General features: G+C 38.1%; 8 protein-coding genes and 3 pseudogenes across 25 annotated transcripts; 6 read left to right on the top strand and 5 right to left on the bottom strand.

Moving 5' to 3' along the window:
- Positions 1-1,205: 1,205 nt before the first annotated feature.
- LOC148867816 (uncharacterized) lies at positions 1,206-7,905 on the bottom strand (annotated as a pseudogene). The gene is made up of 4 exons (XR_016109602.1): positions 7,636-7,905; positions 3,265-3,783; positions 1,949-2,879; positions 1,206-1,838 (listed from the first exon to the last, which is right to left on the bottom strand). The product of XR_016109602.1 is annotated as an uncharacterized LOC148867816 (transcript).
- Positions 7,906-10,289: 2,384 nt separating this feature from the next.
- Positions 10,290-14,537, bottom strand: LOC148867815 (calcium-dependent mitochondrial ATP-magnesium/phosphate carrier protein 3 pseudogene; annotated as a pseudogene).
- An 18-nt stretch (positions 14,538-14,555) lies between these two features.
- LOC148867814 (flotillin-like protein 4 pseudogene) lies at positions 14,556-15,564 on the top strand (annotated as a pseudogene).
- A 514-nt stretch (positions 15,565-16,078) lies between these two features.
- On the top strand, positions 16,079-38,704 carry LOC148867813 (ADP-ribosylation factor-like). 4 transcript variants are annotated; one of them, XR_016109430.1, is made up of 5 exons: positions 16,079-16,355; positions 28,114-28,290; positions 28,865-28,935; positions 37,852-37,977; positions 38,131-38,704. XR_016109430.1 is itself a non-coding variant. In XM_088975838.1 (4 exons), exons 2-4 carry the CDS (start codon positions 28,131-28,133, stop codon positions 38,197-38,199), a joined length of 300 nt encoding a protein of 99 aa, XP_088831964.1. In that variant the 5' UTR covers positions 16,079-16,355; positions 28,114-28,130; the 3' UTR covers positions 38,200-38,704. The 4 variants fall into 4 exon arrangements, 2 of the variants coding, with proteins under 2 accessions (XP_088831964.1, XP_088831965.1); XR_016109429.1 differs by having other exon boundaries at positions 37,852-38,030; XM_088975838.1 differs by lacking the exon at positions 37,852-37,977.
- An 8,667-nt stretch (positions 38,705-47,371) lies between these two features.
- Positions 47,372-56,372, top strand: LOC148867812 (ADP-ribosylation factor 2-like). 3 transcript variants are annotated; one of them, XM_088975831.1, is made up of 7 exons: positions 47,372-47,542; positions 52,084-52,248; positions 52,739-52,809; positions 55,512-55,631; positions 55,753-55,871; positions 55,982-56,063; positions 56,174-56,372. In XM_088975831.1, exons 2-7 carry the CDS (start codon positions 52,101-52,103, stop codon positions 56,177-56,179), a joined length of 546 nt encoding a protein of 181 aa, XP_088831957.1. In that variant the 5' UTR covers positions 47,372-47,542; positions 52,084-52,100; the 3' UTR covers positions 56,180-56,372. The 3 variants fall into 3 exon arrangements, with proteins under 3 accessions (XP_088831957.1, XP_088831956.1, XP_088831958.1); XM_088975830.1 differs by having other exon boundaries at positions 47,403-47,542; positions 52,093-52,248; XM_088975832.1 differs by lacking the exon at positions 47,372-47,542 and adding an exon at positions 47,546-47,765.
- LOC148867811 (ADP-ribosylation factor 2-like) lies at positions 47,451-79,218 on the top strand. Of its 5 annotated transcripts, none has more exons than XM_088975837.1 (7): positions 47,451-47,542; positions 75,515-75,670; positions 76,164-76,234; positions 78,326-78,445; positions 78,556-78,674; positions 78,785-78,866; positions 78,977-79,218. In XM_088975837.1, exons 2-7 carry the CDS (start codon positions 75,523-75,525, stop codon positions 78,980-78,982), a joined length of 546 nt encoding a protein of 181 aa, XP_088831963.1. In that variant the 5' UTR covers positions 47,451-47,542; positions 75,515-75,522; the 3' UTR covers positions 78,983-79,218. The 5 variants fall into 5 exon arrangements, with proteins under 5 accessions (XP_088831963.1, XP_088831960.1, XP_088831959.1 ...); XM_088975834.1 differs by lacking the exon at positions 47,451-47,542 and adding an exon at positions 65,234-65,576; XM_088975833.1 differs by lacking the exon at positions 47,451-47,542 and adding an exon at positions 65,234-65,576 and having other exon boundaries at positions 75,506-75,670.
- Positions 79,219-81,226: 2,008 nt separating this feature from the next.
- On the bottom strand, positions 81,227-85,317 carry ABCI20 (non-intrinsic ABC protein 9). The gene is made up of 7 exons (XM_088975822.1): positions 84,983-85,317; positions 84,752-84,885; positions 83,676-83,795; positions 82,603-82,698; positions 82,344-82,496; positions 82,168-82,245; positions 81,227-81,723 (listed from the first exon to the last, which is right to left on the bottom strand). Exons 1-7 carry the CDS (start codon positions 85,143-85,145, stop codon positions 81,484-81,486), a joined length of 984 nt encoding a protein of 327 aa, XP_088831948.1. The 5' UTR covers positions 85,146-85,317; the 3' UTR covers positions 81,227-81,483.
- Positions 85,318-87,522: 2,205 nt separating this feature from the next.
- HS1 (heat stable protein 1) lies at positions 87,523-115,394 on the top strand. Of its 7 annotated transcripts, XR_016109428.1 has the most exons (5): positions 87,523-87,793; positions 101,801-101,946; positions 102,739-102,936; positions 104,451-104,527; positions 114,584-115,394. XR_016109428.1 is itself a non-coding variant. In XM_088975828.1 (3 exons), the coding sequence occupies exons 1-2, from the start codon at positions 87,654-87,656 to the stop codon at positions 102,926-102,928; spliced, it is 330 nt and encodes a 109-aa protein (XP_088831954.1). In that variant the 5' UTR covers positions 87,546-87,653; the 3' UTR covers positions 102,929-102,936; positions 104,451-104,691. The 7 variants fall into 7 exon arrangements, 6 of the variants coding, with proteins under 6 accessions (XP_088831954.1, XP_088831949.1, XP_088831950.1 ...); XM_088975828.1 differs by lacking the exons at positions 101,801-101,946; positions 114,584-115,394 and having other exon boundaries at positions 87,546-87,793; positions 104,451-104,691; XM_088975823.1 differs by lacking the exons at positions 87,523-87,793; positions 101,801-101,946; positions 114,584-115,394 and adding an exon at positions 91,513-92,119 and having other exon boundaries at positions 104,451-104,691.
- An 89-nt stretch (positions 115,395-115,483) lies between these two features.
- On the bottom strand, positions 115,484-117,618 carry LOC148867808 (galactinol synthase 2-like). The gene is made up of 3 exons (XM_088975821.1): positions 116,776-117,618; positions 116,173-116,628; positions 115,484-116,062 (listed from the first exon to the last, which is right to left on the bottom strand). The coding sequence occupies exons 1-3, from the start codon at positions 117,103-117,105 to the stop codon at positions 115,826-115,828; spliced, it is 1,023 nt and encodes a 340-aa protein (XP_088831947.1). The 5' UTR covers positions 117,106-117,618; the 3' UTR covers positions 115,484-115,825.
- A 3,844-nt stretch (positions 117,619-121,462) lies between these two features.
- On the bottom strand, positions 121,463-127,107 carry CRB (chloroplast RNA binding protein). Of its 2 annotated transcripts, none has more exons than XM_088975820.1 (10): positions 126,677-127,107; positions 126,078-126,215; positions 125,831-125,917; positions 124,135-124,225; positions 123,657-123,711; positions 123,066-123,126; positions 122,419-122,640; positions 122,197-122,313; positions 122,013-122,102; positions 121,463-121,776 (listed from the first exon to the last, which is right to left on the bottom strand). In XM_088975820.1, exons 1-10 carry the CDS (start codon positions 126,779-126,781, stop codon positions 121,597-121,599), a joined length of 1,146 nt encoding a protein of 381 aa, XP_088831946.1. In that variant the 5' UTR covers positions 126,782-127,107; the 3' UTR covers positions 121,463-121,596. The 2 variants fall into 2 exon arrangements, with proteins under 2 accessions (XP_088831946.1, XP_088831945.1); XM_088975819.1 differs by having other exon boundaries at positions 126,078-126,218; positions 126,677-127,091.
- A 4,380-nt stretch (positions 127,108-131,487) lies between these two features.
- Positions 131,488-136,349, top strand: RPS1 (ribosomal protein S1). Its single transcript, XM_088975818.1, has 7 exons — positions 131,488-132,186; positions 133,386-133,661; positions 134,734-134,814; positions 134,943-135,224; positions 135,312-135,426; positions 135,803-135,885; positions 136,091-136,349. Exons 1-7 carry the CDS (start codon positions 131,899-131,901, stop codon positions 136,190-136,192), a joined length of 1,227 nt encoding a protein of 408 aa, XP_088831944.1. The 5' UTR covers positions 131,488-131,898; the 3' UTR covers positions 136,193-136,349.
- Positions 136,350-143,056: the final 6,707 nt, after the last annotated feature.

Below are 143,056 nucleotides of genomic sequence, written 5' to 3'. Positions count from 1 at the left end.
TCTAAAATTCTGATACAAGATACTTCACCTGGGGTATCTGAATACCTAATCCCCCAGGGACAACCACAAAGAGAAAAAAGAAGATATAAAACAGAGCAATAGAATAAATACCTAATCACCTAGGGCCTCTGACGTGTTTCTTCTTCTAGATGTCAGGCTTACAGGCCCTTAACTCTATTAGCCCTTGGATAAAGGAAGTGAAAGTACATTATTGCCCTCGACCCATCATAAGCAGCAACAATAACCAACGTCAACACTATATGATTAAAAATTGTATCAGTTTCAGGAATTTGGAGGGGAGAGGTCGAACCGGCGCCATTGGAGCCAACTAGAAGGCAGCGGTCTCCAGTATAGAGAGACAGAGATAAGTCGTCGATCAAAGGTGTGGAACTGGGCGGAGGGTGACCGGTATACGTGAACTTGAGGTTGTTCATCTCAATCGTAGGTTTAGGATCCTTTGTCATTCTCGCACGCTACGACTTCGAGGGGCCATGGTGGAGGAAGAGGAGCCAGGAGGTTGGTTTTGAAGAGAAAGGTTAGCGAGTCGAGTTGTTGACTTAGAGTAGGAGTGGACCAAGTTGAGGAGGCGTGGTGTCATCTCACCCATCAGTGTTCTTCACCAACTGTTTTGTTTGCCAACTCAAAAAGTGAAATACAATTCAATTAACAGGTTGTTTACCTGTTAGTTGTTTTACGAAGGAATTTCTAGACAGTGTTTATGGTATATGGAAACTCTATGATGCCAAAAGAACTTTGACCATTAGTCATACAGTAGTCGAGAGTTGAGATTCGAGTCGATTCATGGATACAGATATGATACGCCCCGCATTCTTGTTCATATGAATCAAACTAGTTCTTGCAAATAGGTATAAACTAGTTTGAAGTCATTAACATAATTTTATATTTTATTTATACTTTCAAAATGATTTTTTGTTAATTTTAAATCATTTAAATAATTAAATTTTATAAATTTTATAACAAAAAAAATAATTTATTAAATTAAAATTTTATTAATTCGAATACCAATAACAATAATAGATAACAAAAAATTATCAAAAATAATTAATAAAAATTACAGAACTAATAAAAATTAAAATCCATTTAAACTAAATAAAATTTAGGCTTTTGGTGCTTCAGTTTTGTGTAATAAAGCCCATGCATCGCAAGACTTCTGACCAGTTATAATTCATATTTTGTTGATCACCTTTATTTTTTTTCTTGATCGGAACCTATTGAGAATAATATTATTCTTATGAGTTCTTATTTGTTATGTTTTTTGCATATGACTGTACATGCATTTTATTGCCTTTATTTAGTATTTTAACTATTTTTATTTTTTAAAATATTATATTATTTTTATCTAAGGGCAATTTTTGGGCCCTAATATCAATAAAAGTAAATTTTTAATAAAATTTTAAAAATAAATTAACCTTTTAAAAATAATATCAAAGAGTAAAAACACTGTTTATCTTCTTCCCCTTTCAAGCTTCATCAGCGCTGCTGTCCGCCGCCTCCGCCCAGAATAATTGAACAAACGCAGTTCAGTTTAAGCACTGTTTCTCTTTTTCCCTGAACAGAATTTGGACTATTCAAACAGAACACACTGTTAGTTTCTCTCTACCTCCATTGTTGCTTCTCTTTTCAACCTGCAGCTCTCGCAGAACACACTGTACAAAACTACAAACCCATCAAACCCACTTGGCTATATACATGCAGATGCAATCAATAGAAACTCACTAGGGGTAATACTAAAGCAGCATCTCCACAGGGAGTCTGTGTGGACTCGAAGACGAAGCTTCTTGCCTGAGCTCTCTCAGGTATCCAAGCAGCGTCTCAGCCTGTCAAAAACAACCATTTAGATTTATTAGTTCTAAATTCATGCACTTATCTAGTCTGTACTGTTCGAGTAATATTTAATGATAATGGGCGATTTGCGTTACAAACGAACCTTCTGTTTTGCTCGAGCTGTTCTCGTCTGAGAGAGAGCAACAATCGGTGGGATTCCACCTTCCCTCACCAGCAACCCTCTGTTGTGCATATTGTCAGCACAAACTTGCAGAAGCGTCAATTTAGCAAACTCCTTTCCTTTCATTGACCCGTCTTCGGTCGGTTCCACTAGAACCACAATCCCTCCTTCTTCCACAATTGCTTCTATTTCCTCTGCAATTGCAGCTAAGCTGTTCAGAGCCACCATCGCCTTCGCCGCCATACCGCTCCCCTGCTCCGGAATCAAGACCACTAGTGGTTTCAGGGTTCCCGCGCTAACGGCCCTCTCTTTGTTCTGTTTCATCGAGCAAAGCTTGTAGAGCGTTGTAAGCGCGTCTTTCTCCCCTCGGTTCGATCCATTCAGGAGCAAAGAAACCAATGGCGGGATGGCGCTGCACGCACCGATAGAGATATTGTTGTCTTTGATGAATGAGAGGCTAAGCAGAGCACAAGCAGCGTTCTGCTTCGACACCTCTGTACCGGTTTTCAGAACGTAAAAAAGAGGCTTTATAGCTCTTGCGTTTGTGATGGGGACCTTGTTCCCCTCATGCAGAGAGGTTTAATAGAGCGGTTACCGCGTGTTCTTGAGTCTAGGGATCGCCACAATGAAGAAGGGGAATCAATGCTGGGATAGCGCCGGATTCACCAATTAATGCTCGATTTTCAGATCTATACTTCGCCAAGAGACGTAATTTTGCTGCAGCCGAGCGTTTTATCATAATCGACAGGGACTGAAGACCGTCCACGCTGATTCTCACCACTGGTTTTAGATTAGTGTTGTCAAATATATTTGATGAGAGGTTCTCTCGTTGCAGGAATCCTAACCACGGTTCGTTAGGGGTGAACAAAAAATCGAAAAATCGAATCAATTTAAAAAATCGAAAGTATCGGTTCTGTTTTGGTTAATCAATTTAAAATCCGGGGTTAATTGAACCGATCGATATACATGTTTTTTTATATATTTTTTATATATTTATGTATATTATATATATTTTATATATTATAAATTAATAAATACGCATTATATATATAAATATATATTTGTAATATATTATTTATTATTTAAAATATAATATTTTATATATATTTATAATTTTTTTATTATATATTTATATATATTTTTATAATAGATATTATAAAATAAAATAAAAAAAACCGAAAAACCGGCGAACCGAATCGTCGGTTAATCGAATCGATCAACTGGTTAACCGATTGATTTCAGTTCGGTTCCGGTTAATCGAACCGGTACTATCAGTTCGGTTCACAAAAAAGGCTCACGGTTCGGTACCGTGAGCACCCCGATTCGTTCTCGAGATCTGAGTCTTCACAGTTGTGCTTCTCTGCTGATGACGGAAGCGAAGCTAACCTCTGCAGTTCCCCTGAGATGTCGCTACTGCAAGCCGAAAAATTGCTAATAGCTTGGGAAATTTCGAGCAAATCAAAATCAGAAAACAATGATTTAATTGGTTCGTTGCTCTCCATGGCAAGTTCTCTAAGCCTGAAATCGATAGCGGATTCCATTAAGGTTTCTGAGACTCGGGAGGAATTTCCATTGACCGGACCCGGACTCGGGAGGAATTTTCGAGACTCGGGAGGAATTTCCGTTAAGGTTTTCGAGGGAATGGTTCGCAAGGATCTACCTAAAGGCCTTTGGACCTTAGATGAAGAAGAAGAAGAAGAGCGAAGAATAGCGAGGCTGCATTGAAGGAAGTTGATTGGAGTAAGATTCTCCAAGCGAGACCATGGCAGAAGAGGTGTCGTCTCAACCAGAAATTTGGGATTAACACGCATGCAGAACTGCAGAAGAAAGACTTCCAAGCATGGGAGATGAGTTTTCAAGATTAGTTCATGATTTTTTATGGTTTATACGAGAGATACTGTATAATGGTGGTTTCTGTGAAAAGGAAGATCAGTTGATCGAGTGAGGAGTCGCTGGAAGAGAGGAGTTTATGGGATTATAGCGGATCTGCACCGTCTGGTCTTGTCTACACTTTGGAGGTGGCGAAGTTGGGCAAAGGCGGAGGTGGAGGTGGGCAAGCGTGGACTGTTGAATAGTAGGAGGAAAAAGATGAATAGTATTTTTGTCCTTATTTAATATTATTTTTATAAAGTTAACTTATTTTTGAAAATTATTATTTTTATTGATACTAAGGCACAAAAGTTGTCTTTATCAACTATAATCCCCTTTATCTTTGCATTGATGAGATATTTAAACTTATTTTTGCTTTTATAATTTTTAATGATTATTTCTCTTAGAAAATTGATGTTATTAAGGGGTTTGCTAATTTTGTCATAATTTTTTCTCAAATGGTTGAGCTTTAAATTGAATTAGTACCGACTCGTGCAATGCATGGCTTTATTAAGAAAAAATAAGGAAGGAGCTTTATGACATTTCCAATTTAGTAATGGCTATCTAAGCCTAGTCCTGTTCATGGGCTGGGTAGCCCAATGGCTCGGCCCACAGCCCGGTCGGGCTTGGTCATGTAATTAGGCCTGCGGGCCTGACCTCGGGCCTAACACAGTAAGCCCGACTGTGTTTCGGGACAAGCTCGGGATTTGTCAAAAAAGCCCAGCCCGACCCAACTTAGCATTATATATTTTATAAAATATATAATACGTATTTTATATATTATATAAAATATATAAATAATATAATATTTATTAAAATATTAATTTATAATTTAATAATATATATATATATTATTCTTTTCTTTATAATCTCTCTCTCTCTCTCTCTCTCTCTCTCTCTCTCATCAACCACTTCACAGTAGTAGTAATAGTAACAGTATGGGCTAAATTTTGGGCTCGGGCCCGGGCTTTGGGCTTTTTATGAGGGTCAGGCTCGGGCTCGAGTCTTAAAAAAATCTGTTAATACAGAGTGAAAGCCCGGCCCATGAACAGGTCTATCCAAGGCCCAATTCAAGCATTATTTTTGGGGTTATGTCTAATTTATCTAATCACAACCAAAGTATTAGTGTGAGTGGTCAATTTCCTATAATCTAGATAATTTTGTATTTTTTTTAATCTTATTGCTAATTTTATTAGTTTTAAATTTTTATTGGTTTGTTATTATTTTTAGGTAAAATTATAAAAAAACTTTTCTTATGACAATTTAATAAACTACCCTTGTATCTTTATTCTAACAAAAACCTCCCCTATGGTTTTGAAAAAAATGCAAATACAACTCCTTTCTGTGAGATTTTCAATAACAAAGATGCTTCATTTATCAAAATACCTTTTATCATTGACTCATTGTTAAGGTGTTATCATACACAATTTAAAATTTCAACTTCAGCATCCACTAATTTATTTTACTTGACAACTTTCAAAGAGTAATTTTCTCTACTCTTTGTGGATGAAGTAACGTCAAAAGGCTGAAGTGAAGTAAAAGGGAGCAATTTTTTTTCAAGGTATTTTAATAAATTTACATTTGAATGAAGTTGGTTAAGGGTAAATTTTATATTTAAAAAAAAAATCAATACATTACATCAGCATTTTCCATTTGGAATGATGACAAGAGGAAGGTATGTGCACCTTTTTTGTTAAAACAATAGGATGGTTTTTGTTAATGTCAAAAGTTCAAAACACAAGAGAAGTTAAATTGATTATTAATTAATTAAACTATATTTAAAACTAATAAAATTTTATTAATTTTGGTTTTTATTAATCCTTACTAATTTTGATTAATTATATTAAACTTTTATTTTTAGTGGAATATAAGTTGGCTTTAAATTAGTAATAAACTAATAATTGTTAGATAATTTTGTTTTAGTTTTATATTAATTTTAAATAGATATTATCTAATTGACTAAGTTTATTCTTACTGTTGAAAAATTGACTAACACTACCCTTATTATTTCTGACAATTGACTAATACTTCCCTTACTTTGGCATCTGTAAACAGAAAGACAAAAAAGACTATTTTACCCTTTATTCTACTTCAAATTTTCAAAATAAAACAATAAAATAAAATAAAAAGAGACGTTGGCTCATCAAAATCCTAACCTTTCAAACGTAGAAGCTCCATTAAATTAGTTATCCTCCGCCGTTATAAACAACTTGAGAGACGAGACCCATTAAACCAATGCTGCCTCCCCGATAAACAAAGTCGGTGCTCCTTTCGACCAACTCAATAATTCAAAAAGAAATAAAAATGGGAAGAAGGAACCCATCAATTTGAGTATATTTTTTAAGACCGTCACAGCAATTCTGTGGAAAATAGAGTAAATAATTATAGTTGTTTTCTCGCCAATATCTTGATATGGTCAAGTTCTCAAACGAGGGAGAGAAGATTCAGAAATAGAATAAGGAGAAGAGAGAGGGAGTTCGGTTGTAGGAAAAGCCAATGCCTTATTCCATTCATTCAGGCTATATTTATAGCCTTATTGTGCTACAAACTAGGAGTAGAAATAGGAATTGTCGCCCCCATAATCTTAGGAGCTTATCAACAAAAAACAGAATGCACTTATCTACTAAAACAGAAATAGGCTTATCTATTTTAACAGAATTAAAACTGAATGGCTAAGGCTTATCCACAAACTAAGGGCTAATATGATCGGGTCTCCTGCTGCTATCAACTTTGATCGGGTCTTCAGCTGCTGTGCGCCTAGTGCATGCATGCACATGCACGTATCATTTCCTCCCCCCCCCCCCTGAAGGATCCTTGTCCACAAGGAAGTCGGGATATGACTTGGTGAAGCGCCATTCATTTTCCCAGGTTGCGTCCTCGGCAGGTGCCCCAACCCATTTGACTAAGATTTCAGACTTTGGACGGTATTTGCCCTTGTGAATAATACGATGATCCAAGACTGCTTCCGGTTGGGGTAGGATGGTTGAAGTATTCGAGATTGGGGGAAGGTGGGTGGAAGTTGGGGTGATTGGTCCCAAGTGCTTCCGTAGCAAACTGATATGAAACACATTGTGGATCTGGGAGCCGGGAGCAAGGCTAATCGATAGGCCACTGGACCGATCTTCTCAATGATTGGGTATGGCCCAAAGTAACGTGGGGCGAGCTTCATGGAACGCCGAAATGCCACTAAAGTCTGCCGGTAAGGCTGCAACTTCACATACACAAATTCACTTGCAACGAATAAGGCTTCACGTTGGTGTTGGTCCGCTTGACATTTCATCCGGTTCTGAGCTACCTAGAGGTTATGTTGTAACTCGCGTAGAATGATGTCCCGGTCACACAAGTATTCATCAACTGCCCCTACTCGAGCAGTACCTGGTACATAGGTCAACAAACTTGGGGGTGGGATACCATAGCTGCTTCGAAGGGTGTCATTTTGGTGGAAGAGTGAGTGGAGGTGTTGTAGCTGTATTCTGCCCAAGGAATCTACTCTAACCATTTCCGTGGCTGGTCACCTGCAAAGCACCGTAGATATTGCTCCAACGTTCGGTTAACAACTTCGGTTTGCCCGTCGGTTTGGGGGTGGTAACTTGAGCTCATACACAATTTCGTCCCATGCATTTGAAAAAGTGTCTACCAAAATGAGCTAATGAATACCTTGTCACGAACGCTACAATGGATGTCGGAACTCCGTGTAGGCGAACAACGTTGGCAACAAATTCCTTAGCGACTATCGTGGCAGTGAATAGGTGTTTTAAGGGAATGAAGTGGGCATATTTTGTCAACCTATCCACAATTACCATGATAACCGTACACCTGTTGGAAGGAGGCAATCCTTCGATAAAGTCCATGGAGATGTCTGTCGACATTTGAGTAGGTATTGGTAGCGGTTGAAGCAATCCCATTGGTCTCATGCAATCTGTTTTGAAGCACTGACATACGTCACATTGCTGCAAAAATTCCTTCACCATCCGACACATGTTAGGCCAAAGGAAGTTGTGCTTGATGCGAGAGAAGGTCTTATGAAACCCAAAGTGCCCTCCTACTGGGGATGAGTGGCAGTCCGCCATCACCTTTGAAATCAAGGTGGAAGCGGGGCTCAAATAAATTTTGTCCCCCTTGAACCATACTCCATCTCGTTGAAGCAACTTGTGGGAGGGTCGCTTCTTCATCAATTCTTCATAAAATGTGTCTTGTTTTACCTATTCCTGTAGTGTCGGCCACTAGTCTGCATGTGGTATAGAGATGGACAAAAATTGAAGTTCGGCCATACGCGACAAGGAATCCGCACCCTGATTCTCAACTCCTTTCTTATACTCGATCTCATAGTCGTACCCCAATATCTTTAGCAACCACCGCATTTGTGCCAGTGTGGTTATGCTCTGCTCGAGTAAATATTTAAGACTTTTTTGGTCGGTGCAAACTGTGAATGTTTTTCCAAGCAGATATGGGCACCATTTCTTAATGGCTTTGACAATAGCTAACATCTCCTTCTCATAGGTGGATAACGCCAAGGCTGAACCCTTCAATGTTTCACTGAAGTAGGCCACTGGTCGGTTATGGTGGGTGAGGATTGCGCCAATCCCAGTTCCACTCGCATCGCATTCAACCACAAATCGTTGGAAAAAATCTGGAAGACATAGGATTGGTGGTGAAGTGAGTGCCTTCTTCAACTGCTGGAAGGCCAGCTCTGCTGCCTCGTTCCATTGAAATCCTTGGTCAACAGTTGGGTCAAGGGAGCTGCAATGCTTCCAAAGTTGCGGATAAACTTCCAGTAGTATCTTGCTAACTCGAGAAAGCCACGGACCGCCTTTGCCGATGTCGGTGTAGGCCATGCGAGAACAACTTGTATTTTGGCTGGATCAACTGACATGCCTTGCTCTGAAATCACATGACCCAAGTACTCGACTTGCGAAACACCAAATTGACATTTTGACATTTTGACATTTTCGCAAATAATTTGTGAGAGGATAATAGTATTAGAACAATTCTCAAATGAGATAGGTGGTCTTCTCATGATTTTGAATAAACCAGAATGTTGTCGAAGAAGACCAAAATAAATTTCCTGAGTTATGGGCGGAAGAGGTCGTTCATGAGGCTTTGAAAAGTTGCAGGTGCATTCGTCAAACCGAACGGCATCACTAAGAACTCGTAATGCCTTTCATGTGTCTGGAAAGCCGTCTTAGGAACGTCTTCTTCTTGTACCCGAATTTGATGGTACCCCGACCGTAGATCTAGTTTGGAGTAGAATTTGGTCCCGTGGAGCTCATCTAATAATTCATCAATCACAAGAATGGGGTACTTGTTTTTAACAGTGATGTCATTCAGTGCTCGGTAATCCACGCAAAACCGCCAAGCTCCACCAGCCTTCTTCACTAGGAAAACCGATGATGAGAATGGGCTGTTGCTTGGCCTTATCAGCCCTGACTGCAGAAGCTCCCTCACCATCTTCTCTATTTCAGTCTTCTGGTAATACGGGTATCAATATGGCCTCACACTAACTGGTCCTTTGTCGGGAAGCAGTGGAATCTGGTGGTCATGTGGTCGTTGAGGAGGCAGGTTGGTGGGCGGTTCAAACACATGGGAAAATTCGGTTAGAAGGTGGTCCATCTCAGGTGAGAAGAAACTTGGTTGGCCGCTGCTGTGTGAAGGAACTATTTGAAAAAAAAAATCCCATACCATGTAACCCGTTGCATTCCTTGTTGGTTAAGGCTTCGATGCTGGCTCATCCCAATCCTTGGAAGGTGCAAGAGAGTCCCTCATTCTTGAACATCAAGGTCAGTTGTTTGTAATCCATCTCGACGGGTCCAAGCGTCTCTAGCTATTGTACTCCCAATACCAACTGGCATGCTGCGACTGGAAGAACATAGTAGTCAACGATAATGGGATGTCCTTGAATGGCGAGAGTGAGAGCTCGGCACTGCCCCATGCACTCTATCTTTTCACGGTTGGCCACTGTAACTTGAAATTTCTTGTCTCGGTTCACTAGCAACCCGAACTTGGAGACGATGGTCTGGTCAATGAAGTTGTGGGTGCTTTCGCCGTCGATTAGTACTGTCACGTTCTTGTTTTTCAGCTTACCAAGAACACGTATGGTTTGCGGGTGCTCAGCTCCTACAATCGCATGGAAGGAGATTTCAGGGACGACTTCTTGGTTTTCTTCCTCTGGTTCGACAGTCTCCACGTCCACCGGTTCTAGATCCTCGATCATGAATAGTTGTGGGCATGCACAACGGTGGCCGGGGTTGAACTTCTCATCACAGTAGTAACACAACCCCTTCTCTCGACGTTCTCGCGCCTCCTGGTTGGTGGGCCGCCAAAATGTTTAGGGAGGAGCACTGGGAACCTGGTTCATGCGCAGGGTAGGTGGAGGCTTGAGTACACCGGCCATGGGGTTGGGTGACCCTTTCTGGGATATCATGACTGGGGGTCAAACCAGCTGGTTCGTTTTCCGCTACAAGTGATTTCGTTCCTCAATTAACCGGGCCACTCCAATCGCCTCTATCAAGGTTCGAGGTTGCTTGATCTTTACATCTAAACGGACGTCATCACAAAGTCCTGCAATGAAACAGCCAATGAGAAAACTCTCGGACAGGCCATCAACTCGGTGGGAGAGCCTTTCAAAGGCTTCTTGATAAGCCGTCACAGTGGTGGTTTGCTTCAGGCGAGTTAACGCTTTTGAGGGGTCCTTGTAGTTGGTGGGGCTGAACCGTTGTAACACAGCCTTGGAGAACTCTTCCCATGTGAGCGGTCCGTGATGCTTTGTCAACCACCTATGCCATTGCAAGGCGATGCCTTCCAAATGGAAGGAAGCTAGCTGCACTTGTTGGTTCAGAATAATATTTTGAAATTCAAAATTATGACCGGGCCTCCTGCTGCTATCAACTTTGACCGGGTCTTCAGCTGCTGTGCGCCTAGTGCATGCATGCACATGCACGTATCATATCTTTTCCTCTTTTTAATTTTCTGATGCAGTTACTAAATTTATCAAAAATCTGTATAGGGGATCATCTGTATAGCGGGATCCCCTGTATATGTTGACGAACAGTACAATGGATGAACAGGAGAAATCTGTGTAGCGGGATCCACAGTTCATCTCTCATTGTTGACACCACAATGCAATGGATTAACATGTTATTGCAAATAAAAAGCAAGAAAAAAGAACAACAAAGTTCAACAAGAAAAATAGAAAATAGAAAAACAGAAGTATAAAATTCATATATCAAAAGAAATCTGCGTAGCGGGATCCACAGTTCATCTCTCACAGTTCACACCGCTGTTGACACCTTTGTGGCCCTGTATATGTTGACGAAATCCATCTTCCAGCCATCATCTTCTGAGTTAATGGCATAATCAATGATAAAAAATATTTGAAGAGCTAATGAGAGGGGGATAGAGACACGGTTAATGAGAAGATATAAAAGTTTTAGAAGGCGATTGAGCATTTGAATTATCTATCTATATATATATATATATATATATATATATATAAAATGCATGCTCTTTCCTTACGCAAAATGGGATCTACTTGTGCGATTAGAATTTATACTTCACGTGCAGATGTTTTGTACGTGTAAAACAGAGCCTACAGAGCGACCTTCGAATCCGGCGACCTTCGAGGAAGAAGGTGTCTTTTTCCCTCCAAGAGAGTCTGACAACCTTCGAGGGATAAAGGGAGGCGAGTTTCGAGTTTCCTTTGTCGTTTACGGCAACCTTCAAGTCTGGCGACCTTCGAGGAAGAAGGTCTCCATGTTTTTCCATTCGAGGATGGCTCTGTTTTGCCATCCGAGGAAGAAATCCAACGACCCGAAGGAAAGTTACCTTGCCATCCGAGGAAGAAATCCGATGACGAAATCCGGCGACCGAAAGAAATCCGAGGCAGCATGCCTTAATAATGCACGCTGCCTCGTAGATCTCCCTCACTTGTGCTGCCTCGTAGATCTGCCGTCACTGTGGATATGTCTCTTCATCACTTGCATGCTCTACATCCATAACCATTTCTTCTCTTTCTCTTGGACAGATATATTGGCTTGCTGATCTTTATATATATTTCTTCTTGCCACTTGGGAGTTGTTCTCGTTTTATTTTTCTGTTTTCCGTTCTTGCCGCTTGGGGTTATTCTGTACTACCACTTGGGTTTATCTTGGCTCACAACATATGCTTCCTATCAAACACATTTTAATTTTTACTTTGATTTAGGGTTGGCATTTAAGATACACAGAGTTTAAATGTGAAAATCAAGAAGTGGTCAGTGGTCCCACACTTTCGGCTATGGTATGAGAAAAGCAATGCCCAGCTTCAACATATTAACTTAGATTAGGCTCAGGTGCATTTGCTTCGTAATTGGAATTGGAATTGGAATTGGAAACGATTTATTTCTATAGTCTGTTCATTTTCTATTATGGTATATGGTATATTTTCTATTTCGTTCAAGTAAGATCCAATTAATTACTAATCTTCAACAAATAAATCAATTACTCACATTGTCTCATTCAATTTATGAATAATATATGTCATTTCTGATATTTAATCTTGGAGTGTACAGAACTTAACTTTCAGTGCTAAAGAAGTGTGGTTGAGATGCAATTTCAAGCAGCGTTTGAGAGGGTGGGATACCTTTCTGGAGGCCTCTGTTAATCTTGGAATTTACAGAACTTAACTTACGGCCCACGTGTCGACACGACTGTGCAATGAATTTTCCAGCATGTATTTAATTAAGACAAACACAGGTTGAATAGTTAATTAAACTCATAACCTTAAAAGCTAATCATTGGGCCATCATATATAAAGAATTTTTTGTCTGATTTTATTGAAATGATGAGATGATGGAATACCTTTTGGAAGGCTCTGTTATGATTTTGTATCACTATTTATACTATATATGTGGTTGACAAATATGACTAAATAAAACCAATTAATTGGATATATGTACCTTTGCAAATATATATAGACATACAACATTAAAGTGAAAACAATTTAAACTATTTTATGATTTTACTATAATTATTATTTTTTCTCACCCTTATTTACACGTTTTTTTTTTTTAATATTTTACCTTCCACTTGCCCCTGTAATGCCGGAGCTCTCTGCTAATATTATTTAATTAAAAAAATAAAAAATCATAAAAAAGATAAATAATTAAATACCTTTTAAAAAACAACAAAAAATACAAAAAATTATGGGCTTAACATATTCCAATATTGATTTGAGTTTTATGCGTGGGATCATTTTGTTAATTAAGTCAAAATCCGAACGGAAATAAGTTATTAATCATTTTTTTTTTTTTGAAAAGGGGGGTTAGGTAAGAGACGGGAAAAGAAAATACTTCTTTAAATTGTAGGGCAAAAATGTCCTTAATCGTTCTTTAAATTTTCCTTCTTTAGAACGAGAAAAGAAAATACTACGACAACGAAAACATGTCAGGGTCTTTTGGCTAACTTGGTTGAATGATAAGAAAGATTAAAAAATGTAGAAGATGTTGGTTGAACCTCGATGGATGTTGGGGTCAAAATAAAAAATGTCATTTTATGGTTCTGTAAGAAAAACAGAGCGTTGAGTGGATGATGCATTAGTTTATGAAAAGGGCAAAATACAAAAACCTCTTTTAACTTTCTCTCAAGCATAACAACCTCCTCTATAATTTTATTTTAGCAAAAACCTCTCCGCTATTTTTAAAAACATTAATAAAAACCTCCCTTCCGTTAATGATCATGACGACAAACGTTAAACCGATGATTAAATCTTTCCAAATATCTATTTTACCCTTTTGCATGTTGTTATTAAAATATGCCTGTTGATGTATCGTCGTCTTTCCCTTCCCATCAACCACTTTACCATCTTCTCGTAACAAAAACCCGTGCAGAAAAGCTCCCCTTCGTTCTCCCAGCGATGTTCACTATCATGGAGAATATATATTTTTGACATTTTCAAGGTCTCATATGCAGCATGGTCTATTCCTGCATAAGGAATAATCCCAAGAAGAGAAGGGACAACACCTTAGTAGAAGGCTCAAGGCCCCTCTTGAATCCATATGTTTTTTGTTAAAGCTTTGAGTTTAGGAACTTTTCCACCTTCACAAGCATAAGTCTGCAATCTAGTTTTTACAAGATCCATTGGATAAATAGCAGTCTGTGCAACTGCACCTGCAATACCACCGGCAACAAGGCGCCCAAAAGTACCAATATCATCCTTTTCTTCCCCTTTAGCATTGACAATCAAATTCTTCAGCATTTCATAAGTGTAAAACCTTATAGCACTTTCAGTGCAATCTTCAGAACTTTTAATCCATTCCCTCGGAAAAATCCCAGAAAACCACCTCCGCCATATGTCCTTTATGGCAGGCATAATGCAAGCACGTGTTGTTTGGACTTTCAAAACTACCTTTAAGCGATCAAGAGGAGCTGTCGTAGTACGGGGTGTTGCTCCTGCAACACCTCCTGCTATTAAATATCTGCTTGCATGGACATGCTTGCTGATGCCTTCTAGAATAACAACCTATAAATATTCTCAATAGTAGCCTCATGGGAATAGAGTAGAAGAAAATCTCTCCATTCTTCAAATGTTATAATTTCATAGTTATCCTTGTCCATATATTCCACAAAACGGGCAAGTTCTTCATCATCACTTTCAATCCCTGCAGAAGAGAAGATGCCATGGCTTATAGGAGGAAAACAATCTGACTGAAAAAGGAAATACTGGACATATAACTGGCAAGTCAAAAATGGCTAAAACTACAATTTCAATCCCATCTCTTAAGGAGCTTGTTCAAGGGATCATCAAGGGTGAGACTCTAGTTCTGGCAGCGTCGATGACCATGGAGGAAATCTTCAGAGGAACCAAGGAGTTGAAGCAAAAAGTGTTCGAGAAAGTTCAACTGGAACTCAACCAGTTCGGCCTTCTGATCTACAACGCCAATGTTAAGTAGCTGGTCGACGTGCCTGGTCATGAGTACTTCTCGTGCCTTGGCCAAAAGACCTAGATGGAGGTTGCCAACCAGGCTAAAGCTTCGTGAAGGGCAGACGAGAGTCATATCAACCCAAAGGCAAGGAGAAGGGAAGAAGGAAGAGATTATGGTGAAGACAGATGTGGGGATATATGAGAACCAGACGGAGGCCGATGCTGAAGAGGCCAACGCGGAGTTGGCGGCAAAGCGGGGTGGACTCGGCAGGCTCAGATGGCGGAAGTGGAGTCAGCAAAGGCGATGACCATCCGAGAGGCTAAGTTGCAGAGAGAAGTTGAGAGGATGAACACATTGACCCGCACAGAGAGGCTCAGGGTCGAGCTACTGAGTATGGCAAGTGTGGAGTATGAAACCTGGGTATGGAGCATTGCCGATCAATCCAGTCATGCTCTTTCTATCTTTTTTTCTAAATAAATCCAACTGTTCTTGATGAAGTTTCTACGATTTATGAGGAATTAACGTCCAAATACATATCTATTTGTAACGCAAGGTTCAAGAAGCAATACTGTATGAAAAGTAGAAAGAGGGCGAGGCACAGAAAGCAATTGCAAAGGCATCTTTTTGCGCTCGCCAACAAGTTGCAGACACAGAACTGTATGCAAAGAAGAAAGAGGTCGAGGGAGCGTAGGGCGTTTATCTGCGGACTCTGCTAGAAGCATTAGGAGACACTTACAGTGCACTGAGAGACTATATGATGATCAATGGTAGAATGTTCCAACAACTTGCTAAGATGGAAATCGTCAAGGCGTATTTGGAAAGGGTAAAATAGGTATTTGCAAAAATTTGATCATTGGTTTAACATTTTGCGTGATGATTATTGACGGAAGGAAGGTTTTTGTCATTTTTTTTTAAATAGCAAGGGAGAACTATAGGAGAGATTTTTATGATTATAAAAAGATTTAGGGGAGGTTTTTGTATTTTAATTATAGAGGTGATTTAGTTAATATGGTAAGTCACATATTCACCAACCTTACAACGCGTCCCAGTCGTACATCGATAACATCTCCTATACCTTATTACTTATTATTCGTGTGAAGATATTTATAATAGATCGGATCTGCTCTTCACATCCAGCGCCTCACACACATCCTATGCATTGATAACATCTCCCGTAATTATTAGTTATTATTGACGGAAAATGTTCTCAATTTACGGTGGATGTGCCTGTAATGTGTCCATTATTTGTGAGGAGCAAATCCCATCACCACAGTGTGAGGTGCTCTCTCTGAGTAAATCCCAAATTTTCTTTGCGTAAACGTTAATGCTGCATTCCCCGCAAAACTGCCCCCACAACGTCCCGCAGCACATCCCCGTCTTGTATCGGGAACATCTCCCGACTCCTGAAAGTTGAGAGTGTGAGACAAAGATACACGAGGCGCGCAGGAGGCATTGAGGCAAGAGACAAGGGTTTCTTAGGGCAATGGAGGAGGCGAAGAGAGTGGTGAAGCATATACTACTGGCGAAGTTTAAGGATGACATACCATCCGGCAAGATAGAACAAGCCATCAAGGGTTACGCCAATCTCGTCAATCTCATCAAGCCCATGAAAGCCTTCCACTGGTACTTCTCTCTCTTTTTCTCTCTCTCTCTCTGTTTGTCTGTTCATGGCTCTTCTTGGTGTTAGGTTCCAGAAAGAACCTTTCACCCGTTAGAATTTTGGCCGAGTTCTTGTCGGCTTACCGGTCTCATTTTCAGCAACGCCATAGCAACTTTAATCTACATAACCTTCATTGTAGTCTATTCTTGCATGTTCCGAACTGCAATTTCAGTTTGAATGCAATGTAGCTCTCTCGTATTCGAGACAATCTTTCATTGTGATATTATTCTTCTAGTCAATTTAGTAGGACCAGTGAAAGTCGTTTCTAAATTGGGTGAACTACTTCAAATTGAGAATATATTGGATTGGGTTTGGGGTTCTTTGTTTCTACTTTGAAGACATACTTGCCTCCCTCCTCAGCATGGGAAAACTATTGTACTTAGCACTTGATTGTTAACAACTTAATTTTATAGGTATTACTTTAACATATAACCACAAATTTGCTTGTCAACCTTTTTGTTGGTCATGGCAACCTTAACAAATTGGCCTTCTTAGTGGTGATTAGGTGAATAATGATTAACGAATACATAAAAGAGTATATGAATGAACAAATTAATGCAGATATCGTTCCCAAGTGAATCTCTTCTAATCTGTTAGGGTGTTCCTGGTTTTAGTAGCCAAGAAGAACAAGAAATGATGTATAGTGAAATATCTACTTTTTCTATATAATTATGAGATAGCATGTGTGGTCATGGAAAGTTGATATCACTCATATGATCAAAACAGTTCAAACAAAAATGGTGCCCATAGTTTCATGAAATATTTTTTTCCTGAAAAAGGTAGTTGAATTCTGTTAAGGGCCAAGCCCCAAAAAGTATGCTGTATAGATCTCTTCAAGGAAAGGAGCGTTCATTCCCAATATCATTGTCATGTATATAATTACACAAGCACACCAACTACATCTGAGCTAATCATCTGATTCCAGCAGCTCGACAGTGTGGGATTTGTAAGATCAGCCAGGTTGTTTCATAGGCTTGATCATCTGTTATGGTCTTTTCCACTTTTCCCAGCACATATTTGAGAGGGGAGGCTTGATCTCTGTCTAGATAGTCCCACACAGGGCCCTGTTTACTAGATATCCTTAAAGTGGTTATCTTCCATGTAGAAACTAGAAAGGTTATGTGGCTAATTCATGCCTTCTATGTTTTCTGTGTATTCATTTACGTAGTGGACATCAGCCATATTCTACAGTAGTTGAGTTTTTTGCCAAGTGATACTAGTTGTAAAAGAGTTTGCCAGAAGTATGGCCAAGTTCAAGGAGCTACTTCCTCCACCTCTTAATACTGATGCATACACAACTCATCATTGCTGGGGTGAAGCATGTATCATGTTTGTCCCAAACAATTTAAATTTGCTAGAACTCAAAAAGCTACTTAATTTGGTTTTCTAGATTCACCCTAATTGTTATACCACCTGAAGTTTTGGAGGATACACCAAGGAAAGAGTTGGAGGCAAATATTATGGATCGTGATGGTGCGCGATCTGGAAGCTCCTAGTTGGAGAAATGCCTGGGCATACTCGCGTGGCGAGCTGGATCAATCTGCAAAACAATGCTCAGAGGGACCGGGGTGGAAGACCCGGTGAGGTCGCTCCGATGCTTAAGTCAGTATATGTGTTTGCGAGCTAAGTATGAATGCTAGAGAGCTTGAGTGTGAGTAATCGTGCGTACCTTCGCCTTGAGGATCGATGCCCTTATATAGTTGAGTAATCGTGAATCTTAGGAAAAAGGCTCCGGGATCTCTGGGTTGCATAGATGAGATCCGTTCCGTTTCCGAAGGAGAACAATGCACCAGTTGATAAGGTTTATCACTTTCCTTCGATTCGAACAGAGTGAGGATGAGCCTTGTTATTAGACGTCATGATCCTGAGAAATTCAGAGTCTATTGGGCAAGCTTCTGGAGTTGATTACGTGGTGCTTTGGTTCTTTGGCCCCAAACTGGTACTTCGGTTCTTTGGCCCTGAACTAAATTGGGTGTCGAGGTGCCTTTATGCCGAGATGACTCTACGCCGAGGTGATTGAATACCTGAGCTCTAACTTTTGTTGACTGGGCTCTTTTCGTTGAGTTGTCATCCTTCAGGCAGATCGCGTCCACATGACCTCTACTTACTAGGTCATGCCAAATCATCCTCCATCAATTGCCCCCCACTCCTCGTGCTAGGGGTCCTGACCCGACACGGGGAGTTCACGACGAGCCCAGGTGGATTTGGTACGAAGTCTAGGTGATATGGAGGGCGAACCGTTGGTCGGACCTATTCGACCATTCGGCTCAACCAGGAAGTGACCTAGATCGCGTCTCGGCTACGTGCGGACGTCACATTGTTTATAAACTTCGCTGACGTCAAAGGACGCGCTCAACCGATTTCGCCTTCAGGTAGCGTGCAACCGGTTTTCATGGGAGTCGTCGGATCATACAGATCACAACCGTTGATTGCCGGATGCGGTGGATTTATAAATAGGGGCCGAAGGGCCCATTATCCTCACCATAAATCATGTTACTGAGATTTCTTGAGATCGCATCGAAGTCCTTCAGCTCGCTATTCTCTCCCCTTGTGTCCGAGGTCGTTACTGCCTTATTTGGTGAGTTCGTCTTCTTGTGCTAGTTGTCCCCTTTTCCTTTTTCTTTTTTCTGTCCAATATGTCTAGTGTTAGCACAGATAGGCTACTTAGTGATTCTAGTGAGCCCAGGGGTGTTGAGGTGCGGTCCTCAGCTCCCACTAGTGAGGCTAGCTCTTTGATAGAGAGCTCCTCTTTGAACTTTTTAGTAGAAGTGCCTTTACCCGGCATTGGGCTAGTTCGGTTTGAGGAACCTGAACCTCAGGCAAAGCGGCTGACCTTCGGAGAGGGGGTTTCGTCTTCTACTCGAGGTCAGTATCCGGACAACTTCGGTCCTTCCACGATGACCTTAGACAGATTGCTGTCCTTAATAGCTCGTCAGCATGCCTTTGGGTCAGTACCCTTGGGTTCATGACCATTACGAGCTCGCGGCCTTTGAGGAGCAACTTGTAGCTGGGTTGCGCTTCCCGCTCCACCCTTTCATCATAGAAATTACTAAGTTTTTTAACATCACCATTGATTAGCTTCACTCGAACTCCATCCATACTATTGTTTGTACGATCTCACTCTTCCCCGAGTATAATCGACCTCTCTCCCTAGATACCTTTAGCTCGATTTGTTCCATTAAGAAAAATTCTTCTTGTCTGCTCAGCGACACCGACAAAGTTAATATATCTCACCTCGCCCAGGGTTCAAGGTTTTGTTCGGTAACCCAAACAAGGTATCGACTTGGAAGAGAAGGTATTTTTTTGTTCGAAGCCCCGAAGGATGGCCATTCCCGATACATTGGCGAGTGGCCATTAAAGACCCCGGGGTGAGGTTGGATGCAGAGACCAGGGCAGTCATCCATTTTTGGAGGGGCCTTGGCCTAGAGATGGAAGATTTCCTGGCTGAGGAGAAGCTTGTGCGAGCTGGGCTGAGTCCTCCTGGTAGACCTCTACCTCGGCACACACATTACTTCTCTCTTTTTCTCTTATTTGCGCTTACTCCAGTTCGTAGCTGACTGGAAAAAAATGTCTCTTTTTCTTCTTTTTTTTGTAGGATCTATGACGGGTGTCGACGCCGCTAACCTCTTGAAGAGTGTTCAGAAGGGGAAGAAGAGAAAGGCCTCGAAAAGGTCCCGTCGAGAGGAAGCTACCTCTTTGGTTCTGGCCAAACCCGAAGTTGCAGCGCCAGAGCCAACCACTACCGAGCTCCCAGGGGAGGATGTTTGTCCCCATCCTTTGGTTGTTGACCTGGAAGAAGATCAGGGTGAGGAGACCCACCCCGCGAGCCCGAAGGTGCTTCAGTGCCCGAGCCTCAACCCCCCTCAGCAAAGGAGAGCATAATGACTCCGAGGCTCAGGCTCCTTAAAAGCAAAGACATAGTGTTTCCTGCGGAGGTCGCGGAGCAGGCCGACATGCCAACAAGTTAGCTTGGAGGAAGAGCATCCAGCTACTACATGGTGGTAACCTACCTCTTCGTCTATTTTCTTATCCTTTTCTCAATGATACTTACGCTTGCTTTCCTTTTTAGGTGAACTCTGCTATCCACTCGCTAGTCTATCAATCTGAGATCCACTTGAAGCGAGCTTGGGAGGCCGAAGAGAACGCTCGAAAGCTTTACCGTGAGTTGGACTTAGCTCGAGGTGACATTCTCAGGGCGAAAAAGGGAACTCAGAGCCAAGAGGAGCTAATTCTACTGCTAACGGAGGAGAAGAAGAAGCTCAAGGGGGAGAAGGAAGCTCTCCACCGGGAGAATGAAAACCTTGATGCAATGATTAAGGAGCGCATCGAAATCTTCAACACAACAATTCAGGAGGTGAAGATTCAGGAAAGAGATCGTGCCGTCAAGGAGTTCAAGGAGTCCCCCAAGTTGCACAACCTCCAAGTTGAGTACGGTTCCGGCTCTTATCGATCGGGCTTCAAGCTCGTAGGTGGTTGGTGCAACATAAGCTTCCCGAGCTTAACCTAGGATCCATCTCCATGCCTTCCGTTACTCCAAAGATGGCAAAGGAGGCCGACAAGGAACCTAACTCCTTCAAGGGAGAAAGTGATGATGAACTCCTCGAAGTGAGACCGTCAAAGGAGGTAGGTTGAGACGACGTGGAGGAGGACCACATGGAGATCGACCTACCTACTGGAGGAGATTCTGGAGAGTCTGATGTTTGAACTTGCCTCTTTTCTTGGACCCCTCGTATATAGTGTATGTCTCGAGCCTCTGAGCTCAGTTGTAGTAGCGGTTGCTTTCCTTTCTATATGTTGTTTTGTTTTGTTTTTTTTTTTTGCCATGTACTCGGAACTTTTGTTACTTAAGTATAGTGATTCAAAAAAAGCCTTATGTGTGCAAAAAAATTTCTAAGTATTGGTTATCCCGAAGTGCCGAGCTAACGAGCTGGGCTCCAAGTAGGAATTACTCGGTATTGTTGTACGCCGAGGTGGATGGACACTGTAGGGTATATACCCAACCTGTTATGCACGGGCTACTCACTTGCCCAAGCTGAAGAGGCAACTGGGATTTGTTGCGCCTATGCCGAAGAGGCGACTAGACTTGTCTGCCTATGCCGAAGAGGCGAGTAGGACTTATTGTATTACTGAGATCTTCTACCAGCTCAGCATCGTGGCCCTTAGGCTTCTGGGAGTGACTCATTGTCCTCTCTCCAGCTTGACGTCTTTTTTACCAGTTCGGTGGTTCCATGGACTTGGAAGGAATTTTATATTGGAGTCGTGGACTCATAAATAATACCTTCTTAGGTTGTCGATGTTTCATGCTCGACGTACCTGTCTCGAGCTCATACGTGCCTTCCCTGAACACCCACCTTACACGGAACGGACCTTCCCAATTCAGTCCGAGCTTAACCACGACGGGCTCAGGTACCATAACTTTCCGGAGAACTAGGTCGCCGACATGAAATTGCCGCTTCTTCACCCGGACGTTATAGTACCAAGCTACTCTCTGCTAGTATGCCGCAATCTAGATGTAAGCTAGGTCTTGCACCTCCTTAAGTATGTGGCTACCTCGATCTCTATTGGGATCACCGCCTCTGTACCATACATGAGGTTGAAGGGAGTTTCACCCGTTGCGGTCTTGATAGTAGTTCGGTAGGCCCAAAGGACACTAGGCAGCTCATCCACCCATAATCCCTTTGCTCGGGCTAGGCGAGCTTTCAGTCCGCGAAGTATCGCCTTGTTAGTTACTTTTGCCTGTCCGTTCGCTTGAGGGTGTGCTATCGAGGTGAAGTTTTGCTGAATCCCCATCTCAGCACACCAGTTTTGAAACTTGATATCTTCAAACTGCTTCCCATTATCGAATATCAGCACCCGGGGTAGTTTGAAGCGGCATACTATGCTCCTCCAGAAGAAATTTTGTATGCTACGAGCTGTGATGGTTACCAGGGGCTCGACTTCCACCCACTTCGTAAAGTAATCTACTACCACAACCAGAAACCTCCTCTGCCCGGTTGCCAGCGGGAAAGGACCAAAGATGTCGATTCCCCACTGGGCGAAGGGCCACGGGCTGGTGGGTATTTCAAATCGGCAGTAGGTTGGTGGTGGATATTGGCATGCCTCTGACATCTATCGCACTTCTTGACGAGCTTGAGTGCATTTGCCTTCATTGTGGGCCAATAGTAGCCCTATCTTAGCACCTTTTGTGCAAGGGCTCTACCCCTAAGTGTCCACCGCACAGGCCTTCATGGGTGTTGCAAAGTACGAGCTCAGCTTCTGAGGGTCGTAGGTAGCACAGGTAGGGGAGCGTGAAGGATCTCTTGTACAATCGTCTGTCTAGGAGGACGTACCTAGTTGATTGACGTTCTACCCTTCGGGCTGCATTGCATTCTGTAGGTAGGGTCCCGTGAAGCAGGTAATCGGCGAGTGGGTCAATCCAGCTTGGTTCCGCTTGAAACACGGGAGCGACCTCTTTTGCCCCCCTGAGAATGTTGGACCGAGGTAGGTCCTCTATGTACACAGTTCGCATAGTGTTGTCGCTCATGCTCGCTAAACGTGATAAGGCGTCGGCCTCAGCATTCTCTGACCTCGGAATTTTCCTGATGAAACAGGAGCTGAAGCTATGCAAGACAATCAGTTGGTCGCGGGCTTCATAGTCGCCAGTGACTTGGTTGACCACCAGTTGTGAATCGCTGCATACGATAAGGTGCTTTGCTCGCATTTCATTTTCTATGTTCAGCCCAACAATCAACACTTCATACTCTGCCTCGTTGTTCAATGCCTTGAATCCGAACTGTAGAGCATACTCCACCTTCACCTCGCTTGGGTCGTACAGTATCAGTTCCGCACCGCTTCCTCGCTGGTTGGACGAGCCGTCAACGTGGAGGATCCAGGGCTCCTCGTCCCAAGTCGGTACTACTTTGACCGGGTTCGGTGCCGCACCGGTTGATGCCTCTAACGTGTGAGCGAGCTCAGTTAGTTTAGGGGCTGGCGTGCTAAACGTGCACTTTGCTACGAAGTCCGCCAAGACTTGGGCTTTGATTGCTGGTCGTGGCTCGAACTGGATGTCGTATTTGCTCAGCTTGATGGACCACTTCGTTAATCTTCTAGACACCTCATGCTTGAGCAGAATCTGCCTTAGGGGTCCGTTGGTGAGAATAACGATAGTGTGGGCTTGGAAGTACAGGCGTAGTTTCCGGGCTGCTATGACTAGTGCGAATGCTAGTTTCTCGATCTCCGGATACCTAGTCTCTACATCCTGCAAATCTTTACTAACATAGTAGGTGGGTCGTTGGACCCGATCTACTTCTTTGATCAGTATCGAACTAACTACTTCGTCACTTGCGGAGAGGTATAGTTTTAATTCGTCCCCTTCTTCGGGTCGAGTTAAAACCAGTGTGGTACTTAGGTACCTTTTTAGTTTGTCAAAGGGGAGTTGGCACTCTTCGGTCCATTCGAAATTCTTGCTCTTTTTTATTGCTTTAAAAAAGGGTAGGCATTGGCCCGCCAATTTAGACATGAAACGGCTTAGGGTAGCTACCTGGCCAGTCAACCTTTGGTCTTCCTTTGTTTTCCGAGGTGGTCTCATATCTAGGATTGCCCTTATTTTTTCCGGGTTGGCTTTGATGCCACGTCGGTTGACTATGTTGCCCAGGAACTTACCCAAAGTGACTCTGAAGACACACTTAACGTCATTTAAATCATTTAACAAAGAGTTCAAAAACTGGGTCTTCATGACCATGTCATCAACATAACATTCTACTTTATTGCCGATCAACGGCTCAAAAACTTTATTTACAAGGCGTTGGAATGTTGCCCCAGCATTTTTCAAACCAAAGGGCATAAGTTTATAACAATATAGCCCGAGCTCAGTTACAAATGCGGTTTTGTCTTGGTCAGCAGGATCCATCATAATTTGGTTGTAACTGGAATAGGCATCCAGAAAATTCAGCAACTCGTGCCACGAGGTCCTGTCCACTAGTCTTCTCGGCATGCTCTGTAAGTCGGTGTAGTTGACTCACATGTGCCACTTGCCGTTGGCCTTCTTCACCAGAACTGGGTTGGCCACCCAGCTCGAGTAATGGACTTCCTTGATAAATTCCGCCGCGATGAGCTTCTTGACCTCCTCATCGACTACCCTCCATTATTCCAGGGCGAGGTTGTGTTTCTTTTGTCTTACTGGCCTAACTAAAGGGTCGGCATTAAGCTTGTGAGTTATTATTTTAGGGTCAATCTCGGGCATCTCTGCTGCGGACCAAGCAAAAACATCTAAATTTTTAAGTAAAAAACTTAGTAGTTGAGTTCAAAGTGGCTTGCTGATCGTGGCACCGGTCTGAAGAGTTCTGGTCGGTTCGGTGTCAGAACTGGTATGTGGACCGTTTCTTCTGTCGGGGCAGCTAGCTCCTCTGTATGTTCCGCTAGTTGTTTGAGCTCGAGATCCTCCACTAGTTTTTCTTTTCCTTTCAGAGTGGCCACGTAACATTTACGGGATTCAAGCTGGTCACCTCGCACGACCCCCATTCCGTAATCAGTTGTGAACTTCATCGCTAAGTAATAGGTGGACACTATCGCACGTAGAACGTGCATGATAGGTCGACCTATGATCGCGTTGTAGGTGGATGGCGTCCCGACCACTAGGAAAGTGTGCTCGAATCGTACGATGTTCGGCCACGTGCCTACTTCCACTTGTACTATGACCCGACCAAGGGGCCTGACCTCTTCTCCGCTAAATCCTACCAAGGGTGCGACTGTTGGTTTTAGGTCGCTCTGACATAGCTGTAGGTTATCGAAGGTCTCCTTGAAAGGTCTCCTTGAAGAGGATATCCATCGAGCTGCCTGAGTCTACCATGATCCTCTTCACTTCAAAGTCATTGATTCTGAGCTTCACGACTAAGGCATCGTGTGGATATTGAATCCCGCGTGTGTCATCCTCAGTGAAGTAGATAGGTTCCTCAAGCCGAGGTCGCTTCGGTGGGTTTTCGCCTTCATTCTCCAATTCACGGACCGCAGTCCTCCTAGCTGCTGATGTACATCCCGCAATGATGGACCCGCCAGTGATCATATTGATCACTCCGTGAATTGGCCTCTCCTCTGGTAGCTGCTGAGGTGGCTGCTCATTCTGCCTGCTAGTCTCTGGGGCATTCCTCTTTTGGTCCCCCTGTCGGTCTGCCTGCCCCCTCTCCTCTCGCAGGATGTAATTCTTCAGGTACCCACAACGGATAAGCTCTTCGATCTTGTCGCGGAGATTCCTGCAATTTTTCGTGTTGTGTCCATGATCTTAGTGGAAATGACAGTAGACATTTGGGTTTCTTGTCGCCGGGTCTCCCCTTAGCCTAGGCGGCCATCTAACAAAGGAGTCCTTAATGGCCATTAAGATCTCTCCTCGCTTAGCAGTCAGAGGTTTATAGCTCGTTTTCTCTACCGGCAGAGTCCTGGAACGTCGACCTGACTTGTGGCCGCACGGGACTTTTTTCTTGACTTGTTTCTTCCCCTACTCAGGGACTTGCTCTTCTTTCTTTTCTGCCCACTATTGCTCGTCCCTTCATTCTCTCTCTTCCTCTTTTCAGTCGATGGATTATCAGTCTTCTGGTTAATCTCCTCCTCGGTACCGATGAACTGGTCTACCAACTTAAGGAACTCTGTGAATTTTTTGGTTTGTTGGCTACCAAATGCCACTTAAACTCTTTGTGGGTGATTCCTTTCTTTGCTGTAGTTAGACTCATCGCTGGATCGAGGTCCGGTATCTGCAAGCAAGTGTCGTTGAAGCGCTTGATGTAGCTTCTGATTGACTCTCCTTCCCTCTGAACCACGTTCAAAAGGCTCTCTTGCAGCTTCGGGCATTTCTTGCTGGTAATGAAATGCACAGTGAACAGGTCAGCAAACTGCACCCAGCTCTTGATGGAGCCTGGTGCGAGATTCCTATACTAGGTCCGAACTACCCCCCTGAGATCGTGCACCATCAATTACCCCCTGGGAATTCGGAGTCCGTTGGGGAAGCTTTTGGAGTTGATTATGTGGCGGTTCAGTTCTTTGGCCCCGAATTGGCACTTTGGTTTTTTGGCCCTGAACTAAATTGGGTGCCGAGGTGTCTTTATGCCGAGATGATTCTATGTCTAGGTGGTTTTGGGCCGAGGTGACCGAATACCCGAGCTCTAACTTTTGCTGACTGGGCTCTTTTCGCTGAGTTGACATCCTTCGGGCAGATCGTGTCCACGTGACCTCTACTTATTAGGTCATGCCAAATCACCCTCCATCAGATCACATCTACACTAAGGCTTTCTTTTCTCTTGGATGTAACTAGCCTGTCTGTTGAAACTTGGTTGTGATTTAGTAGAAGTCCAAATAAATGTTATATTTGAAGAAATGTCCATACCTATGCAAGCTCTCAGAATGTACTTGTGGGATCTCCATTTCACAGAATACTTTCATTAGTTTCCATGTGACAATGGGACATAAATTGCATTAGTTCTTAGCTGCTGCTTTTATGGCATTTTTCTCTAATATTTGAAGCCTTCGGTTCCGATTTCTGCTTAGATTTGATCTGCCTGTCAAGACCTTCTAGGTTCATATTTTCAGTTCAGAGAACAAATAATCTGTTTTTTCTTGATTGATTTGTGAAATTAAGGTTTGATTTGGCCTTTATATAATTGAAATTGTTGCATGGTCAGGCCAATCCCCATTTTGTTGCACGGATTTGCTACCTTTCTGCTTGATTTATGTCTACGTAGTTAGATTTCATGACCTTCGGTTCTTAAAATTAAATTTCATCCCTCTGCCTCTTTGTGGATGACTCTGTTTTTTTTTATTGTTTTTGGATTTTGGCCCTGAGATTTGGTATTTTTGTCTTATTATTTTCCATTTAAATATATAGGGTTGAGATACATATTTGATCGTTATGATTGAGTTTCTATGGTTGCATTGTTTTCCTTCTGATTGCCTACTACCTGTACATGAGATGTTCACGTGTTCTCGACTCTGGGTCTTGTATGATATGTTTTAAGAATTTGTTGCTTTTCTGCGATGGAGGCTTCTTGTTTGTGTTAATATATTTGGTTTTCAGGTTACATTCATTACTTTATAAAGGTTGATTTGATTTTCCCTTTGGACTACATTCTTCTTGTTTGATTTTATTGCAATAGATAGAGTAGTATGGTAATGTCGTAAGCAGCAACGCCTTCAAGTTTCTTTTCTTATTATCTCAGGAAGAAAAAAAAAATCATAGCTTATCTTTACTCTTTCATTCTTCATTAGATGTATATATTGAGAGCTTTACAAATTAGTTAGCTAATCACATGATTCTGTTTCATACAAAGGATCATCAAGCAGTGTGATTTCCATAAGGTGTGGTGTGTTTGAATATTCATGGTTCCACTGTGGTGTTGTTGAAATCACATGGTTTGAACCACACCACACTCTATAAGGTGCTCTACAATGTGGTGCTGATATATTGTTGGCAAAATTTTAGATAATATTCCAGTCAATTATTACAATACATATCCAATCTACCATTGCTTGACTAATTCACATAATACCATAAATGCCTATGTTAAGTTTGGGTCTTTAAACTTTATGTGAGGGATTCTGTATACGTTTTTCTTTACTTGCAAGAATGCCCTCAGTAACATCAATATTATGAATGTATGCAATGACCAAGAACAATGCCTATCGGCCTTATCCATTGAAAAATGGTTTTCTTATAAATATGCCGCTTTTTTGAATGAATTTCTAAATTGCAATCTGCAGAACCATCAGACACAAAGATGGAGCTGTCTTTCACCGAGCCTTTTAGTCGGATCTTTGCCATTAAAGAGATGCGCATAATTATGGTGGGTCTTGATGCTGCGGGTAAGACCATGGGTAAAACCACCATTTTGTACAAACTCAAGTTGGGAGAGATTGTCACAACAATTCCAACCATTGGTATGTTTTTGACCCTACAATTTAAATGATTTCAAGGGTGTTTTTTTTTCCTGTATGGTTTTTGAGGGAATGCTCTGCCTGGTTGTCCATGTAATGTGTAAAAGTATGTCCTACTTTTTCTCACAGATCCCTGTCACTTGTGTTTAATTATTCTTTTTATCACGTTAATTTCCTCATTATAATTAGGTGTCATTTTATCATTTGATTGGTTTGGTGAATTCAGTTGTCAGTGTGGGGGTTCAACTGCTCATTCATTCACGTTCATTTAAATTTCAACCATGGGAATGCAAATTTGAGATTTTGAGTTTCTTGCTAGATGTACATTTAGAAATTTTAGAGAAAGTGGTTCATTTTTTGTTAGATGATATAAAACATCATGTTCCAGGTTAACAATGCATGCATTTGCCTAAACCTGATTGTTCGCCCATTAGAATTAACATTTCAAGCCTATGTAGCAGATTTTTTATGCATGCTTGCTCTGCTAGATAGCCACTAGATCACCAATATCCATATGTTATATTAAGCTTCTATTATTTCAACTCTTAACTGGGACTAATGAACCTTTTCCGGTCAGGGTTTAATGTGGAGACTGTAGAATATAAGAACATTAGCTTCACCGTTTGGGATGTAGGTAGTCAGGACAAGGTATGTATGATTATATTAAGCTAAATTATGCAAGAGTTTTGACTCTCCTGATTTAAGGGTTATGTTGAAATCTTGGGCTGTAAATTTGCACCCTAAGTAGGAAAATGTTTAGGCTCCCGATGATTGTAACTATCATCCCAAATTGCCTTTGGATCATTATTGTCTAGATTCTTAAATTTTCTAAACAATCCTAGTCCACCTGAGTTGTGGATTGGAACTTTTCGTTGCCCCAGTGTAGTAAACATTGTTTAAGAGACATGAAATAGTATATGAATTAGTATTGTGTGGGTCACCTTGAACTTGTTCATGATTACGTTGGTGCTTGTGTATTTAAAGTTTTTACAAGAGCGCAACTTCGTGAAGTCAGGGATATACTTAAATTTCAAAGAATCGTTTATGACCAAAAATTGGCATTCTGGAGCTTTTATTTAGATGTTTCACTGTGAATTAATGTGTTCATCATGATTTATTTATGCATAGTTATGTCTTGGGAAACCATGCTTATGGACGGTCTAGTGCTGATTAAATGTTTTAGTATCAGCACTTAACATAATCATAAGCTAGAACAAATTAAGCCACCTCATATTCCATTGTTTCTTTGGTCATATAAGAAAACACTATCCATGTTGTGGCTAACATTTCAAGGCACTTTGATGATGATTATAATTGATAACACCTGCACACACTTAGTTGTAGGAACTGGTGTATGAACAATCTTGTGATGTTTCACTGTCAACTAATTTGATTATCATGATTTATTTATGCATAATTAGTTATTTATGTCTTCGGAAACCATGCTTATGGACGGTCTAGTGCTGATTAAATGTTTTACCATCAGCATTTAACATAATCATAAGCTAGATCAGATTAAGCCATATCATATTCCATTTATTCTTTATCCGTACAAGAGAACACTATCAATGTTGTGGCTGACGTTTCAAAGCACTCTTATGATAATTATATTTGATAACTGCTTTGGGCCAGTCGGTTCGACCCCGAACCTGTGCATGGACCTGATATGGGTCGATCCAAGTCAATCCGTTATTGATTGAACCGGTCCAGTCTGGTCCGATCCAACCGATCCAGATCTAAACAGTTCAACCACCCTTGATGTGATTAGCTCAAAGACAATCCAATTAGATAGTTCAAGTTGGTCTATCCGGTTTGAGTCTAAGTGGTTCGATCAAACCCGAAACCCGAACATAGTTAAATGGCTTTGCCACTTGTGTAAAAATAATATGCATGTAATGTGATTGGAACCTTCACCACTTGTGTAGATAGCAACTACTATTACCACCAAGCTATGACCAACTTATTTGCCAAGAGAGTTAGTTTTTTGTTTAAAGTACATACATATAAGATTTTAATGGGTTTGGGTGGGTTGGATTGCATTAAAGCGGGTTTAAGTTGAATCCGGCCCATTTAATTTTATATAACTGGATCATTAATGGGTTGGCGGATTAGATGGATTGGGTTGAAACTCAACCCAACCCGCCCAATTGCCACCGCTAATAGTTAGTTACTTATGTCTTTGGAAACCATGCTTATGGACGGTCTAGTGCTGATTAAATGACTTACCATCATCACTTAACATAATCATAAAGCTAGATAAAATTAAGCCACTTCATATTCCATTATTTCTTTGGCCATACAAGAAAACACTATCCAAGTTGTGGTTGACATTTCCAGGCACTCTTATGATAATTACACTGATAATTACACTTGATAAGACATGCACACATATAGTTACGATATTGGTGTACGAACAATCTTGTTTGTTTATGTTTTACGATACATTAATGTGATGATCTTTATTTTTTCATGCATAGTTATTTATGTCTTCAGAAGCCATGTTTATGGACGGTCTAATGCTGATTAAATATCTTGCCATCATCACTTAACATAATTATAAGCTAGATCAAATTAAGCCACCTCATATTCCATTGTTTCTCTAACCATACAAGAAAATAATATCCATGTTGTGCCTAACATTCAAGGCATTGTTATGAAATGTACAATTGATAAACATGGACACATGTAGTTATAATATACTTGTGTATGAACAGTCTTGTTCTGGATGTTTCACTGTCATTTAATGTGATGATTATGATTTATTTATGCATAGTTAGTTATTTATGTCTTTGGGAACCTTGGTTATGGACGGTCTAGTGGTGATTAAGTGTCTTACCATTAGCATTTAACATAATCATAAGCTAGATCAAATAAGCCATCTCATATTTCGTTGTTTCTTTATCCATACAAGAAAATACTATCCATGTTGTGGCTCACATTTCAAGGCACTCTTATGATGATTACATTTTATAACACGCGCACACCTAGTTAGGATACTGGTGTATGAACAGTCTTGTTCTGGATGTTTCACTGCAATTAATGTGGTGAACATGATTTATTTATGTGTAATTAGTTATTCGGAAACCATGCTTATGGACGGTCTAGTGTTGATTAAAATGTCTTACCATCATCGCTTAACATAATCATAAGCTATATCAAATTAAGCCACTTCATATTCCATTGTTTTCTTTAGTCATATAAGAAAATAGTATTCATGTTGTGGCTTACATTTCAAGGCACTTTTATGAATATTGCATTTGATAATTATTGCACACATGTAGTCAAGATACTGGTGTATGAACTTTCTTGTTCTTGATGTTTCATTGTCAATTAATGTGGTGAACATGATTTATTTATGCGTAGTTGGTTATTTATTTCTTCGGAAACCATGCTTATGGACGGTCTAGTGTTGATTAAATGTCTTACCATCATCACTTAACATAATCATAAGCTAGATCAAATTAAACCACCTCATATTCAATTGTTTCTTTAGCCATGTACAAAAACACTATCCATGTTTGGTTGCAGTGTAATTTTATTTGAGGATCTCTAGGAGAAAGGAAAGTTAATCTTTGAGAGATCCCATAAGGACATGTGGCGAAACCCTAGCAACGTCCCTTAGGCTTTGTTTGGTTTGAGGGAAAGGGATGGGAAAAGAGGAATATTCCTAAATGATACCTTTTCCCCATATTTGATTGTTGGGATACAGTGGTACGGGATGAGAAAAGAGTGAGAAGTAGGACCCCAAAAATAAGTAAATGGAATCCCACCAAAATGGTGCGACCCCAGTGAGAAAGGAAAAATGTGAGATGCGATTGAGAAAAGTTATTGGGCTTTGTTAGGCCTAAACTTGAGAGTCTTCTTCTTCCTTCAGCCAAGCATTCCAATAGTTGTATCTCCAACGACTTCTTTGGTGATATCAAGCAAAGGTAAGACCAGATCTACACTCCTCTTGCTTTGGCGAGCCATTTCCTATATTTTCTTCTATATTTTGGTGGATAAGAATGTTTTTACCATAGTTGCACCAATCTCTGCAATGACTGATCCCATTTCATCTTCTTCACTATTTTCGACAAGGAGAATCTCCATTCTCCTTGTGTAGGTGAGATTTGTTAGGAGATTTGGTAGGACAGTTTGTTTTAGCGAGCAAAGGAGAAGCTCCATTTCATCTTCTTCAGGACATGCACAAGTATAGGGGTTTATTCACGTTACAGTGCTGTGACGAAGGGGGTTTTTTGTTTCTTTCATATTTTGAAGTGATGCTATTTGTTAGGTATCGTGGATTTCTCTGATTTTTTTTTTTTTTGTTAATCAATCATCAAATCACTACTGGTTTGATCAATTTACAATGGTGTGCATTTTTTTTCCATTGTGACTTCCAACAAGACTGCCTATTCTTTTGGTTCGATTTCAGAACCCTTCTCTACCATGATCAAAAAAGACAATGGAGCTATTGCCAAAAAAGAGAAAGAGGGAACCGATTGGTTCTTCCGAAGTGTTGACTTCATTCCTAGATTTACTGTAGATTTATCTAGGGTTAGAAGAGGGAACCAAATGAGTAGATTTTTCAGGGGTTAGAAGAGGAAACCGAATTGATAGATTTATCTGTATATATGTTTTTAATTTTTGGTCAGAATATAACCCCTGTTTTTAATTTTTGTCACACCTAGAATCTGAGTATCTAACTAAGATTGTAGCTCTCTCTCAGTAGTTCTCTATGCAGGCCCGATAGGGTTAGAAGACTCCCTTACAACTGAAATTTCTGATGTTCTGGTCTAAAGCTAGCTAAACATCCAAATTTAAGGCAGTTGGAGGTCGAAGGTGACTCTGAAGCTAGCTAAACATCTAACTAAGGTTCATCTACAATGATGATTGGTTGATGATGGAACCGGCTCATTGGGTGCTAGTAGTTGTATCTCTTAAAAATGCCATTTTTCTAAATTAATAAAATTCCTTTAAAAAAAGGATCCACTCCGAGGTTGTGGAGTATTTCTGGGTTAAAAAAAGGGAAGAAAAGACTCTTTAAACTATTGTGACACTTTAAGATCACAATCCCATTCCTAAGAAATTAGCACATCAGAATGTAACTATTAAAAAACTCAGATTGACAAGAAAAAGGAAAAAAAAAACAAATCAAATCACCCAAAATAAAAAAAAATAAAAAAAGCTCTTGGTGTTGGATATATAGAGAAACTTATGATTTCTTTCCTTGCTTCCATGTCTGCATTAGTTTTTTTGTTCTTTAGAGAGAACATAGTTTGAACTTTTATGGGGATGGATTCCTGAATTGAATGGTGTTTTTCAAGATTTTTATTTAATATATGATCATGAATTCCTACCAAATAGTAATCACTTACTAGTGCAAGTGAGTGAATATAAAAATAATTATTGATTGGGAAGTGTATTAAATATTCACCATAAACAGTAAATTGATCTTAGTGGGCCATTTCGATTCAGATTTGAGACCCCTATTCCCATAAGACAGGCCCTACGAGTCTCCTTAAACAATCAGCCTCCCAAAGCCTAAAATACATTGGTTTTTTTCTTTATTTTTTTAAGCTTTTAGTAATTAATTACATTATGATTTTCATGTGCACTCTTATATAAAATGTCCTATTCACATGGTTATATATTTGTTCTTATAAAGCTTACAACCCATGCTCTAGAAAGTTCTAGCATCTCGCCTTATTCCTCTGCCTTTTAAAATATTGCATAAGCATTACTTTTTTTTTTTTTTTGAGAAAAACATTACTGATATTGCATCATACAGATCTCTCTCTAAAACTAGACAAAATAACATTTGAATCAAACTTGACACAAATCTCTGACAATTAAAATAATCTAAATGACAATAAATAAGAGCTAAGACAACCATTTTAATTATAAACATGTCTGATGAAAGAATTCTGTAGCCACAGAACCACATTTCATTGGACAAGAAAAAAGTTTTATATAAAAATCATTTGAACATTTTTCTAGATCACTTCTCCTATTTTCTGCCACATGGAGGAATTGATAACAACTTTCATTCAAAAGAAGAGGGAAGCAACGATATGAGAAGATGCTACAATGTAGGGTCACCTAAGCTGAAAATAGGGGGGGTGTGTGTAGGGGCAGTCAAGGAACGATATGAACGATATGAGAACACATACACGCGCACACACACACACACACACACATATATATATATATATATATATATTATGTGTGTGTTTATATTGTCTGATCACCATTCTATGTTATTAGTGTGATGATACTATTAATATATACTTGTCAGGTCCGATCTGGAAGTTGTTTTAATTGCAGCCTTTGATGCTATTTTTCCTTGAAAGAATGTTGAAACTGGATTGAGTTTACAACAGTACATCATCCGTGTATTTCTTAATGCTACAAAAATTTCCTTTCAACGGTACCATAATTCCGGCTAACCTTTACAAGAGAGAGTCCACAGTGCCAAGATTATGCAATTCCTATCATCCAGATCATCATTCAGATGTTTTGAAGTTGGATGATGGAAAAACATGTAGGCTTTGACATCTTTGAAATTTGCAAGTTTAATGGCATCTATTCTACTTTTGAATTTTTTGATTGTTTTAGTTTAAGAGGAAGAACTAGCCTAAATATAAAATTAATTGAAGCATGGACTTTTCATAGATTTGATGCCTTAAAACTTCGACCCTTGGTTAGGATCTCTTGGCCTTTATTTTTAATTTATTTGTATCAAATGTGTGGCGAGTTTGACATGCAAAGAAACCATAATTAATGTGGTCTTTGGCAATATGCAAAGAAAAGACCCAACATCTTAGATATGCTTTTGCATCTTACTACGGTCAAAACTAAATAGATCGAAATGATTTAAGTGGGGAGTCCAAACAAAATATAAATGTTTGAATGAGTCTAAATTTCGTTTACCAATAAAATTACAAAACTTTAATCCCAACGCTCCAGTGTTCACTCTTATGCCATTAAGCTATCATTCCAATGCTTGCAAAACCTTTTGACGCACATATGACACAAGCCTTAAGTTTTATTGATTAATGAATGTTTATCATTAGGAATCTAACTTAGCTCTATTGTCAAACTGCAGTAACTTGCAAAGTAGGACTACTAGTTGTTGCATGGGGCTATAACTTGCCATATGAAATTCAAAAGACGTGGGCCCATCATTGGTCTGTATCAAATGTAATGATTACAATCAACATCATTAAAATATGATTCTAAAATATAGTTAAGTTGGATTACATCAACTAGTTTGGCCATTTGACCCTTAATTCACTTTATTAATTCATAATATGAGAGGGAAATATATATGGGAAAATGAATTTTCTCAAAAAACAAACATGAGAAAATGAAAATTTCTATTATTTTCCCTTGTACAACCAAACGGTGGAAAGCAAAATTTTCACACTTTCTCATCCCATCCCATCATCCCACCCAAACTTTCCCTCAAACCAAAGGGAGCCTTAATGATTGATAACATATCTAATATTCTTCTTCTCAATCGAGAATAAATGTTTTTGTCTCATTCCTTTTAAGACCTTAGGATCTTCCCTTTAAATGGATCCCTCGCACGAGGAAGGACACTCAGCCTTTAGCAAACCCCAACACTAAGACCCCCCCCCCCCTGCTCAGTTGCTTCCTGACCTCTCCTCTCGCATTTAAACCTATGGTTGATTCTGTCTCCGATCTTCCACTATCTTTCAAATAGACCATCCCCCCAGCCTGACCACTCCTTACTTGCAGTATGCAATGACCAGGAACAATGTCTATTGGCCCTATCGGTTGAAAAATGGTTTTCTTCCATTGTTTCTTTATCCATACGAGAGAACACTATCCAAGTTATAGCTTACATTTGAAGGCACTTGTATGATTATTACATTTGATAACACATGCACACATGTAGTTAGGTTATGGTGTATGAATAGTCTTGTTTTGGATGATTCTTTGTCAATTAATGAGGTGAACATGATTTATTTATTTATTTGTAGTAAGTTATTCGAAAACCTCTTATGGATGATCTAATGCTGATTATATTTGATAACACATGCACGATACTGTTGTGTGAATGGTATTGTTCTGGACGTTTCGCTGTCAATTAATGGGGTGAACATGATTTATTTATTTGTAGTTAGTTATTCGGAAAACACGCTTATGGACGATCTAGTGCTGATTAAAATGTCTTACCATCATAACTTAACATAATCATAAGTTATATCAAATTAAACCACTTCATATTCTATTGTTTTCTTTAGTCATATAAGAAAACAGTATTTATGTTGTGGCTGACATTTCAAGGCACTTTTATGAATATTGCATTTGATAATAATTGCACACATGTAGTTAGGATACTGGTGTATGAACATTCTTGTTCTGGATGTTTCATTGTCGATTAATGTGGTGAGCATGATTTATTTATGTGTAGTTAGTTATTTATTTCTTTGGAAACCATTTTTATGGACGGTCTAGTGCTGATTATGTCTTACCATCATCATTTAACATAATCATAAGCTAGATCAAATTAAGCCACCTCATATTCAATTGTTTCTTCAGCCATACACAAAATCACTATCCATTTTGCGGCTGACGTTTCAAGGCACTCTTATGAAATAAAACATGCACACATGTAGTTATAGGATACTGGTGTATGAACAATCTTGTTTCGGATGTTTCTCTATCAAAATGTGATAATCTTGATTTATTTATGCGCAGTTACTTATGCCTTTGAAAACCATGCGTATGGATGGTCTAGTGTTGATTATATGTCTTACCATCAACACTTAACATAATCATAAGCTAGATCAACTTAAACCACATAATATTCCATTGTTTCTTTAACCATAAGGAAACAATATCCATGTCGTGACTGACAGTTAGAGGCACCTTTAATGATTGATAAGACATGCACACATAGTTTATAAGATTCTGGTGTATGAACGGTTTTGTTCTGGATGGAAACTAGGCTACAATTAACATAATCATAAGGGTTAATGCTAGTCAGTCTTGTAACCTCTCTTTTAACATATACAAAGGGAATACTAATTTTTGCCAACATTCAAAACTAACAAGTATGCATGAATATTTATTTGGATGGTGTTTTGCTAGTTAGAGATTCCTCCATCAGCATTTAACATTTTCATAAGCGAGATGTACTTGGACTGTTTGGCCTTCCAACTTTATTTTGATCACACACACAAGGAAATGGACGTTCCCACTTGACATTTATAGACAAGTTTATGGCCCCCTTTTTCCATGTTGTTTCTATTTGATCTTGATTAATTTATTATTTAATGTTGTTAAAGTAAAACATGTTGGTTGTTTTGCTTGATGGATTTAAGTAAAACCTTTCACTATTTGCCAAATTCTATGTAAGTATGACTAGAATTATTTTTTGCTTGGTTAATTTGGTTATTTGTACATTGTTTCCGTGTGGGGGAATTTCAGATCCATCCCTTGTAGAGACATTACTTCCATAACACACAAGGTCTTATCTTTGTTGTAGACCTTGAGGGAGGTGGCAACCCTATGAACGCTGATTAGGTCCTATGGATCTTGTCGCCTCTTCAGTGCAGGTCAGCCAAGAGGAATGTCGTGTTCTTTACCCCTTGGACATACCCCATTTCGTTTTAAACATCCACGTTTCCATGCTCGACATCTTTCATGATCCCTAGGTGGCCCTTCAAATGGGGAGAGGTATGCTCCTCCCCGATGATGTACAGTATTATTGCGGTATGGACCCTGTCGAGGTCGGTGCTAGGATGATTTTGTGCATCCTTCAGGTTTGGTGAAGTTTCTGTTCTCTTGTTTTGTGGTCTTTGTACTAACAATTATTTTCTTCTTTTGTAGGTCAACACTATGGGTCAGGTTCTGTTGGATAAGGTCACCTCGGGTCAGAGAGTGAGACGTGAGTTGTAGGCAAAAAATGATGCTTTGCAATCTCAGATGTAGGGGATTCAACTCGGCACTGAGGAAGATCACCAACGGTTCATCAGGTTGAGCGTTGTAATGCAATGCGAGTTGAACGAGGCCATGGAGACCATTGTTGCCTAAGAATGCCAGTTAGAGGAGAGGCGGATGAAGTATAACGAAAATATTGGCTTTGGCAATGTATCTGTTAAAGATGTGTTGGACAAGCTGGCGGTGCTGGTTCACAAGGAGCCTTTAACTCTTGATGAGGAAGAGGGGGAGGACGACAAAGAAGAGGGTGAGGAGGCAGATGATGTCGATGACGAGCTGTAGAGTGGCGATGAAGAGTAAGTCAATCGTGATGTCAAATGTTTTATTGTCAGCTGGTGTTTCCAGGAGCCTATGTGCTCTTGTAAGATGCTTCTTGGAGCCTGTGTGCTCCTTTATGGCAAATATGCTTTTGGAGAGCTTTTTATGTATATACTCTACAACTTTAATGAAATTCGCTTTAATACATGTTGCATCTTCAATGAGATTTCAATCTTGTTAAGATATTATGTCGCACACCTGGAGAAGTGATTCGGCTTAGGGGCCTTAGGGCCAAAAGGTGATTCAGGATTCCCCTTAAGTATCATTTGGTCGAGTTGTTGGGAGGTCGGCTCGAATGCCTTAGTGTTGAAAGCGATCTGGCATCCCTTAGGTTTTATTTGGCCGAGATGTTGGAAGGTCGACCTGCTAAAAGTGATTTGGCATCCCTTAGGCTTCATTTGGCCAAGCTACTGGGAGGTCGGCCCAAATGTCTTGGTTCTAAAAGCAATTTAGCATCCCTTAGATTTTATTTTCATACTTAGTAAAATTTTACAAATTTGTGGACATAGCTCGGAACACTTTAACAAATAGTATCTCCTCAAGTTGTCTATATTCCATGCGCAGGATACTAGCTTCCCCTCTAGTTTTTCAAGTTCGTATGCATTTTCACCGATTACTCTGAAGATTCTACAAGGGCTTTCCTAGTCTGGACCTAGCTTTCCTACACCGGGCTCAGGTACCATAACCTTTTTGAGTACTTGGTCACCAATTCTAAATTGGTGTTTCTTGACTCGAGCGTTATAATACCGAACCACTCGCTGTTGGTATGCTACAATCTGAATGTAGGCAAGATTACAAACTTCTTCTACTAAGTCAAGGTTGGTCCATAGATCGTCCTCATTAGTCTCTTCATTATAAGTCTTGGATCGTAAGGTCAGCACTTCGATTTCAATTAGGATCACAACTTCAGTTCCATATGTCAGGTTGAAAGGTGTTTCACGGGTTTCCGTCTTAATAGTTGTTCAATAGGCTCATATGACACTAGGCAGCTTGTCCACCTACAAACCTTTAGCTCAGGAAAGTCGAGCTTTAAAGCAGCAGAGTATCACCCTGTTTGTTACCTCGACCTAACTCGTTATCTTGAGGATGAGCGACCGATGTGAAGTTCTGTTGTACCCCCATCTCTATGCACCAATTTTGGAATTTGATGTCCTCAAATTGCTTACGATTGTTCGAGATTAGTACTTTTGGTAGCCCAAATCTGCATACGATGTTTCTCTAGAAAAAAATTCTGCACATTACAAGCTGTGATAGGCACCAATGGCTCGACCTCTACCCATTTCACAAAGTAATCAACTGTCACGACTAAAAACTTCCTCTAATTGGTTGCTAGTGGAAAGGGGCCAAGTATGTCGATTCCCCATTATGCGAAAGGCCATGGGCTAGTGAGATACTTTAGGTTGATTACAGGTTGATGTAGGATGTTGGTGTGCTGCTGGCACTTGTCACATTTTTGCACTAGTTCGACCACGTCCGCCTTCAATGGGGGCCAATAGTAGCCTTGTCATAGCGCTTTTTGGGCGAGCGCCCTGCCCCCAACTGTCCTCTACGGAGACCTTCATGAATTTGTCGTAGTACTTGGTCTGCTTTAAGTTAGCACAAACATCACAAATAAGGAAACGTGAATGATCTCCTGTACAACTACTCGCCTATGATCACGTAGTGAGCTACTTGTCGCTGTACCCCCCAGATTGCATTACGCTCTTTTGGTAGGGTCCCATGGCGCAGATAGTCAACAAGTGAATCCATCCAGCTCTTCTCTACCATTAGCACAAGAACGACTTCTTCTGCCACCCTTTCTATTGTTGGGTGTGGTAGGTCTTCTATGTAAACAGTCCTTTTTGTAGAGTCTATTGCGCTAGCCAAATTTGAGAGTGTGTCGGCTTCCAAGTTCTCTGATCTTGGGATCTGTTGGATATGCCAAGTGTAGAAGTTGGGCAGGAGATCCCATACCTTGGCCAAGTAGACCGATATGGCGGGCTCCCGGGCCTCATACTACATTCACTTGGTTAACTACTAATTGTGAGTCACTGCACACCACAAGATGCTTAGCCCTGATTTCCTTCGCTAGTGACAGCCCGACTATAAATGCCTCATATTCAGCTTCATTGTTCGAATCTCAGAATGCAAACCAGATGGCGTATTCTAGCTTTACCTTGCTCGGCCCCTAGAGGATCAGCCCAGCCCCACTTCCGTATTGGTTGGACAATCCGTCCACATAGAGGATCTAGGGCTCCTCATCCCTAGTCGGGGCTTCCCAAAATAGGACAGGTGCTGCATTGGTCGATGCCTCCAAAGTGGTTACTAGCTCAACAACTCCAGGGGTCGGCATGCTGAAGGTACACTTGGTAACAAAATCTGCCAGGACCTACGCATTAATTGTTGGTCGCAGCTCAAACCAGATATCATATTCACTAAGTTTGGTTGCCCATTTCGTTTCTCTGAGACCTTGAGCTTCTAGAGAATTTGCCTCAGAGGTCGGTCGGTTAAGACCACGAAAGTGTGGGCCTGAAAGTAAGGTCTTATCTTTTAGTCTACTAACACTAACGCGAAGGCCAATTTTTCAATGTCTAGGTACTTAGTCTTAGAAGTGTGTAGTACTTTACTTACATAACATACTGGTCATTGTACCTTTTCTACTTCCCTAAGAAGGACAAAGCTGACTATCTCATAACTTGCAGAGAGATAGAGCTTATGTTCGTCCCTGGGCTCGAGTTTGATTAACAAAGGTGGTGAACTTAAATACTTTTTTAGTTTGTCAAAGGTGAACTAACATTCTTCGGTCCATTGAAAATCTTAGTTCTTTTTAATGGACTTAAAAATGAGAGGCATCGCCTGTCCGACTTGGACATAAATCGGTTCAAGGCGGCTATTCGGCCAATTAATTTTTGTACTTCCTCAATTGACTTAGGAAGTCACATGTCTAGGATTTCTTAGATTTTTTTTGGATTGGCTTCAATACCACGTCGGCTAACTATGTATTTGAAGAAGTTACTTGACGTGAAACTGAAGATACACTTGTTTGGGTTAAGTTTCATGTTGTACTTTCTCAAAGTGTTAAAGACACAGTTTAGGTCGCCAATTAGAGAATTCGAAAACTTAGTTTTTACAACCTTGTCGCCTACATAACATTCAATTTTATTCCCAATCAAATCCAAAAAAAAAACATTATTTACAAGATGTTGGAAGGTCGCCCCAACATTTTTTAGGCCAAAGTGCAGGACTTTGTAACAATACAAGCCATCTCAGTTACAAATGCAGTTTTTTCTTCGTCAACCAGGTCCATCAAAATCTGATTGTAACCAGAGTATGCATCCATGAAACTTAACAGCTTGAACCTTGAGGGCGCATCTACCAGGCGGTTGATTTTTGGAAGTGGGAAACTAACCTTCGGGTAGACTCTATTAAGGTCTGTGTAGTCGACGCACATGCGCCACTTGCCATTGGCTTACTTCACAAGTACTAGATTTGCAATCTAGTGCGGATATTGGATCTCTCTAATGAAGTCTGATGTAAGTAGCTTCCCTACCTCCTCGTCTACTATCTTCCATCTTTCCAAGGCAAGGTTCATCGTCTACTATCTTCCAACTAATTCACACGGACTGGTCTAACCAAGGGGTCAACATTTAACTTATGAGTTATTATGGAAGGGTCTATGCTGGGCATTTCTGTTGTTGACCAAGCAAAAACATCTAGATTATCAAGTAGGAAACTTACTAGTTCGGAGCACACTGGTTCGGTTAGGCGAGCTCCTATTTGTACTATCTTCTCCAACTTGACCTTTGAGACTAGCACTAGGACATTATCTTCCATTGGGCGAGCTCACTCTTCAATGTTCTTTGGGGGCAGCTCCAAGTCGACGTCGATGGCTATTTTGCCTTTAACCTTTAATGCTGCTATGTAGCATTTGTGAGACTCAAGTTGGTCATCTTGCATAACTCTGATGCCTCCAGTAGTAGGGAATTTTACCGCCATGTGTAGGTCAACACTACCGCTTGGAGGGCGTGCAGAATACATCGACCCAAGATGGTGTTATAAAGTGAGGGTGTGGCGACCACAAGGAAGTCATGATCAAACCGGACTGAGTTAGGGGCCAAGCCTGTACAACTAGTGCCCTTACCTGGCCAAGGGGTCAGACTACCTCTCCACTAAAGCCGACCAAGGGTACGTCAGCTCGTTGTATATCTTTCTTGCTGAGCTCCATCCACTTGAATGCTTCTTGGAAGATGATGTCGATCGAGCTCCCTAAGTCAACTAGAATTCTTTTTACTTCAAAATCATTTTTGTTAACTTCACAACCAAAGCGACATCATGCAGGTACTATATACCGTGTGTGTTGTCTTCAATGAAGTAGATTATTTCTTCTCTACGAGGGCATTTGGGCGAGTTATCACTGTTGTGTTCAAGGTCTCGAACTGCACTTTTCCCTACTGAGGTGGTACACCCTACTTCAATCGACCCTCTGGTGATCATGTTGATGACCCCCTGGACGAGCCACTCTAGTGGTTGTTGGTCTTGGGGAGCTTGGTCTCTTTCCTACTCCCTTTTGTTCTGAGGTGCCTCCCTGCGTTGCTCGACAAGTCTGGCTGTTTCTTCATTTTTATGAACTACCTTAGATACAAGCAGTAGATCAACTCTTCCATCTCATCCTTCAGATTTCTACATTTCTCTATATCGTAACCAATGTCATGATGGAAATGGCAATATTTGTTTGGGTTTCTATTTGACGGGTCACCCTTCATCCTAGGCGGCCACTTTACATATTCAATTGTTTTCATTTGCATTAAAATTTTGCCCCTTTTTGCATTTTAGGGCATTATGATTTCTATTCTATATAGGTGGGGTTCTAGATCGTTGACCTGATACAGAACTTCGATGAGGTGCCTCCCTGCGTTGCTCGACAAGTCTGGTTGTTTCTTCTTTTTTATGAACTACCTTAGATACAAGCAGTAGATCAACTCTTCCATCTCGTCCTTCAGATTTCTACATTTCTCTATATCGTAACCAATGTCATGATGGAAATGGCAATATTTGTTTGGGTTTCTATTTGATGGGTCACCCTTCATCCTAGGCAGCCACTTTACATATTCAATTATTTTCATTTGCATTAAAATTTTGCCCCTTTTTGCATTTAGGGCATTATGATTTCTATTCTATATAGGTGGGGTTCTAGATCGTTGACCTGATACAGAACTTCGATGAGGAGACTTTCTCTTTCTTCTTGGTGACTTGCTTTACCAATTGTGGGGTGGCTGACTTCTCTTTGGTGACTTACTCCTTCGTCATGGCTTGCTGCTTCCTGCTTCTTCTTCTGTTCGCTTTCTTTCCCCAGACAACTCTAACTAGGATACCAATGCTTCTTCCGCCTTGGTGAACTTGTCTGTCTCAACGAGGAACTTCTCCATAGAGGTCTAAGGGTTCAACTCGATCTCCTAGCACAAGTCAGGATCGCGAACACCGTTTACTGCTGCAGTGAGTTGTACCGCCGGGTCAAGGTTAGAAATTTGGAAACGTTCCAGGTTGAACCTTTTAATGTATTCACAAAGCATCTCATTTGGTCGTTACCCGACGTTCAGTAGGCAGGTTATAGATTTGGGACACCTTTTGCTGGTGGCGAAGTGAGTGATGAATAGATTGGCGCACTGATCCCAATTTTTTATGGATCCAGGGGCCAATCCTGAGTACCACAGCCAAGTTGTCTCAGAGGGTTGTTGGGAAAGCCATACATAAACTTGCATCATTGGCCCCATGGAGTTGCATTAAGGCCTGGAAGTTGCCAACATGGTCCACAGGGTCTTTCGTTCCGTTGTATGACTCGAGGTTGGGGCCCTGAAATCTTTCGGCCGAGGAGTGGTAAGTATCACAAGGGGTTAGTGGCAAGGTGTGAGATATAGGTCGCCCAGATGAAGTGCCTACCTGCCTGGTTTCTTTGCTTCCATTTTTCCTGTCCATCATGCTCACAGACAAAGTAGGCTCACTTTTCTTCGAGGCACGGTGAGCACGTCTACGGTGCCTTCTTTTGGACCCTTCAAAAGAATTGGCAACTTCAATTTTGACTGGGAACCTGAATAGGAGCCAGGTTGAGGTTCAATCCAACATTCTGTCGTTGTTGTGGCCGTGGCTGTTGTGTTCCCTGGCTTTGAGTCTGTTGTTGTTGCCCCCTATTAGGGTGGCAAATTTGTCATCCCAAGCCCTCATTTGGTTGCTTATTCTATGGACACACTGCACCAAGTCATAGAACTGGCGCACATCAATTCCAATGGAAGCCACGGAGGGCTCAACCGTAGGAGAAGGCACGTTCACTTGAGATGGTGGCAAGGTCGGGATCAGAGTGGGTGGGATGCTTGGTGGAGTCAAGGGCACATTAATTTGTCCAATAGTCACGAAAGGGACTTTTGGATTCATCTCGAGCCAATGACTTGGTTGTTGCTGTTGGTGGTGGTGTGTTTGTTGCTTGATTAAGCCATGGATATTGTTATGAAATGCTTAAAAATGAGAACTTAGCTTTTTGTAATGTTTTCCACAGATGGCGCCAATTGATGTTGCGCGATCTGATAACTCTCACGTGGCAGATGACTCGGGTGTAGAATTGGAAGTTTCCTCTATTGGTAGCCGAGCTGAGTTTGTCCGAGCTATGTGATTCTGCAAGAGAGAGTTAGAGTTCCCGGGTAGATTTTACCTGGGGTGGGCACTCCAATGTTTAAGTCAATAAAGAGTTCTTTGAGGTTCTTAAGAGATTAGAGAGTGCGAGAGCATAATCACGTGTACCTCTTGAAGTGGAAATGATACCTTTATATAGGTGTGAGTGGTCTAAAATCTCCTGTAATGGGTCCCTGACTCTCGTAGAGCCGTTTCCGTTAAGTCAGGGGAGAGTAATGTCATCGGTTACGTAATCTACGCAAAGGGCTAAGGTTCACCCTGTTGATTCTGATGTGCGTGATGTGGATAGGCTGGCCTATTATTCAACTCATTAATAGCCCAGAGAACTCGATCTAGCAATGGATCTATGTGACAAGTCATCGAGCATGCCTTGTAAGTCGCTGATAGTACCTTTCTTAGCTCAGTCGGTCCCTGAAGTAAGTCACTCCTAGCTCGGAGGTCCTTCAAGTCAACCACAACGTGATGCAATTCAGATCATCAAGTTTACTTTTTAAATTCAATATATATAATAATATAATTGAATCCTGATTTTAATCAGATTGGATGGAGTTAAATGCACATTCAATCAAATTATTAATTTTATCAAAAAAATCTGATTATTAATTTTATGTAGATCGGAAATTTTGATTCTAATCCTATTATATGTACAGATCATCCAAATTCCACTTAATTTGATTTGGGATTTTTGGAGTCATTTGAGTTGGCCTGCTGCTACTACTGATAAAGATTAAATATATTCCTTTTGCTAATCAAACGTATTTAATTTGAAAAAATATATATATAGAAAAAATTATGTTCTACTCAAATATTAATTTGTATTGGTTTTGTAAATGCATTTTTGAAACAAGTATTGTTCCCGACCAAGGACGGTGGAGATTCGGCCCTCACTACCTATAGGGTGATGGTACGATTCAATTTGGATGGCTTTCGTGCAAGATATGCAGACTTGAGACCACCTTTCTTGGAATTAATGCATGTTAGTAGATATCCCATTTTATTCCCAGTCCACCGGTTCTAAGGGGGCATTCTTTTTCTCGATTTTGAAAGGGGAAAAGTTGGTCAATGGGATTTTGATTTCCATTGACCAAAAATCTCATATTCTTTTTTCATATTTATATGGGGATCAGGAAAAGTTTATTTTCTTGGGTACCACTTATCCGGGTAAGTGATACACATCTCTTAAGTGGGTAAATAACTTTCCCATCTTGGAGGAAAATTGTCAACACTTAAAAGTGACAAAAATGCCCCTTGTAATTAGGAATGGCAATGGGTAGGGTACTTGAGCAAATTGCCCTACCCATTCCCAAACCCGCCTATGTATCCTTGATTTCAAACATGTCCCAAACCTGTCTAACTTTTCCTCTCAATTTCCCAAACTCGTTAAACACTTTGACCAAACATTTTCAACTAAAAAAAGTTTCTTAATGCTCATAGTGTGACTTACACCTAGATCAATTAATGATAGCGCCAAATCTCTTAATACTACCTTAAGCCACTAAGCTATCTCACCTTTTGTGTTATTTAATGAAATAAAATAGATTTTATTATCTTTTGTGTTTGTCAAAACAATTAATACATGTATATGATTAACAATTCCAACTAAAAATTAAAAGAAATAATATTTGAAATTAACATTTTATAACTAAATGAGATAAACAATCTACCAAACCCAAATTTACATCAAATGATGATTTTAATCCTAAGAAATTTATACAAATAAAATATTAATAATAGAATAATTATCTCAATACTTAAAATTTATAAATTTGTGCATCATATATAATATAATAGATTAATAGATTCATACTTATGCATCCCAAGTATCGGGTATCGAATACCCTAAAGTCAAGATCCAAACTCATCCTAAACCCTATAGAATTTTAATTTAAAATCCCAAATTTCTCTCAAGCCCTATAAGGCTTTGATAAACAGGTCCTATTAGGGTCTGGACAGGTCAAATATCCGAAAATTCTCACAAAATTACCAACTCTATTTATGAATAAAATAATCATTACGGTAACTATATTGAAAATAAAAGAACATGCTTTCTTGCGAAACGATTAATGGATAAATGCATTTTTACCCACATAAGTAAATTACCAAATTGCGAACAGGGCCTAATAGATTTGCTCCCACACGAGGGCTGTCATACGGAATTACGTCCTCAGCCAATTTTAACGACGTGTGCGTTAACTGGCCGTTTTCCTGCTGCATCTTCTATAGTCTCCCTTAATTTCGTTGGAATCAAGTTGTGGAGGACAGCACCTTGAGTTGAGATCTGCTCGCTCGGATCGCCGTTAACTGCTTTCTTCTCCGCCCTCATGTAAGAGCATGTTTTCATTCGCAGTTTCTTTCATTTTTTTTCCTTTCTGATCTACTGCTTTTATGGCCTTTTCTCTCCACTATTTGAATCATTTCGTTGCGATTCCTGCTTAGATCTGATCTGCTTTTCAAGACCCATTAGGTTCATATTTGCTTTTCAGAGAAAACATAATCTTGTTTTCTTGTTTGATTTGCGAAATTGAGGTTCGGTTTGGCTTGATTCGGTTTGTTTCTCCTGTCTTGCCTTTATATAATTGAAACTGTTGCATGATCAAGTCGATCCCCATTTTGTTGCACGGGATTGGTACCTTGCTGTTTGATTTATGTCCACGTAGTTAGGTTTTGTGACCTTCGGTTATTTAAATTAAATTTCATGCGGTATTTCATCTATTCGCCTCTTTTCTGGATGACAAAGTGCTTGTTTTTTTATTGTCCTTGGATTTCGGCTCTGAGATTCGAAATTGTTTCTTTTATTATTATTTTTCCTTCTGATAATCTGATTTCCCAATACCTGTACAAGAGATGTTATCGTGTTCTCGACTCTGGATCCTGTAGATGTGTTGTAAGAATTTGTTGCTTTGTTGTAATGGAGGAGGCTTCTTGTTTGTGTTAATATAGTTGATTTTCGGGTTACATTCATTATCTTTTAGAGGCTAATGTGGTTTTCCCTTTGGAAAGATAAGATTGCTGTATAAATTTGATCAATTATATACTATGCGAGTAGGAGAACTAGATAGGCTAGTTTATTACTCTAAACTATACTTACGGGTCACATTCTTCTTGTTTGATTTTATTGCAAAAGATAGAGTAGTATAGTAATGTTGCAAGTAGCAACCCATTCGAGTTTCTTTTATTGTTATCTCAGGATGAAAAAGAATCGCAGTCTATCTTTACTCTTTCATTTTTCATTAGATGTATATATTGAAAGCTTTACAAATTAGTTAGCTGAGCACATGATTCTGCTTCCTACAAAGGATCATCGAGCAGCATGGTCTCCATAAGGTGTGGTATGTTTGAATATGCCATTGTGGTGTGGTTGAAATCACATGGTTTGAACCACACCACTCCATAAGGTGCTCTACAATGTGGTGTGGATGTATTGTTAGCAAAATTTTAAATAATATATTTCCAGTCATTTATTACATTACATATCCACCATGGCTGGACTAATCCACGAGATTCTGGCTTGGAAAATAAATTGTGATATTTTGTGTTTCAAAACCATCCATTGATGATTTCAAAACACATCACACCTCTAAAAGAATTCCTAACGGGATGTGGTGTGTTTCAGAATGCAACAAACTACAGAATATTCACAATACAAAATACCCCCTAAAACTGTTCAGTTACAGATCATATTTTCTTATGAAGTAGTGAATATTGTGGTTTCCTTAGGAGTGCAACATGGGTGGGTTGGACTGGTTTTAAGTCAACCAGGCCTAACCCTAACAGTTGGGTTTAAGTCCCAAGCTCGGGTGGAGCTTGATGTCAAGCCTAATGTACTCAATCCAGGCTTAGCCTCAATTAAAACTTGACACATTTGGGTTTGGCTCAGGCCCAACAGGACTTATGTTGGTCATTCAATCTTGGGTTACTTAAGGGCTAGGCTTGGGTCTAGCTCAGAAAATGAAAACACCAAAAGTGGGCCTGGCCCCAGTCCAAGTACTGAAAATCCAAGCTCAGCCTGTGTAAAATTATGGGTTGGGTCGGTCTAGGCACAGATTGGGCCCACCCAAGTTGCACCACTAGTATAAAACAGTTGTAAAGGCTAGCTTTGCTGTATGGAGTAGAGTGTTGGGCAGTGAAGAAACAGCGTATCCAGAGAATGACGTGGCAGAAGTGTGAATGCTAAGATGGATGAGTGGAAAAATTATAAAGGATAGGGTCAAGAATGAAGTTATCTGTAGGAACCTAGGAATAGCTCCAATGGGTAATAAAATGAGAGTAGACTATGACGGTTTGGCCATGTGCATAGAAGACCACCAACTTTGCCAGTTAGAAGAAGTGGCTTGTTACACATTGAAGGTGCTAGAAGAGCTTGGGAAGAAGTAGTAAGAAATGATTTAAGGCCAAGTTTGGGAGTGCTTATTTAAAAAGCATTTATTTTGGGTCGGTACCTACCACACCAATAAGCACTTATGGCATTTGGCAAATAAGCCCGGAATGGGTGCTTATTCTGACAATAGGTGTTTATTTGAGAAGCCCAAAATTCAGGCTTATTTCTAAGTGCTTATTCAATAAGCGCTTATTTCCTTTCTGGCCTGTCTTGGCCAGCCTTATCATTTTGAAAATACCTATACTATCCCTATTTGAAATAAGTGTTTTTTCACCAAACGCTCATGAGCACTTATTTTAGGGAAAATTCCAGATTAGTATCCTGTACTTTAGGGGTAGTCTCAGTTTAGTACCCCAAACTTCAAACGTGCCACTGCATTACCTGAACTCTCAAAAACTGTCAATTTAGTCCCTACCGTTAGCATTCCACCAGTTATCGGTATCACGTGATGACATGTGCGACTTAAAACTTTTGAAAATGTCAAAACTACCCTTCATAAGAAGACATTGTTCATTGTCTTCTACCTTGAGTCTGAACCAGAAGAGGGACGTGTAGCTGCATTGGTGCTTGATTCTCACCATTTAGTACAGAACGATAATGAAATTTCAAATATGTCATTCGCATATTCTCTAGAGAACAAAATGGTGAAACAGTAAAGTTACTGTTCATCGTCTTCTTCACAGAGAACGGAACAGTGCTGAACAAAATGGTGAAACAGTAAAGTTACTGGTGGGAGTATATAAATGAAAAAAGAAAGTTCAGAGATGGAAATTCAATTTAAATGGATTAAGAGAGATGCCAATAGCTTGACTGATGCTTTGGCTAAGCAAGGGGTGGGAAGAAACAACTTGTTCTGGGCTATGCTGTAATGTTTTCTTCTCTGGGAGTCGTAGCTAAGAGAGTTTGTCTCTCCTCTCCTCCTTGTATTTGCTTATTTATTTTTTAATGAAATCCATTCCGTTATTGATAAAAAAAAAGTTACTGTTCATTGTCTTCTTCACAGAGAACAGAAAAGTACTGTGAGACTTTTGTCTCTATTAATATTGAAACTTTGGTCGTATTTTTCTCTCTTAGTATTAATGTGGAAACTCTAATATTTTTTTATGGTCATATTGAAGACTTCCGTCTCTGTACCATCTCTGTATTGATTTCCCAATTAGACTATGTCAGCCGTCCTTTTTACTTTTTTAGGAACCTAATGAGCAGATGAAGAGTTGAATGACTCTTATGTTCATATCCGCCCTCATTATTCTGTTAATAGCAATCAACAATTGTCTTAAGACCACTGTATGCCATTTCAAAAAAATTCAAACTCACTTTTTTTCTCTCTATGTTGTGTTCTGAACCTAATCACAACCGAATGAAGATTCAAAGAAAAATAGAACCCCAAATTGAGATAGCAAGAGCAAGAGTGATAGACCATAAAAGAGATACTTCTTTGATGAGTTTCTAATATTTTTGGATTTTCATATTCTGTGTTGGAATTATTGTTCTGGTTGCTTTCAATAAACTCCAGAAATTCAGTTGGCTAGGGTTAAAAAGTTTTCACCTGTTAGTCTCTGTCTCGTGGAAGTATTATCCGGTCCCGACGTCCTTGAATGCTACTACTGTCTCTAGTAATTAGTATAGCGTTGTTAACTCAACACCATTGTTAACTTTTGATTTTTCAACAACTTATTTGGCAATATTTAGGTAGAAGACGACTAATGTAACAAAGGGATTATACGATTTTGAGAACTGAATTTGCTTTTATGTATAACAAGGACACCTATGGATTCACTGTTGACCCCCAGCATTTGTTTAAGTTGGTTTATGTAGGAGGGGTAGATAAAGAAAATTAAATGACACCTGAAGGGTATTTTTGTCCTTTCACATGTCACATAACATCGATTGATAATTTTGGATTAAATTGACAGTTTTTGAGAGTTGAGGTACTGCATTGACACATTTTGAAGTTTGGATACTAAAATGAGACTACCCCTAAAGTACAACGTACTAATCTGGAATTTTCCCTTATTTTTAAGCACTTATTTGTCAAATAAGCACTCCCAGACTTGGCCTAAGCACTAATAATTTAACAGTGGGTATGGCTTTAAAGAGAACAGATTAGTGAAACAGGATTCATGTTGCCGACCCCATATAGTTGGGATAAGGCATGGATGATGATGATGATTTAGTTTTTTTTGGTAAAAATGCTTTTCTTACTTAGTTGAAGTTTTCAATTTCTGACATTTTAAAAAGTAAGATTGTTCCAATATAATTATCAAAGTTTTAGAGGTAATAACCTAGATGCCTATGCTATGTTTGGGTCTTTAAACTGTATATCAGGGTCAGGGATTCTGTATACATTTTTCTTTATTATACTTTTTTTTAATTGCATGCAATGACCAAGAAACATGCCTCTCGGCCCTATCCATTGAAAAATGTTGCTCTTTCTTATAAATGTGTCATACTTCTTGAATGAATTTCTAACTTGCAATCTGTAGAACCATCAGACACAAAGATGGGGCTGTCTTTCACCAAGCTTTTTAGTCGGCTCTTTGCCAAGAAAGAGATGCGCATTCTTATGGTGGGTCTTGATGCTGCGGGTAAGACCACCATTTTGTACAAGCTCAAGTTGGGAGAGATTGTCACAACAATTCCAACCATTGGTATGCTTTTGACCCTATAACATAAATGTTTTCAAGAGTGGCTTTTTTTCCTGTATGTTTTTAAGGGAATGTTCTGCCTGGATGTCCATGTAATGTGTAGAAGCATGTCCTACATTGGTTTGGTGAATTAAACTTTTAGTTTGGGACTTCAACTGCTCATTCATTCATGTTTTTTTATATTTCAACCATGCGAATGCAAATTTGAGATTTTGAGTTTCTTGCAAGATGTACATTTAGAAAATTTAGAGAAAATAGTTTTTTTTTTCTTTTGTTAGAAAGATATAAAAAATCATGTTCTAGGTTAAGAATGTATACATTTGCCTAAACCTAATTTTGTTCACCCCCTGGAATCAACACTTCGAGCCTATCTAACAAATTTTTATGCATTGTTGTTCTGCTAGATAGCCACTAGATCACCACTATTCCTAAGTTATATTAAGCTTATATTATTTTCACTCTTAACTCAAACTAATGAGCCTTTTCCGATCAGGGTTTAATGTAGAGACTGTGGAATATAAGAACATTAGCTTCACCGTTTGGGATGTAGGTGGTCAGGACAAGGTATGTATGGTTATATTAAGCTAAATTATGTACAATTTTTTTTTTTTGAAAAAGGTATGGTAAATTTATTGATAGAAATTAGAACCATACAAAGAAACTCCCAGAAGGGAGCAAAGGCTGAGAACAGCCTCTCAGCTTACATTACAACTCAAATATACTAATAGATCTTAACTGAGACCCCAAGACACTAGGCTGGAAGCCTTTCATGCCTGCAGTCCAAGACACTAGTTTTCCCAGTGCACCAGACACAAGACAGTCCACCTCCTTTTCCTTATTCTGAAAGATTCTTCTGTTTCTCTCTGCCCATATGGAACTGATTACAGCTGCAGGGATAGCCCACCACACATTTCTAGACAGCTCTGAAAGACCTAACATATCCCAACTCCTTAGCAGATCTGAGACCTGTTTTGGCATGCCCACACAGCTCACACAACATGTTTTGAATCAGAATTCCTCTTTTTTGTCAAATTCTGTTTAGTTAGGTTTTTATCCAATACTACCACCCACAGTAGTGCATTTGCTTTGAGAGGAGGAATCTGAATCCAGATTCTAGCAGCAGGAAATTATTCATTCCTCCACTAGCTAATCTTTTGGCAAAATTATCCAGTCCAAATTATGTACAAAATTTGGCTCTCCTGATTTAAAGGTGATGTTGAAATCTTGGGTTGTAAATTTACACCTTAAGTAGGAAAATGTTTAGGCTCCTTATTGTTCAGATTTTTCAATTTTCTGAACAATTCTGGTTCATCTGAACTGTGGACTAGAACGTTTCTTTGCCCCAATTTTGCAAGCACTGTTTAGAAGCCTAAATTAGTATCTAAGGTAGCATTGTGTGAATATCCATGAACTTGTTCACGATGGCATTGGTGTTTGTGTGTTTTAAGTTTTGCAATAATGCAACTGATTCTTAAAGTTGTATGCATGATTTATGACCAAAATATGGCATTGGAGCTTTTATTTAGATGTTGCACTGTCAATTAATGTGATCATCATGATTTAATTATCTATAATAATTAGTTATTTATGTCTTGGGAAACCATGCTTATGGACGGTCGAGTGCTGATTAATCGTTTTACCATCCGCACTTAACATAATCATAAGCCAGATCAAATTAAGCTACCTCATATTTCATTGTTTCTTTATCCATACTAGAAAACACTATCCATGTTGTGGCTGACATTTCAATGCACTCTGATGATGATTATGATTGATAACACACACACACACACACACACACACACACACACACACACACACACACGTAGTTGTAGGATACTGGTGTATGAACAGTCTTGTTCTGGATGTTTCACTGTCATTTAATGTGATGATCATGATTTATTTATGCATAGTTAGTTATTTATGTCTTTGGAAACCATGCTTATGGACGATCTAGTGCTGATAAAATGTTTTACCATCATCACTTGACATAACCATGTGCTAGATCAAATTAAGCCACTTCATATTCCATTGTTTCTTTAGCTATACAAGAAATCGCTATCCATATTGTGGTTGACATTTCAAGACACCCTGACGATGATTATGATTGATAACACATCCACATGTAGTTATACACTTATAGGAGGATACTGGTATATGAACAGTCTTGATCTGAATGTAGACCAGACTACAATTAACATAATCATAAGTTTTCTAAATGGTCTTGTAACCTCTCTTTTTTTATGGTAAAAAAATAATTTCATTAAAAGGAAAAAATCCATATAATCTTGGTAATACCTGAGCACATAACAAAAGCAAGGAAAAGATTAAAACATATCATCAAATTACAGAATTGCATTCCTATAACTTCCCCAAATCAGACCCCTGAGACCTCTTTGTTGACTTGGTCAAGTTCTGGAAAAGCAAGACCCAATCTTACACAGCTTTGCCAATGGCTGCCACCAGCATCTCCATCGTAACTTTGACATTGCAATAACATCACTTTTGAAATAAATTTTCCACCATATTCCTCATTGAAACCCTTATTCCTTTGCTCTGCCCCTGACAATCCAAGATTGCAACTTAATCCTCGCCTCCATCCTCCCCCCCCCCTCCCCACCCCTCCAGTTTCCGGCCTTTGAACTTTCCCCCTTCACTCCTCCTCAGCTGTGCTTTCTTCCCACCCTTCCCATTCCTCCTACACCTCTCCCCCTTCCCCGCAACTTTCTTATTCTATTCTTCCTACCTCCTTTCAAATTGTTCAATTGCCTTTCTAAACCATCTTCTCCCTACCCAGCAAGAATAAACCGAGTGATTTTCCAACCTTCACATGTCTATCCACCAGGTGCTCAACTTCCACTCTCCCCACACCCGAGTGCTCCCTAACTGCTGGATATTTATTTGGATGGTGTTCTACTGGTTAGAGATTCCTCCATCTGCATTTAGCATTTTCATAAGCGAGATGTACTTGGACTGTTTGGCCTTCCATCTTTTCATTGATCACACAGGGAAGTGGACACTCCCAACTGATATGTATAGACACAAGTTTATGGCCCCCTTTTCCCATGTTCTTTGTACTTGGTCCTGATTAATTTGTTATTTAATGTTGTCAAAGTAAAACCTGTTGGTTGTTCTGCTTGATGGCTTTAAGTAAAACCGTTCACTATTTGTCAAATTCTACAAGTATTACTAGTATTGTTTTCTGCTTGGTTAATTTGGTTAGAAGTCCTAAATTTGTGGATTGTTTCCTTGTGGGGGAATTTCAGATCCGTCCCTTGTGGAGACATTACTTCCAGAACACACAAGGTCTTATCTTTGTCGTAGACAGCAATGATCGAGATCGTGTTGTTGAGGCTAGGGATGAGCTGCACAGGATGTTGAATGAGGTAAGAGAAGGCATTCTGTAATGTTCAATTACCAAGTTATGCCAATGTGATTATCAATTGTATTCACCTTCTTTTCGTAAATTTTCTTTAAACTTGAATATGTTACTGGGTACTGTGGCAGGATGAATTGAGGGACGCTGTTTTGCTTGTATTTGCAAATAAGCAAGATCTTCCAAATGCAATGAATGCTGCTGAGATTACTGATAAACTTGGCCTTCATTCCCTCCGTCAACGGCACTGGTAGATCAACTTGCATGCACACTATTATTATCGATTACCCAAATTTGATAGAGATCCTCTCAATCCCAAACTGAGTAATACTTTTTTTTTTATCACTGTCTCTTGTACAGGTATATCCAGAGCGCATGCGCCACTTCCGGAGAAGGGTTGTACGAAGGACTGGACTGGCTCTCCAACAACATTGCTAACAAGGTATGCATCTTCCGGTGACAGTACATAGATTGACTTTCACGAGAGGACATTTTTATTCACTTGCTCATGTTTCTTCAAACTCTTTATGTTTTCCTTCTTTTCTTTTGCAGGCATAGATGCGTTTTCTTTTATGATGGTTTTTGAGCTGCAATCAGTGTCAGAGTTAGAGATACTATTTGATGTCCTTTATTTTTTTTACCCTTGTTTCTTTTTATCTTTTTGTGAGAAGAGTATTGTTACTTGTTATCCCATAATATGTTTCTCTTAGATGCGCAGTATAATTCAGAAAAATTCTCTCTTATTTCGAAATCTTAGCTTATCAGGTCACTTTTGATAAAGTTGTATTACCACCGACATTTATATTTGTTTTTTTTCTCTTTACCGAGCATGGGAAGGGGGGATTTGAGATCTTCTGTTCCCCTTCCAATTTTTTCGCACGTTTGTAGGTGGATGCAAATACTTTCCGTGCATGCAGGGTTTTTTTTGTGTAGAGATCCCATATCCTTTCATCCACCCTATTCTCCTCGCTCAAAAGTGGAAGCGGTTTCCTAAGAGTCCGATTAGCATACTTAAAGCGTAGGGCGGACTGGATTTGGTCCAGTCCAATCCGATCCAACGTTGTTCCATTTACAAATGGACTGGACCAAGTCCAATCCAAATCTATACAACCCGGATTGAATCCAGTCCATTTGAAATGGGTCCAAGCCGGTCCAAATTAAATGAAAATTAAAAAAATACTTAAAAACCCAGAAAGTGTGAAAATTTTACAGAAATGGTTTCTTGAAACAAATAGTTGGCCTTTGGACGCATCTTGTATGCGCAAGCCAAGCATTCTACTTAATTATAGTAGTGCTTGATGTGAATATCTCAATCTCAAATCATAGGAGTATAGAAGCAAACGAACAAGAAGTCCCCATTCTATTTAAAATTTTTAATAGCTGGAGGATCCCACCACCTGTTCCAAAATTCCAATCTGAAGGCTATAAAACGCATTGCCTTGGCTGTGTTTTGGGACTGCAGATCTCCCACGCATTGCCTTGGCTGTTTTTTGGGACTGCAGATCTCCCACTGAGACATAAGAGTCTAAGGCACTGATCATCCTGATCATAAAGGTACATCAGTGCTGCCACCAAAGCATTTTTGTTCTTTCAAACCTCTGAAACATACTCTGAAAACCCTGTTTGCTTCAAAAGTATTGCAATTGAAAGCCTGGTTCCTGTAAGGCGATCAACTAGTAAATTCTATGTAAGGGATATCAGTACAACACCTCAAAAACAAATTCTGCTGTAAAATCGAAACCCTCGAACATTCAAATCCTTATGTATGAGCCTGTGCATTGGCTGTGGATGCTGCTCATTCAAATAATTTTCTAATCTCCCAAACTCATCAATGGAGGAGAAGGCCACTGCATATTATGACGAGCTCACGCAGAAAGGCGAAGGCGCTGCTAGATTCAAACAAGGCCTTGGATTCTCCTCACAGTCTTCAAATACCACTAACGATGCCATTAGAGGTTATGCTCTCCCATATTTGTCTTCCTTTCTCAGCAATTTCATTAGGGCTTCCAGTCCTGTTAAAGCTGCAGAGCTCCAAGGACAAGCACAGTTTGAAAGTATCTTCAAATGCCACTAACGGTTTCGATTTTGGCTTTGAATCAAATCTGTAGTTTGGCGAGATGGTGATTCAATTATTGGGTTTTGGTTTTAGACCAATTCAAACCAATAATAATACGGACGGTTTTATTTTGGATTGGCCCAACCCAATAAGTATAATGGATTGTCCAAAACCAATTTAATAAGATTTGAATCGATTTGAATCCAACCCAAAACCATCCAATTGACAGCCCTACTTAAACGCATGATATCTAAAAGTGATATTGCAATCAACTAATAACCACCTTCTTCCTACTTCAATTCTCACTCTTACAAAAAAAAAATGGGAACTGCGTCATCTTGCTTCCTACCTCACTCCTAAACAATAAAGTTTGAGGATATGAGGAATACATCCTTTTAGTGCAAACAAGTGATATACAAAGAGGGGACCACTTCGTTTTGGTGCAAACTAACTGAGCAAAAAGGTTCATTATATGCAACAAACCTCCCTTCTGGTTTTATACTTTGATCCTTCAACCAAAGAATTGGCGTACTGGGGATACACCCACCAGTATATGAACTATATGATTAGTTAAGGTAGTTCTGCTTGTCTTGGACCAAAGTCACCCATCAAAGAATTTGTGCCTTGACGAATTCACACAAGTTTGGCCAGGATAAGCTTGCCTTTAAATAGCTCAACTCAATAGATCTGCTTTGCATATATACTCGGTGACCGAAATGAGGGTTCAAAGTATCCACATGCACATGCACATTTCAGTTCTACCAGGACAATGAATCCATTGCACGTCATTCTTCAAATGTTTCTCCTCAGTGATGGCAAAATCCTCCACTGCACTACGTCAAAGTCAACATAGACGGTGCTTGGCGCCTAGTCTCTTGCAGCTGTTGGAGTAGTCATCTGAGATGATGGTGGTAATGTCATTGTTGGCAGAAGCCGAGGCCCTAGTAGTTTTAGAGGGCCTGCATATTTTTTCTTCCACATCCACAAAATGCAAAAACTGCATTTCATTTATTTCTAAAGGGTAATACTTTTTTTTTCAAGCTGATGTTTCAGGGTTAAGCATGATAGGATGGCAGGGTTAAGCATGATAGGATTGGATTGGATTTAGTTTGTATTGAATTTGGAGTAGATTGAGTCCAATCCATTTATAAGTAGAATCACATAGGGTTGGATCGGATTTGACCAAATTCAGTCCAATTGACACCTCTAATCCCAAACTGACTAATGTTTTTTTATCACCGTCTCCCTACAGGTATATCCAGAGCACATGCGCCACTTCTGGTCTTCTGGGGAAGGGCTGTACGAGGGACTGGATTGGCTCTCCAACAACATTGCTAACAAGGTAGGCATCTTCCGGTGATAGTACATTTATTGACTTTCACAAGACGATTTTTTTTGTTCACTTGCTCATGTTTTTCAAACTCTTTTGTGTCTTCCTTCTATTCTTTTGGTTATTGCAGGCATCGATGGCGTTTTCATTTATGATGATTTTTGAGCTGCAATCAGTGTCAGAGTTAGAGATGTTACCACTATTTGCTCTCCTTGATTTTTTACCCTTGTTTCTTTTTATCTTTTTGCGAGAAAAGAGCTATTGTCACTTGTCTTCCCGTCATCTGTTCACTTTGTTTATGATCATAGATACTGAAATTTATCTCTTTAGATGCAGAATAATTCAGATACATTCTCTATTTTTGCTGTTTTGAAATCTTAGCTTAATCAGGTCACTTATAATAACATGGGGATAAAATTGAGGCTAGATCAGTCCTGTTGTACAAAACCTCTTCAGAATCAAATCTCTTACAGTTTTTACTGGGGCAAATCAGTGCCCACACTGTTTTAACCGCCTTTTACAACCCTGCATTTGAAATATCTTCTCATGAAATAAAATACACAAGTACAAAGATATTCTCAATGCAAAGCATTAAAGGCTACTTGAATACGCTTTGCTCTTACCGAAGCCAAATTCCATTTAAACAAGTTTGGATCTCTTGTCCACACAAACTCTACTCATATTTATTGCAGTCACGCATGAAGAACATCTCAATCTCTGTATAATATTATACAGGGGGAGATGTTTCCAATTTACGAGAATAGTGTGTTATGGATTCCATTTAAACACCCATACATATGAGAATAAGTACGTGATAAAATACCTCTCAGATGATCCCATTCCGATTTAGTGGCTGTGGCATTTCAAGTTGCCAAATTTAATTCAAGACATGCTCCCATTCAGTAGACTTTTGCGGCGAATATGGTATAATCAATATCCAATTTAATTTGAACCCGTTGTAAATGCGACGGTTATGATTCGATTAGGATCTGGATAAAATGAGTGAAATTTTCTTCTACCCCCCTGTTCAAGTTGATCTGGTCCGTTTATAATTGGATCGAATATGAGTCCACCCTATCATACATAATCCAATTTGGTTCCATTTATATTGTTTTTTTTTTTTAACTGAAGATTTTTTTTTTTTGTAAGTTTATTTTATTTGAATGTGTCTTTACTAAATTTTCATAGGTTTAAGTTTTATATTAATGATTTTTATTAATTTTGTTCATAAAATATAAAACCAAAATCTTTTTTTTTGTTAATATTTTGATTATTCTTAGTTTAATTTATTTTATACTCTTTAATGTCCGATTGCAATTTGAATTCAATTGGAGTCCAACATAAATCCTTCGGGTTTTACTTGTTACTTCTACCCGATTCATTCATTTCCAGCACTACCTATTCGTTCCGATTGTAAATGGATTGAATTTGGATCACATGATTAGTATTTCAAAATTCCAACAAAGTAAGCCCTATCAAAGTATCGGTTCGTTTTTCACTTTACTTTTAAATAGAATAAACTAGGAAGGACCGGTATGATGCACGGGAAAATCTGAAAGCTTTAATAATTTTATTTTTCATTTAATGTTAATTTATAAAAAATAATTATTGTTAAGTGAATATGAATAAATATTTTTTTAATAGATTTAGTTTTATTAATAATTTGTAGTAATGTTAATATTTTTATTCTATTTATTATTTTTAAATTAAATTTTGATTAATTTTAAATAAATAAAAATAATTATAAATGCTAACATTTTTATTAATTTCATTAATAATTAACAACTATAAGTAGTGACAATGGGGTGGGTTCAAGGCAGGGCACCCCATCCCTTTCCCTACCCCAACCCCGCCCCATCCCTAATGTCATGTGGGTTTAGGGCAAGGTAACTACTCCTTAATATCGAGTGAATTTCCCTACCATGTCCCCAGTATTGGGTTGTGCTGGATCGGTACGACATGACCCGCATGTGGCCCACACAAAGTCAGCCATGTTGTGCTGGCCCAGGAGTCATCCTAAGTTGTGCCTCCCTCCTCTAGGATAATTTGGGGGGTCGGTTCGACACAGCCCATGGCTCGAAACCACACTGGCCCATGCCGTGTCGTGGGTCGAGCTAGTCCATGGGCCGGGCCTTGGGCCAAACCATGCCACACACCAAGCCAAGCTCAAGGCAAGGGACCCACTCCTCATCCAAGGTTTTTAAAACTGGACCAGATAGGGAACTGTTCTAGGGTTGAACGGTCTGACTATTTGGTCCGAACAGATGACCCGCTCTGACAAAAAAATAAAAATTTAGAAAAATAAAAAAAATGTCAAAATTTATTGTCTGGGTTGACGGTTCAACCACCCAAGTTAGCGGTTCGCTAACCAAATAAACGATTTTTGGACAAAAAGCGATTTTGAGGTGAAACAGTGTCCAGTTCCCAATTTTTCCGATCTAACCATCTAGTTTGATCCAGTTTTGAAAACACTGCCCCCGTCATTCAATTTGATGATAGAAATGATCAAAATGATATATCGAGTATCAACCACATGGTAAATTTCTAAAAGTACACTAAATTGTTTTTAATATTCAAAAATGTAATTTTATGAAAATTTTGTAAAACTTATTGTACTTGTGTAATTTTGAAAATTTATTCAAATTTATTTAAAATTTTATTAAATAATTTATTTTCTTTTAAATGATTTACTTACAGAATTATACTAATTTATCTTATAATTTCTAATATAAACTAACCAATAATTTCCTTTTTCCAATATTATACTAATTTATCTTAATAATTTGTGTAATTATTGGTTCAAATTATAGTTTTCCATTTCCCATAGTCATTTGTTTTTAATGATTTTCAATAATTTGTGATGAAAATTACATCATTTTTCTATGATTTTCCAAAATCTATCAAATGTAATAATTTTTCTTAAAATTTCCAAAATATTCTAATAATTTTCAATAATTATTTAATGCACTTTAAATAAACTTTCAAATACTCTATAACTTTTAATTTTTTACGAAAAATGTAGTTTTATGAAAATTTTATTAAATTTGTGTAACTATGGGGATTTATTGAATTTTTTTAAATTGTTATTAAATATATTTTTTATTTGGTAGTTTACTAACAAAATTACACTAATTTATCTTTTATTTTTTAATATAAATTAATTAATAATTTCATTTTCTAACATTATAATATTTTGTTCCCCCCTTTGTATTTGGTTATTAATTATAACAATAACAATAACTAAAATTTTATACTTTTTGATAATTGTTAAATATAATTCTCAAATTTATAGAAATTAAAGAGTTTTCAATTTCTATAAAATGTTGTTAATGAGTTAATTAAAAACAATATTTATTAATTTTTGGTAATTTACTACCCATATTTATTAACTTTTGGTAATAACATTATTTAATACTCATTAAATATGGGTGGGATTAAATATTAACCGTATGTAACTATTTATTAATTAATATGAATATTTTAAATGAGGGAGAGTGGATATAGATTAGGGGGATGCATCTTAGGGATTGATTAGGGAGTGGGGCAACATGATACTTTCCTATTGGTTTAAATGAGATACCTTATGAGAGATATTATAGGAATATTTTTAGGTAGTTGGGTGACATGGCTTAATGGGAATGGTGGGAAGGGGAGAGGAATGAAAGTCTAAGAGAATGAAGGGTGGGGATAATGGAGCAAGGAGAGGCATGATGACGGGGATCGTGCTTTGTTAAGCGAAAGTTAAACAATAGAAATACATAAGAGTATATAATTGTTTTATATTTTAACTTTTTAATAAACAATTTGATCAAACTCAACCCGAGGTGGTCAGTTTTCTAGTATTTTAGATCGGCTTTGATTTAATAAATATATATTAATATTTTATATTTTATATTTAACTTTTTAATACGAAAAAATAGGGAAATTTCCATATTTGTTAGTGAATATAACTCGAGTTGGTGGGTTTTCGCTAATGATCAATCGGTTTCGAGTGACAAACTGCGGACTTGACCAGATCGATTTAGTTGGCGAAACAACCTGCAACTGAACTGAATCAATCATTGAAAACTCCTAATTTCAACTAAATTTATATTATAATCTCTAATAAATAGCAATAGTTTTATCTCCAATAATTATTAAAAACTTATAGCAAACGTACACAATCATTGAAAATAAGCTTATAATGAAAATATAATAGATATATAATAAAAATATAATAAATACTGAAATATACTAAATTAGTCAATAAATAGTGTAATCTTAAATAATAGTTTAATCTCTAATAAGTATTAATCTATAAATTATAAAAAATATATAATTACTAACAATAAATTTATAACAAAAATACAATAAATATGATAAATTTAATTTTAAAAGTTAAATAATAATTGTTTAATCTCCAATAATTATTGATAATTTTCTATTAAATAACAAAATAAAAATATATTTATAAATAATTATTGAAAGCATATTTATAGAAAAACAATAAATAATTACTGAAACTAAAATAAATATTAATTATAGTATATATATAATGAATATACACTATTATTGTAAAATTAGTACTAATTAATATAATTTTTGTATAGTTATTTTCTATAATTATTAATTGATATAAGTGAAATTAGTTATTAACAATATTAGTTAGTTATTGAAATAATATTGTTATATAAATTCTTAATATTAATTATTTATTGAATTTAATAATCCATAAAATAATAATTATACTATTATTACATAATTTGTTATTAATTTTGTAAAATATTAAATTATTATTAATATGAATATTATGAATTCTATTATAATTATTTTTCTCTTTTAAGATTTTTTTAATTTATTACATAATTTTGTTATTTTAACTATTTAAAATTTTGTCATTTTAAATATTTTATTATTTAAATATTCGAATAATGTGTAAAATATTTAAAAATTTTCATTATTTAAATTATTTATTTTAATGTTATTACGTAATATTAAATATTTTGTTTTATTATTTAGCTATTTTCAATATTTTTATTTAAGATTTTTAGTTATTGAAATATTTAAATAATGTTCTATTTCTTAATGTTAAATTTTTATTATTTGAATAACATTTAAATTAAATAATTCCTAAAATTATAATTTATATTGTACTACATAATTTCATGATGAATTTGTAGAAATATTGAATTATTAATAATATGAATATTTTTAAATCTATTAATTTTTCATGTTTTGAATAAATATTTTATATTTAGTATATAATTTGATTATAACATTTAAAAAGTTCTGAATTTTGTTAATTGAAACTTTCTTTATATAGATATAGATAAAAAGTGGGGGAGAGGATAAATAGGAATTAGAGATAGTTTATGAGAGAATCTCTCAGCTAAATTAGAGATAATTTAAGAGATAAATAGGAGTTAGAGATAATTTAGGAGATAAATAGGAATTAGAGACAAGTTAAGAGGAAGTGGGGGAAAGTGGTGCCACTTGGCTAAACATTAGAAAAACAAATCCCTCTTTCTTTATGGTTGTTAGAAATAGTTAAGCATACGTGATTTCCTTTTTGGTTTAATGGGTAATTATTTGGAAATTCAAAAAAAAATAGAAAATTAGGAAGGGGTTTGAAACAAGGAGAGAGGTGCTGACATGGTAGGACCAAGATTTCTCATAAATTATTATATAATAGAAATTACCAGAAATTAGTAGAACTTGTGGAAAAATAACCATTGATTTCCATAAAATATGATAAAATAGATTAAATTAGTATAACTTTATAAAAATAACCCTTAAATTCCAAAAATTAATAGAACTTAGGATGATAATTACATGTTCGGATCTCCTGCCCATGTCTACCCACAACACACTACCCCCGTGAATCAGGAACATCTCCCCCTATATAATACTATGAAGAGGATGAGATGTTCTCCATGTGTGGCTGCGATAAACATGGGCAGGAGATCCAAACTCTGATAATTACTTCAAATTATCAAATCATGTAAACCTAAATAAATTACAATAATTTATCAAAAATTTCATTTTGTTTTCCCGTGCATCTCACGGGTACCCACTAGTTCGACAGTTCGACTTAATTTGATTTGGGATTTTTGGAGTCATTTGACAGCCCGTGCTGGCCTGATTAAATATATTTCTTTTGCTAATTAAACGTATTTAATTTGAAAAAAAAAAATATCGAAAAATTTATGTTCTACTCAAATAAAAATTTCTAGTATTATTCCTGACCAAGGACGGTGGAGATTCTACCCATAGGGTCACGATACGATTCAATTTGGGCGGCTTTCGTGTAAGATACGCAGACCACCTCTCTTGGAATTAATGCATGTTAGTAGATCTCCCATTTTATTCCCACTCCAGCGGTTCTAATACATTTGCTCCCACACGAGGGCTGTCATACGAAATTACGTCCTCAGCCAATTTTAACGACGTGTTTTTTAACTAGCCGTTTTCCTGCTGCATCTTCTATAGTCTCCCTTAATTTCGTCGGAATCAAGTTGTGGAGGACAGCACCTGGACTTGAGATCTGCTCGCTCGGATCGCCGTTAACTGCTTTCTTTCTCCGCCCTCATGTAAGAGCATATTTTCATTCGCAGTTTCTTTCATTTTTTTTCCTTTCTGATCTGCCGCTTTTATGGCCTTTTTTCTCCACTATTTGAATCATTTCGTTGCGATTCCTGCTTAGATCTGATCTTTTTTTCAAGATCTATTAAGTTCATATTTTATTTTCAGAGAACACATAATCTGGTTTCTCTTGTTTGATTTGCGTAATTGAGGTTCGATTTGTCTTGATTCGGTTTGTTTCTCCTGTCTTGCCTTTATATAACTGAAACTGTTGCACGATCAAGCCGATCCCCATTTTGTTGCACGGGATTGGTACCTTGCTGCTTGATTTATGTCCACGTAGTTAGGTTTTGTGACCTTCGGTTATTTAAATTAAATTTCATGCGGGATTACATCTATACGCCTCTTTTCTGGATGACAAAGTGCTTGTTTTTTTTATTGTCCTTGGATTTCGGCTCTGAGATTCGATATTGTTTCTTTTATTATTGTTTTTCGTTTAAGTATATAGGGTTGAGATGCATATTTGATCGTTATGATTGAATTTTTATGGTTGTAATGTTTTTCCTTCTGATTGCCTAATACACCTGTACATGAGATGTTATCGTGTTCTCGACTCTGGATCACGTAGATGTGTTGTAAGAATTTATTGCTTTGTTGTAATGGAGGAGGCTTCTTGTTTGTGTTAATATAGTTGATTTTCAGGTTACATGCATTACCTTTTAGAGGCTAATATGATTTTCCCTTTGGAAAGATAAGATTGCTGTATAAATTTGATCAATTATATACTATGGGAGATGGAGAATTAGATAGACTAGTATGTTACTCTAAACTATACTTACGGTCACATTCTTGTTTGATTTTATTGCAAAAGATAGAGTAGTATAGTAATGTCGCAAGCAGCAACCCATTCGAGTTTCTTTTATTGTTATCTCAGGATGAAAAAGAATCCAGTCTATCTTTACTCTTTCATTTTTCATTAGATGTATATATTGAAAGCTTTACAAATTAGTTAGCTGAGCACATGATTCTGCTTCCTACAAAGGATCATCGAGCAGCATGATTTCCATAAGGTGTGGTATGTTTGAATATGCCATTGTGGTGTGGTTGAAATCACATGGTTTGAACCACACCACTCCATAAGGTGCTCTACAATGTGGTGTGGATGTGTTGTTAGCAAAATTTTAAATAATATATTCCAGTCATTTATTACATTACATATCCAATCCACCGTGGTTGGACTAATCCACGAGATTTTGGCTTGGAAAGTAAATTGTGATATTTTGTGTTTCAAAACCATCCATTAATGATTTCAAAACACACCATGCCTCTAAAAGAATTCCTAATGGGATGTGCCGTGTTTCAGAATGTAACAAACTACAGAATATTCACAATACAGAATACCCCCTAAAACTGTTCAGTTACAGATCATATTTTCTTATGAAGTAGCGAACATTGTGGTTTCCTTAGGAGTGCAACATGGGTGGGTTGGACTGGTTTTGAGTCAACCAGGCCCAACCTTAACAGTTGGGTTTAAGTCCTGAGCTCCTGTGGAGCTCGATGTCAAGCCTAATATACTCAACCCAGGCTTAGCCTCAATTAAAACTTGACACATTTGGGTTTGGCTCAGGCCCAACAGGACTTAGGCTGGTCATTCAGTCTTGGGTTACTTAACGACTAGACTTGGGTCTAGCTCAGAAAATGAAAACACCAAAAGTCGGCCCTGGCCCCAGTCCAAGTACTGAAAATTCAAGCTCAGCCTGTGTAAAATTTTGGGTTGGGTCAGTCTAGGCACAGGTTGGGCCCACTCAAGTTGCACCACTAGTTTAAAACAGTTGTAAGTCTAGCTTTGCTGTATGGATAGAGTGTTGGGCAGTGAAGAAACAGCTTGTCCAAAGAATGAATGTGGCAGAAATGTGAATGCTAAGATAGATGAGTGGAAAAACTAAAAGGATAGGATTAGGAATGAAGTTATCTGTTGGAACCTAGGAGTAGCTCCAATGGGTGATAAAATGAGAGGGAGTAGACTAAGATGGTTTGACCATGTGCATAGAAGACCACCAACTTTGCCAGTTAGAAGAAGTGGCTTGTTACACATTGAAGGTGCTAGAAGTGCTTGGGGTAGACCAAAACAGACAAGTTTGGGTAGAAGTAGTAAGAAATGATTTAAGGCCAAGTTTGGGAGTGCTTAAATGTAAGTGCTTATTCAATTAGCACTTATTTTGGGTCGGTACCTACCACACCAATAAGCACTTATGGCATTTGGGAAATAAACTTGGAATGAGTACTTATTCTGAGTAAGTGTTTATTTGAGATTTTTTAAGTGCTTATTCAATAAGCGCTTATTTCCTTTCTGGCCTGTCTTGGCTTGCCACATCATTTTGAAAATACCTATACTATCCCTATTTGAAATAAGTCTTTTTTCACTAAATGCTCATGAGCACTTATTTTTAGGGAAAATTCCAAATTAGTTCCTTGTACTTTAGGGGTAGTCTCAGTTTAGTACTTCAAAACGTGCCACTGCAGTACCTGAACTCTCAAAAACTGTCAATTTAGTCCCTACCATTACCATTCCATCAGTTATTGGTATCACGTGATGATGACATGTGCAACTTAAAAATTTTGAAAATGTCAAAACTACCCTTCAAAAGAAGACAATGTTCATTGTCTTCTACCTTGAGACTGAACCAGAAGAGGGGCATGCTGCTGCATTGGTGCTTGATTCTCTCCATTTAGTACAGAACAATAATGAAATTTCAAGGGGCTTTAAGGGATTCTCTGTTTTTGGCTAATTTGTATCTGCAATCTGAAAAGAGTTGGGTTTAGAACTACCTTTAAGGGGAGGTAACACCTCGTACCTCCTCTTAGGGTGCTTCATGCTTGTACTATTTCTATCTCTATTTAATAAAATACCATTCATTCATAAAAAAAAAATGAAATTTCAAATATGCCATTTGCATACGCTCTAGAGAACAAATGATGAACAGTAAAGTTACTGTTCATTGTCTTCTTCACAGAGAATGGAACAGTGCTGACCAAAATGGTGAAACGGTAAAGTTACTGGTCGGAGTATATAAATGAAAAAAGAAAGTTCGGAGATTTGACTCAAGGAATTGAAATTCAATTTAAATGGATTAAGAAAGATGCCAATAGCTTGGCTGATGCTTTGGGTAAGCAAGGGGTGGGATGAAACAACTTGTTCGAGGCTATGCTATAATGTTTTCTTCTCTGGGAGTCGGAGCTAAGAGAGTTTATCTCTCCTATCCTCCTTGTATTTGCTTTTTTATTTTTTAATGAAATCCATTCAATTATCTCTCCTATCCTCCTTGTATTTGCTTATTTATTTTTTTAATGAAATCCATTGTCTTCTTCACAAAGAACAGAAAAGTAGTGTGAGACTTTTGTTCTTTGCTGTAATGGCCTATTAGTATTGAAACTATAGGGAAGATGGGCTGAATGGTCCATAGGCTGTTTATCCTTTTTATCCGTTTATGTTCTTTGTCGTAATGGGCCTTAATCTGGGATCTTATTTTTTCTTATGTTATGTTTTTAATTTTCTGCCCAATCAGGGACTTCTCTATAAATTACTAAAGTTTAACTTAATGAAATGGGATCAGGGGTGTAAGAGGAGATTAATTTTTGAAAATCTCTCTCTGAACCCTAGTTGTCGCCACCTTCTTCTTCTTCATCTTCTTCTTCTCTCTTCTTGTAAGTTGATTTTTGCTACTTTCTATTGATTCTCTACATCTTTTTAAACAGTCCATTTCAAAAGGTTGTTTTTCTTCTTGGTATCAGAACAGGATCTTCTTCTCTTTTCACCTCCTTTTTCCCATACATAGTGTGTATGGAGAACTGAATCAGATGAACAGTTAAAGAAACTTATTTCAGCCCAGTTGTTAGTGGTTTTTGGAGAGGACTGGTTTTGTCGTCCTCCTGACATATTCAAGTGTGTTGCTCGAAACCCTAATTTTTTGGAGAAATCTTATTGCGGGCCCCATAGGGAGTTTGACCTGGGCGCTCAATGATTGAAAGTCTTCTTATCCTTCATCTTGAAGATCGTTTCAAGTGGATTGGTGTTCTGTGAAGTCTACAAGGTGCGACTGAGTTTTCTCTATTTCTCCTGGGTTCTGGGTGTGATGCAGGTAGTAGGTACGGCTGCATAGAGGTTAACTCACGACATAACTTCTGTTAGAAGTTATTTTTGAAGTATTTTAAGAAGATAAACAACCCTTCAGAAGTTGAAAACAAGCATACTGTTGAATCTGGACATGTTCTGGGAGCCTCTGTTGACTCTCTATTAGCTGTGACCATAGTCAAGCTAAATGGAACTAATTATGTGGCTTGGTCATAATCAGTAAAAATTCATATCTACAGTAGAGGCAAATGGGGTTTTATCTCCGAGTCCGGGAGCAAAAAGGCTCCCTCGGAAGATGACCCATCATATAAAAAATGGATGCAAGAAAATTATATTGTTATTGAATGACTTGTGAACTCCATGCAACCTCAGATTAGTCAACACTATTTGTGGATGAATTCAGCAAAGGAAATTTGGGATAGTGTTGCTGAAACCTATTCCCATAAATTAAATGTAGCCAGGGCTTACAAGCTGATGAGTGATGTGAAGAATTTGAGAAGGGGAGAAACCTTTAGCTATTTATTTCTCAATATTGAGGTCTCTATGGCAAGAAATTGATTTGATTGAAGCTATAGCCTGGGACACCACTAATGATGTTGAGACCTACAAGAAACTTGTTGAGAGAAACAGGGTGTTTGAGTTTTTGACTGGGTTGAATCCAGAGTATGACATCACAAAGCAAAATATCTTATCCAATGATAGTGTTTCACTGTCTCAAGCCTATGCCTTGGTAATTAGCGAAGAAAGAAAGAGACTTGTCCAAGTTCAAGGGGCTGGTCTAAATGATCACTTTGCTAATATGGGAGTGAAACTTAAGGAATTTACAGGAACTCCAAGTGGCTCAGGGAAGAAAGAAATTATTTGTGAGTACTGTAAGAAACCAAATCACACTAAAGACGAGTGTTGGAAATTGCATCATGAGCTTCTTCCTCTTCGGTTTCAGAAGAAGTATGATAATATGAAGGTGGGGAATGCCAATATTGCTGCTGGTCCAGATAGCAATAGATGCCTAACTGAAGAGAAGTCTACTAGTGAGCAATTAGCAGCTATGGAAGGCAGAGTATGAGAAGTTTGGAAGGATGATCAGTCACCTAGAGGGTGTGGCCTCTTCTTCCAACCCTTCAGGAAATTCAACATCTTCTGTATTTGCTCATTCAGGTATACGGGCTTCTGCCAATCATGCAACTATTTTAGGTAATCGTAGGATCCCTTGGATTATTGATTTTGGTGCTTCTAATCATATGACTAGCCTTTCCACTTTTTTTGTTTCTTATGATTTACTTCCTAGCCGTGACAAAATCACCCTAGCCGATGGCTCTCTTGCCCCTATCTCTGGCAAGGGAACCATCAAGGCTACAGATTCCTTGGTTCTTCCTTTTGCTCTTCATGTACCCTAGCTAAATACAAATTTGTTATTTGTAAATAGTCTAACTAAATCTTTGAGCTGTTGTGTAACATTCTTTCCTTCCTACTGTGTTTTTTAGGATATGGAGTCTCAGAAAATAATTGGGAGTGGCCATGAGGCGAATGGAGTATATCTGCTGGTACTCCTAGACAGAGCCATGGACAACTTGAAAAAGTTGCTTTTGGATCTACATCTACAGAGTCTATTAGTCGAGTCATGTTATGTCATTTTTGTTTGGGTTATCTTTCTTTTTCTGCATTAAGCCATTTATTCCCATAACTGTTTAAGGGAATTAGTTTGTCCAGTCTTCATTGTGAGTCTTGTGAGTTGTCAAAACATTGTAGAAGCAGTTATCCTTTGGGTAATAAATTATCTTCTTTTCCATTCCATATTGTGCACTATGATGTGTGAGCCTTACCACTTACCTTCTATGGGTGGCTACAAATATTTTATCTTGTTTATTGATGATTTTCCACGGTTCACTTGGATATTTTTTATGAAGTTCCGTGATGAAGTTCCTAGACTTGTGAGGCAATTCCATGAATTTGTTCTAACCTGGTTTGATACCAGAATTAAAATTTTCAGATCCGACAATGCAAAAGAATATTTTGAGAAAAAACTGACCTGTTATCTCATTGATTTAAGCTCCTATGTTAGGACCCCATAACAGAATGGAGTTGCTGAAAGAAAAAATCGGCATATTGTTGAAGTTGCAAGAAGTATCCTATTTTCCTCACATGTCCCTACAAAATTTTGGGATGATGTTGTTCTCACTGCAACCTACCTAATTAACCGTATGCCATCCAGGGTTTTGGGGTTCAAGTCTCCCTTCAATCTTTCTCATCCGGGCAAGGACCTTTTTTCTATTCCACTCTGTGTCTTTGGCTGCACTTGTTATGTTCATATCCCAAGTGTCCAGAGACAGAAATTTGAACCAAAAGCTCACAAGTGTATTTTCCTTGGTTATTCCCCCACACAAAAGGGTTATTGTTGTTTTGATCCGAAGACTGAAACTCGGTATGTCTCAATGGATGTCACATTTGATGAGCTCTCTTCCTTTTATGATTCTTCTCAGGAGAGGCATTGTTCAAAGGGGGAGAATTTGTCACAGTTGTTTGCTCTCCCCCTTCCTATCCCAGTTGAGTCTTCTTTTGAGTCCCTTCCTCCTTCAAATGAGGCAAGGGAGGATCAGTCATCTCATTCTCATTCCAGTGTTCATATCCCTCCTCTTTTACCTCATCGTCCTCTTTTTAATCCTAGGTTGTACCAACGGCACAGAACCAAAAGTGAGCAGATTGATTCCCCTACACCACATGAACCTCCTGCACTTCCAGTCACAAAAGAGAGAACAAGTACTGATATAGCCCCTTTGGAGTCATCCTTTCCAGACCTTGATATCCCTATTGCTATTAGGAAAGGAAAAAGGAAGTGTACTGCACATTGCATTTTCAAACACCCTTATAGTTTGCTCTTTCCTTCATATTTTGGCTACCTTTCTTCTGTTGCTTCTAACCCAATTCTTAGATCTGTGTCAAAATCTCTTACTATTCCAGAATGAGGGATGCTATGATAACAGAAATTGATGCCCTACACAAGAATGACACTTGGGAAGTGGTTGATTTACCTAAAGGGAAGGATCCAATAGGCTGTAAGTAGGTTTTTACCATCAAATATCATGTTGATGGCACCATTGAAAGGTACAAGGCCAAGCTAGTTGCAAAAGGTTATACACATACATATGGGATTGATTATCTGGAGACCTTTGCTCCTATTGCCAAGATGATTTCTGTGAGAGTTCTGCTATCTCTGATTGCACACTCAGACTGGCCACTTTACCAGTTGGATGTAAAGAATGCATTTCTGAATAGAGAGTTACATGAGGAGGTCTATATTGTCTCTTCCTCCAGGGATGTATGAAACAGATATGAAAGGGATGGTCTGCAAGTTGAAGAAATCTCTTTATGGACTTAAACAGTCCCCTAGGGCATGGTTTGAAAGGTTTAGGGCTGCCCTTGTTAACTTTGGCTATGTACAGACTCAGTCTGATCATACCTCTTTGTGAAGATGAAAGGATCCTTGGCAGTTTATCTGATTCTGTATGTTGATGATATTGTTGTGACTGGTAATGATGTATCAAGGATTAATCATCTCAAATCTTTCCTTCATACAGAGTTTGAGATCAAAGATCTAGGGGAATTGAGATACTTTCTTGTCATAGAAGTTGCTCGATCTAAGGATGGGATCCTTATCTCTTAGAGAAAGTATGTACTTGACTTGCTCTCTAAAACAGGGAAGATGGGAGCTAGACCAGTTGCTACTCCTATTGATATGAGTCATAAACTCTCTGCTTCAGATGGAATATTGTTGAAAGATAAGGGAGTCTTCCAGAGGCTACTTGGGAAACTTCTCTATCTATGCATGAGTCGGCTAGACATTTCATATGCTGTCAGTTGCATTAGTTAGTTCATGCATGCTCCCAGGGACACTCACATGGCAGCAGTAGAGCGGATTCTATGTTATTTGAAGGGTTCTCCTAGAAAGGGAATTCTATTTGCTAAGCATGGTCATATGAAACTTAAAGCCTACACAAATGTTGATTGGGCCAGAAATATTGATGACAAAAGATCTATCTCTGGATACTGCAGCTTGGTGGCATGTAATATTGTCTCTTGGAGAAGCAAGAAACAATCAGTGGTTGCCAGATCTTCAGTCGAAGCTGAATACAGAGCCATGGCTCATGGAGTTTTTTAACTACTGTAGATCCTTGGTGGAGGAACTGGGTATTGAGCATGATAAGCCATTGATTTTATACTATGATAATCAGGCCGCCATCAACATTGCTCACAATCCAGTGTAACATGACAGAACCAAACATGTTGAAGTTGACAAACACTTCATTCGAGAAAGAGTGCCTTCTGGAGAAGTGTGTCTACTTTTCATCACTTTTGAAGGATAGTTAGCTGATTTCCTCACCAAGGGCATTCTCAAGGCTAAACTTTAGCATGATACTGGCAAGCTTGGCATGATTGACATCTATGCTCAACTTGAGGGGGAGTGTAGAGAAGATGGGACGAATGGCCTATAGGCTGTTTATCCTTTTTATCTTTTTATGTTCTTTGCTATAATGGGCCTTAATCTGGGCTCTTATTTTTTTCTTATGTTATGTTTTTAATTTTCTGCCCAACTAGGGACCTCTCTATAAATTACTAAAGTTTAACTTAATGAAATGGGATTAGGGGTGTAAGAGGAGATTATGTTTTGAAAATCTCTCTCTGAACCCTAGTTGCCGCAACTTCTTCTTCTTCTCTCTTCTTGTAAGCTGATTTCTGCCACTTTCTATTGATTCTCTACATCCTTTTAAACAGTCCTTTCATTTCAAACGACTGTTTTTCTTTTGAAACTTTGATCGTATTTCACTCTCTTAGTATTAATGTGGAAATTCTAATCGTTTTTTTATGGTCATATTGAAGACTTTCATCTCTGTATTGATGTCCCAATTAGACTATGCCAGCTATCCTTTTTACTTTTTTAGGAACCTAATGAACGGATGAAGAGTTGAATGACTCTTATGTTCATATCCATCCTCATTATCCTGTCAATAGCAATCAACAATTGTCTTAAGACCACTGTACGCCATTTCAAAAAAATTCAAGCTCACTTTTTTTCTCTCTATCTATCCTGTGTTCTGAACCTAATCACAACTGAACGAAGATTCAAAAAAAAAAAAAATAGAACCCCAAAATGAGATAGCAAGAGAAAGAGTCAGAGACCATAAAAGAGATACTTCTTTGATGAGTTTCTAATTATATTTTTGGATTTCATATTCTGTGTTGGAATTATTGTTCTGGTTGCTTTCAATAAACTCCAGAAATTCAGTTGGCTAGGGTTAAAAAATTTTCACCTGTTAGTCTCTGTCTCGTGGAATTACTATCTAGTCCCAACGTCCTTGAATGCCGTTGCTGTCTTTAGTATAGCGTTGTTAACTTGACACCATTGTTAACTTTTGATATGGCTTTAAAGAGAACAGATTAGTGAAACGGGATTCATGTAGCCGACCACACATAATTGGGATAAGGCAGGATGATGACGATAATTTAGTATTTTTTTGGTAAAAATACTCTTCTTATATAGTTGAAGTTTTCAATTTCTGACACTTTAGAAAGTAAGATGGTTCCAATATAATTAGTAAATTTTCAGAGATAATAACCTAGATGCCTATGTTATGTTTGGGTCTTTAAACTGTATGTCAGGGATTCTGTATACATTTTTCTTTATTATACTTTTTTTTTAATTGCATACAATGACCAAGAACCATGCCTATCGGCCCTATCCATTGAAAAATGTTTTTTCTTATAAATGTGTCATACTTCTTGAATGAATTTCTAATTTGCAATCTGTAGAACCATCAGACACAAAGATGGGGCTGTCTTTCACCAAGCTTTTTAGTCGGCTCTTTGCCAAGAAAGAGATGCGCATTCTTATGGTGGGTCTTGATGCTGCGGGTAAGACCACCATTTTGTACAAGCTCAAGTTGGGAGAGATTGTCACAACAATTCCAACCATTGGTATGCTTTTGACCCTATAATATAAATGATTTCAAGAGTGGCTTTTTTTCCTGTATGTTTTTAAGGGAATGTTCTGCCTGGATGTCCATGTAATGTGTAGAAGTATGTCCTACATTGGTTTGGTGAATTAAACTTTTAGTTTGGGGGTTCAACTGCTCACTCATTCATGTTTATTTATATTTCAACCATGGGAATGCAAATTTGAGAGTTTGAGTTTCTTGCAAGATGTGCATTTAGAAATGTTAGAGAAAATAGTTTTTTTTTTCTTTTTTAGAAGATATAAAAAAAATCATGTTTCAGGTTAAGAACGTATACATTTGCCTAAACCTAATTTTGTTCACCCCCTGGAATCCACACTTCAAGCCTATGTAATAGATTTTTATGCATTGTTGTTCTGCTAGGTAGCCACTAGATCACCACTATTCCTAAGTTATATTAAGCTTATAGTATTTTCACTCTTAACTCAAACTAATGAACCTTTTTTTCCGGTCAGGGTTTAATGTGGAGACTGTGGAATATAAGAACATTAGCTTCACTGTTTGGGATGTAGGTGGTCAGGACAAGGTATGTATGGTTATATTAAGCTAAATTATGTACAAAATTTGACTCTCCTGATTTAAGGGTGATGTTGAAATCTTGTGTTGTAAATTTACACCGTAAGTAGGAAAATGTTTAGGCTCCTTATGGTTGTAAGGATCAACTGAAATTGTCCCAACTTTGGCATTTGGATTATTTTTGTCCAGATTTTTCAATTTTCTGAACAATTCTGGTTCACCTGAACTGTGGACTAGAACTTTTCTTTGCCCCAATTTTGCCAGCATTGTTTAGAAGCCTAAATTAGTCTATAAAGTAACGTTGTGTGAATGTCCATGAACTTGTTCATGATGGCATTGGTGTTTGTGTGTTTAAAGTTCTGCAAGAATGCAACTGATGGGAAGTCGTGGCATTTTCTTAAAGTTGTATGCATGATTTATGACCAAAAATTGGCATTGGAGCTTTTATTTAGATGTTGCACTGTCAATTAATGTGATCGTCATAGTTATTTATGTCTTGTGAAACCATGCTTATGGACGGTCTAGTGCTGATTAATTGTTTTACCATCAGCACTTAACATAATCATAAGCTAGATCAAATTAAGCCACCTCATATTTCATTGTTTCCTTATCCATACAAGAAAACACTATCCATGTTGTGGCTGACATTTCAATGCACTCTGATGATGATTATGATTGATAACACACACACACACACACGTAGTTGTAGTATACTGGTGTATGAACAGTATTGTTCTGGATGTTTCACTGTCATTTAATGTGATGATCATGATTTATTTATTTATAGTTATTTATGTCTTTGGAAACCATGCTTATGGACGATCTAGTGCTGATAAAATATTTTACCATCATCACCTGACATAATCATGAGCTAGATCAAATTAAGCCACTTCATATTCCATTGTTTCTTTAGCTATACTATACAAGAAATCGCTATCCATGTTGTGGTTGACATTTCAAGACACCCTGATGATGATTATGATTGATAACACATTCACATGTAGTTATACACTTATAGGAGGATACTGGTATATGAACAGTTGATCTGGATGGAGACCAGACTACAATTAACACAATCATAAATTTTCTAAATGGTCTTGTAACCTCTCTTTTTTTATGGTAAAAATAATAATTTCATTAAAAGGAAAAAAATCCATATAATCTTGGTAAAACCTGAGCACGTAACAAAAGCAAGGAGAAGATTAAAACATATCATCAAATTACAAAATTCCATTCCTATAACTTCCCCAAATCAGACCCCTAAGACCTCTTTATTGACTTGGTCAAATTCTGGAAAAACAAGACCCAACTTTACACAGCTTTGCCAATGGCTGCCACCAGCATCTCCATCCTAACTTCAACCTTGCAATAACATCACTTTTGAAATAAATTTTCCAACATATTCCTCATTGAAACCCTTCTTCCTTTGCTCAGCCCCTGACAATCCAAGATTGCAATCCATCCTCCCGCCCCCCCCCCCCTCTCCAGTTTCCGGCCTTCGAACTTTCTCCCTTCACTCCTCCTGTGCCTTCTTCCCACCCTTTCCCATTCCTCCCACACCTCTCCCCCTTCCCCTGCAACTTTCTTATTATATTCTTCCTACCTCCTTTCAAATTGTTCAATTGCCTTTCTAACCACCTTCTCCCTACCCAGGAAGAATAAGCCGAGTGATTCTCCAACCTTCACATGTCTATCCACCAGGTGCTCAACTTCCACTCTCCCCACACCTGAGTGCTCCCTAACTGCTGGATATTTATTTGGATGGTGTTCTACTGGTTAGAGATTCCTCCATCAGCATTTAATATTTTCATATGCGAGATGTACTTGGACTGTTTGGCCTTCCTTCTTTTCATTGATCACATTAGGAAATGGACGTTCCCAATTGACATTTATAGACACAAGTTTATGGCCCCCTTTTTCCATGCTCTTTCTATTTGATCCTGATTAATTTATTATTTAATGTTGTCAAAGTAAAACCTGTTGGTCACCTTTAACTATTTGTCAAATTCCATTTTAAGTATTACTAGTATTGTTTTCTGCTTGGCTATTTTGGTTAGAAGTCCTACATTTGTGGATTGTTTCCTTGTGGGGGTAATTTCAGATCCGTCCCTTGTGGAGACATTACTTCCAAAACACACAAGGTCTTATCTTTGTCGTAGACAGCAATGATCGAGATCGTGTTGTTGAGGCTAGGGATGAGCTTCACAGGATGTTGAATGAGGTAAGAGAAGGCATTCTGTAATGTTCAATTACCAAGTTATGCCAATTTGATTATCAATTTTATTCACTGTCTTTCTTTAAACTTGAATATGTTACTGGGTACTGTGGCAGGATGAATTGAGGGACGCTGTTTTGCTTGTATTTGCAAATAAGCAAGATCTTCCAAATGCAATGAATGCTGCTGAGATTACTGATAAACTTGGCCTTCATTCCCTCCGTCAACGGCACTGGTAGATCAACTTGCATGCACACTATTATTATCGATTACCCAAATTTGATAGAGATCCTCTCAATCCCAAACTGAGTAATACTTTTTTTTTTATCACTGTCTCTTGTACAGGTATATCCAGAGCGCATGCGCCACTTCCGGAGAAGGGTTGTACGAAGGACTGGACTGGCTCTCCAACAACATTGCTAACAAGGTATGCATCTTCCGGTGACAGTACATAGATTGACTTTCACGAGAGGACATTTTTATTCACTTGCTCATGTTTCTTCAAACTCTTTATGTTTTCCTTCTTTTCTTTTGCAGGCATAGATGCGTTTTCTTTTATGATGGTTTTTGAGCTGCAATCAGTGTCAGAGTTAGAGATACTATTTGATGTCCTTTATTTTTTTTACCCTTGTTTCTTTTTATCTTTTTGTGAGAAGAGTATTGTTACTTGTTATCCCATAATATGTTCATTTTGTTTATGATTATAGATACTGAAATTTGTTTCTCTTAGATGCGCAGTATAATTCAGAAAAGTTCTCTCTTATTTTGCTGTTTCGAAATCTTAGCTTAATCCGGTCACTTCTGATAATGTTGTACTACCACCGACATTTATATTTGTTCTTTTCTCTTTACCGAGCATGGGAAGGGGGGATTTGAGATCTTTTGTTTCCCTTTCAATTTTTTCCTGTGTGTGTAGGTGGATGTAAATACTTTCCGTGCATGCAGGGTTTTTTTTTTGTATTGAGATCCCATATCCTTTCTACCACCCTGTTCTCCTCGATCAAAAGTGGAAGCGGTTTACTAAGAGTCCGATTAGCATACTTAAAGGCATGATATCTAAACAGCTAATAACCAATCAACCGGTATCATACAAGTGATATTGCAATCGACTGATAACCACCTTCCGCCCTCAAAAAAAAAAAACCACCTTCTTCCTACTTAAATTCTCGCTTTAATAAAAAATGGGAACCGCGTCATCTTGCTTCCTTCCTCACTCCTAAACAATAAAGTTTGAGGGTACGAGGACCACTTCCTTTTAGTGCGAACAAGTGATATACAAAGAGGGGACCACTTCGTCTTGGTGCAAACTAACTGAGCAAAAAGGTTCATTATATGCAACAAACTTCCCTTCTGGTTTGATACTTTGATCTAGAGCCTTCAACCAAAGAATTGGCGTACTGGGGATACACCCACCAGTATATGAACTATATGATTATTTAAGGTAGTTCTGTTTCCTATTAAATAACAAGGCCGTAGAGTCTTGGACCAAAGTCACCCATCAAAGAATTTGTGCCTAGAGGAATTCACACAAGTTTGGCCAGGATAAGCTTGCCTTTTAATAGCTCAACTCAATAGATCTGCTTTGCATATATGCTCAGAGTGACCGAAATCAGGGTTCAAAGTATCCACATGCACATTTCAGTTCTACCAGGACAATGAATCCATTTCACGTCATTCTTCAGATGTTTCTCCTCAGTGATGGCAAAATCCTCCACTGCACTACGTCAAAGTCAACAATAACATTGACGGTGCTTGGCGCTTAGTCTCTTGCAGCTGTTGGAGTAGTCATCAGTGATGATGGTGGCAATGTCATTGGTGGCAGAAGCCGAGGCCCTTGCAGTTTTAGCTCAAAGTATGACCATGAACTGTATTATTCTGGAGAGTGATTTTGGCAGGCTCACACCATTGTTCTTGAATGCAGGAGACTCCTTCCAGAGTTTCTTTCCTTTTTTTTCTTCTGCATACTCTTCTTCATGTAACAAGGTAGCCCATGGGCATGCTCAACATTCTATCTTGCATGATCGCTCCATAACCTGGTCTGGTCTATGGTGCTATCTGAGATGTAATTTTTCTTTATGAATGGTTTAAAGTATCCACATCCACAAAATGCAAAAACTGCATTTCATTCATTTCTAAAGGGTAATACCTTTTTTTTCAAGCTGATGTTCCAGGGTTAAGCATGATAGGAGGGTTCTTACGTTTGAATATAGGGAAAATCTATGCTGCCAGTAAGATTGAAAGAATACCAGAAAGGCTTTGACCAATCAAAACCTTCCCATAAATTTTTATTTGGTTACCAATTTTTATGATACCAGTTCATTGGTTACAAAACTTTTGGGTATCAGAAGTTGAACCCTTGAACGTAAAAGACAGCCCCTTAAGTCCCCCTAAATAGCATTGCGTTGTATTAAAAAACAGACACGTATCATATGATACACACCAATACATTGTGATATTTTGAACTTGACCACAATCAGCTTGTAAGGAATTTGATCCGGGGCGAATTATTTCCGCATGGGCAATGGGCAAGGCATCTGATTCACCACCACTGACTAATGAATATGTCAAATTGATTTCCCAATCAATTTATAAATTTCAAAGTTGAAACCACAAAGATGTTATCCAGCAATAAATATGCACACTATTATTAGCCTAGTTTTCTTGCATGAAGTAAATGATCTCAACTTGAATTCGTTTTCATGCTTGTCAGCTCGAGACATGGCATTGCACCAATGCATTTAGCCAAAAAAAAAAAAAAAACTTACACGACTTACAACTATACCTTCCTTCAGTACGAAAGTATTGTGATTTAGCATCCAAGAAACCTGATCTAAAATTCTGATACAAGATACATCACCTGGGGTATCTGAATACCTAATCCCCCGGGGGATAACCCCAAAGAGAAAAAAGAAGATAAAAACAGAGCAATGGAATAAAAAATAAGAAAAACAATAAAAATAAAACTGATGGATTTCAACGTCACCCCATAAACAAAGTATACCAGGGCAGTCTTCACTAATTGCATTTGTTGTGGGATAAATTCACTACTGCCTCAAAACGCGGTTTGAGCTGAATAAGAAAATTTCCTCACCTGCCACAGTTGAGTGAAGCCTTCCTGCAGCCCAACCATTGTTCATTGCACGAACAACACTACTGGCTGGATTGCCAACAACTCGGGTGCCCTCAACTTTCTTTTCGAATTTCAAAAGACCACTTGCTTTCCTCTCTTTTCTTCTCCTCCTTTCTTCATCCCTCTCCTTCCTAAGCCAACTTTCCACGGTTCTCTACAGATCCCAGTGAAATGATACAGATCAGCTACAGAAAGGAGGCATTTCTTACAGAGGCATATTTAATGTTACAAAAAATTGTTCTTTGGGTTTAGTTTGGAAAGAGTACAAATAAATACAAAAAACAGGGCTTTGCACTCCACATATTTGTATTTGTACTATTTCCAAACTGAGCCTTAGGAATTAGCAAAGAGAAGAAATAAAAATTTGTAAGCACATTCCAGAATCCATATTATGAAGGCACCTAAGTTAGGTTGCATATATGCTAAAGAAGTAAGGAAGAAGTCTCATTTCACATGATAAAATTTTTTTTTCACCATAAATTGGAAAATGCATTCAAGATGTGAAAGAAGGTACGAAACCGAGAAGCCTCAGAAGGAATCCAACCTAATTATGTACCATTTAATTGGAGAACAAGGTTTGGAGTTTAAACCAACTAACCATCAGGGACAAATTGCTCATCTCCTTAACTTTCTGCATTGGCATTGCCAATTGCAACCTCCCATGAGCTATATAAACCTGAACAGAATTGAACATTTTATTAGGAAATGACACAAGAACTCATTCAATGTTTGAAAACAGAACAAAGCAATAGTCAAATCAAAATTGAGCCATACTATATGTGAAGGCCAATCCTCAAGACCATCAAATATATGGGTTGCATATATAATTGTAGAACCCCGTTCATTACATTCCTTTCTAAGGAACCTCAAAAGGTCAGCCCTTGCTAGCACATCAAGGTCAACAGTAATTTCATCAAGAAGGAGAACCTACAGAAACAAGGAAGTACTTGTTAAACGCATACCAGTTAAAATTAACATTGGGAATCTAAACATTTAGCTCTTAGCTCTTAGAAGAAACAATGAGAGGGAACACCTTAAATGGCTTCAGAAGGCCCATACAAATTTGCACACGTCTTCTCTGACCATCGGATGCCTTGTGCATTCTCCATGATAGATCAATATCTAACACCTAGGACACCAGATAAACCAAATGACAAATAAATGACACTAAATATCATTTTTTTTTATGAATAACATAAACCATTGATTAAAAATACATGCAAAGAAAAGCATGTACAAACATTTCAAGCATCCCGAGATTAGTCAACTTAGATAGCCGCCTGAATAACCATTTTACATTTACAACCGTAAATGTAAAATAATTGCTTAGATACACTGTATTCTGCTGTTACATGACTAACCACCTGTCCCCAAAATAATCATTGGTTTACCTTCTCTCAAAATCTGTCATACCATTGGCTGATCTAAATAACCATTTTACATTTACAACCCTTTCCCTCTTCAGTATTTTAATTTCCTTCACTAGTTGCTTGTACTGCCATGGGATCACCTCCTCATTTTTCAGCCATTTTATCCCAACTGCTGAATACCTTCCACTTAAACATTTTTGCAAGTACACTTCCTTGCTAGTCTCAAGACTCTCAACTCCTATAAAACAGTTTAAAGGTTCTGCCTTTATTATGTTTTCTTACCCAATTGGTTGTGAGAACATAACCAAAAATGTTCCATTGATGACCCCTACCTGCTGGACCAACATCTCCATTAAGTATATAGTTGGAGGTTGGTCTTCTCTGCTTAACCATGTACATTTTTTTTTTGGGGGGGGGGGGGTATTTTATCACATACAATTTCTGATAGCTGGTTTATTGTCGTTTGAATCATATTTTAACTCTCTAATGTACCCATAATGACCAGGAAGAGAGAATGGAACATTTCATCTAAGAGTTCAGATTTGGGAAATGAAAAACAGAAAAAATTAATTAACCATTACTAGCCACCAGAACTCATGGTCAATTTAATTCAACAAACTCACAAGTCTTTTAATCATTCAGAAGCAGGCATTCTGAACACCACTAAAATGACAAACTACAAAACCAGATTCTCAAAGCTGAGATTTCTTCATTTCAGAGAAAATGTATATCATACCTTTATGAGTTCAGCTCTCCTCTGTGGATCAATACCTGAAACACCAAATATCATTTTTTCTGCAGAAATGTCCATTTGTATTGGAACTTCAAACCCAGCAAAAGCGACATCCCGCCTCCACTGCACAGAGTATGTCACATTCAGTGTGAATTGTTTATTTATGATAGACTGTTGTGGTAAATATAAAGTTATTATGCCATAAAGACAGTGTATTGTTGGATCTGTGACACAGATGGCTCAGCAGGTGCAAGCAGGACCTTTCATTCAATGCAAATTAACCAGCATACAGTGTGCCTTAGAGACTGAAAAAGATGACCTTAAGATGATTGTAAAGCCCCATAAGTAGATCTTGAACAAAGAATGAGCAAATTCTCTCTGATCATCCAAATGCATGTGAGAGAAGTCTTCTTTTTTCTTTTTTCTTTTTTTTTTTTTTTTGTGTTTCTAATTTTTACTATGCATCTTCTTTTCTTCATTTTTCTAGAGTAGCCGTATTTACATTATTGGATATGCCTATAAATATAAACGAAAAACCATGAATTTAGGACTGAATTAGAAAGTAAAGCATGTGAGGTTGTGAGAACAAGATGGTTTGGTGAAACAATTAGGAGTGATGCTGCTATGCCAAGAACAAATTCTTTTTATATCTTATCATCTTCGAGCGCTTACACAAACAGGTAAACAACCTATTGTCTCCATTGCTTGAAGAACAACTCTAGTTAAGTTCATTAGCCCTAGAAAAGAAACGGCCTAAAGGGGCTATCTAAGATTAGCTTAAGAAGGCATGAAGATCCTATTGTTACCAATTGGTATTTGAATTAGCCAATATTTCTATTTCCTGATGAAATCTATGAAAGAAGTTCCACAGGGGCAAACTCAACAAACCACTCGGTAGACCCATATTTGCAGTTCAGTTAGACTTCTCAAACTCGCCAAACCGTTTCGTGAATTGATGGAGTAAATTTTTGTTACTTTGGATGGATAATTAGTAGAGTTAATTCTATGTAAAAGTCGGCAAAATGTGAACCTTTTAGCGATGAAATACTGTAATTTGATTAGAAAGATGAAGAACGAACCTCTCCACCAAGATAGCAGAGATCACCGGACGACGTCAAACCGGTATCATGGAAAGCCGATTTACCGAGCACTCGAACCATGTGGGGCTCCACCATGTGTTTCCCTCCTAATATCTTCAGAATTGTCGTCTTCCCTGAATCATCACCGTAGGATTAGAACAATAACCAACGTCAACACTATATGATCAAGAATTGTATCAGTTTCAGGAATTTGGAGGGGAGAGGTCGAACCGGCGCCATTGGAGCCAACTAGAAGGCAGCGGTCTCCGGTATAGAGAGACAGAGAGAAGTCGTCGATCAAAGGCGTGGAACCGGGCGGAGGGTGACCATCGATGCCGGGATACGTGAACTTGAGGTTGTTGATCTCGATCGTAGGTTTGGGATCCTCTGCCATTCTCGCACGCTACGACTTCGAGGGGCGATGGTGGAGGAAGAGGAGCCAGGATCTTGGTTTTGAAGAGGGAGGTTAGCGAGTCGAGTTGTTGACTCAGAGTAGGAGTGAACCGAGTTGAGGAAGCGTGGCGTCATCTCACCCTCTTAGTTTGCCGACTCAAAAAGTGAAATACAATTCAATTAACAGGTTGTTTTCCGAAGGGATTTCTAGACAGTGTTTATGGTGTATGGAAACTCAATGATGCCGAAACAACTTTGACCTTTAGCCTGTGATACGGTAGCCGAGACTCGAGTCGAGATGTTCACTTTGTGTGATCCGCTCATGATAGAGCGCGCCTCACACCGATCTCACAGTCATATCATGAGGAACATCTCCCGTGAATATGGGATGTGCATGTAAACGTTAATGCCGCCGAATGCACTATTTGCCTGTTAGGCAAGTCTTTTACAAGAGATCGGTGTATTTGGTTTTGGAAGAATACAGACTATTTGGTTTGGTTGCATTTAGCAAGTCCTTTTATACGGGCTTTGGGCTGTTTAGAATATCGGAAGCTTAAATTTTGGGTTTTTTCAGTTTGGCAATAAAAAAATTTATTGAGAAAAAGCTCCAACCCATAAAAGATGCCAACGGCTCAAATTTGGGTTTTTTCATGAAGTTTCAAATGAAGCTTTTACAATCTTTTAGCACTCCTGTCTTATTTAAACATGTGGTATGATGCGGAGAAAATTGGTTATTTTTTTACAATAAAACTATTTGAATGTATAAGTGGGGCCCACCTTAGAAAATATATGTGGGACCTATATTTAAAAATGCATGTAGACCCCACATACATGTTCATAAATGGATCCATATGCATGTCCACTAATGGCATGTAAGGCCCACCTTGTAAAATGTATGTGGCCCTACACACATGTCCACACATGTCCACACATAAACCCCACATACATGCCATTAGTGGACATGCATGTGTGTCACAAGTGATTCCTTCACCGTGCCATCAAGCACCTTCCACTGTGCCATCAATGTGCTTTCATGGTGTCATTATGTATGTCATGGGTGGACTATGTATGTATCTTTGTAAGGGGGTCTACCAATGGCATTATTGTAATTATCTAGTATGATTTTCTCCTCTTTTGATGTTTATTTTTATCATTCCCCCAAAAGTTTAACGTATTCTTTGAGGGGAGGTAAGTAGTCAAGTGAATCAATAGTGTGTAAAGGTTAAGCACGAGATCCCCTCGACACTAAATTGTGTTATTATGCTTACCATCAATCAATGCAATACATGTAGCATTTTGACTAATTTGTGTCTTTTTGTTGCCTTTTGTGTTTATTACTTGCATTCGTAGGCTTTCTTAACCTCATCAATAACCGCATAGGGCCTTGTTGACTAGCCTTGTGATAGTTGGTATCAGAGCAAGTTGCTCTTCAACGCACAAGATCCTTGCATAACAACATTAGTGGTGGCACAATGAAGCACAACAAGGAACTCACCAACGAGATTCAACATGGCGTTGCCCATGCTAGGGAGATTGATGAGGCACAAGACAGTGAAAGAGTCACTCATGACATGTGGGCCCATGTCCACCAATGGTATGTGGGGTTTATCTCGAAAAATGTATGTGGGCCCTACATATATATCCACACATGGATTCCATGTGCATGTCTAATGGTATGTCGGGCCCATCTTGTAAAATGTACGTCTGCCCTATATACATGTCCACTAATAATATGTGGAGTCCACCTTTAAAAATGTACGTGAGCTCTACATACATGTCCACGCATGGACCCCACATGCATGCCCACCAATGGTATATGGGGCCCACCTTGAAAAATGTATGTAGACTCCACATACATATCCACACATGGACCCACATGCATGTCCACCAATGGTATGTGGGGGCCCACTTTATAAAATGCATGTAGGCACTACATACATATCCACTAATGGTATGTGTTGGGTCCACCTTAGAAAATATATGTGGGTCCCACATTTAGGGTGAGCATTATTTGATTTTACCAAACCGAAAATTTCGATTTCGATTTTTGATTAAATCAGTTCAATTATTTTGATTTTTGGTTATTTCAGTTTTCGGTTTCGATTTTTAGAATTAAAGTTTTGGTTAGCCAAATTAATCGAATTTTTTATTATTATATATAATATATTATATTTTAATATATTAATATATAATAGACTGAAATTCGATTTCATAATATATATATAATAAAGTATATATTATTAAAATTCGGTTTAAACCGAAATAACCGAAAACCAAACCAAAAATTTTGATTTTCCTAAATTTCAGTTTCGATCTCGATTTTTAAAATTTCGATTTATTCGGTTCGGTTTTTAACCGACTAAACCGAATGCTCACCCATAACATACACGTATCCATTTCGGCGGAGCCACAAAAACAGAAGACAGAGAAACTTGAGATTGAGAGTGTGAGACAAAGATACACGAGGCGCAGGAGGCACTGAGGCAAGAGATAAGGGTTTTTTAGGGCAATGGAGGAGGCGAAGGGAGTGGTGAAGCACATACTACTGGCGAAGTTTAAGGATGACATACCATCCGACAAGATAGAACGAGTCATCAAGGGTTACGCCAATCTCGTCAATCTCATCGAGCCCATGAAAGCCTTCCACTGGTACCTCTCTCTCTCTCTCTCTCTGTTTGTCTGTTCATGGTTCTTCTTGGTGTTAGGCTCCAGAAAGAATCTTTCACTCGCTAGAATTTTGGCCGAGTTCTTGTCGGCTTACCGGTCTCATTTTCAGCAACGCTATAGCAACTTTAATCTACATAACCTTCGTTGTAGTCTATTCTTGCATGTTCCGAACTGCAATTTGAGTTTGAATGAAATGTAGCTCTCTCATATTCGAGATAATCTTACATTGTGATATTATTCTTCTAGTCAATTTGGTAGGACTAGTGCAAGTCGTTTCTAAATTGGGTAAACTACTGCAAATTGAGAATATATTGAATTGGGTTTGGATTCTTTGTTTCTACTTTGAAGACATACTTGCCGCCCTTCTCTGCATGGGAAAACTATTGTACTTAGCACTTGATTGTTAACAACTTAATTTTATAGGTTTTACTTCAACATATAACCACGAATTTACTTGTCAACTTTTTTGTTGGTCATGGAAACCTTAACAAATTGGTCTTCTCAGTGGTGATAAGGTGAATAATGATGCGAATACATAAAAGAGTATATGAACAAATTAGTGCAGATATCGCTTCCAAGTGAATATATTCTAATCTGTTAGGGTGTTCCTGGTTTTAGTAGCTAAGAAGAACAAGAAGTGATGTATAGTGAAATATCTACTTTTTCTATATAATTATGAGATAGCATGTATGATCATGGAAATTTTTTGATATCACTCGTATGATCAAAACAGTTCAAACAAAAAGGTGCCCATAGTTTCATGAAATATTTTTTTTTTCCTGAAAATGGTAGTTGAATTCTATTAAGGGCCAAGCCCCGCTCCCCCAAAAGTATGCTGTATAGAGCTCTTCAAGGAAAGGAGCGTTCATTCCCTATATCATTGTCATGTATATAATTACACGAGCGCACCAACTACATCTGAGCTAATCATCTGGTTCCAGCAGCTCGAGAGTGTGGGCTTTGTAAGATCAGCCAGGTTGTTTCATAGGCTTGTTCATTTGATTATGGTCTTTTCCACTTTTCCCAGCACAGATTTGAGAGGGGAGGTTTGATCTCTGTCTAGATAGTCCCACACAGGCCCTGTTTATTAGATATCCTTAAAGTGGTTATCTGCCATGTAGAAACTAGAAAGATTATGTGGCTAATTCATGTCTTCTATGTTTTCTGTGTATTCATTTACCTAGTTGACATCAGCCGTATTCTACAGTAGTTGAGTTTTTTGCCAAGTGATATTAGCTGTAAAAGAGTTTGCCAGAAGTATGGCCAAGTCCAAGGGGCTACTTCCCCCACCTCTTAATACTGATGCATGTACAACTCATCATTGCTGGGGTGATGCATGTATCATGTTTGTTCCACACAATTTAAATTTGGTAGAACTCAAAAAGCTACTTAATTTGGTTTTCTAGATTCACCCTAATTGTTATACCGCCTGAAATTTTGGAGGATGCACGAAGGAAAGAGTTGGAGGCAAATATTATGGATCACATCTACACTAAGGCTTTCTTTTCTCTTGGATGTAACTAGCCTGTCTGTTGAAACTTAGTTGTGATTTAGTAGAAGTTCAAATAAATGTAATATTGGAAGAAATGTCCATACCTATGCAAGCTCTCAGAGTATACTTGTGGGATCTCTATTTCAATGAATACTTTCATTTGTTTCCATGTGACAATGGGACATAAATTTTATGCATCACATTTACAAAGCATTAAATCAAACAAAAAACTATGCCTAATTTTGATATTTTTATGTATCATAAGAGAAACGGATCAATTCATTTGGCCAAAAGAACAAAGAAGTTGTGGTATTCATGCATTCATTTTTTAGATGGATCCCTAGGGAGCTGAACACTGTGGCTGATGGTTTTACAAAGTTGGGTGTTCACAGGGAAGGATTGTATAGTGAAAGCTCACTGTGTATGTAAAATTTTGTGGGGGATCTTCTTTTTTATGGGTTGTACATCCTCTATGTACATTTTGTCCCTTTTATAAATAAAATTATGGTTATGTTTCTCAAAAGGCGGGGGGGGGGGGATAAATTGCACTAAATCCATTAGCTATGGTTACATTCTCCGGTCATTATCTGTGAGACATCTGATTATGCAAATCAAGATAGGGAAATCATTAATAGTTACTTGAGGAATATGTAAGTTCACCAACCACTACCTTCAGGTTTGTTGAGTAAAGGCTCCTACTTTTTCTTTTATTAGGAGTTAAGGTTCCTACTTGGATGTCCAAAATAAAAATATTTAGCCAATTCATAACATTTTGATTAAATTGGTTATGTTGGCATGTTGGAGTTAGGTTTCATACATTGAACTGCGGAATTTTAGCATGTGATTTTGAAAATAAAACTAAAAATTCATGCCAAAAATAAGAGGGTAGATAGAAAATGAACTCAACTATGGCTAGCTAGTGAAAAAAAAATGATAGCAAGAGTAATGAATTTGTAGAGGAAGCAGAAGTTTTTGGTGTCCAAATTCCCAATGTTTTAACCAAGATCTATAGTTTTGAGTTTGTTTTGGGTGTCTGAGAATCTTTGAGTACTCCAGAGGGCATTTCTGACACACTATAACAGTTTATATCAATTCTGAAAGTCTGAGTAATCTGCCCTTGTAATGATGCATTCACAGAGGGTGGATACCCCAAACAAGAAGGTGTACAACACCAATGGAGTATGTCATGCTAATGTTCCCAAGTCGATAGGCTTTCTTACAAACATTGCCCATTCTGGGATCAACCAAAATAATATTAGATGATAAAGAAGCAAAGCCAAAGCTCATTATTGAAGGAACTCAAAATGGTGGTCAGATGGTTGAGAGGCAGTATCGATGAAATATGGCTGTATATGAACTTTTTAAGGGAAGTAAGAAGTTAGGCAAGTAGACTGATGACAAATGCTTCATGAGTACCACCAATAGCAGCAAACGCATTGGTGGATGATCTTGCAAAGAATAGGGCTAACAGGGGAAAATTTTTCTTGGGTCAATTGTTACTTCAAGAAAGTTGAACTATTTAAGGGTTGGGTAGCAGCTGCTGGCCTATAAAGTTGGCTGCTTAGCAAAATTATATGCTACTTGTACTCTAGCAATTTTTATACTCTAATTAACAAAGTTAATATTTATTAAAAAAATTGAATACCCAAATTGTAGTTTTTCCCCATTAACAGGATCCTTGTGCCATTTCTGTCTTCGCTTTAATAAATAACACCACAAAGGCTAAATAAAGAACCATATGGTATGATGGATGAAGATGTCAAGCTACGAAGATAAAGGTCAAGGGCTCCAATCTGCAACGGGTTCCAAGATTTGTTGAGATCCTCTTTGGCGGGCGGTGGCGGAAAGTCTGGTTAGTGATGGAAGCTGAAGCGTTGCTGTGGGAGGAAGATAAAGAGGTTGGAGACGATGATGATGTGTCCAAAAGACTGCCAGGTGGACAAGAATTATTGGCAGAAGTCGGTGCTGTGTTGGAAGGCGGACCGTCGAACTTTAACATGCTTGGCTCCAATTTGACATTAAAAAGGGTTTTTTCAAAAATTTTTGAATTTCACCAGTCGGTTTGCCCGAAATACAGACCGTCTTTTGTGGATGTTTTAAAAAAGAATGGTCCACACGTTGCTTCTGGGTCGAACCGGCAAACTGAACCAATCTTCAAGTCTCTCCCACGTGAAGACTTAAAAGGCACATGCGAGGGCTTTAGTAAGGCGATGGGGGACGAAACTAATGATCTATCATCGTCCCCATTGACCCAAGACAGTCGAACTGTCTCGAAGTCTTCGAAGTTGCGGTGGGTTAGGCGCAATACGACGCTACGATAGGTCTAAGGCGGATTGGATGGACGATGATGTAGAGGATGAATGGGTAGACTATGAAGAATTAGATGACGGTTTTCGTTCTGAAGATGGTTCTAGCAGTAAAAGTTACGTAGACACTATTCAGGTCTGCGTGGATAGTGGGGATGATCTTCAAATCGTTTCCCTTTTTGATGAAAAGGAGGACGCAGTTAGAAAGAGATCACAAGGTGGAGAGGTCTTTCACTCAACTACGAACGGAGATGGCGATTTGCGACTAACACCGGCTAGTGGTTTGAAGGGTCTTTCATCTTATCAGGTGGGGAATAGAGGTATCCAAAGGGGTAGCAAACTCATTCCATGCGAGAGACAAGAGCAAGATGATAAGTTGGTGGGTCAGCAAGGGATCCAGGAGGTTACAAAGGATGTTCTGGGTGGGGGTATAAGTACTGTGATGGCTAAGTCAGATACACTTTCGAAGCCTTCCCAACTAGTTAGTACTAAAGCTGGGGATTTGGAGAGGTACCAAATGGATAATGGCTCTGGAACTCTTGTTACTAAAACGCAAGTCATCCTTTCGTCTTAGCCTTCTAGTAACCTCGAAAACTCAGTTGGTTTCGTTTTTTATGCTAATTTGTGTTTTGTTGGTCCTATAATTTCGTCAGATTCCATCCAAGGCTTCAATTTACCTATGAATTTGCCAAAAGAAGGAGAGATGGGTAGGGGATTAGGAGATGTAGGTGGCGTGAGAGAGATAATGGGAGAGAAAAAAGGGGTGGGTGGGGCTGAGGCTAGGGGTGAAAAAATGCTGGAGACTAAGGAAGGAGCAGGTGCTGATAGAGGGATGGGTATAGAAGGGGAAAAAGAAACCACTAAAAGGATTCAATCCCAAGAAGGTAAGTGTGATGAGGAGGCTGGGTGGGTCTTAGTTAAGGGGAAGGAAGAAAAGAAGAGGCAGGGAATAGTAAAAAAAGCCAAAAAGATCAGAGTGTAAAGGATCTGGCGATGGTTTTGGTTGCTAAAATGGGGTTGAAAGTGGAAAAAATTAAGGAAAAGGATTCTCAAAATAAGATAAGTAAAGAGGGGGCAAGAGGAGAAGAAAGCTAAATGAAGTTGAAAAACTCATTAGTGATGTGGAAGGGGATAAGGAGTTTAGTGCTAGGGGAGGGAGAAGGAGAGGGGATCTATAGGCTAGGGCAGGGTTGGGGTCAGTATTTGATGTGATCATGAAGATTATTAGTTGGAATTATTAACAGTCGAACAGAGGAGAAGAGAGGTAGGAGAAGAGAAGAGGAAGAGAGGAGAGAAGAGAGAGATTTGGAGTCTGCTACAGTGCTGGCGGCGCAGGCTTATATTAATATATATAGGGTGACCATAATTAGAAGGGAAAGGACCCTTATGCCCCTACCTAAGTTACAACATAAAAAACAAAAGAAAAAACTGCTTTAATTTGTCCAAATGGACCCTAACTCATCAGAATACAAACATAATAAATAAAGTTAACATTCCAACACTCCCCCTCAAGTTGGGACATGGATGTCAATCATGCCCAACTTGTCACACAAATTATTATGCCGCACGTGTTGAAGGCTCTTGGTGAAGATGCCTGCAAGTTGTTCCTCTGAACTAACATAAGGAGTGCACACTTCTCCGCTCACAAGTTTTACTCTGATAAAATGCTTGTCCACTTCAATATGTTTTGTTTTATCATGGAGGACTGGATTAGCAGTAATGTTGATAGCAGCCTTGTTGTCACAGTAGAGTGACATAGGTTTGTTAACTGCAAAACCCAACTCTCCTAACAAATTTTTTATCTACATCATTTCAGCAATTCCATGAGACATAGCTCTGTATTCTGCCTCAGCTCTGGATCTAGCCACCACACTTTGCTTCTTACTTCTTCAGGTGACTAGGTTTACTCACACAAAGGTACAATACCCACTGGTAAATTTTCTGTCATCGATTGCCCTTGCCCAATCAGCATCCCAACTCTCCTAACAAATTTTTTATCCACATCATTTCAGCAATTCCATGAGACATAGCTCTGTATTCTGCCTCAGCTCTGGATCTAGCCACCACACTTTGCTTCTTACTTCTTCAGGTGACTAGGTTTACTCACACAAAGGTACAATACCCACTGGTAGATTTTCTGTCATCGATTGCCCTTGCCCAATCAGCATTTGTATACACCTCCACTTTCAAATGCCCATGTTTCTGGAAAAGCAAACCAGCTCTTAGGAACTTCTTGAGGTATCTAATGATTCTTTCTATAGCTTCAAAGTGAGTTGTCTTAGGATTATGCATGAACTGGCTAAGAACACCCACTACATAGGCAATATTGGGTCTAGTCATAGAAAAATATAAGAGTCTCCCTACAAGTCTCTGGAACTTCTTTACATCTTTCAAACACTCCCCCTGATTGTCTCCTAGCTGATGGTTGGGTTCAATGGGTGAATCAATTGGTTTCACTCCCAACTTGCCTCTATCCTCTAATAGATCTAGTACATATCTTCTTTGGGAAATAAAGATGCCCCTTTTGAGCGGGCAACTTCAATTCCAAGAAAATAACATAAGGGGCCTAGATCTTTCACTTCAAATTGAGTGGCTAGGAATTTCTTCAGCTTCTGTATTTCAGTCTTCCAGTTTCTTGTGATTACTATCATCAACATAGACAATTAAAGCTACAATTTTCCCTTCACCTTTTTTCACAAATAAAGTATGATCTGACTGGCATTGTTTGAACCCCATCTGTTGCACTGCTAAATGAAACCTACTAAACTAGACCCGAGGTGATTGCTTCAACCCATATAAAGATTTTTTTTTAACTTGCACACCTTCTACTCACTACCTTTGGCACAAAAATCTAGAGGTTGAGTCATGTAAACCTCTTCCTCTAGGTCACCATTCAAGAATGCATTCTTGATATCCAACTGATGAAGTTCCCAATCAAGGTTAGCTGCCAGTGAGAGGAGGATTCTGATTGAATTCATCTTGGCTACTGAAGCAAATGTTTTTGCATAGTCTATTCCATACACTTGTGTAAATCCTTTGGCCACTAATCTAGCTTTGTATCTTTCTACTGAACCATCAACTCTATGCTTTACTGTGAATACCCACTTGCAACCCACTGGTTCCTTCCCTTCAAGAAGATCCACTAACTCCAGGTGCCATTTTTGTGTAAGGCATTAATTTCTTCCTTCATTGCATCTGTCCATTCAGATTTGGATAAAGCTTATACCACATTCTTAGGAATAGAGACACTGTCAATAGAGAAAAGGAATGCACGGTATGAAGGTGAAATATGATCATAGGACACAAAGTGAGAGATAGGATGATTAGTAGTACAAGACCTAACACCCTTTCTCTTAGCAATAGGAAATCAAGATCATTAACAACATGAGGATCAATGTTAACAGATTGAGGCATATCAATGGGAACAAGTGTACTTGGCTGATGAGGAGGATCTATCTCTGGAGAGTCTGATGATATTGGTTGCATAGTTTCAGGTTCCACGACTCTTGAACTTTGCTGGCTCTTATGGTGGCGAAGAAAGACCCGAAATGGAGAAGGGTCGGGAAGAGGAGGTAGTTGAACTTGAGTGTGTTTCTCCTCAACCCTACTCTCCCCTTGAAGAGAAACCGAGAAGAAGGGTTGACTTTCAAAGAATGATACATCCATGGAGACATAATACTTGCGTGAAGCAGGATCGTAGTAGCGGCAACCCTTTTGAGATAACAGATAACCAAGAAAAACACAAGGAGTGGCACAGGGATCGAGTTTACCACGAGTAGGAGACAAGTCATGAGCGAAGCAATGATACCCAAAGGCACGCATTGGAATGGGGGACAACGGAGCTGTAGGAAACAAGAGTTGATGTGGGGCCTTATAATCTAGTAACGAGATGGCATACGGTCGATGATATATGCAACACACATAACAACATTCATCCAAAAACGTTTTAAAACATTCATATGAAGTAATAAACCATGAGCTACCTCAAGTAGATGACGATTTTTCCTTTTAGCAATACCATTTTGTTGAGGTGTCCTGGCACAAGAGCTTCGATGAAGAGATCCACATGAAGCAAAGAACTCCGTGAGATCCACATGAAGGAAACAACTCCGTGACATCACTATGGAAGTACTTTTTTGCATTGTCTGACTGAAAAATGTGAATTTCAGTTTGAAATTGAGTGAAAACCATTCGTTGAAAGTTTTTCACAATCTTTGGCACTTCATCTCTAGATTGCATAGGATACACCCAAGTATATCTAGAGTAATCATCGATCAAAGTAATGAAATATTTATATCCAGTCTTAGTAGGTAGAGAAATAGGGCCCCAAACATCAGAATAGACAATATGAAAAAGAAAGGAATTTCTACAATGTTTGCTCAATTGGCATGTATGACACTGCAATTTACTAACTAACAAAGACTTAAACAACTCAGGAAACATAAGTTTTAAAGACTCAAGCGAAAGGTGACCAAGATGATTATGCCACAAGTAGGCATGACTTTCACTAAAAGAAATTAAAGACTATAGCTACAAGACCAACTTTATTCTCCAACACGTAGAGGCCATCCACCATGCTTCCTCTACCAATCGTCTTCCCCGAGGTCAAATCATGAAATACACACGAAGAAGGAAATGTCACTGAACAATTCAAGGAATGAGTAATACTGCTAATGGAAAGTAAATTGATAGAAAATTTAGGAACATGCAACACATTAGAGAGGGTAAGACCAAGAGGAAGGGAGATGGTTCCTTGACCGGCTATGGCGGAATAAGACCCATCAACCAGTCTCACCTTATCTCTCCTAGAGAGGAGGTTATATGTTTGAAATAAATTTGACTTACGAATCATGTGGTTTGAGGCTCCAGAGTCAATTATCCAAGGGGGATCAGATGTATGAACGCATGGAAGGCAGTGGCAGTGTTACCTGATGTAGACACAAAGGAAGTAGGAGTAGGCCCAAAATCTATCTAGCGAAGTGTCCAACCATATAATTCCAAGTGGTCACGAAAGGAGTTGATGATCTCTTCCTTGGGGTCAGAACTAGAGTGTTGCTCTTGGGGTACCATGGGACTAGTCTATTGGGTTGGATTCTTACTCGGATCAGACTTCTTACTCAATTCCTGAGCCCATTTTGGCTTGCCATGAAGATCTCAACATGTGTCTCTAGTGTGCCTGGATTTTTGACAGTGAGTGCACCAAAGTTTGCCTTTGTCATCCACTCTCTTTTGTGAATCTCCCTTTTTAAAAGAACCTCCAACATTTGAACTTGTACCCCCTCGAACAGCTAGTGCAATTGGTTCCCCTTCTGTACAATTCATCACACTTCTTCTACTTTCTTCAAACTGAACTAGGGTATAAACTTCTTGGACTGAAGGTAGGTTCTTACTTCCTAAGGTTTGTACTCTCATGGACTCATATGTAGGATTCAGCCCCAGAAGAAAGGCAAATACCCATTGCTGGGAAACAAGTGATTCGTAGGCCTTTGCATCCTCATCGTACTTCCAATTCACATTTTGATAATGATACAATTCCTTCCAAATTGATGTCAAGTCTGAATAGTACACCGAGAGACTCCTCTCCCCTTGCTTGCAAGTGGAGGATTCTACTTGCAATTGATATATCTTTGCATAGTGTCTCGGTTTTGAATGAGTAGATTTTGCTTGTTCCCATATTTCACAAGCTGCTTCAGCCCACACAAAGGGGTCTTCCTTACTTGTGGCAGCATGGAAACCAAGAGCCATGACATCACCATGCTATTTTCTTGGTCCCATCTGTCATGTTTAGCACTACTAATCTTTGGTTCCTTGATTTTACCATTAATATACCCAATTTTTCTTCTAGCAGTAATATAAAGTTTAATTCCCCTAGACCATTCAAGATAGTTCAGTCCATCAAAGGGGATTATAGCCATGGGGAAACTCATATCCATCCCCCCACTCATTCCATTTTGACGTCCTGAAATTCTTGAAGTTGTAGAATTCTCAAAGGACATGATTCAAACACCTTTCAAACCTTACACACACCTTATGATCCCTCCTATCACCAAACAAATAGTCCTAGAAACACCAAGGATGAAGCCCACATGCACACATTTCAATCTAGACACAATCTGACCACAAACCAGCCTAGATTGTCCAAAAAAGGCAAGATTTTAGGGTGATCTCGGAGCTGATCTGACCTAGCAGTCACACTCCACCAACTTCCAGACACCCCAAACACATCAATTGCTAGGAGGGGTCATAAACCAGTATGGTTACACCACAAGGGTTAAAAGATCAGGTCATCCATGACCTACAGAACTGAATTCTCAGACATAGGATAACACGATCCATAAGAAAAGAGGTTTGAACCTCACAGCTTCTCAGAAAACATTCAGCAGTCTGAAGTCATATAGTTTCTTCTTGGTACGCGATCAAGGAAAAGGAAAAAAACACTAAAAAAATTCTGTACTAGTCGTAGGTCTGCACTTTTTTTATCTCAATTGAAGAAGACAGCAGGTTGAAGCTTGTTCGATCTGCTCACAGGCCTAGCAGAACCGCTCTGATACCATATTAACAGCCAAATAGAGGAGAAGAGAGGTAGGAGAACAGAAGAGGAAGAGAGGAGAGAAGAGAAGAGAGAGATTTTGAGTCCGCTACAGTGCTGCTACAGTGTTGGCAGTGCCAGTTTATATTAATATATATAGGGCGACCATAATTAGAAGGGAAAGGACCCTTATGCCCCTACTTAAGTTACAACATAAAAAACAAAAGAAAAAACTGCTTTAATTTGTCCAAATGGACCCAAACTCAGCAAAATACAAACATAATAAATAAAGTTAACATTCCAACAGGAGTGTAAGGGGATTAGGAAAAGCCACAAAAAGAGGAGTAGTTAAAGAGGTGTTGCTGAAGGAGAGACCGGATTTCGTTCTAATTCAAAAATCCAAAATGCAGGAAGTAGACAAGAAGTGGATAAGAAGCTTGTGGGGAGAGAGGAATATTAATTGGAGCTTCGCTCCCTCTTGGGGTGCATCGGGGGGCATTATAACAATGTGGAGAGAAGAAGTAGTCCAATGTTTGGAAGAATTGGTAGGCCGTTTCTCAGTTTCTATAAAGCTGAAGGGTGTACAAGATGGTTTTGAATGGGTTCTCACGAATGTCTATGGACCAAACTCATATAAAGAAAGGAAGAAATTATGGGAGGAGCTTGAGGACATTAGGGGTCTCAAGGATGGACCTTGGTGTTTAGGGGGAGACTTCAATGTAGTAAGGTTTGTGAGTGAGACAACCATAGGTAGACAAAGAACTACAATGAGTATGAGAAAGTTCAATTATTTTATTGAAGCTTTTGAGTTAAGAGATATTCCTTTGGGGCAATCCTGTTATACTTGGTCAAACCTTCAAACATACCCTATTCTTTCCAAGTTTGATAGGTTTAGTTTCACCTGACTGGGAAGAGCATTGGCCAGGGATAATTGGGAGAAATTTACCAAGAATCACCTCAGATCATTGGCCTATCTGTTTGTTTGAGAGAATCAGTGATGGTGGCTCAACTCCATTCAGATTTGAAAATATGTGGCTTACTCATCCAGGATTTAAAGAGAAAGTCAAAGTTTGATGGAATAGTATGGTTGTACCTACAATGTGGGAAGGACAAAAGTTCCTAAAGAAGCTTCAATTGTTGAAACAAGAAATCAAGGAGTGTAATAGGGAGAAGTTTGGGAGATTGGAGGAGAAGAAAGCTGATATGATTTCTAAGATAGAGGCATTAGATAAAAAAGAGGTAGAAGGAGTTCTAGTTGAAGGTGAAAAGGAGCGGAGATGGAACTTGAAGAAAGAGTTAGGGGAGACCTTATTGAGAGAGGAGATATGCTGGAAGCAAAAGTCAAGAGAGAGATGGATCGAAGAAGGAGATGGAAATACAAAATTCTTCCATGCCATTGCAAATGGAAGGAGAAGGAAGTGGGGGAAAACGAGATCATAGACTAAGAGGAGATTGCTAAAACATTCTCAGAGCATTTTAGGTCCATTTATAGAAGACCCTTAATTGAAAGGTGGAGGATTGAAGCCTTGAAGGCATTGTTTGGGAGACTTTGGAGGAGTCTGAAGTCCAACTTCTGGAAAAAAGGTTTGAAGAGGGGGAGATTAAGGAACCAATCTTTTCTATGAATAGATCAAAATCACCAGGACCAGATGGTTTCACAATGGCTTTTTATTAAGATTGTTGGGACATAGTTAAAGGAGATTTGATCAGAGTGTTTAATGAATTTCATAGGAGAGGGGTGATAAGTCCGGGAATGAATTCTACTTTTTTAGCTTTAATCCCAAAGAAGAACAATGCTAACCAACCAGGAGATTTCAGGGCAATAAATTTAGTCACTAGTATTTATAAGGTGATAGCAAATGAGTTGTCTTTGAGGATTAAAATTGTGATCTCCCCAATCGTTTCTCAAGCTCAAGGGGCCTTTGTGCAGGATAGACAAATTATTGATCAGATCTTAATTGCCAATGAATGCGTGGAGGCTCAAAAGAGATTAAAGAGAAAGGGAGTGGCTATCAAACTGGATCTGGAAAAAGCCTATGACTTAGTGGATTGGAACTTCTTGATTGAAATTATGAGGAAATGTGGATTTGGAAATTTGTGGTGTAAATGGATCATGGGATTTCTACAAACTAGTCACTTTTCAGTAATAGTTAATGGGACAATATGATTTTTTTGAAGGATTTCATGGACTTAGGCAGGGTGGCCCTCTTTCTCCTTTTCTATTTACTCCGATTGCTGAAGCCCTAAGCAAATTGATTTCAAAAACAAATGGTGTGCAATTATTTAGGGGATGGCTAGTTGGGAGAGATAATGTGCTAGTCACTCATTTACAGTTTGTAGACGATATTCTTATTTTTTGTGATGGAGAAAACAGAGAGGGAGTGGAAAATCTGAGGTTGGTTGTGAAACTCTTTGAGAGGATGTCTAATTTGAGGATTAATTGGTCAAAGAGTTTATTGGTTGGAATTAATATTGAAGAGGATCAAGTGAGAGATCTGGAAAATTCCCTAGGCTGCGAGAAAGGTGAGTGGCCAATGAAATATTTGGGTTTACCCCTTGGAGATAACCATAGGTCTGCTAGATTTTGGTCTCTGGTAGTGGAAAGGATTGAGAAATGGTTGGCACGACATGGAAAAGGAACTATATCTCATTGGGGGGGAGGGGAGAATAACCCTAATTAAATCCACTTTTGCAAATCTCCCAATGTACTACATGTCAGTGTTTAGGATGCCACAAGGGATAGTGAGGAAAATTGAAAAAATCATGAGGGATTTTCTTTGGGAGCATGGGGAAAAGAAGGATCATTTGGTTAATTGGGAAAAGGTGAGGAAATTGAAAGAGGAAGGGGGATTGGGAATAGGGAATGTTAGACTCAAGAATCAGGCTTTGCTTAGCAAATGGCTTTGGAGGTTTCCAAAAGAAAGTGAGAAATTATGGCACAAAGTGTTTGCAAGCATTCATGGCATGTCGAGCAACGGATGGGATGCTAGATGTCTCCGTAGGGCTAACTTGGCTGCTCCCTGGAAGGCCATCCATGATGTTCTCCCTACATTCCTAAATTTTATTAGGTATGACTTGTCTACTGGTAGAATAATCAAATTTTGGGAAGATGTGTGGATCGGGGATATTCCTTTGGGTGAGAAATTTCCTTCTCTTTATGACTTGCCCAGGTTTAAAAGTAAGCCTATTTCTGAGTTCCTAAGCCAACCATCTAACCTTCCAGGGTTGAATTGGAACTTTGGGTTTAACAGGAACCTTAGAGAGTCTGAACTTCTTGTAGTGTCCAAGCTGTTAGGATTGTTGAGTTCAGTTTGTTTGGGGGAAGGTGGGTCAGACTCTAGAATTTGGGGTCCTAATGCCGAAGGGTCCTTTTCTTGTAAATCCTTTCTACATTCGATGGTTGCCACACAATCTTCTTCTCATTTTCCAGTCAAAGAAATTTGGTGCCCTCCTATCCCCCCTAAAGTCCGTGCTTTTTGTTGGGAAGTTTCTCATGATTGTATTAACACTTTTGATGTACTTCAAAGGAAAAGACCAAACTGGTGCTTGTCTCCTAACTGGTGTGTCCTGTGTAAATTGAATGGTGAGACTGTTTTCCACCTTATATCTTACCCTTTTGTCAGTAATATTTGGAATTGGTTTACTTCCCTTTTTGGGTGCAGGTGGTCCTCTCTTGACAGGGTGGAAGGCTTATTAAACCCTAATGGTATCAGTGGTATGACAAGGAGGGGAAGGATTCTTTGGAGATGCACTAGAGCAGCAATACTTTGGACCATCTGGGAGGAAAGAAACGATAGAATATTTGAAGGTAAAGAAAAATGCAAGGAAGTTTTAATTGAAACAATAACATTGAGGGTGGTTCATTGGGTAAAAAGTTTGAAGCTGTTTCAGCTTTCAAGGTTGAAGATTTTTTCAGGGTTTGGGGACTTATTGCTGCTTCATCATCTATGAGATGACAGTTTGTTGAGATTTGGTCCCCTCCAACAGAGGGTTGGAAGAAACTAAATTTTGATGGGAGTTGTGTGGGTAACCCAGGCCCTTCAGGTATTGGGGGGGCCATTAGAAATGAAAATGGTTCTATCATTGCCCTTTACTCCAGTCCTGTGGAGGTAGGTGATGTGACAAGGGCAGAGTTTCTAGTTGCAGTATATGGGGTTGAGAAGGCTAAAGAGTTGGGGATGAATAGACTGATCATCGGGGAGATTGAAAAACTATACCAAGGCTGGTGAATATATTTGATAGGGCTTTATTCATATAATATCAATATGTAGAGCATCATAAACCAAATTCTATTTTTATATCTGCCAAGATAGAAGGAAAGAAATGAAGAGTTTTGAGAATTCTAAAAAAGGGCCCAGTGCACAAGGCTCCAGCCAATGTGGGGTCTGGGGAGGGATAAATGTACGCAGCCTTACCCCTGCGCATAGGCTGTTTCCAAGATTCGAGCCCTGGTCACCCGGGTTGTAATGGAGCAACACAACTGTTGTGCCAAGGCCCACCTTCTTTTGAGAATTCTCTCTACCAAAATTAAATTTTGCCTTAGGAAAAAGGATCATGTGTTGTCTTGCTTCCAATATTTTGGGTGCTGTTTATTGAACAGGGGCAAGGATGTGAGTGCGGAGAACATGCATCAAGGCTTTACCCATGTATTTGAGTCAACTTTTGAGAGTATGGAAGGTGTAGCAGAGTATGTTGCACATCCAGCCCATGTTGAATTTGCTAATGAGTTCCTGCCATGCTTGGAAAAAGTCGTTGTTATTGACTACAAACCAACAACTGTTTGTCTCTGAATTGGAGGGTGATATGCTTTTCCTTCTCTGAGTCCTTTCCCTGTATCAAAATTTCTAGTAGAAACTATCATTTTAAGGCATCTTTTGTTTGTTATTTAGTTAAATACATCTTACCATCTATTGTAAGATCTAAGATGTACTATCTTGCTATATGTTCAGATGCAATGTTCAACTGTTGTTACAACACCCTAATAAAATAACAGTGGGGGTGCTGCCATCCCCCTTATATCTAATTATGCTACTGACTAAATGGATAGCATATCAGGCCAGGGTCATTACCCAATGTTGTTCCTGGCTATTTGGGGTCTTGCGGAATGGCCACTTTTGGTAAAATCTCAGGCTGACAAGCGTGAGAATGCAAGTTCGAGTGTAAGCACAGCCACTGTGTATAAAATGTTGAAGTTTATACTAGAAATTTAGAATGCAGTCCACTCTGATTGGTTATTGCAGAAATCTATGGTTGAATCCCTTGGAGGGGAGTTGGGGTTTGGGAACACTATCCTGTTGTATAGCCCATTCTCCAAGGTGGAAAATTTTAATGCGCAATCATGCATACAATCATTTTATGGCAAGACTAGAGAATAGTTATATAATGACATGCCACTACAATATGCATCAAGTTGTTAGGTCGATGATTGTATACTATGATACATCCATTTTATAGTTCTCTCTTATTATAAAAATCATCTTTGGCAAATTATTGTTAGATTAATGGATTTAATAGATCATCATGAATGTACATTATAGTTTTTTCTTACAATGAAAATCATTTAATACATATAAAAAGTTTTCTTTTTTATAATTTTAAGATTTTTTTGTCATTTATGGTGAATGTCATGATCACCGCCACAAGTCCTAAATGGTATTATGCCATTCCACCCATATTTTGAACCTTGCTTCCCACCCCGTTTGTTCACCCAAAAATGTGCAGTTCCAATTTCTTTAGTTTCGGAATTGCCAAAAACATGCTTTATACTTCTATACTATATTATAGAGAGATAAGGTTTCACGTCAGCACTCCTCTTCTATCATTCTCCCTTTTCTTTTCTCTCCTTTCTCCCTTGTCCATTTCCAGTTCTCTCATTGAATCTCTCTCTTTCATCTCTTTTCTCTAGTTAGACCTCTCATTTTGCCACGTCAGCAGCCTCTCAACCATTCTCAAAGATTCACAATCGTGAAATGGAGGGGAACTTGCCAAAAACCAGTTACGTAGAGGTAAGGTATTCATTTATTCGTTCTTCTTCTACCCTTTCCCAAACAACAGAACTTTTCCCCTATTTCGTACTGTCGAATTTGTTTTTGGAGTGAGAAAGAGATTATTTTTCACTCTGTTATACGTGTGTCAAGAGCATAACGTACGGTTAGTTTTTCACTCTGTTCTACGTTTTGCATGGCTATGTTAGTATGTTAATAGATTTGATTTCCCTTTATTGTACGATTGTTTTGGGGTTTGAATTTTCACCATTGGTCAGTTTAGAAATAGATATGTTTTTCACTCTATTCTACATTTGTTGAGTTTTAGGTCGAGTATAAGTTGCGGTTTTGAAGTTGGAATAAAGTGAGGGAAAAAGGAGCCTAGTTCATTGCAATTTTTTACAGGTTAGTCATTCCCACCCTCCTCCACAGACCAACTTTGGTCAGTTTACTTTTGGAAAATTGGCACTTGGAAGATTTATTGGCAATTGTACGGTGCTCTATATGCTCATTGCCAGCCTGTTGGTGCAGTGCACTAAAATTAGAGAAATTGGCTACCGTTTTCACCATGTTTTTTAAAAACGACCCGAAAATTGAACCGGTCAGGGGTTTGGCTACCAGGTTGAATGGTCCAGTCGTTCGAATCGAATGGTTGGCCTGTTCCGACAAAAAAATAAATAAATAAAAAATGGTTAAAATCGTTCGAACGGTTTGAATAGTTCAAATGATTAACTGTATGGGTCAGCGGTTTGCTGACCGGTTCCTGGTTTTCTGGTCCGACCATCTGGTCCAGTCCGGTTTTGAACACCATGGTTTTCACTACTTTGAGCGAACACTGTAGCTCTAAATGGGTAAGGAAGACAATACATATGGGTCGGATCCAACCCATGTTCTACTATTACCAAATTAATTAATTAATAATTGTATCATTTACTACAACACCCTTATAGTTTTAACAAATTTATTTAAACCTACCATATGGTTTGCATTTTATTAAAATACTAATAGTTTGCAACTTATTTACTTAATCGACCTTTCATTAAGAATTATTTGTTTTGCCCAACTTTTCGGGCCCTTCCCGATATGCCCCTATAGGGGTTGTATCGGGTCAAGGCCTGGTTCAGAGAATCAAAGGGTAGTTGAGACTTAAATCAGCCGAAAAAAAAAGTAAAAGTTAAAAAAAGGATTGATACAGGCCGATATGCCCTACCCATATGAAAATAGTTACATGTTCACCTAAACTAAGTGGAAAATGTTTAAGGTGATGAATCCATAGTTGTTTTTTTTTTTCAAAAAGTACCCCTAGCACTTTTTTGTATAGAAAGCAAATTTGACCAAATAAGAAAAAATAGTGGTTGTTCATGTTAAAACTGTTATTTTTCACTTTCATCTAATGGAAGGTTGATTAAGTAACTTGATTGCAAACTATAAGGGATGTTTTAGTAAAACACAATTATAGGATAGGTTTTAGTAAATTCATGAATGACTATTAATAATTAACCATAAACGAGCCAAAAATCACATATACGTTACTAATTAATTAATAGTTAACTATTGATATTTCAGTAAACCATTTACAGCTTTTTGTTATATTTAACAACTTATCATAAAATTTATTGTCAATAAATAACTTAAAGTAATTTCTAATTTATTGTTATAGTCTAAATTACTGTCAATATTTATATTTTTTAAATTAATAGTAAATTATCACAAAATTTACCATGAATTTTCAACATTTACAGTAAGTAATTATTGAAATTTAACAATAAATTCAGTCAAATAAAAATAATTAATTATCAGTAATTATTAATTTACAGTAATCACTAAATCATTGGAAATTACTGAATAAATCACTAAATAACCGAATTATTCATTAATAATTATCAAAATATTATTGATACTCTTAAATAAAAATTAATAGTAAATAATTATTGGAAATTAACAGCAAATTATTAGTAAAAAATAAATAATTATCCGCCATTATTAATTTACAGTAATTACAAACCGATTTATTAATTCGTGTCAATAAACTATTAATTATCAATGCATAGTACACTATTAGATATTCATCATCAATAAATCATGACAAACAAAATTCAGTAAAAATTTTTTTTGAGAACTATTATTAACTATGAATATGTATCACTACATTTATTGTAAATTTACAACAATTAACAATATAAAAGTATTTTGGAAATTTCTATAAATTATTTTCCATAAGTTTTGTAATTAACTATGACTAATTATTTTTGGGAAATTAGGCAACTAATCTATTTAGCTAAAATTAATTTTAAAAAATACTAAAATTATCAAAATTTTAAAATATAATGAAGTAAATACACAACTTTTATTAAATTTATTAAATATTAATATTTAAGTTAAAGCTTAAATATTGAAATAAGATGACTAGAAAATGTTGGAATGGAATCAATTTTGTTTTGCCCAATTGAAAATGCCATAAGAGTCTTTCATCTTAGATTTTATTTAACAAAGCTCATGCATTGCATGGGCCCCACTAGTATAATAATAATAAAACAATGTTTATAGCGGAAAATGGTTTTACTTGTGGAATTTGTGTCAGTGCTCTACAACACATCCCAACTGTATTGGAAAGGGAAAATTCTACTTTAGTACCTTGATATTTGGGGGTAGCGTCAAGTTAGTACCTGAACTTTCAAATGTGTCATTGCAGTACTTAAACTTTCAAAAACTGTGAAGTTGGTGCCTATCGTGAACCGATCCTCAGTTATCTATTGAAAATGTTAAAACTACCCTTTAAAAAAAATACTGTTCATTGTCTTCTACCTTGAGACTGAATCGGGTATCTTTAAAGAAAAAGAGAGAAAAAACATGAAATATGATAAAGGAAAACAATAACCGAAAGCAAAGAAATAAGTAGACAATAATGTATTCCTGATCTAAAGGTAGAAGACAATGACTTCATTAGTCTAGAATCTCAAACACCTCAACTAGTTCAGTCTCAAGATAGAGGACAATGAACATTGTCTTCTTTTGAAGGATTATTTTGACATTTTAATAGATAATTGATAGTTGATTAATGGCAATGACCAACTTGACACTTTTTGAATATTTAGATACTATAATAACACATTTAAAAATTTGGATATTAAGTTGACACTCCTAAAATTCAAGTACTAAAGTGGAATTTTTCCTACTGGAACATCTCCTAAACGAGTAGGAGATGTTCCAAATGCACGATGAGATGTTCACCTCAAAACGGACGTTAGTCATAAAAAGCCTTTTTAGCCAAAAAAAAAAAAAAAAAAGGCAACCTCGAAGAATCTATATGATATGGCTTGGTATTTTATCTGGAAAATTAGGAATGTCATTATCTTCATGAATCTATATAATTCTAAGTTTCAACCAGATTCCGGTATGCCCCCTCTCCTCTCTCTCTCTCTCTCTCTCTCTCTCTCTCTCTCTCTCTCTCTCTCCTAGGCATGGCTATTGTGGATAGAAAATCATATAACTTTGGAAAAAAGAAGTTAGCATGTAAACTCCAAAGTCCAAACCAAAATGGCATGGGATCGTTATAATGGTATTTGAATAGATCCCAGATTCTAGAATCCTCATTCCGATGGACCCATCAACCATTCAATAATGTTACCGCAGTTTGTGTTTGCAGGCAGAGAGGTCGGTATTAACAGGTAGTTACCCCTCAAAGTCGTTAATCATAACCTAACGTTGGCCCCGGATCAGCTCACAACAAAAAATTGTTTCATGCTGTGTGGAGATGGTGGGTTGAGGTGTGGAACACTGATCATGTAAAAATTGTTTAATGCAGAGATGGTGGATCCTAATCTCACGATGAGGTGTGGATACAGATCATTTAGAACTTGTTCCAACATGATCTGGATATAATGGGACCTAGCCTCATGGTGAGGTGTGGATCGGATACAGACCAGATACAAATTGTTCCAACATGATCTGCATATAATGGGACCTAGCCTCATGGTGAGGTGTGGGCACAGATCATGTGAAAATTGTTCCAACTTGTAGTATCCTAATCTTATGACGAGGTGTGAATACAAACCATTTAAAAATTGTTTAAACATTATCTGTTTCCACATACATGATGAATAGACTTGGCAATTGGGTTGGGTGGATCGGGATCGGTTTGGGTCAAGAAACTTGGGTTGAATTGTTGGGTTGTCAAAAGCTAGACCCTATCCCTAAATGATCAGATTAGGATTGACCCATGGGTCAATTCAGGTCATACTGAAATTTAAATCATAAAGAAAAAATATATAAAAAAATGCCAAAATTAAAATATGAGATCCTAATCCGGGTTGGGTCGGAGGAGTTCAAATTTGCGCCTACCGGCTCTCGCCCCACAACGCCCCACACGCCGAGCGTCCGCCATCTGTCCCTTCGCACGCAATTAGCTTATCCCGCGTGCGGGGCTAACGGGATGGCCGTTAGCTCGTCCTGTTAGCCCCGAAACTAGCCCAAAACCGAGTCATACATTCTCGCGTGTTTGAGCTGCCGGTCCCCTGAACCCCATTCTTCTCCCCTCACCCGAATTCTCCTTCTCCGTCACCGGCGACCTCTCCGGTCAATTAACCTTGACCAGGTATTCTCCAACATTATTGTTGTGTATGATATTTGGCTACACTTCATTCAGTTACCCAACGTAATACCAGGCGTCGAGGCACCGGGCTACAATTCATTCAGTCGGACGAGCTGCTATTACTTCATTCAGTTACCAGAGCAGAACTCCATGACCACGCAAGCGTAATGCGAAGCTTCCAATTCTGCATAGAGAGTAGGAAGGAATGGATGGCCCAGCATCTTCAGAATCCTCTTCTCCGTATCCGCTCTCTCTACCTTCTTCTTCAACGTAAGCGCTCCTTTATCCACAACCTTCATGGCGTAATAACAGCTACCATCGCCGATACCGGAGGTCCTGAGACGGCACAGGTAGACGCTCCCTATGTCGCCGCTCGCAATTCGACGAACGAGCTTGAAATCCCTGAAAGTCAACCCGCTCTTGCGGCGGGAAATGGCGGAACGTATAGCTTCCCACGCGAAGTCCGACGACCGGTGGGGCTAGGCAAAGCTCTCAGGCGAGTAATAAGACGAAGTCTTGGCGGAGATTTCGAGAGCATCAAATGAATGACGACTGATTCTACCGCAGCTATCGCTGCTCATCGAACTCTGGCTAGAATTTAGTGTCTCTGCTGAACCGATTTCACCTTCTGATTCCCGCAAAAACTCAAACATTTTAGGACCAGAGACTCCACTTCACCTCTTCAAAGCTCTTCCACGTACGTACGCTTGAAATGTTCCTACTTCCTACACAACACTACATTGGGTTTCTAAGTTTCTTCTGAAAACGCTTTCATCAATATATAAAGCATCACCTTCTATTCCCAGCGACTCACAACTTAGCAAGCAGAAATGCAACAAGCAACTACCAGTCAAGGAAGTTAAAGAACAGCAGAACCTAATCTTTTCTCCACCAAGAATCCAAGCTCTCAAAAGAGAGAAAATTGAAAAAAGAAAGCTTCAAGAAAGCTAAGAAGAACTAATAACCGAGTATTTTGTTGCTGTATGTGCATAGAAACAGAAGAAAAGAATATAGTAATAAAGAAAGAAAGAGAGAACACCGGATTTATGTGGTTCGGCCAAAATTGCCTACGCCTATGGGTAACAACTCGGAGCTTCCTTCTTACTATAAACAGGAAAAAGTACAAAATGATTTCACCGGAATCACACCTTTACCCGACACTCAATACACCTAATTCAACTCTTCTCAACACACTGTATACACCATACACTGAAATGAAATGGAGAATGAAACTAGAAAAATGAGCATTTATGAAAAATTTCTTCATGGTTAAGCAAATCATAACCGGTGGTTTGCAAATAGTGTGCCACCGAATAAATGGTAAACTTAGTTCGGTGGGTCACCGATTGCAAATTCGGTGAACCACCAGTTGACCCACCTTTTTGCTTTTCAACATTCTCCCACTTGAAGACAATTTTCATAGTGAAAAACCCTCTCAAGAATAGTTGTCGATCATCTCTTGCTATGTGACATCAAGTCCCAAAGAAGTTTTGCACTAGATGAACTTCTCTCTCATCACCGACTTTGTCAATATATCAGCAACGTTATTGTTAGTGTGGATCTTATGTAACGAGATCTACCCATCTTCAACTACCTCACGAACAAAGTGGTACTATACATCAATGTGTTTAGTCCGTGCATGAAAGATAGAATTTCTTGTTAAGTGTAATGCATTTTGACTGTCACAATGAATAATCACCACTTATTGCTTGATGTAAAATTCTTCAAGTAACCTCTTTAGCCAAATACTTTCTTTGCATGATTGTGTAATTGACATATATTCTGCTTCTATTGTAGATAAGGCCATTACAAATTGCAATTTTAATATCCAGCTCACTACACCATTAGCTAAAGAAAATACATAACCAGTAGTTGATTTTCTATTATCGCGATCTCTTGCATAGTCTGCATCTACATAACCAACTAGTTTTAAGCTTTGACCACTATAACAAATGGAGATTTCAGAAATGCCCTTCAAATACTAAAGGATTCTCTTCACCGTAGTCCAATGATCTCTTCCTGGATTTGCCATAAACTTATTGACTGCTCTCACTGTTTGTGCAATGTCTGGTCTGGTGCATCCCATGGCAAACATAAGGCTCCCTACTGCTGATGAATATGGTATGTGGGACAACTCTATCTTCTCAGCTTCAGTGCTAGGTGATTGTTTCGAAGACAACTTGCAACCAACAAAAAATTGGATATTAACTAGTTTGGAATCTTGCATGTTGAAGCGTCACAAGACCCTTTGAACATAACTCTTTTGAGTTATCCAGACTTTCATGTTCTTTTTGTCCCTATATACCGTCATCCCATGAATCTAATTAACCGCCCCCAGATCCTTCATGTCAAACTCCCTAGCTAAACGAGCTTTCAGTGTTGAGATACTTTCTTTATTAGTACCTACAACTAGCATGTCATCAACATATAACAATAAAATGATGAGGTGATCATTACCAAAGTATGTGTAGGCACAATGATTTGCTTCGCATTTGCTAAAGTCCAAGCTCACAATGAAGGAATCAAATCGCTTATACCAACACCTTGGCGCCTGTTTTAGATCGTAAAGTGATTTGGTCAACTGACAAATTAGATCATTTTTGTCGTCATCGACAAAGCCTTCAGATTGAGTAATATATATATTTTCTTCAAGATTACTATGTAAGAATGCAATTTTAACATCTAGCTGCTCTGGTTCCAAGTCAAGTACTGCAACCATACTCAATAGAATGCGAATAGTACTTAATCGAACAACATGAGAAAATATTTCATTGAAGTTGATACCTGAATTTTGAGCATATCCTTTTACAACTAGTCAAGCTTTGTATCTTTCGATATTCTCGCTAGTATCCTTTTTGAATTTGTACATCCATCTATAACCAATGGCCTTTTAATTCTTAGGTAGTTTGACTAAGTCTCAAGTTTTGTTTTTCTTCAGTGTTTTTATTTCTTTCTCCATTGTCATTTGCCAATGACGAGCATTTGGACATTTGCATACTTTCTAGTATGAGCAAGGCTCTTGCTCTTTTGTAATGCAAGCATAAGCTATTACATAATTCTGAAGCCGGACAGAAGGTCTTGTAGTTCTCATCGGTCGACCTTGATCACTATGAGTCACTCCAAAATTTTCAACATGCTCTTCAGGTACATCAATAGCTGTATCAATTTGTTGCTCTTGATTCTTTTGAAAAGATTCTACTTCAACTTTTTCTATTGTCTTAGAGTTTGATTCTTTCTGCATCGAATCTTCATTGAAGACAACATCTCGACTAACAATTATCTTGTGGGCAGTAGGATCCCACAATCTGTATCCCTTTGTACCTTTTGCATAGCCAAGAAAAATACACTTTTTGGACCTTACCTCTAGCTTGATTCTCTACTCCTTAGGAATCCAAACATAAGTATCATAACCAAAGGTACATAGGAAAGAATAATCAGCAGGGTTTCCTGAACATATCTCTTCTGGAGTTTTGCAATCAAGTGTTGTAATGGAAGAGCAATTTACTAGGTAACATGTCATATTGACTGCTTTTGCCCAAAAGCACTGCTCCAGTCCAACTGCACTCAACATGCTTATAGCTCGATCCATAAGTGTACGATTCATCCGTTTAGTAACTCCATTTTGTTGTGGAGTTCGTGGAACTATATACTGTCTCAAAATGTCGTGCTCATTACAAAAATCTTCAAATTCTTTCGAGGTATATTATTTTCTATTGTCGGTTCTTAGACACTTAATTCTTTTCCCCTTCTGATTTTCAACTAGAGCTTTGAACTTTTTGAAATAGGAAAAAGTGTCACTCTTCCGTTTGAGCATATATACACATACTTTTCTGGAGAAATCATCAATAAAAGAGACAAAATATAACAAACTTCCAAGAGATTCCGTAGTAGTTTTTCACGTATCAGAGTGTATTAGATCTAATACCTCTCTACTCCTAGCTTTAGACTTGGGAAAACTAGCTCTGTGGTATTTCCCAAATAAACAATTTTTACAGAAATTCAAATAAGTAGATTTTAAACCAAGAAGTACCTTAAGTCCTTGCTTGCTCATATGACCCAAACGTCTGTGCCAAATCATGATAGAATCAGTCACAGCATTTGCAATGATGGCATCGTCGACCATGGTACCCCTGATCAGGTGGTATAGCTTCCCTTGTAATTTGCCTTTTGCAATTATCATAACTCCTTTACTGATCTTCAATTGGCCTTTTTCTCCAGAAAGCTTGTAACTGTCTTCATCAAACTTTCCTAGTGACAGGAGATTCTTTTGTAGTTTGGGAACATACCGTACACCAGAGATGTACGAGTGATGTCATCAAACATAGTAATTCTAACATCTCCAACTCCCACTATTTTGCATTTATCGCCCATGTAAATAGTCCCATCATTGCACGATTGGCATGTGTAGAACCAATCTCTGCATGGCATCATATGGAAAGAAGCACCAAAATCTAATATCTAGTTATGCTTTAAATTTTCACAAGAATCAACAGATAGTACTTCACCATCTTTTGATGAATCACTTCTTTCTGTGATGTTTTCTTGGGGATTATTTGAAATTGGATCTTTATCAAAGTTGGGCCGATTTTGCTCTACTTTGGGTTGTCAACAATCTTTTCGAAGGTGCCCCTTCTTACCGTAATTCCAACACTTGAGTCATTTCTTGTTGCCTATTGACTTGGATCTTGTTTGATTTCTAGTAGAGTCGTTTCTCTCATTCGATCTACCTCGTATTATCATTGCGTCACTTAAAGAATTCTCACAAGCTTTTCTACGAGATTCTTCCATAAGCAACACAAAAATAGTAGATTCTAATGATAGATCTTTAGTATTGCTCAAATTCATTATCAAACTATCCCAAGAGTTTGCCATAGAACAAAGCAAAAGAGCAACATTTTCTTTGTCATCAATACGTACCTCTACAACTGCTAATTTGCTTACTAGAGTGTTGAACTCATTCAAATGTACTTGCAAAGAGGTTTCATCCTTCATTCTCAGATTGTAGAGTTGTCGGAGAAAGATTTTGTTGGACATCGATTTCCTCGTAGAGATTCCGCAACTTGTCCCATAAACCTTTGGTAGTGATTTTCTCAAACACATTGAATAGAACCGAATCTTCTAAAGTAAGAAAAGTATCAGCCATGGCTATCTGGTTTTTCTTTTCAAAATCTGTCTTTCATATCAACAGGCTTCTTTTCTTTTCCTTCTAAGGCAATTGCACAATATTCTTTCACTGGCACAACATGCATCTTTAGCTTCTAAATTGCATAGTTGGATCTGTTGAATTTTGGTATGTCGAACCGAGTAGATCTCAAACTCGCCATATTCAAGACATGCAATATCGGAACAACAAATACAGATTTTGGCAGAATCCTGAAACAACCATGCTTTGCTTTGGTACCAATTGTTGGAATTGCACAACAAAAATAATGTAATTTATACATGCACAAAAATATAACAAAATTTGATAGTAATAAAAAAAGAAAGAAGAGAACACCAGATTTTCGTGACTCGACCAAAATTGCCTACGTCCATGGGCAATAACTCGAAGCTTCTTTTTATTATAAACCGAAAAAAAATACAAAATCACACCTGTATCAAACACTTAATACACCCAACTCAATACTCCTCTTAACATACTATATACACTATGAAATAAAATTGGAGAATAAAATTTAAAATAATATAGAAGAGGGACCTACTTGAGTTGAGGGTATAATGAGCATTTATTAAAATTTCCTTCATGAATATACAAACCATAACCCGTGGTTTGCAAATGGTGTGCCACCGATTAAATGGTGGTTCATCTCGGTGGGCCACCGTTTGCAAATTCTGTGACCTGACAAACCCACTTTTTTGCTTTTCGACAGATTTTACCGAAGATGATCGTAGAATTCCGAGGATTATGACATGCGAGCAGGCTTCGATTCTTTGAAAGCTTGTAACCGTTGCTCCCCACTCCAAGTTCCCGTCTCTGAACAAATAAAAAAACAGTCCAGATTCGATTTTCCTCAACGAACTGTCAAAGCAGCTTCTCCTTCGCCATGAAAACACCTTCGAAGTTCTACTCACAACTCCTCCACCGAGGCAACATGCATCATTCGAACCATCATTGAAGGACCATCAACTTCAACCCTTCGTCTAAGCACTGCTCGTTGGAGAATACCTGGCCAAGGTGAACTGATCGGAGCGGTCGCGGGTGCCGAAGGAAGAATCGGGTGAGGGGGGAAGAACAGGGTTCAGGGGACCGGCAGTTCAAGCAAGCGGGAATGTTTGACTCGGTTTTGGACTAGTTTTTGGGCCAACGGGATGAAGTAACGGCCATCCCGGGACAAGCTAATTGCATGCGAAGAAACAGATGGCGGACGCTCAACGTGTGGAGCGTTTGTGGGGCGAGAGCACGTGGGGCGCAGATTTGAACTCTGATGATGGGTTATAATAATGGCCTCTAGGCCCCAGCCTCATGGTGAGGTGTGTGTGGGCACAGATCATGTACAAAGATAATGCTCACGGTGAGGTGTGGACAATGTTGGTACCGTGTTGGTACAGATTTTGTTTTAAGCAGACATCTCCATTTTCTGACGGGGAGGGACTATGGGAACAAGGCAAACCCCTAATCGTAGTGAGAGAAGAAGAAAAGAAAAGGCTTGAAAAGAGAAATAGAACTTGTCTTTCTAACTATAGATGTCTTGTACGAAATCATGGATGTCGCGTACCCGCTTAAATTAAGAACCTTTAATTAGATGATATCTTGATGAAACCCAAGTGGATTAAGATACACAAATACAACCATTCTTCATTATAACATTAACCTTTTTGAATAGATACATTATAATAATACTAATTAATTTAATTGACAAAAGCATGGACATTCTCCATGGAGTCATGGAGACTTAAATCTGACTTCTCAAAAAAATTAAAGAAAAAAAAAAAAAGGTGAGAGGAGACAGAATTATCATAATGACAATCGTGTCCCCATACACATATAAACCGAGGGGGACCTGTCTCACTCACACATCATATTTTTGATTCTTGCTCTTTTCACACCTACACCTTCACACATTGTGGCAATCTGTCTGATTATAATAAGGGAGCCAATGGTAAATTGGTAACTACGCTGCCGAAGGGGCGGTGACGCAGTGAGCCGCTCCTGCCTCCGACAACGCCGCGAGTAATGGTTGCAGGTGATCCACAGCCGACGGGTCGACCTGGTCTTCCGTCGTGGCCGTCGGTTTCTTGTAACCCAAAGATTCATCGTTGTACACATCCCACCATTTCTTCACAAGCATCTTTATGTCCTCTCTCTGCATGTTCTCTTCCTTCCCTGTGTACCTCCATGGCTTCGACCCCTGCTCGAATATGAACATACACAATAAGAATAGAGAGCCAATTAACAAAACATCACAACCCCCGAGCTATCAAGTAGGAAATGGTTGAAAGAATCTGCATAAACACTTACCGCTGCACAATAGTGAACGACCTTCACTTTGTCGAGCTCTACGTTCTCAGGGTGACGCCACAGCATCGCCAAGACCAGGTTGTAGATCAGAGGAATGGGCTTATAGACATCCCTGAAGAACATATTCAAGAAGTCCTGCTCTGCAAACGGGGTTGGGGGAGTGACCTTCAGGGTTTTCAGGAGATCATCGCAGGTAGAGAGGCTTGGTTCAAAGACGAACATGCCGGCGTTGAAGTACAGGGAAGGGGGTTGACCCATCTCAGCGGGCCACTTCACCTTGTCCGGGCACTGCTGGCAGTAGCCGATCTTGTACTGCGGTGTGTGACTCCATGTCTTCTCGCAGAAACAGTCCATCACCGCGTAAAAGTACCCTCCCAGCAGATCAAATAGATGATCAATGTTGTCGTACACTTGAATATCAGCATCCAAGTATATCATCTTGCTATATTCCACGAACTGCAATTCACAGAAATTTCATTTATTCTTACAGACCGTGCATGCATGCTCATGCTGTGTGTTTGAGACTTTGAGCAACAAACCAAACCATCCATGCGCGCAAGTAGTAACAGAGAAATTAATGCTAAGAAAAGCACACCAACATACCTCCCAAATTCTCAGTTTGGAATAGTTGATGACATAGTACGCCATGGCGAACTGGGTCTGATTCTCAGGTGGGTACACAAGTTCTATCTCTTTGACGATGCATCCCTGGGATTCAAGAATCCGACGATGCTCTGCTGGAACGTCCGGTAGGACAGCGACGACAAGCGGGTAAGCGCTCTTCACCTTTCTTAGCCCCTTGGCCAGACCGACAACGCCTTTGATGTAGTCGCCGTTGCCTGCTAAGAACGTGACGTAAGCTCTGCTGGGCATACTGGCCAGTTTCACCAAACTAGCCGTTTTCGCAGCAGTGCTAACGAGGTCAGGAGCCATGATGGGTCTGATCTTGTTAGAGCAGAGGAGAGTAATCGAACGGAGTAACTGTCAAAAACTGAAAAAGGGACCGTAGTAGGAACAGGGGTTGGAGCTATCAGAGGCTTGCCTCGAAGAGGAGATAAAAAAGAACAAAGAAGCTTTGCGATGAGATGAATTGGCAGTAGAGTGGCTGAGTGGGTCGTAGGAGAGACAAGAGAGACAGAGGTCTATGGTGAAAAGCTAGAAGCTTTGATGACTGATGACTGGGCCTTCAAAATGAAGCGCGGTTAGGTTGCTTAAATAGACGACGATATGGTGCGAAGTTACTGGAAGAAAAGGGGTAGATAAATATTTTTCTAAGTTATACTAGCCCAATGATCCCGGTAATATGCAGACACGTGGCAAATGGAAAGACCTAACGGTGATTCGGATCGTCAGGAAGGTTCTCGAATTGGCTCACAGTTCACAAGTGGTTTCGCGGAAAAAACTAGAAGGAAGGCCCTCCCCATTTGCACACATGAGCGGGCGTCCAGATAAAAGTGTTCCATCCATACACCATGATATAATGAAATCTTCAGACGTAAAGACAATAATACCCCCCATTTATCCAGCTCACCGAGAAACCGACCGTCGACCGCTCTCTAGTAACTTTTTTCTTGGGATTTATTTATTTTTTCTTTGTGACTAAAATAGCCACAATTAAGTTTAACCGTCTAAGGACAAGTGAATCGATCAGTATTCGGTTTTTAGATTAAACGGTCCAATCGTTCAAATCGAATAAACAGCCTGTCTTGACAAAAAAATAAAAAAACAAAAATCCATGTAACGATTAAATGATTCAAACGGTCTGACCTCAGCGATTTGTTGATCAAATTAATGGTCTTTAAGAAAATAACGGTGGTTTTGAGATGAAATGAAACCAATTACTTGACTGATTTTTTATTTTTTTATTCGATTATCTAATCTGGTTTGATTTTAAAAACCACATTTAGTAAAGGTGAAAGAAAAGTTACACTGATCTGACCGAGCAGTTTGGATTTTAGAAAGAAATAGGGCAAGGGCCAGGCAGCTGTGGCGGTGGAAAAACTCAGTTCGAATCAAGTAGATAAAGCACTGTAAATAAGTACTTAAAAATCCGGTCGCGGAAGGACCGAAGCGCAGGTAACGTAACGCCTCCTAAATTCTGAAAATTGGCATAACGTGGGGTAATGCTGAACTTGATTTACATCTTTTTGGACGGTTGCCCGGCGTAGACACTTTTTTTGAATGTTGGCCATATGTCAGACTCTTCTCTTATCTTGAGAGCGGCATTTTTCCACGTGGCGCAATTCTCTCTATCTTTCACAAACCAACCAGGGAGGCGGGAACTCTCCTCCAACGCTTTTCCCCCTATTTCTCTGATTTTAATTAACGAACAAGTACGGATACATACAGAATTCTGAATTCCAGCCCCCTCCCCCTATAAGCAACATCTTTTCCCCTTGTACTTTGGGGTTTTAAAATTCTGATATGGGCTGATGGGTTATTCTCCATATATAGGATAATGTTTAGAATTAGTGGAATGGATATAGTTTTGAATTTTGACTCGTTGAAGATAAGTCATGATTAATACCTTCAGCAGTTTCCTTGTAGTTTCTGAGGGACCAACTAACATTCTAACACAAATATTAAAAGAAGGAACAAGGTAGTGATTTCATCTTTTTATTTTTAAGGGAAATTTTCATTTTAGTATCCTGATCTTTGGAGGTAGTGTCCTATCCAAATTTTCAAACATTTCAATGCAATACCTATATTTTTAAAAAGTGCCAAGTTAGTCTCTGTCATTAATCGATCGTTAGTTATTTGTTGAAAATGTCAAAATTATTCTTCAAAAGAATACACAATTCATTGTCTTCTTCTACCTTGAGATGAACCAGTTATTTTCAGAGAAAATGAAAAAAAAAAAACATGAAATATGATGGAGGAAAACAATAATTGAAGGCAAAGAAATAACTAGACATGAATGTGTTTCAAATCTAAAGGTAGAAGACAATGACTTCATTAATATAAAATCTCAAACACCTCAACTAGTTCAGCCTCAAGATAGAAGACAATGAATAATGTTTTCTTTTGAAGGGTAATTTTAACATTTTCAACAGATAACTGATGATCGATCAACGGCAAGGACCAATTTGACACTTTTTGAAAGTTTAGGTACTACAGCGACACGTTTGAAAGTTTTGGTACTAACTTGACACTACTCCAAAGTTCAGAGTACTAAAATGGAATTTTCCCTATTTTTAACTACTTGGGCATTTCTCTATCTAGTTACATATATTGTCATAATGATTTTTTTAGGATAAAGATAATGCCCCCATATTCAGTTTTTTTTTTTTTTTTTTAATCATGTTTGGGCCAATGGGGTGTCATTTGTCTTTTCACCAATAACGTACCTAATGAATCAAAATCACCAAATAACCACTCTAGGAATACTTACACATTAAGGTTTGGACTTCATTATCCTTATCATCTTTCACATTGTTTACCATTTCCTTGCTTTTATAAGAAAGTATTTACTATATGTAAGAATATTCTCTTTAGCTTAGACTAATAAAAAAATTCTCTTTAGCTTAGTAAAAACCAAAAAAAAAAATCATTCTCTTTATTATTATTATTCTTAATATTATATTAGTATAAAAGCACTTGATATGTACGTGTGGTAAATAAATATTAACCATTTATGATATATGATATTTGGATTTAATTTTTACAATTTGTATCAAAATCAAGGCAAGTATTTGCTTTATAAAGTATAGATGAATCTTGATTTTCTAGTTAAAATGGAAAAGGGTTATTGTGCCAGTCATGTAATGAATTTTATGACCCAATCTAGTTAACTTTGAATACACTATGTAGTTATTTTTGAAACCATATTCTAAATTTAGATGAGAAAACTGTAAAACATACTCTTTATCCTTAACATTATACTAGTATAAAAGCACGTGCTATGCATATTTGTAAATAGCAATCACGACCAATATAGAACCCAATGCAAATATCAACTTTATATAGTATAATGCAATAAAGTGCTATGCACGTGTGCAAGTAATTATTAATCATATATAATGATATATGATATTTGGATTGAACTTTTATAGCCTTCATAGAACCCAAGGCAAGTATTTGTTTTATATAATAAAAATTGTAAATACATGATATGCACATGTGCAAGCAAATATTAACGATATGTGATACATGGTATTTGGATTTAACTTTTATTACTTACACATAACTCAAGGCAAGATCTGCATTATGTAGTATAGATAGATGAATCTTGATTTTCTGGTTAAAATGGAAAGGGTCAGTTGTTTAGTCCTTTAATGAATTTATTGACATGATCCAACCTTGTTTGGGACCCAAATAAAACAACACTTTTCTCTCTCTAGGAAGAGGTCATCTTCATCATCATTATCATTGCCTTATCCCAACTATATGTAATCGGTGACATAAATTTCTTACTACATCTACCCATGTCCTTTTTGGTCTATCCCTTACCCTTTTAGCCCCTTCAATTGTAAATTTATAACAAATCCCTTCTTCTTATGAGTGCTTCTATGCATATGACCAAATCATCTTACCCTACTTTCTTCCATTTTATCCTTATCATCTATTGGAGCTACTCCTAAGTTACTATCAATGACTTCATTTCTTATCCTATCATTTCTAGTTTTTCGACTCATTCATCTCAGCATATGCATTTTTGCCACACTCACTTTATGGACATATTACTTCTTGAATGCCCACATTATATATTAAGTGTGTATTTAAATCTATGTATTATTCATGAAATCATAATCCAAATTCAGATCAGAAAACTTCAGAGCATTCTCTTTATCCTTAACATTATATGAATCATGATTTTCTAGTTAAAATGGAAAAGGGTCAGTTTTCCAATACTTTAATGAATCTCTTGACATGATCCGACCAACTTCATTTGGGACCCAAATGAACCAACACTTTCTCTCTTTGGGAAGAGGCCATCTTCATCATCATTATCATCCAAGCCTTACCCCAGCTAGTCGGTGACATTGACATAAATACTGTTTTGCCGGTCTGTTCTGTTTAATGCCATATCCATGGTTAAATTATTGGCGTTTAAAATTTTTCTTACTACTTTATCCATGTCCTTTTTTGGTCTACCCTCGCCCCTTCTACCCCCTTCAACTGTAACAAATAACTTATGAGTGCTTCTTCTATGCACATGTTAGTCTACTTTCCTTTTTTTTATCACATATTGGAGCTACTTATGAGCTCCTATCAATGACTTCCACATGTAGTCTTTTCATGGTGTGGAAAAGTAACTACGTAGACTATTGCAGACATGACACATGGAGAATGATTCAACTTCTTTTCTTTGTGCACTCAACATTCATTTGCAATAAACATGATACATAAACAATTTGTTCTGAACAGGCATCTGATAAGCTAACCAATTTTGCAATGAAGTTGTGAAGGATTAAAAGAAAGGCTCTAGCTCTGGAGAACAAGACTCTTATTAAGGATCATGTCATCTGTGGAGAAATCTGCTGCTTTCCTGTAAGTTCCCCTGCCAAAGTCTAGGTTGTAGGAGTCTGCAAGACCTTCAATTAGGTCAAATTCAGGCTTCCACCCCAGCTCAGTCTTAGCTTTCTCAACTGATGCAAAGAAATGCTGCATTTCATTACATATCATTAGTTTGTGATCTAGATTGTTTGCATCGTCTTTGTGGAAAAGACCTTTTATTAGGAATATTTTGTAACCACGGATTTGTCTTTTCATTTCCCAATCAATATCTTGATAAAATACTAGGTTAGCTCCAATGGAATTCATATCGTTTTGTTCTTTATTTTATCAATCAATTTTGCTCTACCAATAATAGGGACAACAATGCGTAGGTGTAGATTTACCTGGTCACGGAATGGAAAAGCCTTCTTTTTACCAAAATCAAACTCCTTGGGGTTATAGTGGACAATCTCTGGTTCAGGAAATCCAGCGGCCTGAGAAACAAAGATATAAATAAATAAACCACCATTAATTCGTTATGCCAGTTAATAAACTATATATTCCAATATAATATATTAACATACATACTTTAGCACATGCCCTAGCTAATCCATCAAAGGTAACATATTTCTCCCCAGATATATTGTAGACTTGTTTGCTTGCTTTTGCATTGCCAAGAACTTGAACAAAGGCCCTCGCCAAATCCTGGAATTTGCTTCGAACTTAGTTTGCGTCATTCAAGTACTACAATTTAATATAAGCCAAATCATGTCTGCTGATTATTGTAAATTGAAAAGATGAATTTCTGACCTTAACGTGACCAAGTTGTGTAATCTGGACTCCAGAGTTTGGAATTGGAACAGGCCGACCTGCTTTCAATCTATGGAAAAACCATTCCTCCACAGGGTTGTAGTTCAAAGGGCCATAAATGTAGACTGGCCTAATAGAAGTCCAATTGACACCCCTTGAATCTAACAAGCTCTCAGTCTCAAGCTTTCCCTTATGCCTACTCTTTGGATCAACTGCGTCAATCTACAGCAACAGAAACAGCAACACAGGAATTAATATTACATTACTACTAGTGGTATTGATATTACTAGAGAGAAGTCGGGATGGGGTGGGGAGATAAATTACAGAGTTGCCAGTATCTTGTTAGGGAAACTGGACAAAGAGTTGCCTACTCTTTGAGCTCAACGGGCACTAGATTATAGAGTTCCCAGTATCTTGTTAGAGAAAGTGGACAAAGAGTTGGCGTTGATATATCCACACCATGTCAAACAAAATGAATGGATGTGTTCTTTTGGCTTCAACCTTCCAACATATTTTTCAGCTTATGAGCTAGAAACGAGACCAAATCCTTGCTAATTTCTATTTTCTATTCATTGGAAACCTTGTAGGATGACCTGAGAAGCAAATTAAGGCACTTTAGATTTTGGCATAAAAATGGTGGGACTCACCTCAAAGTGGGGTAAAAGATCAGATTTCAGATACACACCGGCTGACGAGCAGTATATGTACCTGTAACAGAATTAGTCTTGGTTTAGAATAAACAAGCAATCAGTTTTACAAAGGCTGTTATCATAATCTTGAATACCATTATTATAATGGTTAAACTTTAAAGCTCTTGGTTGTATTACATCTGAAACAATAGCAACTAGCAAAACCATATCTGTTGTGACCATTGTTGCAGCACTCCCTAATGTAATGGTATTCAAGCATGGACAGATTAGGATGGGAATAAATTCATAGCATCACCTGAATTGCTGTGATAGCAGATGCGAACACAACAATAGCCCTAATGTAATGGCGTATAAACAATTTTGGATCCATCTATTTGGTCAATTCAAGTTTAGCTACCTTATACATGTCTTGATGGTCCAATCAGGCTACTGACTGATAGAGCAACAAAGACAATATATTGGGATGTCAATCGCAGACATAGTGACTGATATAACATCCTTTTCTTTATATAGTCAAAAGACAAAGTTTCATATGTGCATGATTTGGAGTAGGATGTCCCGAACATTAGAAAGATTGAGAAGGCTTACTGTTCTAGCTTTGGTAGTCCGTCCAGTATAGGTTCTACTTCATCCGCCTCTCGTCCTGAAAGAATGACAAGAAATCATAACCATGAATATTTGAACATAACTACAACTATCATTAGTACAAATGTTAGATTCAATTATGTTAAACGACGAACAAATGCAGCGGCTCATGCTGCTCCCTCTAACTAGGACCTCAAAGGGTCCTATGTCTGTCGGAGAAATTTTTGTTCAACCTCCCGTTTGGATGGCTGAGTTCTTTAGCGTGAACCTTTTTATTTTGGTTCACTTGGGTTCTCTAATTAGGCTAACTTATTTGGTTTCCTTGTTTCGTGTCTAGTCATTTTTGTTGTATGATCTCTGTGTGTTTTTTCCTGTGTTAATGAATTCGAAATTTTCAACTAAAAACAATATTTAAACATTAAACAGTGGATATGTGCAAAGAATGAAACACAAAATATTGCAGAGAGAGAGAGAGAGAGACCATTTATATCGTAGACGACATCGAAGCCTTCGGCTGCAAGGCTGGTTTTCACAAACTCAAAGTCCTTCCTGTCTCCTTTCAAATGCAAGATCTACCAACCAACAAGGTTTACAGACATAAAGAAAAGAATTTGTTAATCTCAAATTAACATAAATAACTGGATTCTTATTATATGCCATTTATATCAAATAAGACGAATACGATTTTGAGAAGATTCTACATTTGTCAATGTGTACATTATTAACAGAATTGCCGACCATGGGCCTGCATGGCAATTTTAAGACCCATTTATTAAATGAGAAAAGGACTCAAGTGTAGCTTGTTACTCAACAGACCATGGTTAGACGCCATATTTTTTCATGTTTAATGTCTAAACTATTTTTGATGACTTTTAACATTGTTTTCTAATTTCTAATTTGTTGAGGGAGTTGCCAAATATTTTTCTAGCATTCGTTCAAAACGAATACTCAATTGTGTTGTTATTACTCTGCAATCCCTATTTCGAAAAAAACTATCATTCGCAGGCACAGGATTGAAATTTCTTTTTTTTAAGCGACGGGATTGAAAATTCCGATATCATAAAACATTAAACTTGTGAATTTTTCCCATTCTTGAACCAACGAATGATAAGCATGTTCTCCTATTTTGATAAGTGGAAGGATTTAAAAAGGCAAAATCTTAAGTTTGTTGCTTTTTCTACTATGAGACTATATATTTTCTCCTTCCACAAGGGGGACAATAGGTATGGCACTGTTTGGTAGAATTTAGGGGGTCAAGACTCAAGGGTAATCGATATATTTTGGGTATGACTTTCGTAAAATTTCTTAAGCATGGATATAGACCTCACGGCTTGCACCTCTCACCCGTGGTCTGGCCCGGAAATAATTTTGAGTTCCAAGGGGCTTAGCTTAACTCAGCCGTTGCACACCCCTTGACCCTTGTTGCTGTCAAATATTTTCACCACTTTATCGTTAAAAGACCAGAGTTCACTTTTGCTAAGACATTGCCTATTTTTGGCTCCGTGGGAGTTTAATCGAAAAAACACCATCACATCAGCTTCATGTAGATGTTGGCGTTTATTGTGTATAAAACAATTATTTGATTTCAATATTTATCAAATAAATACTAAAAAACAGAAATTTTATGATTTATGTGCATGACAATTCGAGGAAATTTCAAATTTTTGTTCTTCCACTGCCTTGACATTTTATTAAAATGAAATGCTTATGCGAGGCGCTTTTTTAAATTTATGAGGAATTACTTTTTTTTTTTCCGAAAATGCATGAGGTATTATTTGAAAAGGCCCATAAAACATTCAACCAAATAATAAAAGTAATAAACATTTAAAATAATGTTTTTCAAATAACCATTTATCTGATAAATATCCAACGGTCACAAAACCAAATACAATGTATTGTGGTAGTGCGGGGCTAAAACCAAAAATCATGGCCTTCAATGGAGTATAAACACACAATAAAAGGCTATCTACAGCACAAAAAGAACCCCCCCCCACAAAAAAAAAAAAAAAAAAAAAAAACTCCAGTACAAAAAACCCAAAGGAAGCTTTCCCACTAAAAAGCTTTTTTATTTTTTTTGGCTGGCTAAAAAAGTTTATGCATGCATTACTGTTGCAAAAGTCGTGGAATCGCAAGGAGCAGATCCAAACGATTCCAGTGAGGAGAAACGCAATGGTTACCTTGGAAGAGAAATCTGCGTAATCTTGATCTGATTCTCCGGGCAGTTGCTGGGTGATGGGTGCTTTTCCCCTAGTGAACAAAGTCACCTGCCAACCACGTATTTTGGGCCCGTCCTCAAGTATTAATAAAAAAAAAAAAATTTAAAACTACGACACCCCCCCACCCCACCCCCACACACACACAAAAAAAAAAAAAAAAACCCGAAGTCCAAATGGTTAAAATTAAGAGAGGACATAACGTGAACACCTGGTGGCCTTCTTTGACAAGGAGCCTCGACAAGAACACGCCAATAAATCTAGTTCCTCCCATTATTAAAATTTTCTTGGCACTTGATGCCTTCACCTGGAATGCTCCCTTTGCTTGCCATTCTTTCCTCTTACTGAACTGCTGCAACAAAAATGAATTACTGAGAATAAAATGATGGCAGAGTCGCCTTTTCTTTGTTTAATTTGAAAACCAGGTTATTAGCCCTGCGAAGTCGGTCAGTAAAATTTTATCTCGGAAAACTAGATACGATGAGTCGTTACCGAGCCATTCAAATGGTCGGAAACGTAAGGTTGGTCAAAATTTCCTTCAATTGTTATGGTGAGTCAACAACTGGGCAGTGAATCGACTGTAAGGAATCCCGAGTTCACTCACCAAGTGCTCAAAGCTCAACCAAGCGAAGGAAATTATTGAGCAATTTGAATGTACCCAATGACCATGAAGCAGACAGACTTTTTCACTGGGAATTGGGCATAGTTCTAATCCACCTCATTGCGCAATTACGTTTCTGTTTGAAAGAGACAGAGACAATGGATTATTGTACTCTTTTAATATGGAAACTGTCACAGGCGAGATTCTACCTGAATTGAGCTGTTACTCAATCGAACGCCATTGAAGTCAGATAGAGAAGATGGGAGGAGAGAGAAGGAAGGCTGTTTCTGCTGCACCACCACCAACCTGGCCATACCCTTCACCTTCTTTTCTTCTCCTCCTCAAAATGAGTTCTGAGGTATTTTTGATAGGTTGAGTTTGAATCCGGAGGTCGCCTCATTCCCATATTTTCTATTTCACCTCTCCTCTACTCAACAAGGATAAGACGAGCCCCACTTTTGCTTGTATTACAGCCTCTCGTTCACAGTTCTCTCTCTCACTCTCTCTCTGTGGACGTCAAGCTAATTGAGGGGTAGCTATTTGCTTTTATCACATCCTCTCGTTCAAAGTGTACTCTCTCAGTCTCTCGCTCGCTCGCGCATGCGGGGTCGCTGTGTGAGGAGCAAATCCAAAAACGGGCGCTGGACTTCAAGCTTACTGAGGGTCATAGTGCTGTAAACGGATCGGATTTAGAAAAATTCGAATCCGATCCTATCATTGAAAAAATGACATTTGAATCCGATCGGAAATCTGACGGGGTTTGAAGATTTCACTATATTAGATTCAAATTTAAGTCCTGATGCATGGTTTTCAAAACCAGATCGGACGGTCGGACTGGAAAAATCTGGAACAGGTTAGGTGATCAGTTCCGTTTTTCTCTAAAACCGGATTTTTTCTAAAAACCATTCGAACGGTTTGTCCGTTATCTATTTTTTTATTTCCAATTTCATCTTAAAATTTTTTGACATAGAAAAATAAACTAATATAAACATATTATATTGGATTTATTAATAATTATATATTATAATATATAAAGTCATATTTTTTATAATTTCAAATGAAATTATATAAATTTTATATTAATTGTATTTGAATTTGAGCTAGATCCGATGGACTCAAATTTGTATCCAATCAAACTAATAATCGAATGTAAATTGCAAAATCTAAATTCGTTATGATTATATAAATACATCATTCAAAATTGAGATAATCTAGATCGGATATGGACTTTAAGAGTCCATTGACAGCTATAGTGCATGGTGGCCTAAATGTGAAGCCAAGGCAGGTATCATCATTATATATACAGAACTTAATTTTTATTTATTTACTTCTTGATATAATAATAATAATAATAATAATAATAATAATAATAATAATTGAGGGGCACGTGGATGCAAGAAAGAGATAGAGAGAGAGAACATCCTATTCCTATAAATAAATTCTTTCAAGCCAATTGATTATTACATTTACAACTTTGGTATAGGGGAACCATGGGATCTATTCCCATTGCCACCTCGAGTGGGGAGGGTTTATCCCCTGTTTGGAAAGTGCTGAGATGAGATAATAAGTGGAAAATAAATATTTATTCTTTTTTGATAAATAAGTCTAAAATTTGAAAATAAACACTTAAAAAATAAACAAGAGTTGAATGGTTTTTTAAGTACTTGTTTTTTTTCTTGGGATAAGACTGTCCCCAATCTTTTGTATATTTTCTAGGGACTGCCCGCCTTCGAACGTCAACTTGCAAGTCATCTACTTCTGTGGACTCTCAACTTTGTGCATGCGTGAAACCCCACGGTCTAACCCCATTTTTCCATTGTATTTGCACCATTTTCATTATTTATCCAATTCCATTCTTTCATCCCTTATTTTTTTGGTTACTTATTGTTTTAATTGAATAATACAATTTATTTGATAATATAACTTATGTGACATATGGGCCCATATTAGTCATGAAGGTTAGAATTGTCATTTTCATCAAAATCTCATACATCTCGACCTAGGAATGGCAACATGTTGGGGCGGGGTTGGGTTTTACATGCCCTGTCCCCGACCCCAAACTAAAATGCCTCACCCCATCCTCACCCTGAACCTCATAAGGGCTAGAAATCCCAATCCCATCCTCGTCTCTGCAGGAATGGAGATCCTCGAATTTGTCCTACCCGAACTGAGACGAGTGGGGTAGGGCCCCATGGGGATGGGCCAAATTGACATAAACCTATAGCTAAGAACATGTCTCCTCATAAAAACTCTCTTGTGTCTTAATTTTCCATATTAAAATTTAGGCTCAATTTGGAAAGAGTATAAATATAAATATGTATATTGCAAAACCTTGCATTTTGTATTATTTTGTATGTATTTGTATTCCTTCCAAACTGAGCCTTAACCTGTATTTGGTTGCAATGCAAATTTTTATTTGCATTGATGTAAAATCATGACTGTGTAAATGATTTGAGTGTAAATTCTGGCCTATTTTTGTTTCAAATTTTAACTTATTTTGTTTGATTGTAGTACAAATAAAGTAAGTTAAGACACAAAGCAGATTAAAGTAAAAACCAAAACAAAATAAAACAAGAATTTTCATTTTTTTTTTGTTTGAACTCCCATGCATTTGTGCTAGTGCAAATAAAATTGCATAACAACCAAACATAGCCTTAAGGAAATCTATGATGCCAAGAGGGCATGATACTAAAAGAGCATTGAACAATCAAACCCCCTATGAATTTTTTATGAAACCACCCTAATTGGTTACTACTTTAATGAGAAATCGGATTCAACTAGTGCAGAACCCGTTCCAACAGGCATTATAGCCTTGCATTGGGAATATGTCCCCATGAAATAAAGCATTGAAGTACGGAGATGTTTCCGGTGCAAGGCTGTAAAGGCTTCCAACGGACCTTGCACTCACTGAAGTCGATCTCCTTTCATGATAGAGATTGCTTGGTTTTAAGTTTTTCCGATATCATCCTTAAACCTATCATTACTTCCTCTTTCTCTCTCTCCCCCCCCCCCCCCCCTCCCGCCAATATTTGTAATATCTTCCCTTGTCTCATTAAATCAGGAATCTATATATTCAAAACAAGGTTGTTTAGGCATAGTTCTTTTTCTTTTTTTTTTTTCTTTGAAAAATCCTTTTTTCTAAATGCTATAAATTTCCATTATTACAACAACAACAATGGTATCGGGTGCTCAGGAAATGAAATTTACTAATATGTTACAATTAGAGGTGAGCATTCGGTTCATTCAGTTAAAAGTCGAACCGAATAAACTGAAATTTTTAAAACCAAAATAATAAAATGAAAACAAAAAATGAAAATGATTTTCAATAAAACCAAAATTTTTGGTTTGATTTTCAGTTATTTTAGTTAAAAACCGAATTTAGTTAATATATATATATATATATATATATATATATATATATATATAATATTATATATTATAACCTATAATATATATTATGAAATTTAATTTCATTATAATACATTATATATAACATATTAATATATAAATATATAGCATATTATATATTAAATATTAAATATTGTATATTATATATTATATAATGAATTTTAGCTAATTTGATTTTTTTGGTTTCTAAATCAGAAAACCAAATTAATCGAACCAAATTACCCAAAACCGACAAAAACCAAAACCAAAATTCTTGGTTCGGTAGTTTGGTTTTAACCAATAATGCTCACCCCTAGTCACTGCAACTCTCAGTAGCAACGACAGTTCTTTCTAATTTTATTCTTATTTTAATAAATTATTTTTTTATTTTTTTATAAATTATATTTGTATTAATTATTAAATATTTTAATAGTTTTAAGATATTAATTTGATAATTATTAAATTTTTATTGCTTCATGGTCTTTATTACTATTTTAATTATTATTTTAACTCTTAATAATTTATTTGTAATTTATAAATTGATATGCATTTTTCAATTTTATTCTTATTTTAATATATTTTTTTATTTTTTATAATTTACTCATATTTTTCAATAACATTTTGAAATTGATAAATTATTTTCATGAAATAATGCAAATTAAACTCAAAATTACCAAATAGTTTATTTTAGGGGTAAAAATAGTAAAATCAATGAATTTTAGATGCTGAAAGTTTGATCCAACACAAACAACCTTCTTTATTTAAAACTTCTAAAAAGTCAAAAAATACCAATGTTTCTTCTCATATTTTAGACACTTTTAATATCTTTTTAACTTTTTAAGTTTCAGATTTAAGATTTATTAAACCCCACCTTAATTTGTTTATAAAAAATATTTGACTATGATGATGAACAGATATGATATTAGAAGTGCTTGCAATCAATCATCCAACATCAAAAAATAAGGACCGATTACATATATTTTCAACAAAATTCATAAAGGGTTGTAATTGGTCAAAGTTTTACGATATGATGCCATATCATAGATTTTCCCTTATATAAATATATATTTCCACCCTATCTAATTTCATAAAATGGGATTTTATTTAATTTAAATATATATGCTCATACATACTTAAATTTGATATGACATATATTTGTGAAGTTATTTTAAATGTTGTGTTATTCATGTTTCATTTTGTTTATAAAATTTAATAACAAAGTCATTTGACTCATTTTATTATATAAATATATATTTCCATCCTATCTAATTTCATAAAATCGGATTTAATTTAACTTAAATATATATATGCTCATACATACTTAAATTTGATATGACATCTATTTGTGAAGTTATTTTAAATGTTGTGTTATTCACGTTTCATTTTATTAATAATTTATTAAGAGTTTACATTTCCGCGGCACAAAAAGGGCCTTTCAACATTTTGTTATATAAAAGGGCCACAGCAGGATTTGATCCCAGGCTTCCACTCCGACGAATAATTTACCAACTGAGGCACCATCAATTGGCCATTCCCGCCGTGTATCAGAATTTTCTTTTTTATGATGACTTCATCAGTTATTGTGATGCCAATGGATGCAAGATCTCTGACCCTCTGTTTCCTTGGATGGTAGGGACTCACATGATCATTACCGTCCAATTACATCGATTATAACAAGTGGGACCTCCTTGTGAAAACACTGAAACCCCACCCACCGAATTTACATCTGCGCCCCAGAGGGCATCCAACAAACGCCTCATTGCACATCTCAACCGTGTATTAGGAGCATCTCCCAATAATAAGTACGAGAGATGCTCCCAATGCACGCTGGGGTATGTCATGAGGCGTTTGTGAGGCGCCCTTTGTGGGGCGCACATGTGAACTCCCACCCAACGTTCTTTCTCTCTCTATCTTATCTGCGTTGCGGAAGTAGCAAAACTAATATGCCGGTGATGATAAATCCTTTTTCCTCTCTCATCTGCTACTACTACTGTACGTAAGCAGAGAAGAGTAGACCACAAGAACTATTCTTGCATCCCTGAAAATGGCATCTTTGGCTCAGCAGTTCGGAGGCCTGAGATGCCCACCTCTACCTTCGTCTCGCTTCTCCAAACCCAGCTCTCAGAAACCCCAAAAAGCCACCTTCTCCCGTGTTGTATCTGCAGTCGCCATCTCCAATGCTCAGACCAAAGAGAGACAGAAGCTCAAGGACATGTTCGAAGAAGCTTACGAACGTTGTCGAACTGCTCCAATGGAAGGTGTATCGTTTACCCTTGAAGATTTTCACAACGCGCTCGACAAATACGACTTCAACTCCGAAATTGGCACCAAGGTGAGATGTTTTATTGTTGACTTCTTTTTATTAGTTTTATGGAAAAACACGGGAATGAACACTATTTGATTGATGCTTATGAGTTTGAATGCGTTATTGTAGCTGGGCTAAATAATTTTTTACTTCGGTTTCTAAATCACTGTTTAACAAACCTTAAAATGATAAATTAATGTTCCTGGTATTGATTTTGTACTATTATTTCTAGTGAAGAAAATAAACGTTTGTAAGGATAGGAATTTAATGCTTTGAATGAGTGAGTATTGCTAAATATGTTAGTACATAGCGAATTCGTGATTCGGTTAGCCAAATTCTCTGTATTGATTAGAGAATTTGCTTCTTGTAAGTGTTCCCCAATAGTTGGTTTTGCAAATTTTTGTGGGCGTTTTCTGTTGAGAATGAATTTGAAATATGTTTGTTATCTATAGATGAAGAATGTGTTGTATTAAAGGACGCTATGTGAAATTTGTCCATACAATGTCTTCTGCAGCGGTGTTGTGGGAACATTTCGATTTCAATTGTAATTGGATTAGGGCATCCAAAAGAAACCCTAATCCGATCCCGAACCATTTAAATCTGTGTATTCTTCTCTTGTTGCTCTTGTAATTCTTTGCCACTTATGTTCCTGAATTTACTTTACTAATTCCAGGCACAACGAAGACAACAATTTGTTAATTACAGATTGCTGATTTCTTTCTGGGTTTGGTATTCTATATAATTAGACTTGTACTTCCTTGTTGGGGCTAGCGAGAAATGTCAATTTCGAGAAAAGCTTGAGTTGCCAAAGTCTGGATTTTTTCTTCAAGCAACAAATGTTTTATTTTTCTTTCTTTCTTGTAGACTGTGCTATTCCATTTCTAGAACCAGAACCAACAATTTTATTACTCCACAGTTTTTTAACTCTATTGCATAACAATGCTTAGAACTCTCTTTACTGTTAGAAGCAGAAGCTGAGAAATTCTTTTATATATTTACTCTTAACCATTCTCTTTCAACAGTTGGTGGGGTAATTCAATAGTTGTAGTCCATGTTTTTGCCTTTCAGATTTTGGCTTAGATCAACCAATTAGGGGCTAATTGATAGACCAATCTAACCCAGCTTTTGAAAGATTGTTCATTACCAATGCCAATGCTTCAGTATTTTTGTTTGGATGTAATTCTTCTGATGAGGAAAGGTTGTTTGCTATATTAATTTTCTTTCAGGTCAAAGGAACAGTGTTCTGTACGGACACTAATGGAGCACTTGTTGACACTACTGCAAAATCTTCTGCATACTTACCTGTCCAAGAGGCATGCATTCACAAAATAAAGCATGTAGAGGAAGCAGGTATTGTTCCTGGTTTACGAGAAGAATTTGTAATTATTGGAGAGAATGAAGCTGACGACAGTTTGATCTTGAGCCTACGATCAATCCAGTATGAACTTGCATGGGAACGATGCAGACAGCTTCAGGCAGAGGATGTTGTCGTCAAGGGTAAGGTGTGAAGCATGCCTTTACTTTTCTTCTTGTAGTATCTTACTTCAAGCTTCTACATATGGCTATTCTCATGAGGCCACATGAAAAATTATTTGTAGGGAGCATAATCTACATTTCATACTTACAATTCTTTTTTTTTTTTCTCTTTTCTTTTTGTGACAAGCAACAGCGAAAGATATGTATGTTTTTATTAATGATACACAAGGAAAACAAAAAACATGACATATAAGATGGGTATCCAGCAACACAAACCCACACCCACTCATGATGATAGAAGGGATGAGATACATGAACATTTTAATAGTAAACATCAATCTATTACAGGATTATGATGATAGAAAGGAAAAGATGCAGAATCCCATTTTGGTTAAGTATAGATTTTGGATGCATCTAGGTAGTAAAAGGGAAACTTTTAAATTTACTTATGCAATCTACTATAGGTATATGATGATCGTAGGGATGAGATACAGGAACATTTAATAGTAAGTATCAATCTATTACAGGAATATGATGATAGAAAGGAAAGGATGCATAAACATTTTTAAGTATAGATTTTGGATCCCAAGTCATGTTTTTTCGTCTTGCTAAGTGAAACTCCTAGACACACTGGATTCCAACTCCTATATATATATATATATATATATACACTCATAATTCCACGATGAATATTGGCTTTAAACAGCATGGAATGGCCAAACAGGATTCATGTTGCCAACCCCATATAGGTGGTTGGTTTTGGGGGTTGTTTCTTCTTTTGCGTGTGGGTGATATTTTATCACCTTTTTTGTACTTTTCATTCTTATTTCCTAATATTTTTTGTTTATTACCAAAAAAAGCTTTATGCTCTATAAGCTTTAAGCTACTGCATATTTCCTAACTATCCTTGTTTGTTGGTCAAAATCCTTCTTGATCATCTACTGGTTTACCTTTCTTTTTGGCCTATCATTGTGTGTAGTTGTGCTTCTGTTGGTATTCATACCATATCACTTCACAGCTTTTTTGATCAAATATCACTTTACAATTTTCAATAACCACTTTGTTTTTCTTTTTTCCCAATAAAACTTATATTTGCAGATTGTTGGTGGAAACAGAGGTGGTGTGGTGGCAATTGTGGAAGGTCTTCGTGGATTTGTTCCATTCTCACAGATATCAACAGTTAGTTTTCAACCAGGCTTTTAGAGTCCATTTTAGTTATTTCTACTCGTATAAGGTTGTGAAATCTAAAACATGGAAACTGCAATTTGCCCGTTTTGGTTATGAACTCTGAAATTTGTGCCTACCAGAAATCAACTGCAGAGGAACTCCTTGATAAGGAACTCCCACTGAAATTTGTGGAGGTTGATGAGGAACAGTCCAGACTAGTCCTGAGTAACCGCAAGGCTATGGCTGATAGTCAGGCACAACTTGGAATTGGATCAGTTGTCACTGGAACAGTGCAGAGCTTGAAACCATATGGTGCTTTCATTGACATTGGTGGAATTAATGGCCTTCTCCATATTAGCCAGATTAGTCACGATCGTGTCTCAGATATCTCAACTGTTCTGCAACCTGGTGACACCCTGAAGGTATATTACTATGACCTTTTGGTTCTCTAGCGAAGATCCTTTATAATTTTCATATTTATTATTTTATAATTATTTCTCACTGTATAGGTCATGATACTGAGCCATGATCGTGAGAGAGGCCGAGTGAGTCTCTCTACCAAAAAGCTGGAGCCTACACCAGGAGACATGATTCGCAATCCAAAACTTGTTTTTGAGAAGGCAAGTCTTGTTATAAGAGCTGTTGATCTCTTTATAATTATCACGTATTTTGCATAGTTGTAGGCTTGTAGCTAAATATTAGTTTTTCTCAATATGAATAGGTCTAATTAGTCTTGATCAATGGAATTGTCTACTTTCTCATACTTGGTTAGAGAGGAATGGGCAGGATACCTTCAACATATCCTGCCTTTCTTCTTCTCTTACTGAAATTGTATATTCCCCTGTACGGTTGGGGAGGAATAGGCAGGAAGCATTTCAATCTACTCCTGCCTTTCCTTTTGACTTTCCCCCCTCGTTCTTTTTCCCACAGTGCTTACTGTCGTTCCCAAGTTTTTCTGAGGTTTGTAACTATACATCTTTGATCATATTTTAACAGGCAGAGGAGATGGCTCAAACATTCAGGCAGAGAATTGCTCAAGCAGAAGCTATGGCCCGTGCTGACATGCTAAGATTCCAGCCAGAGGTATTTTCTTTTCGGTTATTTGTCCAAATTTTCCCTTCTAATGTAGGTCGACTACTAGGTTGTAAAAGAGTAAGTAATACATGCTGATTAAATATCCAAAGACACAGATAACTATTATCAGCCAAAAGGTCAAATAGTTGTTTTGCATATCTAATCTGCAGTTTAAGCCCTTCTAATTGTAGTTATTAATTTTAACTCTCTGCAGAGCGGATTGACTCTCAGCTCTGATGGGATCCTAGGTCCACTTACACAAGAGTTGCCCGTTGAGGGTCTTGATTTAAGTGACGTTCCTTCAGCTGAAGATTAATAATCGAAATCATAGGGTGGTTGCACAGTGTCATTTTAACTTACTATTCTAGAAAAGAAACGGAAAAAAGTTGTCTTCTTTTGAGTAGTTCATTGTGTTACTGAAAGATGAATAATTAATTTGTATTAGTTATTTCCTTCTTTTTTCTTTGGGTTGATTGAATTGTCTTAGTAACCTACTTATTTCCTTTCATTTGTTCTTCGCGATCTTGAGCTTCAGTCACCTACAGTGTTAGGACTTAGTAGTGTTCATGCAGTTCGTTCTCCGTATTCATAAAACTCAGATGAAGATGTTCATACGTGTTGATCTACCAATGATTGAATGATCTTTGTTCTCCTTGAGTTTTAATTGACTTAATCTGATCTCTGGATTGGGATTTGGTAACCATGCTAGGTTGGGATTACATTATTTTTTTTAATGGATCCAAACCATTCATTTTGTGGGTTAAGTCATCACTTGGCTAGTTGGTTCGTAGAAAAAAAGAAAAAAGAACTCACCTTAGAGATGTCAACAAGTTGGGTTCAGTATGGGTTTGTCTGAAACCGAACCTGATCCAAAACCTCTTCAACTCAGATCTGATCCAACCTAGCTAGTTGGAATGGGGTTATTCAACTAAGCCCTTGCCCCTCGAACTTCAACCGGATTACGCACAGCATGGGGTAGCCCTTCCCTAAGAATCAGAACAAATATAAGCGAAAATACCTAAAAACCCAAGAACCACTTAAATCAATATTTCGACTTACATTAGCTAATCAATTCAGTTACAAAATTAGCTTTTCTAAAGACATGAGAATATTGAACGTTGAGGCTTATCCAGGTGCACACAAGGTGAGCAGTAGACCTCTGTTTATGGGCTATGTTCGGGCTTAACATTTTGCCAAAATTCTAATGGGCCTGGCCGTAAACAAGACTTGTACGGAGGCAGGTGGAAGATAAACAATGAGACATGTTTTGTAATGCTGCCCACGCTATTGCAATATTAATTGAGCATGACCCCAGAGCCCTGTTAGGCTGTTAAAAATTTTTTGATTGCATTTGTAGATCCGAGCTAAAAAAAATGCAAAAATGATTGGAAATAAAGGTCCGTTCGCTTTTTTATAAGTTATTTATCTGGGTAAGTTTTATTTTGGGAAACACTTATTTGGATAATTGTATTTACCATACTTGTATTTACCATAAATAAGGTAATGACCATTTTATCCATAAAAATCTATTATTAAAAGGGGTAATTTTGTCTCATTCAAGTGTTGGCAACTTTTCCCTAAGTGGAAAATTTATTTACCCATTTAGGAGATGAATATCACTTATTTGGATAAGTGACATGTAAGTGATACCAAGAAAATAAGCTTTCACTAGTCCCCACATAAATCTGAAAAAGGAACATTGGATTCTTAGCCATAAATCTGAATTGTGGCTTGTGTATTGCATTGGATTGGAATCCAGCTACCCATATGGCCAGTCGTATGCGTATCCGTTATAAACCCCACTGTCAACATTTTCAACCTGTCATTGACCCAGATGGTCAAACCATTTGAACTATCACCCGACCACTTTTCCGGTTCAGGTTTTATCAAAATCTGTCTTTTAATGAAAAACTGTTGATCAAGTCAACAAAACGTTGACCCTGGGTGGTTGAACCACTGACTCGGATGACTTGGTTAGCGAGCAACAGTTCATATCGTGAATTTATTTTTTATTTACAAATTTTAGGTTTAAAATTTTTGAAAATGCCAGTCATGTCCTAGCCCTTTGCCCGACCCTTTTTTGTTTTCATTCTCATTTTGTTTTTCTTTTTCGTATAAAGGATTTGCTGAGAAGAAAGGAAGGAGTATTTGTCTTTGAGAAGAATAGAACAGAGATCCCAGCATCATTGAATGAGGGATTTAGTTCCAGAAACTCCATAGGTTATCTCCAGCGACATGCAATCGGATTTGGATGATTCACATTCAACGTTTTGGCCTGTTGGTAAGTTTTAATTTCATTTTCAATTTTTTTCTAATACTCAAACCGACTGCTATCTAACATTCTATTTCTAATCTAGTGCGCTTTACATTCAAACAAGGACCTTTCATTCTTATATATGTTTTTTTTTTTTTTTCATTTTTGTATCATTCTCTTAGGCTATGTTTGGTTTGAAGTAAAAGGTAGGGAAACCTATTCAAGATTTATAAAGGTTTCCCTACCTTTCCCTTCCTTTCCCTTTTTTTTTCTTCAAACTAACACAACATTAGTGCTTTTTTTAATCCCATAGGCCTTGTTCGTAACAATGTAACTTATCTGGGTAAATACACTTGCGCATGTTCTTTTGGTTTCTAGGATTCCTAGGTAAACAATAAAATGACATTTGTACCCACAAAAAGTAACCATTAAAATGGGTAAAATGGTCCCATCATATTTTGTAAAAATTTCTTCTAATCGGGAAAATTACTTATCCACCTAGGAAATAGGTAAGTTTTCTCCAGGAAAGTAATGGTAGCTTTACTATTGGGCCCAAAAAGAACATGAGAAAGTTGGTTAATGGGAAAAAGTTATCGATTGACTAACTTTCCCATACATATTTACCTACAAACGAATGGGCCCTTTGTGCTTTGATGTAACCGTTTCTGGTCACGTACCATTTTTTTTTTGTGATGTACCAACTTTTTGGCTAAGTGCCTCGTCATTTGACCTACTCCTAGGGTGATGTAACCATTTTTGGTCACGTACCAATTTTTTGGCTAAGTACCTTGTCATTTGACTTGCTCCCAGGTGGTCTGTGACTCAGAGGATGATTGAGCTCCCTGGTGGTGAACTGTCTGGTGATGAGTTACTTGGTGGCAAATTCCCTGGTGGAGAGCTACCTAGTGACGAGCTCCCTAGTGGAGAGCTACCTGGTGACGAGCTCTCTGGTGGTGAGCTACTTGGTGACGAGCTCCCTGGTGGAGAGCTACCTAGTGACAAGTGACAAACTCCCTAGTGGAGAGCTACCTGGTGACGAGCTCCCTAGTGGTGAGCTATTTGGTGATGAGCTCCCTAGTGGAGAGCTACCTGGTGACGAGCTACCTGGCGGAGAGCTACCTAATGATGAGCTCCCTAGCGGAGAACTACTTGTCTTCCCTTTGCATGAGGTGATCTCCTCTCCTTTGTCGGTGGCAGGAGTTGAGAGACCTGCGAGAATTGAATCAAAGGACCCGGAGGTATTTTTCCGGCGGGGACTCTCCGATGCCTAAGTTAGCATTCTGATTGTAGGGAGCTTGGAGAGAAATGAGAGAGCTAGAGAGCAAGGATTACCTCCATTTTTTCATTCTCTCCCCCTTGTCTTTGGGGGTCGGAGCCCTTATATAGTGGTGTCCTGTCAAATCAGGTGTAACAGCCTCTATCAAGTCAGGCGTAACTGCCTCTGTCTCTCTGTCGCAGTCGTTATTGCTAGAGCAGAGGTGGCGGGTGCAGGCGACTGTTGCAGAGTACAGCTCTGCCAATCAAGGGACAACTCTCAGGACTAGAAGGCATGGCGCCGCCTAGCGAGAGACATGGGCGCAGGCCTCCGGATTTGTTAGGTACGGTTGTCAGGTAGGAGATCTTCCTGCGATACGCCGAGCTGCCCCTAAGTGCCAAACTACCTATGCTGAGCTACCTGTAAGTGCCGAGCTCTTCGTAAGGCGCCAGGCTGCCTGCGGAGTGGCCAGTTGCCTATGTCGAGCTACCTGTAAGTGCCGAGCTACCCCTAAGTGGCGAGTTCTTCATAAGACGCCAGGCTGCCTGCGAAGTGGCCAACTGTTTATGCCGAGCTGCCCCTAGCTATACCGAGCTCCCCGAACTATGCCGAGCTGCCCAATTGTTAAGAGGCTGCACTTGATTTGCATGAGGTGCCAGGTGTCACAATTTCACTGGAGGGATCATGCTTTAATTATTTAACGGTTGTCACAACCCTTTTTGTGTTTGGATTATTAGAGCTTCAAGCTTGAAGTTTGAACAGAGATTAGATTGGCGCCCCCAAGAGGGTGCCCCACAACAACTCCCACGGTCCCACCCATGTATTCCCATGATAAGTATGGGAGATGTTCCCCAATCCCAATGCATGCTGAGATGGGCATGTGAGGCGCCAAAGTGATCTCGTTTGAACAAGGTGTTCTTTTATTTTTATTTTCATTTAATGATAGATTACGTGTATATTTAATCTTGAGAATGATTTTTTTTAGAATGATATATATAAAATGATATGTTTTTGAGAATGATATTCTTTTATATTATGTCTAAATTGCTTTTATATGTAGAAAATATCATGTTTTAAGAATGATTATTGATAGTTTTCTTTGCTTTTTTCTTTGCTTTTTTTTCATTTATTTTTAGTAGAGGTGTAAATCGGGTTGGGCCGCCCGTGGCCTAGCACAGCCCGACACGATTTTGGACCAGCCCGGCCAGACCTGGCACGGAGGTCCGTGCCATGCTGGGTTGGGGGTTCGAGGCCCATGGGTCGGCATGGCACGACACGGCACGAAGCACGGCCCCGATAGGCTCGTAGCGGGCCGCGCTCGACCCGCCCGGGAATATAGCCATTGGGCCCCTTTGGGGGGGCCCAACGACTAGTTTCAACTTTTTTTTGGGGGGTTTATAGAAATACCCCCAACAGCTATATAACAACTAGTTTAGGGGGGTATTTTGGGTAAAGTTATAAGTAGCTTTACAATGACCAAAATACCCCTCCCAACAACTAAATAATATATAGCTTTTTGGGTATTTTGGGCAATTAAATTATGTTCAATTCCTATAAATAGCCATATCCTCCACCATTTTCTTCTCTTTCTCTCTCAATTATCTGCAATCTGAGAAATTCTAATTAGTTGATTGTCTGATTCAGCATTTTCCAATTCTCAAGTCTCAACTTTATCGAACTTTCGACTTGCAATAAGAAGAAGGCTTGCTCATCCAGCTCAAGTATCTCAATTCAGGAGGCTTGGACATTGAAAGGCATCACCCGTTGAAATCAGGTTGGGATTTTGAACCGACAATCCGAGTAAGTCAAATTAGATTAATTTTTATCTTTTTAGAATTAAAAAAAATGGTCAACACTTCTGAAAATCGATTCCCCAACATGTTTGCCATGGATGACATTCAATCGTATCACGATAGTGTTAGCACTGATGCGATTGATGTCAATGGAAGTTGAACTTTTAGCCCCGGTAGTAGTGATACTAGGCGAAAAATGAGGGCTTTTAAGCTGATTTGCCCGATTTGGAAAGTTTTCAAATTAGATGATATTGATGGGAAGGGGAAAAGAGTCGTTTGCCAAAACTATAAGAAAGACTTTAGTTATTGTAGCAAGGGTGGTACGGGTCATTTAAGCAAACATTTGCTTACACATGAGCGATAGAAAGATGAAGGGAGAGAAACAACCCAAACATAAATTGGGAGGGGGACTAGTTTTGGCACTTTTAGATATTCACAAGAAAAAACGAGACAAGAACTTGCTAAGTATATTGTGCATGTAGAACAACCATTTATGTTAGCCGAAGATCCAAAGCTAGAAAAATGGTTGTGTAGTTCTATAAACCCACAATATAAAAAAGTTTCTAGGAATATTATAAGAAATGATGCTTTAAAAACTTTTTATTCATATAAACAAAATTTAATTTTTTTTGTTAGCAAATCTTAATTCTAAAGTTTCAATTATTTTGGATGTTTAGACATCCAAGTTTAATATTAGTTATATTTGTATTATCGGCCATTTCATTGATGAAAATTGGCTTTTGAATAAAAGAATTTTAAATTAATAGGCTTGAATGTCCACATAGTGGCCCAGCTATTGCTGCAAGTATTTTAAATACTTTGCATGCTTATGGAATAGAAAATTTTAAAATCTATTCTCAGCTATTAGTTTTGATAATGCTAGCAATAATGGTTCTGCAATAAATATTTTAAAATCTCAATTAAAATCATGCTTAAATGGTAAATTATTTCATATTAATGTGCATGTCACATCTTAAGTTTATGTATTCAAGATGCCTTGAATATTATTTCTATTCATATTTCAAAAATTAGAAATTGTATTATATATATAAAAAGTTAAGTGGCAAGAAAACAAGAATTTAAATATTTATGCCAAAATTATGGTTTAAAATATAAACATTTTATATTAGATGTAAAGCATAGGTGGAATTCTACCTATGCTATGTTAGAAAGTTGTATATCTCATAAACAAATTGTTTCTGATTTTTATAATTTAAAAATGCCTAATGATATGTTATTTTAGGAAGATTGTGAAATGACAGTTTGTATAAGAGATTTTTTAAAACATTTTTACGATGCAACAAATGAATTATCTAGAATTTATTATCCAACTAGTAATTTACCATATCAATTAATGGTAATTAGTGATTGTTTTGCTAAATATAGAAATAATCCACAATTTCAATGTATTGTTGAAATTATGGAAAATAAATTTAAAAAATATTGGGAGAACATTTCTCCACTTTATTGTTTAGTTACAATATTATACCCTAGGATTAGGAAATATGGTTTATATATTTTACTTGAAACATATTGTGAAAATACAAATATTGATATAGGAAATAAAAAAGAAGAAGTTAATAACTTATTATTTGAAATGTACAGTTTGTATGAATATGAAGTTGTAGGAAATTCCTACAATTCGTTCATCATCTTCTTCTTTTACTTCTACTTCTGACCTTGAGGCTAGTAGTAGAAGAGAAAATCTGCTAGTTCTACAACAAGTTCATTTACTGAACTTAATTTTTATTTGTAAGCAAAATTTTCTAATTTAGGTGAAGTATCAAATAATTTTGATATTTTAGCCTGGTGGAGTGAATAATAAAAAAATTATCCGGTTCTCGGTACCATGGCATGTGATCTACTAACCCCTCCGAT

Source organism: Nelumbo lutea, chromosome 3 (genome assembly GCF_056320005.1).
Source record: "Nelumbo lutea isolate HS-2025 chromosome 3, American lotus-T2T, whole genome shotgun sequence".
Classification (NCBI taxonomy): Eukaryota; Viridiplantae; Streptophyta; class Magnoliopsida; order Proteales; family Nelumbonaceae; genus Nelumbo; species Nelumbo lutea.
The sequence above is the reverse complement of the archived record's forward strand: the minus strand, read 5'-3'. Positions and strand labels throughout refer to the sequence as shown.

Bases quoted from the DNA above. Each gene is read 5' to 3' on its own strand.
- CRB (XM_088975819.1), bottom strand. From the start codon at position 126,781: ATGGCCAGGTTGGTGGTGGTGCAGCAGAAACAGCCTTCCTTCTCTCTC. The intron at 123,712-124,134 runs GTCTCTCTCTCT...TCATTCTTTCAG, and splicing joins TGTCGTCTACGATATAAATG to GACGAGAGGCGGATGAAGTA. The intron at 123,127-123,656 runs GTAAGCCTTCTC...ATTCTGTTACAG, and splicing joins GGACTACCAAAGCTAGAACA to GTACATATACTGCTCGTCAG.
- HS1 (XM_088975823.1), top strand. From the start codon at position 91,641: ATGGACGATGATGTAGAGGATGAATGGGTAGACTATGAAGAATTAGAT. The intron at 92,120-102,738 runs GTACCAAATGGA...TTTATTGAACAG, and splicing joins AAAGCTGGGGATTTGGAGAG to GGGCAAGGATGTGAGTGCGG.
- LOC148867812 (XM_088975831.1), top strand. From the start codon at position 52,101: ATGGGGCTGTCTTTCACCAAGCTTTTTAGTCGGCTCTTTGCCAAGAAA. The intron at 55,632-55,752 runs GTAAGAGAAGGC...GTACTGTGGCAG, and splicing joins TGCACAGGATGTTGAATGAG to GATGAATTGAGGGACGCTGT. The intron at 55,872-55,981 runs GTAGATCAACTT...TCTCTTGTACAG, and splicing joins TCCCTCCGTCAACGGCACTG to GTATATCCAGAGCGCATGCG.
- LOC148867813 (XM_088975838.1), top strand. From the start codon at position 28,131: ATGGAGCTGTCTTTCACCGAGCCTTTTAGTCGGATCTTTGCCATTAAA. The intron at 28,291-28,864 runs GTATGTTTTTGA...TTTTCCGGTCAG, and splicing joins CACAACAATTCCAACCATTG to GGTTTAATGTGGAGACTGTA. The intron at 28,936-38,130 runs GTATGTATGATT...CTTCTTTTGTAG, and splicing joins ATGTAGGTAGTCAGGACAAG to GTCAACACTATGGGTCAGGT.
- RPS1 (XM_088975818.1), top strand. From the start codon at position 131,899: ATGGCATCTTTGGCTCAGCAGTTCGGAGGCCTGAGATGCCCACCTCTA. The intron at 132,187-133,385 runs GTGAGATGTTTT...ATTTTCTTTCAG, and splicing joins ACTCCGAAATTGGCACCAAG to GTCAAAGGAACAGTGTTCTG. The intron at 133,662-134,733 runs GTGTGAAGCATG...TTATATTTGCAG, and splicing joins ATGTTGTCGTCAAGGGTAAG to ATTGTTGGTGGAAACAGAGG.
- LOC148867811 (XM_088975837.1), top strand. From the start codon at position 75,523: ATGGGGCTGTCTTTCACCAAGCTTTTTAGTCGGCTCTTTGCCAAGAAA. The intron at 75,671-76,163 runs GTATGCTTTTGA...TTTTCCGGTCAG, and splicing joins CACAACAATTCCAACCATTG to GGTTTAATGTGGAGACTGTG. The intron at 78,675-78,784 runs GTAGATCAACTT...TCTCTTGTACAG, and splicing joins TCCCTCCGTCAACGGCACTG to GTATATCCAGAGCGCATGCG.
- LOC148867808 (XM_088975821.1), bottom strand. From the start codon at position 117,105: ATGGCTCCTGACCTCGTTAGCACTGCTGCGAAAACGGCTAGTTTGGTG. The intron at 116,629-116,775 runs GTATGTTGGTGT...TGTGAATTGCAG, and splicing joins CCAAACTGAGAATTTGGGAG to TTCGTGGAATATAGCAAGAT. The intron at 116,063-116,172 runs GTAAGTGTTTAT...ATATTCGAGCAG, and splicing joins TCGTTCACTATTGTGCAGCG to GGGTCGAAGCCATGGAGGTA.
- ABCI20 (XM_088975822.1), bottom strand. From the start codon at position 85,145: ATGGCAGAGGATCCCAAACCTACGATCGAGATCAACAACCTCAAGTTC. The intron at 82,246-82,343 runs GTATGGCTCAAT...AATTCTGTTCAG, and splicing joins AGGATTGGCCTTCACATATA to GTTTATATAGCTCATGGGAG. The intron at 81,724-82,167 runs GTTAGTTGGTTT...TGGGATCTGTAG, and splicing joins TGAGCAATTTGTCCCTGATG to AGAACCGTGGAAAGTTGGCT.